The 121896-nt window shown below is 48.7% G+C and overlaps 2 protein-coding genes across 3 annotated transcripts; one reads left to right on the top strand and one right to left on the bottom strand.

Annotated features, from left to right (window-relative positions):
- Positions 1-5479: 5479 nt before the first annotated feature.
- Positions 5480-32145, bottom strand: Deltacop (coatomer subunit delta). 2 transcript variants are annotated; one of them, XM_077707706.1, is made up of 12 exons: positions 32032-32145; positions 31807-31919; positions 31179-31218; positions 29835-30025; positions 25644-25859; positions 24292-24616; positions 21328-21406; positions 17531-17696; positions 16890-17037; positions 15215-15326; positions 10211-10424; positions 5480-5791 (listed from the first exon to the last, which is right to left on the bottom strand). In XM_077707706.1, the coding sequence occupies exons 2-12, from the start codon at positions 31807-31809 to the stop codon at positions 5702-5704; spliced, it is 1584 nt and encodes a 527-aa protein (XP_077563832.1). In that variant the 5' UTR covers positions 31810-31919; positions 32032-32145; the 3' UTR covers positions 5480-5701. The 2 variants fall into 2 exon arrangements, with proteins under 2 accessions (XP_077563832.1, XP_077563833.1); XM_077707707.1 differs by having other exon boundaries at positions 10211-10421.
- Positions 32146-43540: 11395 nt separating this feature from the next.
- LOC144180005 (endothelin-converting enzyme 2-like) lies at positions 43541-55477 on the top strand. The gene is made up of 3 exons (XM_077708416.1): positions 43541-44017; positions 48630-50371; positions 55117-55477. The coding sequence occupies exons 1-3, from the start codon at positions 43541-43543 to the stop codon at positions 55475-55477; spliced, it is 2580 nt and encodes an 859-aa protein (XP_077564542.1).
- The last annotated feature ends 66419 nt before the right edge of the window (positions 55478-121896 follow it).

The raw sequence follows: 121896 nt of genomic DNA, 5'->3' as shown, positions 1-121896 counted from the left end.
CTCCAGCCTTTCACCACCATTGCAAGCTGCGCCAATTCTTCTTGCTTTTTAGAATCCAAAAAAGACTAGCACCTTTAAAATGGTGCATTAAAGGTGCGTATACGCTTGCGCCTTCTGTGATAACGCTCGGACAGGCTACAGAGCCCGCTTCACTGGTATAATACCTATATGCTGTGGTGCACCCTTTACAGGGGGCGCAGTTCGTTTTCTGTCTTTTTTGCTAACGCCACCGAACCTAGTTCAAGGTTAAAAAGCTTCACTTGTAATCAATTATGCCAATTTATGTTGTATGAAACATTGTGAGGTACAAAACATACTCCGCTTGTAGAAAATGTTCTGCCCGCCCGTGTAAACGGGTATGAAATACCTCCAAAGTTGGAGGTACTCTTACACCCTTTTTCTTTGCGCCCTTTTCCCTAGTTTCCAACACTCTAGTTTGTAGCTTTACACCCTATTGGGGAAAGGGAATATTTGCCTGGTTTTTAATAAAATTTTATGACTTCTTGAAATAATAACTACCCCTCCATTAAATTTTTTTTGCGAATCCGCATGCTGGTTTGTATATGCTTACATTAAAATGTATAATACCTAAATTAGCGCTAAAATATCTTTTTTTTTTGCGGCGAGCCCACCGGCTCTATTGGAGGACTTTCCTCTGCGTTCTGTAAAAGCATGAATAGCAGATGTATTTCTAAGTAAGTATAGACTCGCTGTCCCCATGCATCCAGTTGGTTTTCTTGCTCAATTCATTGGATGGTCAAGTTTGCCTTGTGCATGTAGAATGTGTCTGTATGTGATGCTGCGCTCTCAGCCATCTATACCGTCAGGCGTAGCTCCGCTGCCAACAACGTTATTTTAGGGTGTTGAACAACCTTACTCCCTTTTTAGGGCGTTCACACGAACACCCTTTTTCATCTTCACACCCTATTTTAGCTAAAACACCCTTTAAGGGTGTTCACCATGGGACAAGATTTGTACACCCTTTTCGGCCAAAAAGGGTGTAAGAACGTTCAGTGTGTAGCATGCTGCAGATACCCTGACACCCCCGCCGCGTCGAGATGGTCCATTCAAGAAAAAAACGATTGAAGCCAGGCAGACGGAGCACTTCGTCTTGAAACGTGTACCAAGTTTCGGTGAGCATTACTACATGGAAATTAAAGTGAAACTCGTTTGCAAAACTGGTAAGATTGTCGTTTTTGTCGCGGGCAGACTGCTCATTGCAGTGCAAGAAGGACAGACAGCGACCATCACTACTTGATATCGGCAGGCCATGCCATCGGCGAAAGAAAACTCACGTACGCATTATCTAGGAGGAATGGACGGGAGTGGTATCGCGCATCTTTCCCAGTCTGCTTCACAAGTAACTTGAATGGCCTTGAATATTGCGTTTTCCGAGCAAGGACCTTGCCGCCTATTGACAATGCGAAGCGCCAGTTCAGTTCTTTTATTTGCAATTGTCATTCCCAACAGTTATTTTCGGGCAGAGGTGTTCACTTACATAAACTGGCTGCTTCGATAACGTGCTGTTGGGCTAGTTGGTACATACTGAATGGGAGGGTTAGCGCAAAAAAGACGAGGACGGTGACGTTTGCCACCGTCCTCGTATTTTTTGCGCTAACCCTCCCATTCTCTTCCATGTTAAATCTGTCATTCTGTTACGTATGAAAGCGTCGCACTTTTGCTGTCTTTGAAAGACAGCAATGTTCGGGTCTGCAGAATCATTGCGTACTGGAACACAGTGGCAGATTTCGACATCCTGTTCGGTTATCGGCTCCCCGATCGCCTCTCCAACCTTGCCAGCACTTCGATCAAACTTTCCTGGTCGTTCTGGGGAACACCCGTAATTTCCATAATTTCCAATTTTCCTTTCACGAGTATACTGAACCTGGGCAGTGATCCGCAACGAATATTCATGCACCCTCGCCTTCAAAGCTGCGAGCTCGATCGGGCGCCAACTGGCCTCGTGCGAGGCCCTCAGATTGGCGTTTTCCCTTTTCATCTCACTACACTCCTTTTTCGTAGCATCGTATTCCTTGCTGATGAATTCTACGCTGTTTTTCAGCTCTCTGATTTCTTTCGGTACCCATTTTCAGCACCTCAGGCACACAGCGCACTGTAATTAGGCGATATTTTGGCAGCAGTGGCAGCAATTAGAGGAATTGTGAAAAAAAAAATACAGCAAGTCAAACCTGCAAACTAGATACGCGGAGAATAAGCGTCCGCTCCTTCCGCTGCCAGTAACATCGAGTTTGCTGATTACATCGAGTATGCGCCCATACAGAAAACGAAGGAAGCCTCCCTACCGTTTTAGATATTCACCTTGCTGTGTAGGAAGATTGGTTGCTTTCACAGCGCAGCACTTTTATGCGTCGACGAGTCCTGCGCTGGTTGTTGTTCCGATCGGCACCGGAAGTATCCTGCTCGTGCATCCCGCACGCACACACCACCACCTTCTATTACCGTGAAGAGAACGCATGCCCCACATAATGCTTCTGGTACAGTATTGGTTGACATTGATTATCCATTAATTCTTGTATGCCTTTGAAACGGCAAGGTCGTCGTTTTTTCTACGTTTTATGTATCGGAGCTTGCTGTCCCTCGGCACGTCTACCGGGAGCAGCGGCCATCGTTAAGACGGCCCTGTCGTTTCCGCTGAGATTCGATAGAGGCTCGTTCTAACTCCGCTCGTAGACGGAGTTTTTCCGGCATGAATCCCCCCAGCCGGAGTTTTTTTGGAATTCATGAGCTGAACCATCGGCCGGAGCAATATTATCACATCGTATTTATACCGTCACTTGGTCGACGGAATGTTTAGGCTTTTACTGCTATTAACACTCCACTGTACGAATACTCACATGTTGTATTGCGGGCCAAAGTATATATATTCGCTTACCACTTCATCTGCCTCGCCACCTATCTCAAACCACTGTGCTCTCCCGAGACTAGTGAGCATTACTTAAGCTTTCTGCCTATTAATCTTCAGGCCCACGATTCCACTCTGCTAGTCCAGTGCGGTAATCATGCTTGGCAATTCGTCCCCGAGTTACTTAGCAAGGCAACGTCATCAACAAATCTGAGGTTACTGAGGTGTTCTCCATTAACCCTTACGCCCACCTGTTCCCAATCCAGTGTTCTAAATATGCATGCTGTGAATAACATTGGAGAGATTGTCTCGTTGTCTGACGCCCTTCCTTATAGATCTTTTACTGCTCTCCTTATGGAGGACCATGGTAGCTGTAGTCTCATTGCAGATGTCCTCTAGTGTTCTTACGTAATGCTCGTCTACAGCATGATTCCTCAATGCTTGCACGACTGCTAAGGCTTCGACCGAGTCAAATGCTTTAAAGGAGTACTGACACGAAATTCTCGTGTCATGTTTTTTTGCTACTGTGGGTGCCGTCAGCCCATAAGCATGGAATGGCTCATTAAACGGCCGATCGCATCGCGAGTAATTATTTACAGCCTCGTTTATTCGTGTCAGTTTCGGCATTGATGAAACGAACACCGAGGCAGGCGCCATGACAAAACGGCGCTCGCGACGTCCCTGCTCTTGCCGCACCACGGCCGATCTTGAAGCGTGCTGTGGTCTCCACGTGCCCGGGTAGCACGTCAGTCCCAAAACCGCGACGTAATCCACTAAGCGGAGCAGCTCGCGCCAACCTCAGCCAGGCCGTGGTCACATCACGGGAACCCTGTCGTCGGCAGTTCGGGGCCAAGAGTAGATGGTATGGTGGCTTCTAGCCACCATATAGATGGCGTCACGCTGATGTCGATGTTGAAAGAGTATTTGTTCTAAGCTTTCTTGCGCGTGCAAAAGACAAACTTGATTTAAAATATTTCATAGTGAATGGTTAATGTTGAAACTTGCTTGGAGATAGTATCTCCATATACAAAGGAAGCCTTTTACGTATAGTTATCTCAAGTTTTAACGCGGAGCCACTTCTTTAAAGTGGCTCCATGTAGAAAGTTCCATAACGATACATCAGCCTGACCGAAACATTTCGTAAAGCCCCCTGTGGCGCCCACTGAAACCCTCAAATCGTAAGGCACTGGTCCAACGGATGGCGTGCAAGCGGGAGCGGAAAGTTTTCACCGCTCAAGGGTGCCACTAGGGGCTACGATGACGTCAGCGCTAGGGTATAATGCACCGCAGTGAATTATAATGCAACACGAACGGGTGCCCTATAATGCTATCATGTTTCACACAAAAAGGCGTCATCCAATTTTTTTTAATGACGGCGAGCAGCATGTTTGTTCAGCCATTCGACGCCGCTTTCGAAAGTTTTATACCATTCTCCACCACCGCTGCCTCTTTAACAAGTTGCGCAATCGGCTGATAATGGTAGTTCCCCTTAAAAATTAACCCGCTCTCGGATGGACGCATGGTGTTCGCCCGGAGTAAGAAGACCAGAAACTGACGGAGCATCGGTGTGCCCAGAAGCGTGAATGGGCTTAAAAAAAAAAAAAAAAGGAAAAATCACTGCCGCAGCACGTGGCCGCCACTGCCGCCTGAAGTTCTACCTCTGCAAATATCTGCAAATCCCTCCAGGACAAAAAGAAACTTGCCTGTTCGGAACACCAACATGAGCCAATAACTATAAGATGTAAATTTCAAAGCAAACCCATACAGCTACGCTGCCTTTCTTCTTTCTTTATTTGGTACCCACAGTGCCTTTTGGCGTTACAGTGGGTTAACAAAAAGTCCCTAAAAAACACTATTTGTGCACATTCTGTACAGTCAAACCTTGTTAATCCAAACTTGAAGGTGCCTGAAAATTTGTTCAAACTAAAAGAAATTCATATTATTGAAAGCTATTTAAATACACATAACTTTGCCAGGACTGCAGCATCAGTTCGAATAAACCAGACGTTCAAATAAGCGGGTTCGAATTAACGAGGTACAACTGTATAGTATTCCAGATAGTGTAGACTCAACCTTTGCTCGAAAGGTTCATTCCGACGGACAGCCCACACAAGTGTATTATACTGCATGCAAGTAGCACAGTACCAGAATACCACAGTACCGCGGTACAGCAAGTACCACAGGATGCCACATTTGTTATCGACAGCCATCCAGACTCTCCCTCAGAAAGTTGGAGATACTATCGCTACATTGGTCCCATTTAGTTAACCCGGAACATTTATATTGCTTTACTGCACTCTTGCTAAATTAGCATCGATCATTTTGGTTTGCCAGCCTCTGTCGCACCACTTAATGCTTTTTAGTAAACATCTCACCTGCATACTTTTAACCAGTACAATAAATATGTTCACAATCGGAACAAGTTTCACCAAACCCATAAATACATAAGGACAGAGTTTTAAGAGGGGTGTCTCCTTTTCTACCAAACCGATGCTGCAATTACCACACATTAGCACCCTGGCAATACTGCCTCCAGCATACTGCTGACGAAGCAGAAGCAGCCACAAAAAATCGGAGCAATGCCACAAGGTGAAGCACCGCACGGCGACACACATGTCCAAAATAAAGCTTCTTTATTTTTCCGGTCAGATGAACTAGGTAACTCAGCACTGGTGAAGGAGGACAAAGGGGGAGAAAAAAGAAAGAAAAAAAAAAGAGAAAGCCTTGTTGTTACACAGGGGCCGAGAAGGGTCAGGTAATCAAGCTGTAGGTGCAGCCCCGCACATCCCTTGCTTCCTTCGTTTCTGCACAAAGTGGCCTGGTGATCGGCAGCCTTGCTTAGATGACTTCGTATTTGTCCACCACCAGGTACGTGTTGAGGGAGTGCTTGACCGGAGTCTCATCATCCACGGACACAACGTTCACCACCTGCAGGGAGAGAAACAAGAACGCCAGCTGCCAACCAGACCTGCAACAGGTTTTACACTGTGCTCACGAAAGACAGCTAAAACTGAAACAAAGAGACAATAACACCCCCCACGCCATCTGGCACTGCCCCACCCTGCTTCCTCTTCCCCTAACCAACCCCCTCGACTCCTGGCTGTCTGCCCTTGCACGCTCGGACGCCATGTCCCAGTGCGCCCTGGTCAACAGGGCACGGGCCTATAAGGCTGCGCTTCCGTGGCTCCACCATCCGTACTAAGCCTGGCTGGGAATAAAACGTGTTTCTCTCAAGGATTAGAAGGCTGTCACAGAGTGAGATGAATGCGGGGCAATGCGAAAGATTTCCATTCGCTGGTAGGGTCAAACAGATTTTACACGGCAACTATGCAAGATACGTACACCTAAACTGAAGAGACAATTCAAGGATTTGAAGGGTGTCACAGAGTGAGACAAACGTAGGGCAGCCGAACGGATTTTACACAACTGTGGAAGATTGACTGATTGATTGTAGGGTATAACGCGCCGACGCAATACAGGTGATGCGGTGCGCCATAGTGGAGGGCTCCGGATTAATTTTGACCACCTGGGGATCTTTAACGTGCGCCAAAATCTCGTACAAATGGCCGTTTTTGCTTTTCGCCTCCGTCAGAAAAGCAGCTGCTGCGGCCGGGAATCGAACCCACGACTTCGTGCTCAGCCGCGCAACGAACTGTGGAAGATACTTACACCTAAACTAAAGAGACAATTTACCGATGAGAAGGCAGTCGGATGGTAAAACGAACGCAGAGCAATACAAAAGATTTGCTTAGTAGCCACAAATGGGTGCAGTCGGTGAATTTTTCTTACTGCAACACTACAACTTGCCCTTAAAGGTAAGCAAATAAAGCAATACCAGTATTTACGGCACGTCTTGCGAAACTACTTTCTATTGCGGTTCTTATGCATGTGAATTCAAGCAACCAACGCGCAGCAATGCCTGTATATTTGTGTATTAGCTAAGAAAATTGCATTACAACAAGGTTTGACTGCACTCTGACTTGTGTTTGTCTACAAGCTCTGTAAAAATTAGTGCACTCCACTTGAAGTAGAGTTTTCCTTTATGCCGAGTTGACCAATGTCTTGTCACAAGGTGTAAGATTATTGGGCAACAGCATTTTACAAATTAGCACGTGCCTGGAAGCTGGCAGTGTGTGTTTATTAACAATGAATTTGGATGGTTTTTTTTTTTTTTTTTTTTTTTCAGAAAGGAGCAGGAGCCACTGCAACAATGTACACCTGGTCTGCATTTGCAATCAAGAAGCTACGCATTTAAAGAACGAAATGGTGCCAAGAGCCGTCGACAACAGGCTACTGTGCTTTTGTGTGCCGTCACTCTGCTCACGATTGATTGATTCTAGGGTTTAACGTGCCGACGCTACGCAGGCGATGAGGTGCCCTGGGAGGGCTCCGGATTGATTTCGACCACACGAGCGCTTGAGATTTCTGCTTCTAAGGTGGTGACACTGTTTGCAATGCCCACTGTCTACAAAATATGCCGTGAGCCCTGTTACTACACTGTCACACAACAATGTTTGCAGTAGACACCTTACAGTGTGGGTGTTAACAGTCTACAAAGCACCGCCTGACAACACAAGCAAAGCAAGAAACACACCCATGAAGTAGTGCTGGCAATGCTGACAACACCTTAGAGGGGCGATGAAGAGAAGATACAACTTTGTTCAATTTAAAAGAATTAGCACCATTTGGGAACCCACTCAGCTTCATCCCAGCCATTAAAAAAACATTGTGGTTGATCCCGATTTCATAGGAATCGGTGAAACACGAAAGTGAAAGGTGCCTTCACAGGAGCATTTAAATGTATATTGGGCATTGATATGAACTTGCACACGGCTATTTATATTTCACCGGTATGGCACCGTTGGACGCATAAATGTTAGACACTGGATTACACACGCTCCAGAGCATTGTGTAAATCCGACTGAAACCCCAGGCGCTCGCAAACCGTGCGAACGAAACTGAACGGGTTGTCGAAACTGAAAGGGTTGTGTCAGCAAATCGCTTGGTGAAGTCACCGTCCGCTACTGTGAAAGGAGCATGATTTGTGGGTCGGCAGCAGTCTTGCGGGTGCACTTGGTGAGTGACGTCCTGCTGGCGGATCGTTTAGGTAAAGGTGCGACCACTTCGAACCTGCTACATGGCGTGTATGGCAGGTGCTTGTGTTGTGACGAGCTCAGCTTGTGGAACGCGAGAGGCAGAGTTCGTGTAGCTTGAACCGTGAAGGCGTGAACGTGTTCTGCTTTCCGCTGGCGTGTCTCTCGTTGCACCAAAGCAGTCAGGAGAGTGACATTCGCCAGTCGGTGTCGTTGCCTTAATGCAACAGATTCCTTACACAGGGTCACGGTATTCCTCCACCGTGCACGGGGCCATCACACCCGCAGCATAGGCAGTGGATAAACACCACATATCAAGGTGCCAACTATGGACGCTCATTAGCGTCATGACGCACTACTTCGCTTCACCTCTCCTAGACGGCAGCACTATCTGAATGGAGAATTTTCCCCCCATGCGGAATGTTATGGGGAAGGATATAAGGCGCATTCGTAGAGCTATACAGGAATGAGTTCACAGCCCACTTGCCAGAGTGTTTCACACCTCCTGTTACGGCCAGAGTGATCATGGGCTTGAAACCTAGCGCCGCCGCATCAATGGAACTTATTCTGGCGATGTCATTCCCGTGACGGATATGACGCCGGTGAGCTCTTGCTGTACCCCGGCACAAAACACTTTCGTGTTAAAATAAAGGAAAACGCAAGAAACGTGGAGACGTTTTGAAATTTCGCGCTGTACTGATATACTAATATGGGCAGGAGCGACATAATGTGGGCCAGAATCAGCGGGTTAACCATGTGTTTGCATTTAAGTGATACGGTCAAACGGAATACAATTGGCCGCCACTCATGTTATTTGGCAGTGGCTTAGGCCGGAAGCAGCCAGTCGCACAAACACGATTCTGTGAAGTGGCCACTGCTGCGTCTGCCTGCCCCATTATGTTGTTTATTGGCTTGAAGTTTGCGACAAGGTTGGTATCTTTTATCGGGACAAAGCAGTCTTTTATTGAGCCAAACTTGCATTTCGTCTTCATGGCCCCTTTAAAGCAGGCCAGGGTGGAATCAACAGATGTATGAGCTGCAGCAATTTCACACTGATTCGGGGCAATCATCCATACCTAAACGTAGCTAGTTTTCTGTAATTCAGAACATTGTGCAAGCCGGAATCACAGGCATTAATACTGACTGAAGCACTAGATTCCTTTCACCCATGTTTCAAATCCCCATCCTCCAATCCTGCTTTAGCTTTCCCGGTATTACGCTGATGCCTGTGCTTTTCCCACAGGCCCCTCATCACTGCAGCGGAATCCCTTGTTCAGACGGAGATGCACAGAGGCAACAGAAGACAGTGATATACGTAACGGTTGCTTCGGAAAGCGCCCTCAGTGTCTCTCACAACAGCACCCATGAAGTAGCAGTGCACACAATAGTTCACAGAACGACAGGCCTAACGTGGTCGGCCGAGGTACTTTGACCACTTTCAATCGCTTCGGAACGCCGAGTTAGGAACGCCGCTTTGCACAGAGCAAAAGTTTAAGATTTTTTGCTTCACACTGAAGTGAAACTGTGATTCTACAAACTTCTCAAGGAAGAGTGAAGGCACAAGGGAGAACAACGAATGCAATAGCCCGTTAGTGCCACCAGAACCATAACTCCATGTGCAAGCAAGACCACATTTTGTCTCGCAAATAATGTTTTGAGCTTCTAATCAGGTTTGTGTTAGCGATTGCATCACATTCTATCAAGTGCAGACAATCCCCCCAACCTAGGTGTGGAAGAAAGGAGTCCTAAGCCACAGCAAAAGAAAGAATAACTGTATTTACATTAGACTGCAGCAAGGATGCTACTATCAAGCACCATGGCGCGTCTGCTGGTCCTCTTCTTTAACATCTTTCTTCCCTAGCATTCTCAAGTCATGTCTTCTTTTTCGTCTCGGTAATTTTGCTATGTGTGGAACAATAAAATTCAACACTAAGAACCACCATGTGTTCCTGCGAGTTTTTGTCCACACGGGGAGCATCAGCAAGAAAAGTCTTCCCTTGTCCTCTCGTCTTCGAAGCGTTAGCCTTGCAAGGCCAGCAAACCTCAGCACCTCAGGAGGCTGGCTGACCACCAGTACACCAACTATTGCAAAGCACAGCTAGCATAAAGTGCACCTGGCAATCGTAAGCAAGAGGCAGCCATGCACGGATCACTGCAACAACATTGTTGGGTGTACAATGATATGTAGCTTTTCCTGGCTTAAATAAATAAACACTTCGACTTCAGCTTCAGGCCCTTCCCCACGCTCACTCACCCGCATGTCGCAGTACAGAGTCTTGGCGACGAACTGGACCTGGACAGGGTAGAAGTCGTTGGGGCGCCCAGGGGCCGAGAACTCCATGCTGCCGGACTTGTTGGAGGCGTCGATCACTGCCAGCTGCCACTCCAGCACCCCTCGCCGGCTGTCGTGGTGGTAGTCGCCGTCGCACTCATTCACCACCACCGACCCTCCGCCGTGGCTGCTGCTGCTGCAAGGCAGGGGGCAACAAATGGGTTTCACGGTGGGTTGGTGCATAATTTATGGGCTGGGCCACTGCAAGGGCAGTGACTTGAAGTGGGAACGTTGTCCAAACACGCGGATTTCTAAGCCCACTTTGATGAAGCCAGCAGGGTAAGTTTATCTTATTTGCCCGAGTGGTTTGTGCGGACTTGCTTCAAACAAAAAGCCCGCCGTGGCTGCTGCATGTGAGGGGAGGGCGGGCGTAAGAATGCGTAGGTTTTGCTGTATGCTGGCGTATAAACGGAGGACTGGGTCATTGTACAGGCAATGAGTTGAAAAGGGGAACACGGTCTGAACATGCTGATTTCTAATCTGCTGAACCCATTCTGATGAAACCATCAGGGTGTGTTGATTTTGTTGCCCGAGTAGATTTTGCAGACTATCATCAAAAAGAGAAAGATCGCAAGTAGTTAGACTTGAAAGTCAGCATGCCTGTCTGTAAAAGAAAAATAGTATGTAGAAGAGATCGAACACTTTTTAGCATTTCTCGTTTTTGGATGGGCTTCGGAACACGCTGCAGGTGACTGGAAGAAAAAGAATACGACAAAAAGCCTAGAAAACGCTGAAGATTACTGAGAAAGCAATAAACTTAAAAAAAAATTGGACTTTCCTCACTTGTGTGAAATGTGAGTAAATGTCCAGAGTGCCAAAACTCTCCTGCCCGACCACACCGAGAATGTTTAACTACTCCTCTCACACAACAGACATTTTTACCCGCAACCACCCCACCCCCCTTCCCCCTCCCTTACACACACAAAAAGATTTTTGTGTTTTTCCACAAACACTTTCACAATGCACAGAGGCCTATTCACGAAGTATTCACAAAACCAGAGCACTGTGAACACTTGACAATGAACAGCTGCCCAAGCCTGAACCAACCATCTCCGTTCTTATCTTTCAGCTACAATGGACAACCTCGAATTGCCTATGCTTTTATTGTACAATTAAAAGTCGGATCTTCCTTTTTATAGATGAGTTTCCAAGACAACGGGGCATTTCACGCCCTTTCCTAGATGAATTTGACTGGTTCAATGACCGCTGTGAACATGAAAAAAAGGGGAGGGGGCTTGGCTGTCCATTCCAGTCTGCTCGGTCATGCTGTGGAAGTCGTTTAAAGCTCCGCAGTCCAACCACCTTCCCAGTGCGGACTGGAGCCAAATTTTATGCCTCGCAAGTTACAAATTTTGCGACCACTCTAGTTCCCCCCTCAAAATTGCCAATTCTGATTGCTCAAATAGACACGAAAGCGCTCCAGTATGAATCGGTGTTGCGGCAGCATTGCACGCCTATTTGACCTCTCCAAAAGTCATACATAAGCCAGTCAAAATTTCTCACAAGTGTTATTGTGAACACAGTTTGCGTATGGGTGGGCTGAAATGTCAAACAAGCATTTTTATTTTATGGTTCGCATTTCATCTCATTGTGACTGTTCCAATGGCTCATGTAAAACTTGCACTTCATAAAAAAAAAAAGGATGCAAAGTTGATACGAACGCAAATTTGGCAGAACCATGCAACACTTGTCCTCCACAAGTGCTGCCCTCCACTTTTCTTGTGCTGGTGTTGACAATTGTGGGCACAAATAGTTTGCGTAGCATTTAGAAAATGGCACTCGGCTATCACATCCCATCATCACAAGCTAGAATACACTTGTGGAAGCAATTCTGGGGGTGTAGCATTACGTATTCAAGGAAAAAAAAAAAGATATTTGATGACCAGTGTGTGTGGGAATTATGCGAGCAAATACATAGGGCCTCCTTGATTATCAGTACCGGACACAGCTTTCCAGCAGATACTACCCAGGTCTGCTAAATTGAGGATACCCAGCATTACCACAGGTTGATTGCTTGTGGGGGTTAACATGCCTAACTCTTTCGCTACCGCAGAAAATTGACCAATTTTGGGGGGTCCAAGAAAACATTTTTTTTTCTGCTAAAAAATTATTTAGGCACTAATTGCAGGAGCACAAAATGCAGATTATTTAACGGCCTTTCCAATAACACCAGTTTTTTAAAGGTTTTCATATATCATAGTTGTGAAAAAAAATATCAAAATCAAAAGTTTTGTCAAGTTGTCGAAAAAAATGATAAAAAAGGAGTTGTGTATATCAAACCACCGGTAGTAGAAAAAAATTAGAATATACATTTTGCAGGGAAACATTTCAAAAACACACCCTAAAAAAAATGTCGACTTGCGCGGAACAGTTTTTCAGATATAAAAAAAAAAATGTTAGCACGCACGGTGCTCGTGTCATGCGGTGAAGCCCAACCTCTAATTCAAACTGTGCAATTTTGGGTGGTTCCTTGGAATAAATCTGGCGGTTTGACGTTATCAGAGGCACCAATTTGCCCCCACATAACGTAAAAACATCTTGTCAATGGCTGACTTTGCATTTACAGCGAGCACAATATTTGGGACAAGCACGCGATGCAGAAAAAAACATGCATGAAGTTGAAAACGAAACGCCGTGGCTGATGTTTGTTGTCGTTCACGGTCAGTTATCTCTCAAAACATAAAGCTGAGCTTTATTATCATCTTCTTACTCGCAATTGTAGCCTTGCTCGCAAAAATGAGGTACGATGAGCTAGAATCGTCCCCTGCGATCTTTGGCCGAGTAGCAGTCGCGCGCTAAAAAAGATCAGCACAACGAGCCTCCTCTATTGCAGCGCCACCTAACATTTTTCAAATGAAACAGTACAAAAACTTATCAGAGACTCCGTCCGAATAAACAGTTCAACTAAGCAGCAACATTAGACACCCGGATATACCCTCGCATGAAAACGAAACTGGAAGGCGAACAGCTGGCAGTGTAAGGCCGGTTTGAAGCGCTGTCCTCGGCGGAACAGATATCTGGCGACTGGGTGTGACCTTTTGACTTGCATCTGAAGTTCTTATCGCAGAAATCGGGTTAGGGTGGGGGGAAATGAGGAGCGGCGTGCTTTGTTCGAGGATCAGTCGCGGACGCTTCAGGCGCCTTGGCAGTTAGCCTTGAAGTTGGGTAACTGCGTAGTTGCGCTAAATATGAATTTCGCGATGCAGAAACGAAACCGAAACTGTTGTAAACTGTTTGGGAATGGTCCTGGGGTAAGTATAACTACCACAGTACTTAGAACAACTTGCGCAAAGGCAATAAAACTGCCTAAAATCATAAAGTAGCTTTGCAACCAGGCACTCCTTGACATTTTCAGCCGATTTCTGGGATTGTTACTGTCAGAGCACGAACCTGACGATTGAAAATCGTTTGCTAGTTCCCCATTCACGCCCTGATAGCAAAAATGGAGTAATTACGAGTTGCACGCATTCTTCGTTGGTAGCCGTGACGCGCGATGACCACGCCCCTTTTCCACACCCAGGTGATTCAAAAGCGTGTCAAAAATCACGTTTCCGTTGCAAAAATGAAAACAAAACTGATTTTGAAAGGCCATTTTCTGATCTAACTCCGAACAGCTTTACTTGTTCGAGAAACGCCTGGAACGCTATGAAAAGGCGCTCCCAAAAGTATCGATCAAATTGATCGATTTTGATAGGCGCGGTAGCGAAAGAGCTAAGCTACAGCTGGGCTATGGAGGCATGTCCTAGTGGAGGGCTCTACATTGATTTCCAGCACCTGCAAGCAATCTTTAACTCTTTCACTGTCACTGACGTACCGGTACATTTTCGCATTTCCCCTTTGTAGTGTCACTGACATACTGGTACATTTTCCATTGTGCATTCAAAAATTCGCGCCATCTGTCGAATCTTCCTAGTAGCTCGTATTTTCACTCGCTAGCTCTCTGAGAGTGTATACTGAAGAGTACAGAGTGACCGCACCCAAAAGTCGTTGCTAGGGGGATGAGTGACCATGTGGCACGCATGCGACCCCATACGGGTGCACGAGTTGTTTTCCCTTCCACAACGGGTTTCTAGGTTTTTTTTTATTCTGTTTCCGCGTCTGCTACAGCGTGCCAGGTTGGTCAGTGTGTAGTTGCCTCTCCAATAGACTGAAACATGACTCAATTGCGGCTTTTGCTCGCTCGGCGCGGCCTCACTTGCCACTGTCAGCAGCAAACAAGACTGTTGTATCAATGTTGTATCCCCTTTTTATCTGCCATCATGATTTGGCAGCACGTCGTTTGTCCGTTGTGCGGGCTGCTGAAAGTGCTCCCTCCATGCACATGGTTACTTTCGGATGGCTGACCGTGTGGGGCCTTCGACTGCGGACGGGAGGGATGGTTCTTTGATTTCAATCTGAATACAAGCCGAGCTCGGATCTGCATTCCGAGAGTTTCTCATCCGAGGAAGGGATGCGAGTTCCACAGCATGCGTCAGATTCTGATGTAGAAACGGATGGGTCGTCGTCCCAGAAGTGTGCACGGCAAACAGAAAATATCTGGAAGAAAGGCGATTTCTCACCCACGCTCTTTCCTTTCGCTGCGTTACGTTCGGGACGCTATCATAGTCAAATAAATCACTATGCTCCTTCCCTGAGCTTCCGGAAACCAAGCCGGTGCGCCACAGCCAGAAACGCCCGACAGTGAAAGGGTTAACACGCACCGAAATCTGAACACACGGGCATTTTTGCTTTTCACCTCCACAAGAAAAGCAACCACAGTGGCCAGGATCGAATCCGCATTCTTGTGCTCAGCAGCACAACACCTTGCCCACCGAGACACCGGAACAGGTGATTGGTGAATTAGGGCACCCAGTACTCCCCCAGGACGAGTGGTGCTTCACACGCTCAGCCACAGAGACTGTGTAGAAAGAGAGACTCCCCCCCTACCTGAGGGGGATGCTGATGACCACGTTGTTCAGCTCCAAGTGCTCCTGCTCCAACTCGTACTCAATGTTGACGTCGCAGTTGCCCCCACCGGCCTCAGACACCCAGCAATTGACTGCACAGTGAAGGAGAAATGACACAGGCCGTGTGATAGTCTGCACGTACAAAGTCGTCACCTGATTTGCCGCCTGATTTGCCGCCTGATTTGCCAACTGTTCACCTACTGTGCCTGCTTTTCTGGTAAAGGTGAAAAGCAAAAACGCCAGTGTGTCAGTAGAGTTAACTGCATGCCCTTAACAGATGAATGCATCTCAGCGTGTTGCTATTCATGGATGACCAATTGGGTGCACACTTACGTGAGTAGTTTAAAGACAATTAGAAGCATCTGGTGTGCCTCAAGGCATTCTCCTCCCCCCCACCATCTGCCAAACCTTGTTACAACATATTGTGCCTAGTAGTGAAGTCCATATTTCATTTTTCAAGCTTATGGTAGCTCTCCTCCTTAAAAAGCGCAAAAAGAACAGTCACCTTTTAATGAGTAATAGCATAGTACATCTCTCTTTGACAAGCATAAACTGCTGACCTACAACAGCAGTGCACCGTCCGTAACCATGCAAACTAAGAACAAAAAATAAATAATAGTAAAGGTTACTTTTGCACATTATCTACACAACAGTTCACTAAAGCAACATTCACATTTTCTAAAAAACAATGCAGTGCAACACAATTTACAAACAGAAAGCAACATGACCTTGGCACAGGGGCACGCGCTAGATACAAAGCATGAATAGTGGCAGAGATGAACGAATTCCAAAAACTTTCGTTTACTTTTACAAAATACTGGCCCCACATTTCTTGATCACCATTGTCTAACCTTTTTTGTTTGCTTTGACATCCATAATATACTTCCAATGAATGGCCCTAATTCCTATGTGCCAAAACCAGCAGGATATTGGCACAATGCTAAAAAAACAATTGGTGCAGCTTGCACCTGGAGAAACAGCAGAGCAGGTAGCCCCTCTCCCTGCGTCAAAAACCTGACTGTTGCACTTCACATAGGTTTCTGAACTTGCTGCTGAAAGTTCTCCATGACTGGCAGGCCCGGATTGTTTTGTCTGCAGCCTTTCACATCTCTCCCAAAGTGTGGACCACGTTAGCAAGAGCTAGAGCTCACAGCAACCGGCTTCGCGAACTCGGCGTCTGTGTGCCCCCCCTTCAGCTGTGAACGTACGTGAACTGGCGAGAAGGGCACGCAAGAGATCATGCCACGAATGATTTTGCACGTTCTCGAAGGTTGAGCTGGCCGACACTGGGCGCTCCTCACTAGGCGCATGCTCACGTGTGCTCGACTGGGCTGAGTTTCTTAGTTACGCTAGCGCCGCAACATAACTAAAAGCCTAAACAGATCTGCTGTTAAAACCTCTTTAAATAAAACGCCCGTCTCAGCATCCATAGCTGAATTGTTACATCTCTTCTGCTGCTGCTTTGCGCTGCACAAGCCCTTGCAGTTCAACAAGATAACAGAGAAAGGGCTTCCCAAAACGAGCTTGGCAGAAGCAGCTACACATGATGCAACACGAAATCAGGGCTCTTACTCAGAGAGTGGGAGCCACGTGACGCCAAAGAAAAGAAAAAGGAAAGAGAGAAAGAAAAGAGAGAGAGGAGCACGGCACTGAACTGGAGAGGGGCACCATCTTCTCGTCCTGTGTCTGGAAGCGCCACTTGAGCACGCCCACGTCCGAGTTGATGGGGAACGGCTTGCTCGGGTTCTTCAGGCCCACCTGCTGCGAGCTCTTGAACAGCTCCTTGTCGATGTTCGGGTGCGTCTAGGAAGTGGAGGGGGAACAACCATCACCACCCTTGCCAATCGCACAAACAACCACTTGTGGTGGAAAACGAGAGCACGAGAACCACTGACACCCTTATCAACACTCCCAACCGTTCCCCACCACCTCATAATCAATCCATCCACACTCACAGCTGTGATATTCTGTTCGAAGATGGGTACAAGCCCGGCACTTTTGGTGCCTTGCAGAATTTTAATAAACATGTTGATATGCTGCGCCCCTCTTCTACAGCAGCCTAAATGATACCAGAACGCCCTTATTCATGAAAATAATGCACAGAATCGAGCTAAGAGTACATTTTAGAATAAAAAAAGTTCACGTTTTCGAAAAAAATTGGCATTGCTAGGGTTTGAACCCGGAAATTTTGTGCCAGAACCCGTGATGTCTACTCCTAGGTTGCTGAGGAAGAACAGCAGAAGCTCCTTAGCATTTGCATAAAAGAATAGCAGATCAGAGAGCGCCTCAAAGAGACCTGTATCTGGACGCCCTTGTCGTCGTGGTTCTCGAAGAGCAGCTTGATGCGGCCAAACTGCTCGTCGGTGATGCGCAGCGTCACCAGGCCATGCACCTCCAGGTTCTGCAGGCCCCCGTCGCGGAGGGCTGTCAGCGTCACCTTCTCCTCCACGTTCAGGTTGACCCTGCGTGTCCACATAGGGGGGCATGAAGGTCAGATTACGGGGTTCAACGCGCCAAACTTACACCTGGGCTGTGAGGAGCACCGCAGTGGAGGGGGGCTCCAGATTAATTTCCACCACCTGAAGAATATTTAACGTGCGCCGAAATCTCCGCACACAGGCATTTTTGCTTCTCGTCTCCACTAGAATAGAAAAGCAGGCACCGCGGTCTGGATTGAACCCATGTCCTTGGGCGCCTTAGCCACAGAGCTACCGTGACGGGTTTTAGGGGGTAGGTCAAGGAAATTGGCTAAGAAAAGGGAACAATGGAAGCTGTGTACCAATTGTCTGCCATTCTTTCTGAGCGGTTCAGACTTTATAAAGTGGCCCCAGTGGTCTTAATCTCCTGAAATCACTATGGTTACAGGGGACACTCAAAGAAAACTCAAACGTAGCCATGGCATCAAACCTATATTTGCATGACTGAACACTCGAGTAGCAGTACAGTCAGACCCCGCGATAGCGAAATCCCACGAGTACGAAATATTTTTGGATACCCGGCGAACGTTTGTAGAAGCCCTTGCATTTCTTATCTCGCAGCACAGAAATGTTTTTGGAAAGTAATCCTGTGCTAACGAAATTCATGGCAAGTCCAGTCGGCATTTTATCTATCCATTTGAGATTAACAGAGTCCAAAAAGTACCCAGATGCATTTTTTTGAGACTCAAAGTGCGTAAACTTCTGCCACAGTGCGCTTGCATGGCCACTGCCATATTTGTTTACATAAAACACCATAAAACAGGTGGCCATGGAGGGAGCCTCACAGCGACACCACCAGAAGGCGACACATGGTGACTCACGGCATGTCTTTGGCTTGGGCTAAGCTAGCCGGCTACCGCTGAACAGCGCGCATGTGTTAGTTCTGTGTGCGGCAGTAAGCACGTTTGCATTCAATCAAAAGTGAAAGTTTTTATCACTGCAAGATAAGGCAGCCATCATTGCCAAGTCGGCGGCTCAAATGGAAGAAAACAGGGTAGCACCAACAAGTTTGGAACTGCCCGCAGCTCCCTCTACCATTTTGAAAAGCAAGGACGCCACTCTTCAGTGGCACACATGCGCAAAACAAAACAGCGATGGCTGTAGTCTTTCTGGACATCAACAAAGCGGTGCTCACTTAGTTTTGTGGACAGCATTGTAACAACAACGTGCCTCTCTGGAAAAGTTCATCAACAGAAGAAGTTGGATTATGCCTGCATGCTTGAACATACTTGGTGCTGAGGACCAGGGAGAAAAACGTGCAGAGAAGGCGAACCTGTGGGATGTTTTGGGTGCATTTGGCACGATTCGGTCTTTCATTGGCATACACAACTAGCTGTGAACCACTCCTTGTAGTGCGACAGCTGAGCTGTGAAGTTACTGCAAGGTAAGGCTCACACAGTAATATAACTGACTTTCGGAAATAAATTTTCAGTTTGCAGGCGATTTTCGTGTAGTTTATGTTTCGTTCTCACGGCAACGAAATTCCTGCAAAACCTAATTTTTTAGCTTTTTCCGGCGGATTCGTTACTGCGGGGTTCGACTGTCTCTTTTCTTTCCAAAAAAAAAAAAAAGTTTCTGATTGGAATGCGTTGCCTCATGGTATCCCTATGTTTGACATAACGAGGAGAAGCTGCACTCAGAGCTTGTTCCAGTCAAAGTCTGGGTTTATGTTCTTGTCACTTGTTTTTGCACAGTGAGTGTCTTGTGAATTATGAATACCATTTTGTACTACAGTGCATGTAAATGGGTTTTTCTGAACTGCATTGCCATCTCCTGCATGAACCATACTTTTTTCGCAGTATGTGATAAAATCTGGCACTGACAAACCATGATGATGGTACATTTATTGTCATCAAGATACAGTCCATGCAGCAGCTTTCCCGTTTACGGGCCAACTTCAAAAAAAAAAAAAAAAAAAAAAAAAAATCAAAAATCACTCTCTTCAAAACTCTTTTTCCATATGGCTTGGCTATTAGATGAATAATAGTAGCCTGAATAAGAATGATAAAGCAATGATTTTGTTTTTTTAGTATTTTGTTCCGTTATAAACAAGGGGCTATTGAATCACAAGCATTCTAAGCACCTGCAAAGTTTATTTGGACTGGTGGAATGTACGATGCTCCACATAACAATATTTGCAATGTAACAAAATTCGCTGTACGCCCAACTTCACTACATCGAGGTTTCACTGTACACTGAAACACTGTTATGAAATGCTGGACATACAAATTGGCAGGAAACAGATACTATTTCACTGCTGTGGGGAGTCAGGGGTGGAACAAGGTACGTGGGTTTGGGAGCAGTCCTGGGGGCAGGCAAAACTGCCTTTTGTAGCAGGCTTGGAGCAGCCAGAAAGGCCTTGTGGCCGGGGATGGTACAGGCGCACTGCCAATTAGGTTAATCAATTTATCTACTATATTAGGCGTTCTACAGTGCAATGGAACCTACTCTGAACCAGGGATACAGTTCTTGTACTATTGGAGGTTCACAACAAGCGGAGTTGTCTACCATCAGCCCCAGTGACTGCGCAGCGTTATCACCGTTCAAAGGGTAAATCTCACGTGCAGAGTCAAAGGGCGTCAAAAAAACAGGCCTCGCTTCATGTCCGGTAGACGGCAGTGTTTAAACGAATTCACGCTGGAATTCTGTAAAACAAGGCGTTTGCTTGCTTTTTTTCCATCGGACAGCGGTTTCAGCGTGTGCGAAGCAGAACACGGCTTTGTCCTCGCCCGTCACAGGGTCGTAAGAGTCAACAAACGTATGCCACAGACTGCGTAACGAGAGCGTGTTCGAAGGCATAATGCTGGACCTTCCGCCACATAAGCAAAGCTAACCCCAAAGTTCACAGGTGAAAATGAGTACGCACCTCACAACAAAGGTGAACCAAATTAACAAGCGATATTCAATACATGCAGCTACGCTGGTCAATGGTTGACTAAACTGAAATTCACCTCCAATAAATTACAAGCTTTCATGCGGATATTATTCTGTTTTCTACCTGTCTGCGACGTGACACAAAACATTTCACTCCTTGTCGGTCATTTTCCATTTACTGTGGCGCGGCGGCCGGCACCGGCCAACAAAACTGTGCAAATGCGACACAAAGAAATCCAAAGTGAAAGCGGAGAAGGAGCGTAATACCTGCAGCCTTAGAGCTAAGCAAAAGCCGACGCTCACAGCCTTGATAAAACCGAAACCATAATCGCACTGAAACTGAAAACGCGATGTTTCAGCCAGGTTAACTGGCACTAGGCATCATGGCAGTCGTATCTTGCCGCACAGGACGGCGCTGATAAACGAGTTTGCCGCAACAGTGGTTCTTTGGTGCAGGATGGCACAGGTGAATAAGTTTGGCACTCGATGGTGCAAATGCCACAGTTGTTCCACCCCTGGGAGTGCAAGCTTTTGTAGTGGACAATTTTGACTGTATGCCCTGGTGCATACAATCAAGCACTAGACCACTTCACCACTTTTAGGAACGCACTCATTTCACATCCATTGCTTTTCCATTAAATTAGCAATTTACGGATACCCCATTCGCTGATTGCAGCAGCCCAACCATTCCCCAATTTAAATCTGTTTACAATAATCCAGGCCAAGAAAAAGACATGCTTACGCTTCAACGTTGGCTGGCTGAGGAATGTTGCGGGAAGCTGCCGAAGTAGGGGACTTGGCAGCAGTCGGCGTTGAGATTGCTGCGCCAAAGAAGAGAGAGAGAGAGAGAGAAAAAAAAAAAATTGCAATTTTTTTCTTCTGAAAAAGCGATCGGTAATCACACGAAACAATAACCAATGACAGGCACACTCAAACACGCACAAACATGCGCACACGTTCCTTCACTGTATATACTGAGGACAGGGATCTTGGTATCGCTACTCATACTGCTAGACAACCAATCACTGCTTTTCAATAGGAGAGGGACTGATGATACTGCTACTCCACTCATCCATCCTTATCCATTTAAGAGTAGTCGGTTGACTCCTCCTGCTCCTACCCACTCGCATGAAAAGCAAAATGGAACCTGCCACTGCTCTTAGCGAGCATAGACAAGGAAGTAAGGTAAGAGGCAAAAGAAAGGCAGGAAAGTTGGCAAAAACGGGAAAATAGAACAATAAAAGTGAAAGGAACAGAGTGCAGAGACACGTTCCCAGTGTCAGGGCACTAACATTCTAGTTTAGTGATTGCCATCGGAGTCTTGGACAGATCGTATCATCCCCTGGTCACCGAAGTGAAGACAGTGGTGATACATCATAATGTACGCATCCTGTGAACATTTGTGAATACAGAGGGGGGGTCCAGATGTCTTGACACCACCCTTAATTTTGGAATTGATACCTCCCAATAAGATGACCCCTCAGGTTGTAGAAAAAGTATAGTTGATGATTTTTTCTTTTTTTGTATTTTTGGTTATCAAAAATTTCGATGAATAAAAAAGGCTGCTATCCTTCTCCTCCTCACCATCATCATCATCATCATTACTGAGAGAAGCTGACCCCCCCCTGCATCTGCCCCTGCCTTCTGGACCACATTGCCAGTGTTCCTGACATTATACCATAACTTCCTCATCATCTGTACATATTATCATCAGTTCTAGCTCTAATGACCCCAGTCATCTTCATCACCTGTACATAATCATCATCTCTGTTTGGGCTGTTCCACCAGGGAGAGACTTTTTGCAGGCCGTTCCTTCCGCAGCATCATGCTGTTCTAAGTGAGACAAATTTGAAGAGACCCTAGTTACAGTGGTTCAGATAAGGTTAGGTTAGGTTAAGTTAGTTTGAAATTAGGTGTAAGTTGTGTTAAGTTACGGCACATTGAAACAGCCTTTTCAAGGTGACGATGCGGAAAAACCTGTAAACAGTCTTCTCTCCTACCACCCGAGAGTCTCAATAAAAGTTTATGCATTTCGTTTTCCCTTCACACACGCACTGTTGCTCATAGTGTAACACATCCTGCTTTACAGGTAAACCTGGACATAATGAAGTTGACAAAAATTCGCAATTTTTCGTTACATCCAGGTATTCGTTACCCCCAGGTTTCGAGTTAGGCTCGCGTGAAAAAAAAAGCAGAAATGAAACCATAGCGCTAGACATCAGTGATGGTGAATTAACTAACTCAATGATTTACAGTCGAACCCCGCTAAAACGAACGCCGCTTCAACGAAATTTTCGCTTCAACGAAATATTTCCAATTCCCTGTCAGCCAGCCATAGAAGTCCATGCAACAAAGTCTTTGCCACAACGAACCATTCGTCAGGCTTGCTTTCGCTTCAATAAAATTTGCAATGATTTGGGCTGGGTTGAACAATTATTTTACAATAAAATAAGCATAGCGCCAGCTATCTGTAACTTTTTATACATTCAGGACACTTAGTTTCACCGAGAACATGCGCGGTGCGCACCCCTCCCCCCCCCCCTTCCCCCCCCCCAAAAAAAACCTCAGACCTCATTGTTTGATGGTGATAACGATGTGGCTGGCTGTCTTTACATGAGGCGCAGGCCCGGTTCGCCAAGCCGGAGCTACAGCCAATCCGTATCCAGTTGAAATCGCACGAATGTGCTCCGCTGCTGGCGCGGTGCCGTCATGTATGCGTTGTGAGCAGCTGTCCTTGCCGTTTTCCTTCTACCATTCTTCATAGCCAAGAATCATGTTTGTGTGTTTGGTCTTGAAGCCAAGTCATCCTATCTTAGTCGCGAGAGCGCGGTCATGTTAAATGCAAGCGCGCGTGTCTAACCTGCCAAGGTCAGTAGCTGCCGTGCCCTGTCAGAGGATAAGATAACGGCACTGCTCCTGCTACAAGTGAGCGGGGGCCTTCCGCAGGCCTAGCAGCTATCTGCAAGTAATCAGCTCGGTGGACACGCCTTGTTGTACAGCAATACGTTTCGCTCCTGCATTTCTTCATCCCACTCCGCAACGCGTTGTTTGCGTGCAGTGAAAGAACAGATAACCATTGGTATGTTTGTTATCTGAATAAACATGACGTTATTGCGCGTCACTCTTTTTTCTAAACCTTGTATTATGCTGCCAATGATGCGGAAGCATATGGGGCTATTTTTCTGGCCTTTCCGTAGTGTGTTGCAGCAGATTTCGCCTGGGATACTGTACCGGGTGGCGATGTCCTTCTTTCTCGCAGGGGGAGATGGTATCTAAAATAGCAAGCTTGTCTTGAAAAGACAAAACTTTTTTGTTTTCTGGTAGTAGAAACTCATCACTGACGAACCGACACCGCACACAGCAGTGGAGAGTCGCGACTACATGTCGACAGGCAGGCCCAGCACCTAACCGACACCGCATTGACACTGGAAACCCACCGTAGTTTGCAGTGCGGGTGAAGATTGCTAAGTTAGTGCATTTCTCCAGCCAATGTTTCAGAAAAAGTGCAAAAACAATGCCACATCAGCGTAGCAAATTCGCTACATCAAGGTGAACCGTCGCAACGCCTTCGTTACAGAGAGGTCGCAAACATGGGTTTCAATGGGGCTGGCAATGGGGAATTGGAAAACTTCGTTAAATCCAGGTTTAACTGTAGTACGAGACAGCGGCGAGAAGAGAAGGGGGGAAGGAGGGGAGGCTCGCTCACTCTCCCCCTCCTGCTTGAGCTGGTCGGCAAAGGTGTCCCACTCGCGGTGCTTGCTGCCCAGCTTCAGGGCCTTGTTGGGGCCCCCGCTGCCCGCGGCCGGCCGGCTGGCCGCCAGGTAGGTCGACTTGGGCGACGACGGCTCGCTCAGGGCGTCCGGCGACACCGCCGTGGGCGTGAAGCCCCCGCTTGAGTTGGAGCCAAAGCCCGAGCCAAAGCCGCCGGGGGGCAGCCGGGAGCCCCCGCCGGCCTTGCGGGCCTCCTGCCGCGCCCGTGTCAGCTCCTTGGCCTTCTCCTTCATCTTCTGCTTGGCCTCGCGCTCTTGCGTCTGCGAAAAAAGGATAGGTGCGCTTTGACGTGAGCTGCGTGTTTACCCTGAAAGGCTTCCGAAGCTACCAACTCACACGGGCAGAAAGCTTTCTAATCAAAACCTACATCAGATTGGCCTGCTTGCGTGCAAACTCAATGGATATGCTTCTTATCGGTAAAGGCCACAGCCCCACTAAGAGCTACCACGAGGACAGAGAGCCAGCAGACAAGAAAGCTCAGAAAGCAGCTCTGCGAAAAAGGTATGGCCACTGGCTGCCAACACCACACAAGGAATCTATTATCAGTCGCTTCATTTGCGTGAGAAAAAATTTATTGCAGCAAGCAGACCTGGAGAAGCTCAATGGAAAAGTTTGAAGTCGTGAAACATATGCACAACATTAGACATTTACGACCGTATTCTGAGTCTGTCCTCCACTTCATACGCTTCCTTGACTCGGCTGAGTGAAGGACCTCTATGACTGCAGGCTCGTGTGAAGGAGGGATTCAGAATACACAGGTTGACCTCTGTACAACCACGCGAGAACAAAAAAGAAAGAAAAAAAAAATTTGAATACCCGATTGAACACCCCCGAGTGCTCTTTCAGGCTTTGCGCTGCAGTTAATAGTTCCAACTTTTCCTTGAACTGGGGTGGTCTGTTTTTCAGTTCCTAGGCTGCGGTTCGGACCATTCGGACAAAATTGCAGAGAACTGAACGGCCATACAAAGTGGCCTGGCTGGCTGGCGACTGTTGCCCTTCTGGGTGAGGCCAGTGTGACTTTGGTTAATGTTGTGTCACTGCTGCTAATGTACAAACAGCGGCCGCCGCCGCAGCCACACTCTCTGCTTTTTCCCGTGATTCTACGCATGCTTGGGCATTGCCTAACAACATGGTGTTCTCTGTTTCATTAATGCGAAACATGTGCTATGAAACGCATTGCAGTCATGTGGGTTTAGGAGCCGCTTCGCTGCTACAGACGCCACCGGTGCTGGCTTTTTTTGAGCAATGCTCCCTCACCAAAAGCAAAGGTGAAAAGGGCAGACAGACCTGTCGGACGGCCTGGTAGACCTTCTCCTCGTGGGAGTCCATCTCGACGAAGGTGCGGATCTGTGCCAGGTTGACGCTCTCCCGGTAGCCCAGGGCGACAATCTCGTCGAAGGCGAAGATCAGGTTGAAGGCCTGCTCTGCCACCTCCTGTTCCTCCAGGGCTCCGCGGCAGTACTCGGGAAGCACCCGCGAGAACAGACGCAGGGTCTCCAGGTCCTGCGCACACGTCAACAAGCTTAGAATCTCTGCCACATCGGTGGACGGCCTGCGCGGCTTTCAAGGGGCCATGAAGATGAAACGCAGGTTAGCGTCATTAATGAGACTGCTCTGTCTTGATACCGATCATGCTGCGTGAACCGCAAAGTTTAAATCAATGCCACATCAATGCGCAGTCCCCGCGACTTTAAAGGGGCCATTAAGACAAAATACGAGGTTGGTTCAACAAAATGACACTAACTTGATCGCTGACTTTTAAAAAAAAAATCCAAATATTAAGAGAAACAGATGAACCAGTGGCAACTAGCATGCCACTTTCCGGTGATTTCTCTATGGCATCACAGAAGCTCGTATGCACGATTGGCAGCCACTGAACTGAGCCACTGCCAAGAAACATGATTAAGCAATTGTAGGGGGACCTCTAATTCCATTTTATCTCATCACTTGAGTGCTAATGCGCACTTAACAGACTGAAAACTATGTTTACAGAGCTGGCCCATACAGCCATGCCTCATTAATATGGACCCCATTAACATGGACGAAATTTTTTCGTGAACGGTCTCTCACCATGCAATTCTGCCCGATTAACATAGAAACTTACAGTCTGGACTATTGACGGCTATTGTGGGGACGAAACGGGTAAATACAGGCATTTCTGTCTCCTTATTATGGACATCGGTCCACAGAGCAAACAATAGAAAAAAAATGGCTGGTGCCCCCACAGGCCCTTGCGCATACCAGGAATTCACGGTTGGCTGAACCATACAAAGCAGAAGCATGCATTTATGTTGGAACGCTCTTCCTCCCAGTACCGTCGAATTAGATTGAGAACTTCCATGATCAGTGAACAACACTCTAGGGCAGTGACCACAGGGTGACGCCCTTTCCCTATCAAACAAGACTGCCCACTGCGGCATGCGCCGGAAAGAGCAAGTCTTGAGGCTCAGAATACGGTAACAGGATGATAATTCGTGCCACTATTCGCTGTGCAAAGGCAAAGGCTGCATGCTTCTTTTAGGCAAAGGCTGCATGCTTCTGTGGTCAGTTCGTCGGAGGCAATGCCTGGTGATAAGCAAAGACGCACAGAGCTTTGCACGCAACCGAAAAAGGAAATATGCCGATCCAAATGTGAGACACCTTCAGAACTTCCTCAATACGTGAAAAACCGGAGTGAAAATACCTCGGCATTGATCTGGCGAAGGACTCAGCCACGTCGGTACTTCAAGAAACCGACGCGGTACGTTTTGTGGACACTGCAGTAGGATTGAAAGCAGCAGTGCAAACCCACATCTCTTTGTTTTTTCTGGAACCATTATTTTTAATGTTTGTGTTTTTGAGGTTGATTCACTACTATAGACGACACACATTAGGTCTCTTCGATTTGGCCTGCACTTTCTGCATGAGTTCAGGATGAGTTCAGCCAGTTCAGCGCAGGCGTCGCCACTGCAGAACCGGTCCTGCACTTTTGTCGTCTGCTTCTGCACCTCCTCCCTGGGAGGTGCAGGGAAAGCGTGAACTCATCCTGCACTCTCTGCACCGTCGGTAAATCGAAAAGAAAAGTGCAGGCGACGCGCGCTGCACTCGAAAATCGAAGAGACGAGTGCTGCACTACCTGAATGAGTGCAGCGAGTGCAGTAAAATCGAAGACACCTATTATGAACGACTTTTCTGGGGAACAGAGGGGTCCATATCAACGAAACATCACTGTAATACCTCACCGTTCCCGTATTACATCACTAGTGCAAATCTTGAAAGGTTTTTAAAGTTTCTTGCATTTTAGCTTTAAAAAAAAAAGTCTTTCGTGGCCAGAGCAGAGCTGAGTGAGTCACCAAAGGCTAGTTCTCCCAAACTGAACGAAGCTGTATTTTGCCTCGATGGACCATGTGATGGACCAGGATTAATACGGAAGTTAAATGCCGAGTACAACGGTAGTAAGTCCTGCGAAATGAAGGGAAAATAGCCAATTAAACAGCTCGTATGAAGTGAAGCCTACCGCAATGCCAATTACAAGCACATAGGGCTACCATGAGCACTACGTTTGAATATCTCGCAACACTCTTTCCTGCTGCGTCGAGGAAGCGCTCATCTCGTGTTTGTTTCTTGACCATCCGCCGTTGCTTCCTCGAGCTTTTTGCAGTTCAATCATGCATATCAACGAACTAGCAAGTTCAGCTCGCCATTTACATCGACACCCCCCATCCATGGGCAGCCCGTGCAACTAGAAGGCGCCACGAAGACAAATAAAATACAAGTTCGGTTCCTTCAGGACACTGCTTGCTTTGTTCCAATAGCAATGGCGCCACTTTTATTGTGAACTTCAAGCAAGTAAGCTGGATAACAAATGAAGCAGTGGAAACTCCTGGCACACTTTCTCGCCGGGTACTTAAAATGTCACAGGGGCTTCCTAGTGCAGTTGGTGGCTGCCTCCCGAAGCCACCGCCCAGAAATCCGACTGGGCAATTGTTGTGGGGCCTCTAGGTCTGTTTGATCCCCATATCACTTGGAGGCCAACATGCAGTTGCACAGATAACTATATTTTGCACCAATGCTAATTACATAACTGATATTGCAGTGCAAAATCTGAAAGTTTTGAATGTTTCCTGCATATTTTTGGTTAAAAAGAACAAAGGTCTAATAGTTCTTTCGAACTGAACAAGGGTGTATTTTTCTCCGTGGCTCCTTGAACATTAATTTATTGTTTACTATTATTCATTGGGGGTCCCATAGCAGTTTTGAACTACAGTAGCCGACCGCTTTTTCGGACCTGGAGGGGAACGAAAAACAGTCTGAATAAAAGAAGAGTGGTCGGAAAAATCCGTGAGTCATTACTCGACTGGCGGCTCCTCGGGAAAGTCCAAAATATCCAGCAAGTCCAAATTTTTCGGACTCCGGAAAAATGGTCGGCTACTGCATAGGACCCTCGTCTGCAAAATACTATTACAAGGTTCGTACAAGATTCAGGGACAAGAACTAGAGGACTTTCAAGGCCCTGCCAAAGCATTTTCAAGGGCGCAGAGGAGCAAGTGTGCTAACGTTTTGCTACTGTTTTCACTTGCTTCTTTACGCCTCAAAAAATGACCCCAAGAAAAATCTATTTGGAACAGCTCCACCTTTTGGAAGTGGAAAAGTTTACTCCCACCCACAGTAATACTGAGGGAGCTTTACAAAAGCCATGCGATCTTGAATTTTTCGAGCTCTGCAAATGATCTTCATACACAGTCTCGGACAGTGAGGACCATAATACCCCCTGCCATTCTCATCCCCCAAAGTTCTGTGTTCATTGAAAGGGAGGGGGAATGGGCAACTCTACTGGCTCTGCCCACCATCACACCAGTCAGAATAAATTATTCCAGTAAAGCTTAGGAGCTAGATGCACTGTGTTCTCACATTCAGAGTTTTGCTTAGCTGTGGTGGGGCACAGCAATGGGAAGATATGTAAAATGAATAACAGGGTGAGCAAATGCAGAAAGCAGTGTGGAAAATTGTAAGGGGACTTATGCTACTTTCTGCCTCGTCCAATGAAGGGATTTCGTTCCATACGAGCCATTGTGTAAAGCAGCACGCCTGTGTTCCCAAGTTCACTTTAAATTGTAAAAGGTGTATAAAGCAGCACTACTGCACCCCCAAGCAAGCTTTAAATTGTAAAAAGCATGTTTGAATGGGGAGTGGGCAGGGCCACACTGATATAAGTCCTGAAAACACAGTCATGTAATCGGGTCTCCTCTTTGTTACCACAAGAAGTCAAGGCTTTTCAAGGAGAAGGAAAAAATTCCAGGCTTTCAAGGCCCTTGAAAACTCAATTTTCAATTTCAAGGGTTTTCAAGATTTTCAAGGACCTGTACGAACTCTGCTATTATTGCATCACATTTTTGGAATCGCTAATAAACAGAAACTGCTAGCAACGGCATTGCCGACTGGGGGATGGACAAGCGGGAATGTGAGGGGAACAAGTTCGGCACCCTGGGGAACGCCCACCTCAAGGATGTTGCTGGCCCGCGTGGTGAGCAACAGCACGTAGAGCTTGTCGTGCGGCTGGTAGACGTAGCGGACGCTCTCAGTCTCCACGAAGGTGTGCTGGCGGCCAGCGCCCAGCAGCTTGGGGAAAGCCAGCAGCAGGCTCTCCACACGTGCACGGCTCATCTCCACAAACTGGCGGGACACAATCACTGCAGAATGGGAGGACGAACACAATGGGCATTTCCACTTTTTTAAAGACGACAGTTTTTCTTGGGCTAATTAAACCCAAAAATTTTTGTCCGTCCCTCGATTCAGCCATGTGGCAAAAAGAATAATTCCGGAACCATGAGTTTATAGAGGAAAAACATTTAAAAACTACGAAATATGGTGGCGATGTTCATACTCGTCAACACTGTTCACCAAAAAGAAAAGAGGCCTATTTGAGGTAAAGCATCAATACATACTTCGTACTAGGCAGTGTTCTTTTAATTGAAACTAGACGTTCACTTCACATTTGCGAGAGCAAATAAAAAAAGACGCGTTGAAAACCCATATTTTAACCCAAAAATACAATTAGAGCTCGTCTCCGAGCCTAGACCTCGTGGCAGGCAAACAAAATAAGAGTAACGAAAGGTTCCAATAGATGGCGCAGGCACAGTGCAATGCAGAAATCGAATTGACTTGAGCAAACCTCCACCATGTCTGTTGTGAGAGGAGAAATACCAAAGGAGAAGAGCTTACAGGTGCACTGGGAGAGAAGAGAGGCATTTACGTGGCAGGATCGGCACAAGCCTATCGTGTTTCAATGACATTTGCACTGGAGGGAGCAAATACGCGGCCAATTTTTTCCCCTGAGATCAGCGCTTTCTCTGCAGAGGCCGCTCGTCAAAGGCAATTTGTTTTCAACAAGTTCCCATCGCTTCAGCATGCAAGCAGTGGCTCGAAAAGAAATCCTGAAGACAACTACGATTCTCATTGCAGGCACTGGTCATAGTGGGCTATCACACCCAACTTTACCACTTGCTGGGCTCATAAGTCACTTGCTGGGCTCATAAGTCTGGGCTCATAAGCCCCACCCCCCACCACCAAGGAAATGCGAAATGAAAATAAATTATTATTATTACTACTATTAGGAGCAGGAAATGTTTTTAAGGAGCAGTAAACAACCTCAAAAGTGCATAGATAAGTGTTTTAAAAAATTAGCCAGAAAAACACCTTTTTTTTTTTGCCCGTGGCTATGTCTAGAGCCACTAGATGAAGCTTATTTAGTGGCTCTAGCTATGTCCTATTTACGTTGCTACTAATTTATAAAGGCGCCCTCTAACAGCGGTCGCGCATTCAGTCAGAATTGCGTGAACTTACCCTTCCCAGTTTTTGTCATGACGGCAGCCGCTAGCAGCACCTGCAATTGAAAAATGAATGTTCGTAACAACTGTCAAAGCAAGCTGCTACAGTACTACTGCTTATTTCGCACCCAATGCTGTCGCTATTCGTAACAGCAGTTGCAGCCAAGAGCGATCCAGAGAGAGAGAGAGACAGCCAGACAAAGTTCCGCGAGATATTCGCACATCGCAAATAATCGCAACACCTATAAGTAATCATAAAACCTCGCTGAAAGCGTGCTACTGATCTCAACTGGGTGGTAGCGTTACTTCCCACACTAATTATTAAGCGCTAGCTCAAGATGACAACCTATCTTCGACGTGCATCGGAACGGGGAATAACAGTTAACGCGGTTGGCATGATCCAGTAGTTCTCTCCGAACCATAAAAGCCAAACAAACTTAGCAAAAAAGGAACAACGAACAACCGCACAAGAAAACAACGAAACAAGAAGCCACAGTTCTAGTTCGAAGCACACACACGCACACCCATCTGCAGCAAGTCGCTACCAGCATGATCGCTACCATTTCATTACAACTGACGCCATGATTTACTGGAGAGGAGACGAAATAATCCTAGGAACACGCACGAAGAGGATGGTTTCTCACCATTTTGTCTCCGGTGTTTCGGTTGGTGCCGTGGAATGAACAGAAGGCTGGCACCGGCCTCTTCGCGAGAGCTTCGAAGGATGTCTACGTCAGGGCTCCCTTCTGTGGGCGCGCTGCGAGGGCCAGAACAAGCGAGAAAAGTAAGTCGCTGTCTCGAAATCCCCCAAGCTTAATGAGTCGACGTAAATTAAGGCGACTAGAAAGGTTTCAGCGAAGAAACTTCACCTGTATTAGCCACCAACCCAAAACATTACACGTTTGCAGAGCGAGCGACCACTTCCGGAACCGGAATATGGAGAATTTGAGCAGTGTTGCTAAGCGTGTTCTTGTTATGTCACGGCTTCTAGATAAACAGAAACATTGCCCTAAAACACCATTGCCTTAAGCGACGACAGTATGTACCAACGTAACTGTAATAATGCTAGAACACCTAATAAAAGCTCAATCATCTGAACTACCTTTAAATAACAGCAGCATGATGTAATAGCGATCTCTTGCTGATGTGTTCATCACTTCCGGCAACGCGCGCGCGACTTTTGTCGCGTTGATTTTTCGGCCTGAGAAGAAAATACTCGTTATTCTGCCCTTGCTGAAATTGGACCATCAGGAAAGCATGCGCTGCTACATATAGAATTGCACTAACATGATGAATACAGGGTAGAAACTGTTTTATGCGCTTTGAGACCTGCGCGCTGCAGTGGGCGATGCAATCCATTTTCGAGGTGCACGCGGAAACTCCCGCGTCAGCTTGCTGTGGAGTAAATCCAGTGAAATCGGGAGCAGAAAAATCCCACGAAGGGCGCCCATCTTGCCATGGCGGCAATTTAGTTCTAATAAAGATGTTTTATTTTCAACTACGTAAAAATTACCATCATGCTTTGAAATAAAATAGAAAAAAGAAGAAAAAAAAATCCCGGGCCATCTCCACTAACGTGAAACTTGGGGAGGGGCGAAGCATGCAGTGTATAAGTGTATGATGCGGTTTCGAAGTTATGATGAAGTGTGTAATGCGGCTTCGAAGCTGAGCGCTCGGCGTTTTGCCCACGGGGATGAAACCGTTGGGGGGTACAGGCATACAGCTTTGCTGTAAGTCTCCTCGGAAGCACGAAACGTTCTAGCGCGAGGCGTTGGAAAACGAGTGTCCCGGTGCATTCTTTTAGTGCGAGTGTTTGTCCATGAAGATGAAACGTTATAGCGCGCGGTGTTGGAAAACGAGTGTCCCGGTGTTTTAGTACCGTGATTACGTGAGACGCCGACAGCGCAGCCCCTAGGGTGCTTCGCCACTAAAAGAACGAGCATGGGTTAACACCGCACGTAATGACACTGTGCTATTGCACGCGTTAAAAAATACGAACAAGAAATATTGCGTGTAATTTGAGTTAATGATCACCTAAAAGTTGTTTCCTAGCTTTCCACATTTTTAGATGGTCCAAAAACGAGAGCGTGGTTCTTGCGCGTGCTGACAAAGTTTTTCATCAACTCTGGCAGCGATTTGAGGTCTACAATGTATCGGTGAACATGTGCCAAAGCCATGCATGCAGTCGAGGCGTTCCTCCCCAATCGTACTACGCAGCCGTGTTTTCAGTCTTCTGAAGGCACCGAACGATCGCTCCGCTTCACAGCAAAGAGACCGGAATCACAAAGAAGATCCCGACAACACTGTCTGCTTCCTTTAAATATTGGCGGGTGGACGTGTGCATGTTCCGGAGTACTACTGCTACCACGTCCACAGCGGTTGCAAGTTACTGGCTGTTGCTTGGGCGTCTGCTTTTCATAAATTTCTTGAGCCACCTCCACACTTCTGTTTCTGCATAAAGAAGCTTGAATCATTCTTCGCAATCTCTATTGCAATGATGAGCTTCCCAGCAGAGTCAAACGTCAAATTTACCTCTCCGAGAACAATTCCAGTCCTGGTATTTCGTAGGAATGTAACTTGACTTATGGAGGTCTGACCGGTCTAACCCTTGCACACACGCGTTTGCCTTATGGTAATAATTATCGGCACTGCCCGAAGCTTCGGCGTCGGTCAGGTATACCTAATATCAGTGAAAAATCACTAGTAGAAAGTGCGTTGGGGAATTTAGTTTCGAAGTGTTAATTTCTAGCTATCATGTCATTCGGGTATAAACCATCAAGTGAAAATACCAGCACTTTTTTGTTATACGCCTCGAGCTTCGCGATCGCTGTGCCGCCTGCCGCCGCTTCTCCGCAGCGCATTACGGGATGTCCGCTGGACAGCTGATAGCGCGGCTCATGCAGTGTTTTGGTTCTCTTTCGCTTATTTTTGCCTTTCCGCGTCATAAACAACTTGTTATGGTCATGTGTGTAAGCATAGGGCACTTCAAAAAACAGCTGCATCCTGATTAGAGTGCTCGAACGCCAACAAGAGCTAACCGGGGACGCGGTACTGCGCGCTTCTTCGCCGCTCTTTTTAAGCGGTAACCACATGCACGCGCCTGCGCGCTAGATTTTACGCGCTCGCGCGTTCACGCGCTACCTCGCACCGGCCGGAGACGGCGCGCCTGGCGAAGCGCGTCGCGTTCTCGAAGATCTGGCTGTGCCAGATATTTCGCGCGCTCCCCTGCGCGCCTACCGGCCGGGACCAATCAGAGCCGCCGCTCGACGCGCTTGCGTTTCCCGGGCCGAGCGGGCTGCGGCGGCCGCGAGTGAATCCGCCAGTGGCCGCAGCCGACAACGTCGCTGCTTCAAAGTTCCCGTCTCCTCGTTGTGATAAATCGTCGTAGTTGCTTCGTTAGCCGCAAAGGTTTATTGGGTGTATGCGCTTCCTCCGTGTCGCACCAGCAAAATACACCATCGGCGAATAACAACGCACGCAAACAAACTTCGTCGCCCATCAGCCGGAGGCAAACATGGCTTTCCGCCGTCGTGTGTGCCTAGCGACGCGGCGATGCTGTTGTGTTTTAGTCCGAAGCTGGCGTTATAGGTAATGTTGCTCTGCTGTAAGACGAAAAGTCGACGTTTGTGTGTGTTACGATGACAGTGGAACAGAGTTGGGAGCTGTACAGTTGGGCCATATCGACAAGGCGGCCCCGTCATGCGCGGGGCGGAGCATGCTCACGCGCCTCCGTCGCCTCCGTGTGGCTGCGTGCCCTCGCCCTCGTCAAGCGCTTGGGCGCGTAGACACGAGAACGCGTGTGGAATCGAGCGCGCGGGCGCGTGCGTGTCGGCGACTGCAGCGGCATATCACCACTGTCACCTCCGAATACCTCAGGCGCAAGTTCTCAGGCGCAATTCTATTGACGCCTCGTTTAGACCTGATATTGGCACAGTGAGAGATTGGTTTCGTTTTGCAGCGCGGACAACGAATTTGGCTTTGTTTTGAATGTATACGTCGTAGAAAAATATTCGGGGATGTGGTTACCTAATACCTGACAATAACTTGTGCCTTTTATAGAAATAGAGACCACACGGACATGTGAAGTGTATTCCAAGTCTGTGGGTTGTTAAATATGTTCCCACTACTGCCTGATAGCATGGACCAAGGAGAGTTAATGAAACCATGGAAAAATAAATGGCCTGCCAAGTCCGGAAGCAATGTAATAGCTCGTGCGGGAAGGAAAAAAAAAACCAGTGCAGCTTCGGAAACTCTAGGGACGTTCGTCTTAACTTAAGCAAGGTTGAACTCACTAGACGAACCAGACGCGAAATGCACTGATATTTTCCAAAACAGAGAGGAGGAGGAGGGGGCGCTTGACTATAGTTGTGTGCAAATGCGGAGCAAAAAAAAAAAAAAAGGACCGTTTTAGTAATCACACACACAAGCTGCACGTTCACCTTTATTTTGTTTTTCTACTTTAACGAACAGCTGATCACTCGGCGGACGCATTTTTGAAGTATACAGTAAGGAAGTTCACAAGCGACAAAAACTTGTGTCGTTGGTAGAGTGTGGTATCTTATAAGGCCCTCTGATTTCACTTTTGTGCGAAATTGTGCAGGCTCCCTGTGTCATATGATGATGTTTCGAAGAAGCGTTTAGTCACAGCCGCGGATATATGTAACCGATGACTGTTTGGGAAAGCTCACCTCGCGACAAGACGACCCAGCCGTAAATTCTTTGTGCTGAATCCCGCGTGTAATTTTGCATTATCCATCGTACTTATTGGGTAGAATGTCCGTGCAATTTAGGCCACATTGGCTTGTTCAGGGTAGTGATCAACTTCTGAGATTTGAAGCGTAACTGGCGCGGGCTGTCAGGTATGAGTGCTCTGCTTGATTATGAGAGTACACGAAACCGATTTACATCGTATATATAGTGTATAGCTGTAGCATGAGCATCTGAACGAACGCTGCTTATACTGCTAGTAAATTTCAGGGCAGTGGAATTACAATCAGCTCTATGCATATATGCCGGTTTCGCGACGCCGGCTTGCGACACACACCTGGCGCTTATGCGGGCCGAATGTACCACAGTAAGATCACGTCAGAAGCATTTACACTCTCGTAAATACACCCCATTTCCGAACAGAGTGACTGCTCCACATAAATATGTATTTCCAACGCATACAAACGGAAAATATCAGTCACGAATGGGCCTCAAAAGCAACGGCGACAGTGGTGAGCGGGTCGGCGACTCCCGCGACTGCTTTCGAAACGGGCCGCTAGGGGGATTTCAGTGGCGCCCCTACAGGCAGCGCTCGAGGCGTATAACGCGTGTAGGTATAGAAGGCAGATGACCAGGGTGTGGACGTTCCTCCGTTTTGGTTGTGCCGGTTTCTCCCTGCACTGTACGCATTTGTCCAGCTTCTGTTTTAAATGCAGAGCATTTCAGTAACTCACGATGTCACCCGCGTTGACGTCCGTAGTCCGCACCGTCGTTGTCCCTACTACATAAAAAAGAAAATGCTATCCGGCGCTAGGTTTCGATCCCTCGACCCTGCGGGCAGAGCGCAATGTACATGGTGTTCTACCCACTGCGCCACAAAGCCGACACAGAATGGGACGCTACTAACGCGCCTTATATTGTTGACTCATTCAAATTACTGCTGACGAGCGCTCTCTCGTCAGCAGTTGCCACAAGTGCAACAACATTAACGTAACGCAACCTACTTAACGTCGTGCGCCCCCGGAAATGCTCTGCATTTGATCGTGCCCCTCGCGAGGTGGATGTTTATACAGGAACTCCTACTTCTAGCTACCTTACTTCTAGCGGACTCCTGGCGCCCTCTTTCTGCCATTGTAGAGACTATGAGGCGGTCTTCCAAGGGCGCCAAATGTGAATTCTACAAAATCGATTTTTAAACTGATATTTCCCTTCGTTGTATTCGTGACAATATATACTCCTTCCGTAGATGGCCATGCTTCACTGCGCAACAGGCGATGTGAGGAGGCCAGGTTACAAAGGTTAACTAAGCTTACACGGATCCCCATGAAGTCAGTTGCACCTCTAAGCATTGGTGGGAAGACATTTTGTTAGAGGCAATATAAGCCGTCTTGTAGAAAAATATGAAAGCGCTAGTACTAGGGGCTTTTTTATTTTTATGATTTTTTTATTTTTAAGAGAGCATCTCCAGAGAGAGCGTGGCACGATACCAGCAGAAACTGTCACCAGGGCCAGCCCCGGAAAAGCTCCGCTGTTTGAAACTGAAGACGCTATCATTCCGCCCGTCTCCCACCCACATTATTGATCGAGACCCACCGGGGTAAAAACATGTCTCTGCACTAAAAAGGAAGTCAGGGAATTTCACCGCGTCCTTCGATATGTGGCGGGTAGATCGTGTGGCCATTTGGTTTCATCGTTGCTACGCCTGTTGTTGTTCTTCTCTTTCTTACTAGCTTGCTGATAAATTGCTTAGAGGCATAATCTATTTGGAAACAAGTTGCCACTCTACTGCACGTATCGTTAGGGGTGGTGAGGCCACGCGTGCTCCTGAGATGCGTCTACTTTGGGTTCCGTTTCCAGACTGAGTTTATTGGAAGAATCTTGAGACAAGGAAAAAAAAATAGCAGTGGCTTTGCTCGGCTATGCCAGGGTATACGTAGCGTGAGCGAAGGTTCAGCTGGTTATTCTTACCTTTCCTGGTTGTCTAGGATTAGCTGGTTATCATGCTTACTGTTGCTAAAACTATTTTCAAACCGTACCAATCCAATGTAATCCAGCCCAGTCCAGTCCAGTCCAGTCCATTCCAATGAAATCCAGTCCAGTCCAGTCCATTCCAATGAAATCCAGTCCAGTCCAGTCCAGTCACTGCTCCTCGCGCTGCGCAGCACGGCTTTTCAGGATCAACGCGAAACGGCTATCAAGCGGCTCCTGCGCAGCGTCATACTTAGCTACTGCGCAGCGGAGACGCACAGCTAGGCACGTGCCGGCGCCAGTGCGTCTGCCGCGGCTATGAAGTCACTCCTCTGGAATGCGCAGACCGGCGAATGTGCAGACCCAATTCTCTACACACCCGTACTCCAATTGGATTAGATTTCAATCCAACACAATCCAAGCCAATCCAATCCAACTAAAGCCAATCTAATCTGATCCAAACCAATCTAATGCTCTTCGCGCTTGCGCAGAATGGCCCTTCACGACCCACGCGAAATTGCTACACCTCAGCCAGTGTAACTTACGCTACAAAAGAAGTACACATTGAAAAGAATGGGGAGGGTTGCTGCAGGCATCCACCGTAACGTATGCGTCCTTTTCGGAGCGGGCGGCGTGGGAACGTGGGGTTCTTTTCCAAGCGTTCAATCACTGCGCGCGCGCACGCACGCACGCACGCACGCACGCACGCACGCACGCACGCACGCACGCACGCACGCACGCACGCACGCACACACACACACACACACGCACACGCACACGCACACGCACACACACACACACACACGCACGCACGCACGCACGCACGCACACACGCACGCACGCACGCACGCACACACACACACGCACGCGCGCACACACACACACGCACGCACACGCACGCACCCACACACACGCGCACGCACACACACACGCACACACACACCTACAGCTACACACGCACACACACCTACACACACACCTACAAAACCCTACAGCCCGCTGGACGCCACTGCGATGCCATTGCCAATTTCTGAAGAAGATGGGTCGAAACCATGCTCCTGAGGCTTCAATTATTTCTTCCACGACAAATTCCGCTTCTCGAGTTTTTTCTTCTTGCTCAATTTCTTAGGCGGAGAGGCTCGAATTCCCCCCTGTCTTAGCTCGACAAGCCAGTATACGCTGAGCCGCTTTATCGTCGTCACTTTCAGCTGAGCCATAATTCATCAAGAGTAGTTGAATTCCCTCGTTTGTTAAAGCGCGGGCACACTTGGCACCTTGACTCCCCATTTCTGTGCTGTTGATCTTTGTGTGTGTGTGAGAGAGAGAGAGAGAGACAGAGATAGATAGATAGATAGATAGATAGATAGATAGATAGATAGATAGATAGATAGATAGATAGATAGATAGATAGATAGATAGATAGATAGATAGATAGATAGATAGATAGATAGATAGAGAAATATACCTTATTGAAGGGAAAAAATGTGGGTGAAGGGGGATCAAAGATACAGATGTTACGAGCCCCTTGTGGAGCGCCCCAGACTCGACAACCCCGCTCCACGCCCGGCGGACCAAGATGGTCTGTTCTTCGAGGGCGGACTGGCCAGTTCTGTCTCCAGTGTCCGGTGCAGATAGTCCTATTGGTGTTGTCCTTGGGTGGCCAGGTAGCCGTGCACTCCCTGGTGGCAAGCGCAAATCGACGTGAATTAGAAACATGTTCTCCATCTGTTGCCTAAAATTTTCCCTACAATGTGTACGGGCGTACGAGACCGCCAAAGCATGCTTCAGCGGATTCAAGGTTAAGCAGACAAGATAATAAATGACTGACACTTTCACAACAGCAAGTATTCTTACCGTATGTATACATGCCGTTTGTTACGATGCTTCCCAGTCATGCAGGATAAGAATAAAGATTACTTACTAGTCGAGGAGGCTATGTAACATAACTGAATACATGGTTTGTAACTGCCTTAAAACAAGCAATGTACAGGTCTAAACCCCCTGCCTACCCTCCGTGCAAACTAAAATTGGGAGAGTGTCGGAGGTACTATAGGCGCCAGCTATCGTGTTTTTAAGTTTTTTTTTGTCAAGAATAGAAACAGACGCGTAGACCATCACCCATCAATGTCTTTATTGATACTGTTCATTCACGGCAAAAGTTGGAACGCTTCTGTGGTCCCTGTTAGCTCCTGCCTGTCAGGTACGAGGCGAGGGTTTGCGTTTCCAGGCAGCACCGGTATTGCTGTAGTGGCTGGCGGGCTTGCTTACTCTCTTGCAGTGGTATCTTCCTCGGAAGCAATAGTCAGGATATCTGGCACGGCACCGTGCTGAACAGTATGGATATCTTGGACGTCAACGGCGTCACTCAAAGCGAAGAAAAGCCCAATGAACACGATGGAGAGCGTGAACAGGAATACGGTCACGAAGAGCGCCTTGCCGAACGACGATGTTCCGTCCGATGGTCCCGGTGTTTCGCGCATGTCGGCGGAGCTGCGGACCAGCAGCGACAGGTCGCTGTGGCAGCTTGCGCTAGACACGGGCTGAACCACTAAAGCTCCTTCTTGCTCTGCTGCAGTCAAGCGCAAGAGGCGGCGGACACTAAAAGGCGGCGACGAGGTTGCGCCTTCATCCGAGCCTGTCACCGACTCTTCGCCACATGGCGCCGCTAAGCTGCCTCCGGGGAACGCCGACCTGTCGGGACTACCGACGTGGTGCTGCTCCAGTTTCAGCTGCATGCCCGGAAACGCACCCTGCCTGCCAAGCGGCGACGTCGCCAACGGAGCTTCCGTCGTCCCAGACTGCTTCCGTCCTCGAAGAGAGCGGAAGAACTTCGACAGCGTGCCCACTGGTTCCAGCTTGAAAGCCCACGACAAGACCTCCGCAGCCCGGTTTCGTTGGGATCCCAGGGAACCAGCAGCCAGGGACACTTCCTGCTCCGTATCCAACGTTGCCGGGGGCCTCGACGATTCCGCTAGCAGAGCACGGCGACCCTTATTGGGCCCCGTCGCGACGGGCTTTCGCGACGCCACGGGCAGCGAATCGTGGAGCTCGCCTCCCGGGACAGGGCCCGACGACGCCTTCGGTAACCTCGAAGCCAATGCTCGGCTCGTCGGGAGTTCTGGCACAGAGGGAGGCGGCCGTCTGGGTCCAATCGAAAGTCGGGGTTTTGGCTTGAACGAATTCATCGGACGAGGGGAAGCCATCACTTGGACGATGTCGGCGTCCCTGCAGTAGCACTAATTAGAATCTCGATGGGCCCTTCGAGCCACCAGGCACGCTCTCAGCCTTCTTCTTCGCCTTCGGAATATTGACACCGACGCGTCTACGGGTCGGGGATTCGCCATGCTGGTATTAAATGTAGGTGTAGGTGCTACACTTGCGTCTGCATGTCATTTGAACCAAATGTCATTTGACTCAAATGGGGTGCTTCGAATGCCATTCAGAATCCGCCGTGCTACACTACAATTTCAATGGCACTTAAAAGCTTTATAATTCGCTCGCCGTGCTGCATAGCGCTGCTGCTGTCGAGTTCATTTTTTACACAATATTGCAACAATCAAATTTAGCGGCTGTCCTTCGTATTAATATGATATGAAATTACCAATAACGTAAACTTTGACACGGTTTTTGCTTAATTATGAATCCCAATCGAGGTTTTTCGTGCTGTCTGGCAACACTGGTTCGTTGCTTGCTCGCACTGGTGCTGAGAGTACGGAATTATTACATCTTGATATCACGATTTAAGTGAATGAGAAGTAAACAAAGTCCTATAATTAAGAATATTTTCCTCGTTTTAAGTACGCCAGTAATGTATTTGTTTATGCTGACTTGGAACGCTGTGTGCGAGAGTGCTAGAAATGGCATTTAAAATCCCGAATGTCTCCCTCGGTGCTCATTTGGCTAAAATGTCATTTGAGCCGACTGGCATTTCAAAACCTAGTGTAGCAGCACAACTTGGCATTTGAGTCAAATGACGTTTGGTTCAAATGACATTCGGACGCTAGTGTTGCAGGAGTATTGTAGCAGGAGCAGGAGCGGGGTGTTGAATTGAGTCTGGCGCTGAGTGATTCTTCCAAATGGATTCACTACGAAGGAGGGGGGCAGCGGGGGTCCCGAAGGGTGGGGCGATGGGGCGATCGCCACCTCCCCCCCCTCCTTCCACACACACACACAAAAAGAAAGGTAATCGGCTTTTTGTTTATCTTTCATAGCATCCGATTTCTGCGAGGTGCAGACTCGCGCCGGGGCCCTTTACTTTTTTGGTGGGGAGTGCCTTAAATGCGGGCTCGACCCACCTGTCTCATAGCCTACGCGGTGCTGAAAACCCCGGAGTCGCTAAGTGATTTGAGCGCAAGCGGGTCGCAGCGTAGAACGGCAAACGCCGGCATTGTCCCGTGGTTGTCACCACCGCCGCATCCGAATGCCCATGTCCTCCGCGCACCCCTCAGAAAAAATACAGTGGGAGGCACAAGGTTTTTAGATGGGAACCTCTTGGTGCCTGGAAAGGAAGATACATTTGCCGTCATTTTGGTGTTTCTAAGAACCTGGAGAATAAAAGACCGGTGCGCGCTTTTGTGGGAGGCGACACAGGCCGCGGTGGGTCAGGACGCCAGGCAATAGCGCGTTCATACTCTAACTTGTTGAACAGGGGGGCGCGTTGCAAATGCAAGCTATATTCGATACAGACGCGATCCGCCGCTGCAGGAATGGTGCCGTGCACGGCGTCCCTCGATTGTTCATGGTGCAGCCGCGGGTGTAGCAACTGCTGTACCTGCTACGGAGGAGGTGCTGCTATTCGGTGCCGGAGTCAGAGACCGGAGTCAGAGCCCGTCAGGTGAACCATCGAACAGCAGGAGCTTCTTGACGCAAAGCCAAGCTAAAGAAGAAGAGGATCGCGCACGTAGTGGGCGTAACTTGGTATACATCTCTTTGGCCAATTTTCCACGCGGGTATGTGACCTCGTCTGACATCCAGCCAACCTACTACGTCTTCTTCCAACCAACTCGCTCGTGCGAAGTTTCGCTGACTTCGTTTCGGTGTGGTGTTCCCCCACTTAACAGGTATCTATACCGGGCAGATCTAGCAACCTCACCCTTGTGCCACTTCTGCCATGAAATTGAATCGGATGAGCATTTCTTCCTTTTTTGCCACCGATTCTCGCATCACCGGAGAAGGCTGTTGGAGGCTCCCCTGCGGCGTCTTGGAATGCCACTAACCTTGCCAGTGCTTTTGTCGTTTGGAGGCACGCAGCTAGGCCACTGCCATGGGGATGTCTGTCAAGCCATTCATTCCTTCATTTCAGAGACGGCTCGTCTGCCTTGTTGAAATGATTCTGATCAGGCTCTCTCGCTCCTCTTTCTTGTTCTATTTCTGTCTTCAACCTATATTCTAAATTCTTTCTTCGACTTCACCTTTTTGCCAATCTGGTTTTTTAGTTAAAAAAAAACACACTCTTCTTGGCCAATCCCCCTGAGTGGGTATGTGCCACTTTATGGGCCACCACCACCACCACCACCACGCAATGGGAACAAAAACTCGCCCATTCCCCATAATTTTTTTCTCTAGGCACGGAAGGAAGACGAAGCATCTGTCCGCCTTGCGGGCGCTTAGGTCACGCGCCGGAACGAATTTGAGGAAGAACCCCATCTTCTATGGCACATCTCGCGTGGGTTCCTCCGTATGGACGCTGAAAAAGCAAGAGGGATGTCCAAGTCCATCGAGAGCAGCCAGGGCTCGCCCGGAAGAAAGCGTAAGAGTCGAAAGCGCCCATCCCAGTCCGGCAAAGCTGAAGCGCCTCGCTCCTCGACGTCCACAAGCAAGTCGGGGGCATCGTCTGTTCCCATCGAGCGGACTGCAGGCGACGACAACAGTTTGAAAGCGAAGGCAGTCTCACCGCAAGACCTCGCACCTCCTGTCGAGACCACAGACGCTGGCGTCAGAGTTGAAAAGTCAGCGAAGCCAACTGAACCTCTCAGCCAAACGCAACAACAGGTCACGAGCAGCTCTGCCAGCCCCACCGGCACCGATGCTAAGATGGCCGAAATCCCCGCCGGCCGCACTTCACATAACCTGCGCCTCGCGCCTCCAGTCGAGGAACTGTCATCAGCAGAGGGCCCGCTCCTCCTTGCGTTCCCCGATGGGACATCGCTTTACACCACTGATTCCGTCCCGAGGCGCCAGGTGGACGACCGCCAGTCTTTCAGGAAAGCTTCCCTACGACGTTTTTCTTACCTCGTGTCGCTGCTCCCATTTTATGGGAGAGCGTCGAGAACTGGGTCTTATGAAGCTCCAGCGATAGCTTTACCCAATCGCTCAGCTGCCTCACAGGTTTTGTCAACTAGTGCTTCAACGAAGCTGTCACCCACACAACTCGACAGTCAACCCCAGAACCCCATTTGTGTGACTCAAGTGACGCCTACAGAAGCCACCGCGGAAGCACGGATGCCAACCACGGAAACACCCGAGGCACAAGTCGCCCCAGCACCGCCAGCGATAGCGACTGCCTGTCCCCCCGATCCAGGGTTCGCGTCATCGGAGCTGCCCAAAAAATCACCCGTGGTCAGATACAGCAGTGCTTGGCCAACCTCCTCACGGGGTGCGCCTGCTAAACGCCAGTTCCCGCGAGTCATGTCTTTCCCAAGACCTTTTCCACGGAAGACCAAATCGGTTCCGGTTCATCGGGTCCAATCGTCTAGCAAAAGCTTCAACATTCACGACCTCCAAAGCATAGTAAGTCATTCCACTTGCTCCCGCAATTATAGATGGTAGCGTCTATTCCCGGCATCCGTGAGAATCGCCGCCAGGAAGTTCTCACGACAGTCGCCTCTGATTGGCTAAGCACGCCCTCAGGAGATTTTATGGCACAAATATTTTCTAAAAACGCTTTCCTACAGGTGCTCCTGAGGCGCTGTGTTATAGCACTCGCTTTTAAACGAGAAGGTTAAGGTTCGAGTCCGGAATGGCTGGAGTTGTTTGTTTTAGCTTTCAAAATTTTTGAAGTTTTCGCTCACGGTGATTTTGTTAATGCTTTTTTATACTAGTTATTACTATATCAGAAGATTGACGTGCATGCATTTTCAATAGGTTGGATTAGGTTAAATATAGATAGTATTCTGCGTCGTTGGGCTGGAATATGCGACGATTGTTGCAGTTGGGCTGGATTTGTCTAGGTTGATACGTTAGGTTGGGCTACGTTAGGTTAGATTTTATTAGGTTACGTTGGAAGGTAATATTATTCAGCGTATTTATGCAGCCTGCTTTTATGGAAACGGCCGTGAGAATTTCCCGGAGGTAGTAATCCTCGCGCTGGCTGTGAGGTTAGAAGCAGCCTTAACAGATCTTCTGATCTTGTGTTACACGCACCCTACACCAAATGATTATGCGAGCGCAGTAATGACATGTGGAACTTTTGAGTAGATGCTTGAAATTTACAACTTAAGACATCGTTAGTAAAAATCTCGCGGTGTATGTGGATATATTTTTTAGGGACTTTGTGGGCATATCCTATCCTTAATCGTTGCCATTAAGGAACACATGTATATAACAGAATAACGGGCCGTCGTTATTCTCGCTGCTCTCGCGCTGCACCGAACTGCCCTGCCGAGAGAATCTGCCCACAACGGGTTCGAGAGCGAGCTACGCCTCTCGCTGCGAGTGTACGTTGTCAGTCACTTCACAGGGAAGCGATACCTTTCATAGTACAGGGGGTTTATTAAGCGGGTAATCACGATACAAACACTACAATGCACTACGCACCTAGCCCCTGGGGCATACACCCAGCATGTGCCCAGCCCGTAGTCGGGTAGAAGTTATAGCGTCCGCCGGCGCTGGCCGGCCGCAACGCTCGCTGACAGAGGAAAGGGGCTCTCAGTGGCCGCTACAGATTTCAAGCCACTGGACTCGACCGGGTGGCATGGGCGCTCGTCCACTGACCTTAGACGGCGGAATTCACATCGTGGACGCGGGGCAACCCACCAAGGAGTGGAATAGGCCCGCGGAGACTCGCCGGACGTCCTAGATAGACGCACTGACGCAAATCAAGGCATGCGCAAATCGACACGGTGGGTGCCGTGACCCACGGAAGTGGGAAACAACGGGCAGAGCAAGAAACGGCCAAAAGTGGCCGAGGCATTTACGTACCGTGCGATCGCTGCGCGTCCCAAGGGCGGCCTCTCCGGGAGTCTCCTGCGCCCATCCCCCGTCGCCTCGTAGGGAGGCGCGCGAGGATCGCCCTGGCCCCACCAAGGAGGATGACGTCGCTAGCGCCTCCTCGCTCCGATTGGGGCTTGGCCCCCACATCTTTCCCCTTAAACTGCTTTGTAAAACGTCAGTCAATTTTACTCATGGCCCGTGCGAGGATGCCGACAAGGGAGTCGGTTTTTAGAGCCAACGTGATATGGTGAGAGCCCGTCAGCATGCAAACAAGAAGGGGTGCGTCGGGAGCGGTAGGCCTGTCAGTGTGGACCACGTTGTCGGGCATAATTACTTGCGCTAATAGATAGAGGCACGCCGATGGCGTCGGCTGTAAATCACGCAGAGCAGCCTCGTGTTTCCGACTAAGCATGGCGAGCGCTTATGATCGCAGCGGATAGTTGACGTCCGCATCTATAGTAGCGGTGCTCAGTGTCACCCATAGTACCAGATCTTTTCCCGAATGCGTAACTTTCTTTTCCCGAACATTTACGTGTTGGCGCCCAGTAGTCTAGCATTAGTTACGTCGCTTCACAGTTTGCCGCCACCGCCTTCAGGTCCACGATGGCCATACACCATGACTGTTCTACCCGGAGTGTGCCCGATTATTGTTGTCGTAGCAATCTTTGCCGAGTACCTCCACAGCCAGGAGCGTGTAACGCCGTGCATTTCCACAAAAATGCAGATTTCGCCAAAGTTCCAAATGTAATCGTTAGAAAAACGTAAATGGAGATAACTAAAAATGACAAAAATATTCAAAATTACAAAAAAATGTCAAAGCGTACATCGCATGGCATTTCTACAATAATGTAGATATCGCCAAAAATTCACCTGTAATCGTTATAATTGCGTAAATGGAAATCATTGTGGTTGAACGAAATTTTGAAAAACTAGGAAAATAAGAAAAATATAAAATAATTACGGAAAATGGCAAACCGTGTAACGCCCTGCATTTCCACAATATTTCAGATTTGAACAACAAATGTTATCGTTAGAATAACGTAAATGGAGATAATTGGTCGAGCGAAATTTAAAAAAACTAAAAAAAAATATAAAAAAATTACGGAAACTGTCAAAACGTGTAGCGCATGGCATTTCCACAATAATGCAAATTTCGCGAAAGTTCCACCTCTAATCGTTATAATAGCGTAACTGGAGATAATTGGTCGAACTAAATTTTGAAAAACTAAAAAAATTGATTGTAGGGTTTAACACGCCGACGCAACGCAACGCAGGCGGGCTCAGGATTAATTTTGACCACATGGGGATCTTTAACGTGCGCCGAAATCTCGTACACACGGGCGTTTTTGCTTTTCGCCTCCATCAGAAAAGCGGTCGCCGCGGCCGGGAATCGAACCCGCGACCTTGCGCTCAGCAGCGCAACGCCTTAGCCACTGAGCCACCGCGGCGGGTCTGTTTTAGGCTCCTGCACGCGTGGCCTCGCCACCCCTAACGATACGTGCAGTAGAGTGGCAACTTGTTTCCAAATAGATTATGACTCTAAGCAAGTTATCAGCAAACTAGTAAGAACGAGAAGAACAACAAGAAGAAGTTTAGTTTAGTTTTTTCTTATTTTTTAGTTTATTCGAGTATTCCTAAGTAAATGAACGCGTGCACTGCCGGTCAAGTACATTAAAATGTACCTCCACACTTAAAATGCCTGCGGCGACCTCCTCTAGGTAATGTAAGGGAAACGGAAGATTTCGTGCGGTGTTTCTGCATCTTTGTTGTTCAGAAGTGAACGGTTAAAGTAGGAAACAGCCGGACGCGGAGGCACGGACTCTGCACCGACGGCGGACCTTTGCCGTGTGGTGAGGAAGGGAACGCTGCATGCCAAAACAAATCGCTGAAGGAATGTCCAGGCTATGTTCCTTTCCGGGCATTCAGGCAGCGCATGGCTGGACTGCGACGAGTCGGTAACAGGGAAATGTAGCCAAGCATGGTTTCGCTAAACTTTCATTGTCGTTCCTCGGGGGCACGTCCAGGTGCCTGGACGCTGTGACCGCACCTCGAAGCTACAGCAACAGACACGGAACTCTTTTGTGCCGCTTGTTAGAACGCTGCGGGGTGTAGCGGGCAAACCGTACATGTGGAGGTTCGAAACTCAAGCACGTGAAGATTCGTTTATATTGACGTGAAATCTTTCTATGTATTGCGTTTACTGTTATGTAAACATTGTACTACGCAGCGAAAGTGTGACACGGCAAGCGTTACAGACGGACAGACCCGTCCTCTTGCTACAAGAGTGCTTGCATGGAAACCTTGGCTGCACGAGTTCACGAAGTTCTGAATAATTATTGGACATCGTCATTCTAACTCAAAGTTTCAATATTATTGGCCCGGACCCACAAATCGCAGTTCAAAACCACCGTTAGTAAAGCAATTTAACACAAACGGAAAATTTTGTGTGAGTATTCGTTTAATAAAGGGCAGATAAATCTCCTCCCGTTTATAGGTTCTAGGAATCGGACTTAAAATAGTGCTTAAAAAGCGCCAAACTGCTCCTTCCCACACACAGTAAACAAAACGGTACCACCCTCTATAGTTTCAGTTCCAGTGTGGTGGCTTAAAAAAATAAACCATATTTGATTCTTTGTTTCAGGCCGTACCACCACCAGTGATCGACCCCAAATGGACCGACGTGTTTCCGAAAATACCTTGCGCGATAATCCGGTTCACCTCCGTGGGTCTGGTGGTAGTCGCTGTGGTCGCATTGACTTTGGCCTTGTGGACAGCGAAGGGACACGTGCAGCCACGGGAGCCCTTCTGCGAGACTGAGGACTGTCTCCTGCACAGTCAGCTGCTCCGCGAAAGTGGTAGAAAAGGACTTGACCCTTGCGAGGACTTCGCCGCCTACGTATGCTCCGCCTGGACCCCACGGGAGGAATACGGTGCCTACTACGCGTCCACTATAGACGAGGGGCGTATCTTGGCGAGCTCGGAGTTGAGGGCGACGCTTCTCCTTGGCAGTCAGAAGCTTCCCGTTGGCAAGAAGCCCCTGGCAATGTACGAGTCCTGCATGGGGCGGGCGCAGGAGTACGGCGCGAACGTCACCCTGTTTCGCGACTTCCTCAAGGCGTGCAAGCTGGCGTGGCCCGGAAGTAGCCCTTACAAGCACGTCAGTCCACTGGACATCCTCGTAACTTTAGCTGTCAAGTGGCAAGTACCGGTACTTTTTCACGTGAAGACTTTTCGGAGGCCGCTGGATCAGAAGTGGCTGGTATCTATCTCTCCTGGGCAGTACCTTCGGGCTTCTCTTATTCAACACCTTTACGTTAAGAAGTCTGGCATCCATACCGACTATGTTGCACTTTTTCGGGATCAACTGAGTGAGGATGGTCGCAGTAGCATAAACGATACGGTGATCAACGACACGTTACGCGTAGAGCTGCACATACTTGAGCTGCTCCACTCAGCCCTCGTACCTCCGTTTGGCCAATCGGCGTTGGTGCAAGTGAGCCAGATGGAACTGTACACACCAACTGTGTCGTCCAATGAGTGGCTCCGCGTTCTTCGGGTCAGCCTCAGCGGGCGCCCAGAGCTGCAGTCCGACGACCTAGTATGGCTGAGTGACACTGAATTCTTAGAAAAGGTCGGGAAAGTCCTGGAGAAGTACCGAAACGCCCCCCACCGGCTTCTTTCCTTTATTTCCTGGTCCTTGGTTCAGCTAGCCGCCTCGATCACCGACTACAAGCTCCTGAATTACCGCTTCGGCGACGATTCCATCGTAAGGATTTATCGGCCGCTTTACTGCGCGTCGACCGTCGAAGCCGCTTATCCATTGCTCGTAGCCGCTCTCCACTCCGTGGCTCGATTTTCACCTGAAAAGCGCGCCTTCATCGACGAAGCCTTCAAAAACCTCACCTTGGCCGCGGGGGATCTTGCCAACAAGTCTCTGTGGCTGGACGACGCGAGTAGACGACTGGCGGCCCAGAAGGTTTCATCGATTCGTTTGCGCGCATGGCTCCCCGCTATGTACCTTAGAGATGACGACGAGCTGGAGCGTCTCTACGCTGACTTTCCCGAAAAAGAGTCCTCGCTGGCCGCCTATTGGTTCGTGTCAATGCATGCCACGGCGGCCAATGATGAACTTCGTAAGGCCGCTGATGATTCGGGCCTTGAAACGAGCTTCATGAGGCCGTACATGATCCTCTCGGAGCCCTTTGGGAGTGTGGACGTGGCCGTGGGCGTTCTGAACCGGCCGCTGTACTACGCGAAGGGAACCAAGTCCATGCTGTATGGAGGCTTCGGCTTTTCCGTGGCGCTTGAGCTGCTGCGGTCCCTCGACAGCAAGGGCATCCAATGGCACCCCAACGGGACTTATGGCCGCCCTTTCATCTCGAGGTATGACGGGGACCTCAGCATGGTCCAATGGGCCGCTGTACAGAATACATAAATGCCCCTAGTGTTCAAATTGCTGTGAGGTCAGCAGTGAAGTTCGCCACATGCGCTTCGTTGTGACGAACTTCATTAGTACTTAGAAAAGCTGTTGACTGGGCTAGTTGGTTGTTCATAGTGGTGATATGCAGCACAGAAAAATATACGGAACCAGAAGGTATACACACGGAAACATCCTGTATCTACTTTTGTATGTATGTGTAAAGTCACTTATACATTGATTGATTGTAGAGCTTAACGCGTCGACGCAACGCAGGCGATGAGGCGAGCTGTAATGGAGGGCTCCGGATTAATTTTGACCACCTGGAAATTTTTAACGTGCGCCGAAATCTCGTACACACGCGCGTTTTTGCTTTTCACCTCACTTATGCATGCCTTACTAGGAATACGTAGCTGAGTGAAGCTGTCCAGGTGATGGCTTGACTCCCACAATGTCATCGGTGCTGTGACGGTGCGCAAGAGCGAAAGTTATTTCAGCGTGCACTGCGGATGTGCAAAGCATATCTTAACAACTTGTCTAACTTTCGAATGCAACGATTGTTTATACACTTCACATAGGCAAAGTAGGAGCCCGAAGCGTTTTCTGCAGGTGCGAGAGGATATCAATTACCTTAATTACCCGATTCTAACGAGCCCCCGATTCTAACGCGCACCCGATTTTCCTGGCAAAAAAACCGAAAAAATTTGCACCTCCGATTGTAACGCGCACGGAACTTTGTGAGCAAGAAAAATGAATGCGAGAGAAACGGGCGATTTATTTCTCGAAATAATCGCACTAATCTCACTCCTCGTCGCTCTCCGCTGACCACAACATCTCGTCCTTGGTACCGTCAAGCGGGTTCGCGATGCCACACTTCAAAACGGACGTTCAACCATGGTCGATGGGATTGTGGCCCACGCCTCGAACGCCCATACTGCGAGCTTCTCCAGAGGCGCACGCTTCAGCCGACCGCTCGTTTTGAACGCGTGAGAGCCGCTGCTGCCATTGCTGTTATCAAGCGCGCAAGTGGAACGGTTTGACGGTTTGTGTGAACGCTGATAGAAACGCCTAGCGCCTATGCTTCCTGCGTCCGAAAAATCGTTGCTAAAAGCTTTGGCGCCAGCTTGAGATGGCGATGGGCGGGGCGAAATTTTCGTTGTTTCGGCAGTTTCGGTTTCGTATCCGATTCTAACGCGCATGCGATTTTTCGACCTATTTTTCCGGAAAAAAAAGTGCGCGTTAGAATCGGGTAAGTACGGTACGCGGTTTTATGGAAACGCGATGTTGAACGTAACAGTTGTCCGTTTTGAATAGAGCACAAATGCGTTGCGGGAAATGGTGATTTACAAATGCCACGTTTAAACGTCAGGATCAGTCTGGTGAAACAAACAGTTCTTGCATATGCCTGCACATATTTAAGCCCTTCTTCTTTGTAGTATATAAACCTTTTCACCTGGTAATCTGTGAAAAGATCAAGACATGTTCTGGGCTGTGTTGCGGATGCGGAGTTACATCTCCCAGTCGACTGCGCCAACCATAGAGCCACTAGCACAGCCCGCTGATAAAATGGAAGCTCCCAGGACAAATAAGTTTTAATAAAAAGGTCCATATGTCGGGTACATTCCGGAATCCCACTTTCGGGTGACCGCAACGGGACGCGCTCCCACTACCTTCCCGGTACGCGTTGCTACACGCTGTGCGCTTTAAGCGCCCGTTATTTGAAAACTCGTGAATTGGAGGCCTCCGTGCCGCCCATTTCCCTATCCGTACACCTTTTGCACAGACAATAGCCTTTCTTGGGCCGCTAAGCCCGAACGTTTTGAGCTATCTTTTCGGTCCAAATTTTTTAGCAAAGAGAAATGTCAGGCATATTTGAAGCAAAACATCAGTGCATAACTGGTAATGGCAGTGTTCTAATACCCACCGCTGTGACTCAGGGGCTAAGGCATTGCGCTGCTGAGCACGAGGTCGCAGGTTCTATTCCCGGCCGCGGCGGCCGCTTTTCTGATGAAGGCGAAATGACAAACGTCCGTGTGTACGTGATTTCGGCGCACGTTAAAGGTCCCCAGGTGGTCAAAATTATTCCGGAGCCCTGCGCTACGGCGCGTTAAACCCTACAACCAATCAGTCAATAAATCAGTATTTTTCGAATTAAAAATAGGTGTGTGCTTGAAATTCGCAATAACAAAAAAAAATTGCATTTAGATCAATTTTTTGCTCAAAATACAGAAAGGACACGCGCGCGAGCCGAAACCTCGTGGCAGCAATCGAAGTACAACAGTATGGAAAGGTTTCAAAAGATGGCGCGTGAACAGCGGATCGCGGGAAATTTAAATGGGTTTGAGCAAACCTGCAGTGTTGGTCGTGGGACGAGCGAGACGGGAGAAGGAAAGAGGGTTAGAGAGGGAAGCGCAAGAGAAATGGTGAAATGAAGTAGCAGCTGCTCAGCCCAAGAACACGTGTTCGATTCCCGGCCTCGGCGACCGCTTTTGTGATGGAGGAGAAAAGCGAAAACGGCCGTGTGTTCAAGATTTCGGCGCACATTGAAGATCCCCAGGTGGTGAAAATTAATGCGGAGGTCTCCACTACGAAGCACCATCCTCTGTCTAGCGTCGGCGCGTTAAACCTCACAATCAATCAATCAATCAATCAATCAATCAATCAATCAATCAATCAATCAATCAATCAATCAATCAATCAATCAATCAATCAATCAATCAATCAATCAATCAATCAATCAATCAATCAATCAATCGCTTTCCCGAGCTTGCGGGTGTCGGCCCAGAAAGTCACCCACAAGTTCTTTTTTCTTCTGGTGTCATGCCAGAGGTCTGGCTGGAGGGAGCTTTTAGCAGGCCCCCCTGTATTCGGAGGTCAATAAATCCCACCGCGCGCTCCCACGTGGTGGGGTCACGTGTCACAGTGACCTGAGAGCCCACTTTGATTTCGTTTTTTTGTAGTGTAAGCTACTCTGGCCGAGGTTGAGCAGTTTCCCGTGGGCCGTGAAGGGCCGTACTGCGCATGCGCGAAGAGAATGAGATTGGATTGGATTGGCTTGGATTGGATTGGCATTGGGATTTGATTGGATTAAATTGGATTGTATAGTAAATCCAATCCAAGTGTAGTACGGGTGTGTGGAGAACTGGGTCTCCGCATTCACCAGTATGAGCCTTCCAGAGGAGTGACGTCATAGCCGCGGCAGACGCACTGTTGCCGGCGCGTGCCCAGCTGTCGGCTCCGTTGCGCTGTAGCCAAGTCTGTCACTGCGCCGGAGCCGCTTGATAGCCGTTTCGCGTGGCCCCTGGAGAGCCGTGCTGCTCATGCGGGAGAAGCAGTGACTAGACTGGGTTGGATTGGGTTGGATTGGATTGCAAACCGCTTTAGCAGCAGTAAGCATAATAAAGAGCTAATCCTAGACAACCAGGAAACCTAAGAATAACCAGCTGAACCTTAGCTCACGCTACGTATATCCTGGTATAGCCGAGCTAAGCCACTGCTAATTTTTATAACTAGGCTTCACGCTTCGCAAAAACGGCATATAACTTTTTCTTCCTCCACGGCAGAAAAACTCGTCTCTCGACAATACTTGCTGTGGAGTGAGCATATACGCGGCGAGTTTTGCCTCCCTTTTCTTAGAACAACAAAGTATTGATTGTTCTGTTTGTCGGGAGGCGGAATCAAGGGACAGACGGACAGGCATACAGACAGACCAAATTAAATTTTCCCGTTGAAGTGACGTAAAAAAAAATATAGTCTTTAAAAAATTTAATCACCTCGACTGAACGCAGCCTCTTTGTTTTGAAAATAACTCTTCGGCTTTAAATTTGTCTCTCTACTTTTCGGGGCGAAGCCCCTGAGGTGCTGGGGCTGTCGGCGTCTCATGTCGTCGTCATAACCGTCGGCTCATGTACTAAAATACCGAGACCGTCGTTTACGCCTCGCGCTCGAACGTAACGCGTACTTACGAAAATTGCCTTGCGATTACGATACTCCCTAATTCAACATTTGGGCGCAGTAGCAGTGCGCTGAGGCAGCACTCACTCGAGGGTTCTCTCGACGGCAGCGATGATGAGCCTGCGTCAGCGGCGCGAAGTGCGTCTTATGAAGGGACCGCGACCCGCGTCTAAGGCAGGGAACACACACCATCGTCATGCGCACGACCCCCCTCCCCCCCCTCACGTTTTCGCCAGCGTCGCGCAGACGAGCGTCTCGTGCGGGCACAAAATACTGCCCCCCCCCCCCCACCCCCCTCAGCCACCGCACACTTTCGGTGAGCGCTCGCGCCGCCACGACGAACAGCCCTCCTCTCACAATTTCGCGATACTCTCCTCCTTTGCTTTCGCTCACTATTCGTTCTTGCCATCGTTCCCTTGGTTACCACGATGACGCGGCTCCGTCCAGAGACGGCCGCCGAAGGCTGCGCACTGAAATACAGGGGCACCCGTTTAAGCCTCGAGCTAGAAAACTTCGTGCTTTAAAGACACGACACAGCAAAGCTGTATACCTCTACCCCCAAGGGTTTCATCTCCGTTGGCAAAAGCGCAAAGGCGCCAAGAATATACTTAAACACTGCATGCTTTTCCACTTACCAGGTTTCACGTTGGGGGAGATGGCCGGTGATTTTTTTTAAAGCCTGTCCGTTTCTTATTGCTTTGTCGTCCCAACACACGTCAGGTGTAGCACGACACACAACTCTTTTGGCCTGTTTCAGCGCATCGACGGAAGCCTTCGCCGAGCGAGACCGCTGCCTATCCACAGGCGGGGTCGATGCAGCCGAGAGTGTGTTCCCCGAAATCCCAGCGCTGGAGGTCGCCTACGCCGCGTACAGGGCGTCTCTGCGGAACGACAGCGCACACCAGGGCATCGCCGCCGACATGACGGGGGACGTGGTGTTCCTCATGACCGCATGCTACACGACTTGCACGCACGTGTTTCCCAGCGATCCTCCCAACCCGTACGCGGTGGATTGCAACAAGGCCATGCGCAACTTTAGGCCTTTCGCCAAGGTCTTCAACTGTCCTCCGGGTTCCCGCATGAATCCCGACAAGAAGTGCCCGTTTTTCACGAACTGATTGCCGCAGTTTTTCTCCTGGGCTTGGGTGCGCCAAATACGGGAGATAAAAATAAATATTTGTCGATGAATACGAATTGCTTGCACGCAGGTCGTTTGCATGGGTTACTATAGTAACTAGTTTTAAGAGAATAGAATGGAATAGAACTTTATTTCACATCATTTGCATGATGCAGGAGACCCGAGGAAAAAGCTGCAAGAAGTCAGCTTGACAGAGCCGCACGCCTCATTCATTGGCATGATACATAAAATTTGCGATGAAATGATATATAAAATTGGCATACATGGGCATGATACATAAAATGGGGATGATACACATAGTAATAAAACAGCATTTTTTTGCAACGAAGAAAAAACACCCAAGATCACTGTACACATAGTGTTAGGCACGCTGCCAAAATGATGACTACGAGATTTCATTTATTACATATTTACGCCTGATAGCGCGCGAAAACAAAATTAGCATATTGACACAAATCAGACAAATTATTTAACACAAGGAACAAATTAACACCACTATACCCAAAGGTGACGAATTAGGCAATAACAAATTGAAAGACAGGCGAGAAAATCATGGACTACATTTTGAACTCCTCTCGCAATGCCATAAAACTTATGTTCCGAAGCTTGACGTTTCTAACATCCAAACTTTTTAACCGATGTAGTCTGTTTTTTAACATTTGTAGACCGGATGTAGTTCTACAAGTTGTAATTTTCCACAGCTCAAAATGACGTGTCTCATATGCTTCTACATATTTTCCAGTTTAGCTATTTTCTGAATAAAACCATCACCGCGTTTACTTTCTTGTTTAGATATCTTCTAAAGTCGACAGTCATAACATTTCGCGGCTGGGACAATATTGTATTTTGTGAATAAGTCGCGTGTATGATGGTGCATCGGTACATTTTCAACAGCTCGTAAAAACTTTTTCTTGTAGAGTGAGTAGTCTGTCCACATTAGATTTAGTTGTTGACGCCAATACCAAGTGACAGTAGTTGAGTCTAGAAGAGAAAAGGCTATTGTAAATCAACATTATAATATTGCGAGGGAATACATGGCGGTTGCGAGAAACTATGCCTACTAATTGTGATAACGTGGTTGAAATGAAGTCGATGTGGGCATGTCACGACATAGTTTCTTCAAAAATAACGCCGAGAATCCTAAAGCTAAGTACAAATTCAACAGGAGTCTACCGCAGTAAAATACGATTTCTTTTGTTTTTTGAACGTTCATTATGACTGCTTTCGTTTTTTGAACGTTCCTTCCTAAGCTATTTTTCTGGGTCCATTCGTCAAGTTTAATGTGCGCTACATTTGATGCGGCTATTTATTAACTCATCGCTTGATTGCCCCGGAAAATAAAATACTTGTATCATCGCCATAATTTATAAATAGAGCCGACGGCGTATTACTGTAAACATCGTTCACATACATATTAAAGAGAAAAGGGTCTAGGATGCTACCTTGTGTCACGCCATGTCAAATCCGAAGTGGATCGGAGAGACAGTCATCCAGGGCTACAATTTGAGTACGATGTTTTAAGGAGTATTTCGTAAGAGCGCCGGCTTGTCCCCGAGTGCCACAAAGTTCTAGCTTCCTAATCAGCAACTCATGGTTGATAGTGCCAAATACTTCGAGCAATCAATATATAGTCCCAAGACTAACTTTTCATCTTCCAGTTGGCTTAAAATAGGTTCCTTGTGTGTTAAGAGCGCTAATTCCGTACTGAACCCCTCGCGAAAACCGAACTGGGAGTCGGATAGCAACTTATGTTTCCCTTCAAAGACAGACGTTTTCTGTAAAATAGGTTTTTCTAAGGCTTTGGAAAAGACCGGGGATTGATGTGGGACGGTAATTTCCCATATCATTTTTGTCCCCTTTTTTATGCACAATGCTTACTCGAGCGACCTGCATTTTAGTAGGAATTACAGCCTGCTCCAAACATAAATATATCCACTAAACCAGGACCAAGCAGGGGCGCAACATGTTTAATTGGTTTTATTTGAATACCATCGACATATTTGACGCTACTATTCCTTAAATTTAAAATTTATATTTATGACCTCTGTTTCACTTGTCAGGAACATCGAGGTACTGATTCGTTAAAAATTTGCTAGGCCGTTAGTAGTGGTGGTGTAGCCAACTTTAATGAAGTATTCGTTGAAAGCATCTGCCAGTTGTGTTTCCGTTAGCTCTATATTATTTATCTTTATTGTAGAGACCTTTTCAGGCGCCATTTTTTCGTTCAACATCGTGTTTAGCTTGCGCCAAAGTACATCCATCCGTCCTGCTGTAGCACTGAAAACATTGTCTAAATATTCACGTCTCGCTGTCTTTACATCTTTATATAAGCGATTACGATAGGCTTTATATTGTAGAAGTATTTTCATATCTTTTCTTTTGATGAGCTTCTGGAACAAGTTATTTTTTTCTCCAATTCTGGTGGGAAGCTCCGAACCTACCCACGGTTTTCGAATATTTTTACTCCTCTTAACTTCTACTAGCGGAAAAATCTCCTTATAAACTGGTTTTAGTATTTTCATGACCTTGTCGTAAGCAAGGTTTGCATCTACACCTAAAAGGACTTGATCCCACGATGATCTGACAATTTTATTATAAAATCCGGGAAGGCTGTTTTGTGTGAAGTGTTGAACGAAATATATATGACGTGACTTCCGTTTGCTTAACTTACCTTTGGCGCATACAAATATGGGAAAATGGTCACTGAGGTCTGCGATCAGTACACCTGATTTTCTACATGCATCAATATTGGTAAGGAAAGCGTCAATCAATGAGGATGAGCTTTGTCGCTCTCTTCGCCGTGTCAATTCTGTTTCTGAGACCATACGGGCTCATTAGAACACATAGGTTTGTTTGCAAAGAAGTATGCATCACCTAGTATAATATAATGATTCATATTTACGAAAGAGAAAACCGCTTCTAGGTAGTCCACAAAAGGTGCTATCTTTCTGTTTGGAGGCCGATAACACACAACCAACAAGTAGCTTTGCGTGCGAACAGATAAAATTTCGAAATATTGGTTTAGAATTAAAAAAAACTTCGAGTAATTTATAATCGGGCATATGTCTCACCAAAATACTAGCTCCCCCACCCCGTACAACAGAACTATTTAAGTAGTACGTTTTATACCCAGCAAGGTGATACGCATCTGTGCTGTCTCTTGACCATGTTTCGGTAAGAAACACAGCGTCCAGTGGCTCGTTCAGCTCCTGGAGGAGCAGATCAAGACCTAGTTTCTTGTTTGGGACCGATCTTATGTTTAAATAGAAAGGTTTAAAAGACTGAAAGAACGATTTGCCTATATGATTCTGAAAGTTTTGTGGCAGGACGTAGGCCATCATTGCCTTGGGTTTTCCGGAATTTTTTCGGTTTTGTTTACTGTTTTACGCGAGCTTGTCCAAGTCGTCAGCACTTCTGGCGACTTGCTTGTTCAGACTGCAAGCCTTTCGCAGCAGAACTCGGTTATTGTTGCGCCAGGCATATTTGTAATTCTTGACCTTTGCTCAGGTTTTAGCTTCGAACAGCAGTGGTCGGGTTCTTTTTGTTATGTATGTTATTTAAAATACCTTACAGGCCCTAACTGAGCATTGAGTAAGGTGGGTTACAAGTGAAAGAGTGCAAAATTAACAGGAATTGTATAAGGCACACAAAAAGGCAGTTAAAAAAATGAGACATGAAATCAGCAGCAAATCCTCATCCAGACGAACGTAAAGTACAAGAAAAACAAGAGCTATATTTTGCGCTAACAGAGAACAACATCCCTCAAATTCCAATTAACAAAGGCAAATAGCAAACACACACTTCAAACGCAAAAACCAAATTGGTTACATAAAATTTTACATAAAACAATGAATAACAGTTCAGAACTTCATTACGAGAAAAGGTTAGCTAGAAGACTGTCACGGAATGCGTCATTCTTAGATTCGGCGGCAATATTATCAGGAAGACCGTTCCAAAGTCTGATAGCCAGGGGAAGAGCGGATAAGTTAAATGCGTCTGTTTTGCCGTACTGGCGGGAAAAACAATGTTGATTATATATTTACCTCATGTAAAATGTTAGCCTGGACTTTAAGATGAAGCGTTGAGTGTGCTGGATTGTAAACAGATTTGGGAAAAATTACACCATCTTCCCGTGGGGAACCAGGAGGAGGATGCGAAGCATAAGGGGGGTTCCGTGTAGGTTCCATTGTGTTGCCGTTATGTTATTTCATTTATCGGAGCATGAATGGAAACGTAGTGTGAACCCCCACGTAGAGACAGAGAAAAGTAGAGAAATGTAGAGACAGTTTGATTGACTGTAGGGTTTAACGTGCCGACGCAACGCAGGCGATGAGGCGTGCCGTAGTGGCTCCGGATTTATTTTGACCACCTGGGGATCTTTACCGTGCGCCGAAATCTCGAACACACGGGCGTTTTTGCTTTGCGCCTCCATCAGAAAAGCGGCTGCCGCGGCAGGGAATCGAACCCGCGATCTCGTGCTCAGCAGCGCAACGCCTTAGCCACTGAGCCACGCGGAGGGTATGTAGAGACAGTGAAGAGACCCACACCCACGTTACCTGATCGAACACCCCCCCCCCCCCCCCCCCCCCTGGTTCTCATCTTTCTTTATTGCGTGCTCACGCTCCTACCCTGCTGGCCGCCCTCTTCGTCCTCTTCTCTGGTTCAGCTGCAAGGCGCGTGGCGCTTCCCGCCACAGCTTTTCCACGGGAAATTCAACATCCTCTTCTAAAGTTTTCAGTTGGTCGTTTCCGTTGACGTTCAGCTTCGCGTGCCTCCGTTGTATCAGTAGCTTCTTGACGTAGTTTGAATGAGTGAAGGACATAAGGCGCGTTCGTATCCCATGCTCCCGTTTCGGTTTGTAGCGCAGTGGGAAGAGCGCCACGTACCTCCCATTGCGGCCTAAGAGTCGTGGGATCGAAACCGGGCGCCGCCTGACTATTTATTTTTGTAGTGTACTGCGCTGACGTCAGGCCAAACGCTGACGGGGCTGAAAAGACACGCATGCGCAGTAGAGTGCGGACGGCGGACAACAACAAGGGAGGGGACACAGCCCCGAGGATGAGATGCTTCGCATCTAAAAGGGATACAAGCGAAATGTTGCCTCGAAGTTATAGCGGGTGAAGTGAAAGATTTAGTTTACTCTCTGTTACACTTGAGGGGTACTTGTAATTGCCTGCAATAAACCTTGCAGCTCTATTTTGGATTGCTTCAATCTTGTTAATCAAATAGTGATGGTTTGGGGACCAGAAGGGTGACGCAAACTCGAGCGGTGGTCGAACGTATGTTATGTAAGCGAGTTTACGAATGGCAGATGGAGCATGACGAAAATTACGACGCAACAAACCAAATGGCCTGGAAGCCTCCGCGCAGATGTTGTCGGTATGGTTACTCCAGGAAAGGCCTTGTGTGAGTGTAACGCCTAAGTACTTTCAGGATGAAACGCGATTCAGTTAGGTGCTATTGATGGGATTGAGGTTTTCAAGAATGAAGATTTTGCCGTTTGCCTCTTGCAGTTTCGTTCGATTTAACCACCATGCATTCCTATTAGCCCACCGAGCGAACCGGCAAACGCTGCCTGCCGTTTTATCATTTTTGGCTGCAAACGATGAACGTCACTACATCACTGTCCGTGAGCGCTGGAAGTTTGTTTTTGGCTGTCAGTGCATTCACCCTATCTAGTAGCTTTTCGTTCACAGACTCTCGGATGGCATGAAATCAAAGGTTGAGGCGACGGTTCCTCCATTCGAGGCTGTCAAGGCCATCAATTAATTGGACTACTTCACTGTCTCGTGCCTAAACCCTTTTCACCCTCTTTTCAGTTCCTTTACCTCGCACTCGTTCTGCTCTGTGCGTGAGGGCACGTTGTCATAAAGGTCGCTTAACACCTGCAGTGCGTCCTCGATACCGTCAATTGTTTCCTTGAGTAGCAGTAGGTGGTCGAACTTATCGCTATTGCCTTCATCCAGACTTTTATGTCCGTACTCTCATCACCCGCGGGATTTCCGCTTCGTGCTTGTTGCAGAGTCTGCGAGCGCGTCTTCGAGCGTCTGCAAGTGCTGCAGCGTCAGTCATTTTGATAATCACCTCCCTTTGCCCTAAGCGTGGCATCAGAAATTGCATCGCATCTCACTGTGTGATATTCGGAACCACAGTCAATAATACAATCTGGCTGACTACAACCTCTGCAACACAGAGAACATTTCAAAGTTGGAAGCATTATCACAGTCGTTCACACACCGGCGGCTGCAGCAGCAGCAGCAGTAGTAAATTTATACATACAGCACAGACATGTGGATCTGACTTCACTAACCTGCAATATCAGTGAATGCGGCTTGAGATGCTGCTGCTCCGTCGCTGCCGCTGCAGCCAATGTGACCATCCAGTTCAGTTCCGCGGTATTTTTAGCCTTCGCCGTCGAAGCCAGCGCTCCGTGTCAGTCGTGGTGGCGGAGAAAGGTACAGCAGGGGCCGGACACTTCGGCTCGTTTCGGTATCGCAAAATAAAGTGCCGCCATGATGCTGGTAGCCAAGCAAAAATTCAGCAACGTTTGCATATGCAGTTTTATCTTTTCAACATAAGCAGAAATAAATTAAAGGGCTATTTCCTTATTTGGCAGCCAATTTATTTATTTAGTCGCTTCATTCGTTATGCCGACAGGCGGCGCTTTCGCTCTTATCTCTTCTGCTGCCATCCTGTCCGTCTGCTCCTGCCGCTTTCACTGTGTGCACGTGTAAAAGTTTTGTATTATGCCTTGAAGGTGAAAATTTTGGTGTCTTGGAGTGCGAACGGGCTCAAATTGTCAGAGAAACTGAGAAAAGGGCACAACGCGTGCTTAGATGCTGTGCGGTGCGACAACTCGGGAAGGAATAGCACAGCCAATTATTTCCGCTTCGCAGCGGATGGCAGGTCAGCACACTTTTTATTCAGTCAAAGTTATGAAGAAGCAAGCGCTATCCTTATCAAAAAAGCTGCAGGGCGAACCGAAAAATCGTCTGCTGTTGCTTTACAGGGAATTTTGTTTTTGTTTGGTACAACGCATTTGTCAGTAATGTCGTAAGCTTGTGAAGCTGCTTGTCGACATTTTCTCATGAACCGATTGATGCCAGTGGACACGCAGACGGAAATTTCGCTTCGGTATTGGTGAGTGGTTGCTCTTCATTTTCTTTCCACCAGAGAAAAGCTTGGAAAATATGCTTGCCTAGTGTGCTTAAATGCTTCTTCGACGAACTGGTTTGGCTTTAAAGGGACCCTGCAACACTTGCCATCAACTACTAGTAATGTATTTTGGGACAAAGTCTATTGTCCCAGAAATCTCGTCCCGCAAGAATTATGAAAATCCGTTCACAATTAACGAAACTACGCGCGATGAGAAATCGCGCATAATCGTTCCCTCTCAACTCGACCGCGGGCAACGCGACGAAAGCTGCGCGCTCTCTCCCGGAGAGGGGGGCGGCGCACGGCGTTCTCTTCAGCGGCCTTCGATATATCACATGCCGGGTAGTTTTCTCCTTTTCTCCGCAACGCGGAGGGGCCTATTTCCGGTCTAGTGCCACAAAAAAGCAGGCATTGGTGCCTGCTCGCAAGTGCGCGCTCGGGCTGGTAGGGCGTTTTTGAAGCAACAAACGGTTGTAGTCGAGTGGTCCCGTTGAAAGGGAAGTATTGAGCTGATCACTCAAACTCCGCGCGCACTCAAAACACAAAAGAAACGTCAAAATTGCGCTTACAGGTTCAGGCATAGAAGAGGTTCGTACACAGCGATGACGACGACGGAAATGGGAGAATCTAGCCGCGAAGTTGACCAGTGACAGCCGATCGGGCAGCCATGGCCTATGTGACGTCCCTTAGGCCATGCCAGGGGTTGCATAATGAGGACAACTGAAGAGAGAGCGGTTGGTTTTTCCGCGTCTTTCACATCGATTTGCGCGCTCACCGCTTCACGTGCACGTGTAATATTTGGCTCAGGTATTCCTGGCAGTGTAATCTAAACGTCGCGCAGGTTTACTTGCACTGCTAAAACAGTGTTGCAGGGTCCCTTTAAAGCGTTCCGATGATCAGTTTCTTAGAGTGACAGTACCACCTTTGAATGCTTATTAACACGAAAGAAGCCCCCAAAATTATTTACGTGGCAGCTGACCGCTTGCATTCCGTGTTACGAGAAGTTCGAGTTACCTGTGCGACGGCCGAGCTGCGCTCCGCTTTTCAACCTGTGTCACGACACATTTTTTTGTACCTTCAAGAGAGTGAACTGCTGGGTTAGTTGGTTCATATTGTTCAGTTGTTAGTCAAGCGGGGTTGTGTGTGTGTGCATCCTCTTCCCGTCCGGCGTTCTGCTCGCTGGTTTCCATTTTATTGTACCTTGTTTGCACTCTCAATATTCGTCTCGTCTTTACGTGTTGTTTTTTGGTATCCATGGTGGTATTTCTTCCATTTACTATGTGTGACGTATGGCAAAATCACGCAGAAAATTCGCTTGCTATAAAAGGTCTTTTGGGCTAGCTAGTTTACGAGAATAAGAATATGGAGCGGTTGTTGATAGTGGCGAAATGAGCTGGTCATCTCACTTCATAATCATTTTATTATTCACAAATGCGTGTTTTTATGAAACATCGTTTCTGCAGTATTGCATTGTGTACAGCAAATGAACGTGGTGACCTCTGCAGCAATTTTTGGTATACGATGAATTGTACGAAGATGTCTCTTATGTTTGTGTAACCGACACAGAATGCGGACATTTGTACTTACTATACGAGATACACAGTTCTGTGCTATTGTGCCATTTATTGAAATATCTTGCGATACGTTGCTAATAAAATCAGTGAATAAACCACATTTCCCGCCTACAACTTTTTCTGCCCCAAACAAAATTGTCACATTTCAGGGCGTGCTGGCTCGCGCGTATTCAACTAAGAAAGATATCCAAACAAATGTTTTGTGCACGTGCTGAAAGTTTAAGAAATTAGCAACTGAAAGTGGTAGAAAACAAGATTTGCAGCAGCAACACAATCTGAAAAGCAAAATGCAAGCGGTGTTTGTTCACGCTTGCGGCACACAAAGAAAGTCGCACTCGTTCAGCCCATAGCAGACGATAAGCGGCACGGCGTTTCCTTCTCGCGCATAAACGAAAGCGTTGCCATAGAAGCATCAGTGATTTTTTGTTGTTTTTTTCGTTTGACAGTTTGCCCTACCAAGCACCAGGGGACACATTGGCGCTAGTGGCGCAATTATCGATTAGCTGGGGGGTATACCAGCTGACCTAGCCGTGGGTAGAGTCCCGGATGGACCGCGCAGCTCCATAATGGCAGCTGTGTGCACGTGCCCGGACAATCGGTGTCGTAGCGTATCTGCAATATCAGTGAATTCGGCTTTGTATGCTGCTGCTTCGTCGCTGCCGCTGCCAAGTGGGCGCTATTCTGTGCGGAGTACCTTAGGACCGCACAGCGTCCGTCCGCGTCCGTGCGCACAGCATTTACAATCGCAAAAAACCACACCGCCACCGGCAGGATTCCAGCCTGTGTCTGGTATACCAGACAGATTGTCAGTCGTCTAACCGATTGGGCTACGACCGTGAGTTAGCACCCGGGAATCAAACGGCTTACTTTCTCGCCTGTAACGGTGCGGAGTACTTTAGGACCTCCCAATGTCAATCCGCATCCATCCGTGCGCGCGCCACCATCAAGCGAAAATCAAGCGAAATTCGTTTGAGCCATGAGTTGCAATTTCATTTAGGGAATAATCAAGGTGCAGCTCACGGCCCAAATCGACCGATGGTCGGGGCGCAAGTCGGATGTCACTCGGGATGCAACATGGATGTCATTTAGAGTTCCCGTACTCCACACCCTCGCCATTATCCACGGAGTGGAGATGCTGCCATTTTTATTATTAACGTTGTTACTAAGAAATTCATCGTATTAGCGAACATTAAGGCTGGGACAAATCTAAAGAGGAGACGAAAGACACGCTAGCGTGTGTTTCGTCTCCTCTTTATCTTTGTCCCTGTCCTAATGTTCGCTTGTGCGCTGAATTTATTAGTAACCAACTCGCCCAACTTAGCGCCTTAGTCATTGTTAGTAATCTAGCCAATACGAAACCAAGTGAATGCCGCCCAGTGGCAGGTCGTATTGGACATGCCAAGAGGCGATGGAAGAGAAGCGCCACCAGAAATTTGTGACATGGAAATAAGTATTTGTTTTAGTCTTGCCCCAGTTCTCGAAATCGGCCCCATTCGAGCACCGGACCTCAGGATCTTGAGCCCAGAACAGCCTAATACGCAGAATGCGATAAAGGTCACGACAACTTCCTCCACCGGTTCTCTGCTCACACAAAAAGGAAAAACCATGTAGCAAGTGTTGGCCCATGCACCTCGCTGATTTTTGGCGCTGCGAGGCTCTATATCGAAACGGGTGAGTGCGAATGACGCAACGCAGGGAGCGCAAACGAGTCTCCGTAGCAGTGGAATGCGTGCGCAGCGACCTACTGCGTGAACCACTGCTCCAGCAGCAACAACGGCGGGCACGGGTGACACCGTGCGGTCGGACCAGCATCAACGTGGCAAACGCCGGCGCCGCTCGTTTTTGTAGCGCAAGCTATACTGGCCGAGGTTGAGCAGTTTCGCGTGGACCTTGAAGGACTGTGCTGCGCAAGCGCGAGGAGCAATAAATTGGATTGGCTTTGATTTGATTTGGATTAGATTAAATTAAATTGTATTGGATTGGATTGTAATCCAATCCAATTGGAGTACGGATGTGTACAAAAATGGGTCTGCACATTCACCGGTCTGCGCATTCCAGAGGACTGACGTCATAGTCGCGGCAGACGCACTGGCGCCGGCGCGTGCCTAGCTGTGCGCCTCCGTTGCGCAGTAGCCAAGTCTGACGCTGCGCCGGCGCCGCTTGATAGCCGTTTCGCGTGGCTCCTGGAGAGCCGTGCTGGGCATGCGCGAGGAGCAGTGACGTCTCACGGTGCACAGCTGGCGCGCCGGAGCCGCCGCCACCGCGACTGGAATGGATTTTGTTAAGTGGGATCGGATTGGATTGGAAATCGTTTTGCAGCAGTAAGCATGATAATCAGCTAATCCTAGACAGCCAGGAAACCTAAAAATAACCAGCTGAACCTTAGCTCACGCTACGTATATCCTGCCATAGCGGAGCTAATACCCCTGTCAAACGTGCCTATTTAAGTGCACTTACACGGAGTGCACTTGGATAAAATGTCATTCGGGAGCAGCTAAACGGCAAACGCGAATGACACTTTACAAGGAACGCACTTTAAGCTGAGTGTGGTCCCCAAACACACTTTACCGGGGCCAGCTCGCCGAGTGAGTAATCTCGTGAACAGAAGTCCGAAAATCGGAAAAATTAACGTAAAACCGCGAGCGTTTAGATGATAATAAGTAACGTTAAAAGTTAAGTATAGATATATTGCTTATTTACCTTTACAAAAATTGAAGCAGCGACGAAAAATAAGAAAATAACCTCTCTCTCAACAACGTGCCAGCGCCGCCTGGTGGATGTTTTGCTCCATGGCAGCCGTTCTCTGCGGCGTTCTCGTAGGTGGTTTCTTGTGGCCCTGTGATTGTGTTCGTGTTTCAGGCTATTTCCGTTGTATTCAACGCTTTCAGATAATTTCCCCCGAACAATAATGCAGCTGTCATTCACTGCGCAGTGAATAACAGTGAAGATAAAAGCGCCGGTGTTCAGTCGCCGTCCCGACTCTGTTTTTGTGGTCTTGTGCGATGCGCCGATTGCGATTTTAAACAATTCAAACACAACGAATTGTTTACAATATTCCTCACGTGATAAAGAGGGGGGATTTCAAGTAATTTTGCGTAATATTTACGACGGCTATCGTCACTGACATCACGGCCAAGGGCACTTTATTTCGTCGTTTAGCAGCGCGCAGCCTAAGTGTCACTTGGGAAGCCCGAGTGCACTCGGCGGAAGTGCACTTACATAGGCACGTTTGACAGGGGTATAAGCCACTGTTAATTTTTCGGGGTGGGTTTTGCTTCGTGAAACTCATTGGACTGCACTTCGCTGGTCATTCTTGTTCACAAACTAGAAATGCAGTGGATATTTTTTTTTTGCTCTCAGCTACAGGGGATTCGCCACCAGGGGGCTGACGCAGCCAGACGAGCTTCGCTTCGGCTCCCGCTTTATGCCTCCCAAACAGCGAATCTGCACTAGCGCTGACTAAACGACCACTAACATCGAGCGCCGGACTTTGAGACGTCTCATCTGACACCAAGGTGAGACAAATCGGACCTCGAAAGCCCAGATTGTCGGCCACGGGAAACAGCCAGCGCGCAGCGTCCGCTAGGCCTACTTTGTAGGCCTAGCTCTTTGGAACAACAACCGAGCCGCCGCCGAGTGACCATGTGCGACGCGCTATCACAGCCCGCACCCCAGATCGCCGACATGGAATTCGATGAGCTCAGTGGACGCACCATTCACCCTGACAACCCGTGGATCCAGCACATCAAAAAACGCAAGCCAACCAACGTCCCGGCCGCGCAAACAAGCCCGATCGCCCATGTGCGCCGACCACCTGCCACACCGCCCTCCAAGACGGCGGCCCGTGATCCGCCACCAAGACTCCCAACAAGCAACTACACGATCATCTACCGACCACGCGCGGGGCTCAACCTCGCTAGGCTGACCACCACACCACTCACCGAAGCTTTTGCAGCCAAATGTGAGCTCGACCTGCCGTCCTTCTATAAGAAAGTTACCCTCCTTGTGCAACCGACTCAGAATGTGATCGTCGCAAGTACGCCCGACCCTGACCTTGTCATCAACATACAAACGCTTCAGATATCAACAGGACTTTGCGAATTTGCCGCCTATATGAAGCCTCCACCCGGCACCTGCCGGGGTGTCATCCACGGTATGGAAGCCACAATTACCGACTCAAACCTCCACGGCTATCTTCTAGGAAACGAACCGGCCCTCATCCACGCACGATTCATGGGTCAGACTCGATCGGTGCTTCTGACTTTCCAAGGTAACCACGTGCCCTTCTACGTGAAGGTGGGCAGCGTCCTCCACCGTTGCCGACCATTTCGCCGGTGTGTGCAAGTTTGCCGCGTGTGTGGTGAACTTGGGCATCGCATGGACGCGTGTCCCCAACCTGAGGACTCCAAGTGTCCAGACTGTGGTCAATCCTCGCCAGCCAAGGACCATGCGTGCCAACCAACGTGCAAACTCTGCTCACTACCGCACACCACAGCAGGCAAGGACTGCCCGCGCCGCTTCCGGCCAACCGTGCTGACCAACAAGACACGTCGTCAACAAGACAACCAGGTAAGCTGGTCAGCTGTAGCTGCGCGCTTTCCCACCGCTCATTCCTCCCTCCAACGCGACACGCCCAATTTCCCCCCACTCCCTACCTCGTCTCACTCACTCCCACTCTCACTCCCCGTCCCACAACCACTCCGCGATCTCATCAAACAGCTGCAGGAACAAAACGCTAAGCTTCTCAGCCGAGTGGAAGCACTGGAAGCAGAACGCGCTGCACTACCTCATCCACCCCCGCCAGCTACCGAGGCTCCCACTCCCTTCACAAAAGCTCAAGTAGAAGAAATAGTGAACACGCAAATCACAGCTCACATCGTTCCATATGTCGAGCAGTATATAGAAAAATCCACGGCGTCCCTCACTAAAATGATCACGGAGGCGGCCGACGCCACCCTCCGCCTTCTCACGGAACGATTCTCCGCCCTGGAGCAAACTCTCCTCCTCGAACACCCACCCCAAGCCAAAAAACAAAAAGGACAAAATGACCCGTAGGCACACAGTGATACACCCTCTAACTATATACCAGTGGAACTGTCGATCATTTAAAAGCAAGAAAGCCTCCCTTGAACTCTACACAGCCACCAGCCCTGTGGACGTACTGGCGCTTCAAGAAACGGACACCCCATCACCCACGCTGCGCGACTACAACACCTACACCAACCCACCGCACCAACGCACGGCAATATTTGTCAAGCGTACCCTTCCGGCCCAAGTGATACCAACGGCGTCCCCTATCGATCACGTTTTGGTCGAGCTCATCCCTCACGACAAGCGGGAAAAAAGTCTCTTTATTCTGAACCTGTACAGCCCCCCCACCCAGCCTCTCACGGCCATAAAACAGCTACTTCACACAGTGGCCCGACTCACCGGAAACAATCAGTGCATACTCCTCGGGGACTTTAACGCGCCGCATGTTACGTGGGGATATCCTCACGCACCCAAAAAAGGAACGGCCCTCCTTCATGCTACGCAAAATTACCATTTTATCCTGCAAAATGACCTCACCGAGGCTACCCGGCTCGGAAACAGCGTAACGCGAGATTCCATCCCCGATCTCACGTTTACACGCCATGTCCAACAAATAGACTGGGAACGGAAGCCGGACACCTTGGGAAGCGACCACTTCATAATTGCACTATGTGTCTCCAATCATGCGTCCCGCCACCGCACCGGAGTGGCACGACTAACCGATTGGGAGGCCCTCCGGAAAGCCCCCCTTCCCTCCATACAACCTACGGAAGACATTGAAGAATGCAGTCAACAACTGGCCGACCTACAACAGACTTACACCGAGAACATCGTACTCACACAGGATCTACCAGCAGCCGATACCCACCTTGACCACCTGTGGGAAGCCCGCCGTGGCTTACTGAATCGATGGCGTCGCAACAAGCACAACCGCTCACTCAAACGGCGCATCGCAAAACTTACACAAGAGGCGCTCACGTACGCCCAACATCTCCAAAACCAAAACTGGCAGACGTTTTGCGACCAACTGAGCGGATCCCCCACAACAAAGAAAGCATGGAATATATTTCGGCACCTGTTGGGCAATACGCCGTCCAAAACCGCCGCTACTCAAAACATCACCCGCCTCATTCACAATCACTCTCAACCCCCGGACCAGCTGCTTTCCTCTCTTCAAAAGAAGCTTTTTGGCTCCTTGCTAACTCCATCGTCTGCTTCCCACCCTAATTACCAAGGGGCTCCCAACCCCAACCTTGACGAGCCATACACACGCGAGGAACTCTTACAAGCACTCGCAAGGTTAACACGCAATTCGGCACCGGGGCACGACCAAATACATACAAGCTGCTTCGGAACCTGAACGACGAGCACTCGGATTCCCTCCTTGACTGCTACAACCGGCACTGGAAAGAAGGAACACTACCCTCGCAGTGGCGACACGCTGATATTACGTTACTGCCAAAACCAAACAAATCTTTGGGGTTCGACAACCTACGACCCATTTCCTTAACCTCATGTGTGGGTAAACTATACGAACATTTGGTCGCTCGACGCCTTACAGAACTCCTAGAAGATACTGGCCGCTTTCCCCACACCATGTTCGGCTTCCGGGCACATCTGTCTGCTCAAGACGTACACCTACAATTAAAAGAAACAATCATTGACCACCTCAGCAAAACGAACCCAAGCTGCATCGTAGCCCTCGACATACAAGGGGCTTTCGACAACGTAACCCACACCGCCATCCTACAACAACTCCAAACCACGGGATGTGGAAAGGCAACTTACAACTTTGTCCGCGCCTTCCTCACAAACCGGACGGCTACCTTACACCTCGGACCATACAAGACAGATAAATTTCACATCCCCGCTCGGGGAACGTCCCAAGGATCAGTAATATTCCCTTTGCTATTCAACATCTCCCTATTAGGCCTTCCGGAACAACTTGCACAGATACCTGACCTACACCACGCTCTATATGCTGATGATCTCACGCTCTGGACCAACACAGGCTCCGCAGGTTACCAGCAAGACAGTTTACAGCAAGCAGTCGACGTCATCTCGCATTACCTCCGTTCCTGCGGTCTCTCATGTGCCCCATCTAAATCTGCCCTCCTCGTTCTCCGAAACAGGACCCGAGGACGACCACCGAACCCGACACCCGACCCCACAATATACATCGGCAGCCAACTGATCCCCACTGTCAAGACCCTGCGCATTCTGGGGGTTCACTACCACCACGACGGCTCCGGAGCTGCATATCTCCCCAGACTACAAACTATTGTGTCACAACTAACGCACCTGATTCGACGAACCTGTTCGAGAAGACATGGTCTCAGAGAAGCCGACACCTGCCGCATTCTCCAAGCAATGCTTATCAGTCGGATCACATACGGAGCTCCATACCTTCTCCTCAAACCGCGAGAACAGGCCAAAATTGACATTCTAATTCGGAAATCCTACAAGACGGCGCTTGACGTGCCCGTGTACACATCGACCGAACGGCTACTGCAAACTCGGTCTCCACAATACTCTCACCGAATTGATGGAGGCCCACATAAACAACCAGTTGCAACGACTGCAGCTCACCCCAACGGGCCGACACCTGCTGCATAAGCTAGGTCGACATGTAGAGCAGACTCCCGATTCCCCCCAACGAATACCCACTGCTCAACGCGCGAACATACGGGTGCTTCCCATCACACGCCATATGCACCCCACGTACAACATTGGACGACGACAGCATCGGACCCGCCTCCTTCTTCGAAAGTACGGCAGGGATTCAACTGCCCTTTACACCGACGCCACTCCCTACCCCCGACAACGAGCACACGTAGCTGCCGTAGTGCGCTCCGACGCCACCACCCTCGTTGCTTCCAGCCTGCAGACAGCATCAACGAGCACGGCAGAAGAAGCCGCTATAGCCCTCGCCATCGCTCACGCTACGACTCCAACTGTCACGGTGCTCACGGACTCTCAAGCTGCCTGCCGCCGCTACGCTCAAGGCAGAGTTTCCACCCTGGCACTCCACATCCTGTCCCAACGCCGCACTCTACCGTTAACCCGCATCGTGTGGACACCGAGCCACACATCCCTCCCTGGGAATGAAGTGGCTCACGCCACGGCCCGCGATCTTCTTACCCGGGCCCTCCCAGACGAGGCCTGCCGCCCCAACCTAGACCATGGTCCCCCTGCTCTGACCCCTCTCCAACCAACCTACACCGACATCTTGTACCACTACAGGGCCTCCCGACGCACTTATCCCCCTCCTCACCCTTCGCTCTCCGTTCCCGACGCCCGCATCTGGCGAAGACTTCAAACTAACACATACCACAACCACGTCGCCCTCTACCGCATCTCCCCCACCTGCTATGCACCCAACTGCTCACGCTGCGACACTCCCAACACGACCCTGCACCTTGTCTGGGTGTGCCCACTGAACCCCCAACCACCCGATCCCCCTTCTGTAGAGCGATGGGAGAGCGCGTTGCGCAGTTGCCAGCTCGAGGACCAGGAAGCCCTGATCTCTCGGGCGAAGGCGGCGGCGACCCTGCGCGGCCTACCGGAATAGGATGGCCACCCACCGCTCCTAACTCTTTCTCTCCCCCTCCCCTCTCCATTTTTCTGAATAAACGTTTTCCTCCTCCTCCTCCTCCTCTCAGCTACTCACATTTGAAACGGAGCTTCTCACAAACCTTCCTTACACTGTTTCGGTATTTCCTGTTTTATTATTAGTATAAACCCCAGATTATGCGTGTATCCCGTTCTCTGCGTTTCGGTGCTTGCATGGTCTTCACCAGGGAGATTCAGGCGCTGAAGTCCTTACGTCCTGTATTTCTGTATGGACTTGACACTGTCTTAAGACACGTATCTGCTCCTTTCGTTGCAAATTTCCACAAATGACGATAGCCTTTCGTCGGCATTGCCAAGTGAATGCCTCACTTATCTTCCTCGCTCACATCTTATGCTGTTCCCTCCCCCGTCTGGCTCCTCCCAAGTTAAATACGCTGGAGTTTTGATCATGTCACTTTAAGTTACCGCGTTCTACTGCTCCAAGTCGGGTTCCTCGATTCCAGCGCAGCCGTACGGCTGAGACGCGCGTGAATTGAGGCACCCTACTACAACCTTTATAGAACCACGTTCCCCTACTTCACGCGCGTCCCAAGCGGGACATGGAACCTATCTATGGAATCTTTGCTGCCGTGGTTTGAAATGGCAGCTTTTACTCCAACTGACGGTCCTAGGGGGCTACCGAGCCTCACGTCAGTCTGCGCCTCATCTTCGAACATTCGGCTTCGGCAGCGCAAAGGCGGAGACTTTGCTAGCATGGTTGTGTGGCCGTCTACGTTGGTGGTAGCGACAAGTTCGTGAGGAGGTGAGTGTTAAGACATGACTTATCGCATTTTTCATGCCCAGATGAAAACACACAACGCGTTGTTGCCTTAAGTGTCCGGGATAGAAGTGTAGGCTAATTTTATAGTAGATATCCTAAGTACTGTTTCTTGCTAAAGCACACCCAAAAGCACGCATTACAGCGTCGTGATTTTTTTTTGTAATTTACGGCCTCATATGGGAAGCAGCTCGAATCTGCTAGCTATTGTGTCACTATGCTTACTACTGGTGACAGGTATCACGTCGAGGTAAACGTTCACAGCCTTAGTAAGCAGAAGAGGGGTTCTGCGTTTACACATGCACAAATGCAAAGCAAGCACAGTTTCGGAGGTATTCATTTCGGCATCGTATGTCATCGAGACGTCGCTGACTGCTTCCTTTACAGGGGCTAGTCGAAAATTTCCACTACAGCCCGTGCATGTGTACGAGTGACCAAGGGGTGACCTGCGCCGTTTGTTAAAAGAGGGAGCCCTACATCAACAGACTGCTTATGGATGCCTTGGCCTACACGGTGCCAGTGTTTTTATTGTGGTTATAAGTATTTCGCAAAATCGGCGCTTCCTATCCTGTCTTGTAGAGACAGTGGAGTGAAAGTATATTCCTGTTGAGGAGCTGGATTATATATATAAATGTGTGTGTGTGTGTGTGTGTGTGTGTGTGTGTGTGTGTGTGTGTGTGTGTGTGTGTGTGTGTGAGTGAGTGCGTGCTTGCGTGCTTGCGAGCGTGCGTGTGTGCGTGTGCGTGTGTGTGTGTTGTGTGTGTGTGCAATAATAGTTCATGTACAATTCGTATAGCTCATATGAAAATATGAGCTCAGAATTTCTGTTCTAATTTTTTTAGAAAACAGAAAGGAACATCTTTAGCGTTTCCATGCAGGACTTGGAAGACGGAATTGTATCACAGAATACATGTCATGACATATTTTGTTGGAGGGTAAGTGCAATGCAGGCACCCTATGCTAACAATGAACAAATTCTGCGTACCATGACGTCGTGTGCCCACTTAACGCACTCACATTTGGTGCCCGAACATTGGTGTTAAGTGCACTCAATGCTGCTTTTTACTTTTCTAATTGCTATGATCGCACTACAGAGGTTGCTGTACATGGTTGTTTTAGAAGTAAAATATTTGCAAAAAATTAAAATTTACTGATGAAATTGCATTTTGGTAAAAATTTTCTCAAGCAATGCAAGTAGGGTTTTGAGATTGAAGGGGCCTCATATGTAATCAAAGAATAGGCAGCCATGGCTACTTTTCGCTTACACAGGGCACTCCTTGACCGGTTCCACATCACCAGACGAGAATCTCACATTTTGCATGCCGTAGTCATCATACTGAGCCTATTTGTGTACACTGCCGAACAAAAAGCCTGACCGCTGCGTTTCAAATTCCTCATATCCTGCTTTGTCCAAGTTCATTTGCTGCCCCTAGGTTTTCCTCTCTCATTCCCCCCATCAAATGTTCCGTCTTCTTCAGGCCTCTTGTACCTTGATGGAATTCTCATAGGTGTGAGCAAGTTTTCACGCAACAAAAGGCCCTTTTAAACAAGTAGGTGATGCCAAATTCCTTGATGAAAAATTAATCCTAATGTTTGACTTCGATCTCTCTGTACATGGTCACTGACCAAGTTTTTTGGACTGTTCGAGAATTTGGACGCATCAGTGGCACTGCCATCTACCCTATTGTGCTAGTGTATAGCGACGACTGAAATTTTATATGCTGAAGTTATTTGCCGTCTGATGTTTCTGACTTTTTGTTTGCGGTGACGAGAGGTAGAAAATGGCCATAAGCGCATCAGCCCCATTGTTGTTCTCTTTATCGCACAGCCTTTAACTAGAATTTCACGTACCACCCTCTGCCAACTTCTTCTAAGCCCGCTCTTTCTCTTCCTTCACATGGAAGCATTACAAGTTTCTCCGTTGTGGGTTGCCAGCAGTGAGATTGCGCTATCCGCGTACATTCGTTTTTTCACTTGCTTTTACATCCTCTTAATGCATTTTATTCTGAAAAGCTTCCAATTAACCGACATACTGGGTGTTAGCTTTGAATTATCGAGCAGTTGCTTCTGTTGAATTGCATGTAAAATTACCGGTACCTGAACATCACTTCCAATTAACATAAAATTCTTATTATGCCACTTTAATTATCAAGAGTTGACTGCATTTAAATGTCTTGCTGCAGGCATTGAAGAGAGGTTACATGCGCTTAGTGGTTGGTATGGCCTTGTAAGCATTGCAGCAAGTAATAGGTCTTTATTTCTTCCTCATACTACCATACTGATGAGAAACTTCCCAGCTAATAAATTTTGCCCCGTTAGCATTGCACCTCAGGCAACATTTGCTGCGAGAGTTCCACAATTGTGCAAGAATTTTGTAGTACGCTTTCTTGCATGACTTTGGCGTCGTGCTAAAAAGCCAACCCATAAGGAACGTGCCATTTAGTGAAGCTTGAAAGTATACATGTTGCCCGGCAGAGGCAACTTTTATTTCTTGTAATAATGAGGTGCAAGCCTTATCTGTTCCATGAGGTGAAATATTTAGTGTTATAAGCAGTGGATGGTCCTGATATAACCCAGGTACACGCGGAGCAGGGCTTATGAACGAAAGTGTGTTAAAAGGAGAAATAACATACAAAACGAAAGCAAGTCCTGGGTGGCTCCACAAGACTGCGTGGCTCCATACCTTCCCAGCTGGAGCCATCAGATTGCCTGATATTTGTCGGAGCTCTTAGGAGACCACGTGAGTCATGCCTAAATAGCGCCCCAGGTGAACCTATACGGGCACAAGTTAAGAACGGCAACAGAAGTTGCCACTGTGCTTCATCACAGCAGCCGGATGTTATCACAGCAGCCACATCTTATCAGAAAATGGGATGCGGGCCTGACTGTATCAAAAGTTGGCTGGATCCATAGTACAAACGTCAGTAGTTCCTCCACTGCCATTTCATATGGTTAGTCTGGCCTTCAGGCGATGTAATGGCCAAGGCCAAAAGGCATTGGCTAGGAGCTATACTTAAGCTTCTGCATATCTTGTATATGCCACTTGTGCGTACGTATACAACATATGCGTGCACAGATATATGCATACACCAGCATGCATTCTTACAGAATGCAATGCATGCCGAATGAAAAAAATTGTTTACCTAATGTTATTCGATGTGGTAGAACTTGAACAGTCACTAAGGGACTGTTAGTTGTCTTGTTTTTGTGTAACTAGTTCAGCCACTATTGTGGTTTCAACCGTGCATGATGACCTTGGCATCGTTTATGCGGTTTACCGTATAAACCGGAATATAGGTCGAGTTTTTTTCCAAAAAAATCCGCACAAAAGTCACCCCTCGTCTTATATAGCGGTCATTGGCAGAATGTAAATCGTTGTCTGGCAACAATGTGCAAGCGTAGTCCATCGCCAATCGCCATTCGTGTCGGACTGCTCTCTCGCTCTATCAGGCCTTTATTTGATTTCGCTTTTCTCTAGTTTTTCGTCTTTTACTCGTCTATTACGCGTGCGTGCGTATATTTCTGTACGTCTCTGTTCCGAGATGAGTGGCGACAGTCGACGCCAGTTCACCGCGGCGTTTAAGCGGACGGCGATTGAGTCACCGAGCAGAATGGGAATATGGCGGCGTAACGCCAGTTAGGGGTTTCAGAGAAAAGTGTGCGGTACTGGCGGAGCCAGAAAGCTAAGCTGTGCGCGTGCAACCCCCGAAACCGATCGTTCTGTGGACGTCAACAAAGTGGCAGACTTCGTCTGGGAACTTCGCTCACGATCGCTCCGGAGGCTATGCGCGGACCGGCTCCGCGAACTGTACAATGAGTGGATAGCCGGCGACAACAAAAAGACCTATACGGGCCGGTTGCGACCGTGTCAAGCTGGATGTCCATCTCTGGGCAGTCGCTGCCCGACGACATGGTTACACGAGCGTTCAGGAAGTGCTCCATCAGCAACGCGCCTGATGGCATGGAAGATGACAGTGCGAAGCAGTCATCCTCGGACGACTCTGAGAGCTCGGACGAGTGACTTCGGCAGGCATAGTGAGTGGCAGTGACAGACGGGCGTCGAAAATAAATATAGACATTGTGAGTGTGCTTCTGTGCGAAATTATTTTTTTTGTCAACTTTTCCCACCTCAAGGTAGGGGGGTCGACCTATATACCGGGTCGACCTGTAATCCGGTTTATACGGTAGTTGAAAAACCGTGATCCTGAGAACCAATATCAGTTGAATTATTTGGCTGTTTCTCTGAAGATATTGGAAGGTGATATGCTGGCCTACCCCCAGGCGATAAGGCATGTAAGCCGGATCCAGGCTATATATACCCTAACCTCCTTCTCTTTCTGCTGTCCTCTGCGCAGTTACTGCGCTGTCCATTGGTGCTTGCAGCAGCTGCTGTGCCTGGCATACCGACGTCACTGGACATTGCCTAGCAAAGCGGCTTTGCTCACTTAATATTCTTTCACTCTGTGAACTCTTTGCAACGCCGGCTTTTGTAAAGCATTTCTGGAAAGTTGGCTCTTAACCCGTCCTCACCCCATGCTTTGGTTCTACTGCGCTGTGTTGTCTGTGTGGGCTAATATTGTTACACTCTTTCTTTCTTTCTAGAACGCCATTTTTTTGCTCCGTGCCCTTGATTGGCAGACTTCACAGTTTGATAAAATGACAGATGCGATTCCGTATGGTGGGGCACCTCGCAAGCTTCTGATAAAATTTATCCGTACTACTTGCATCACTATACACTGTCATAGCCATCACTGACTGGGGGTAGGAGCCGCACCTCACTAAGGGGAGTGTGGAGAACGATGAGCGGGATCATGACTGTTCTTACAAGAAGCAGATGTGGTCCTCACTAGTGTAAGAAATCATGGAAGCGTGATGCAGCTTCTCATGCGTTATAGTTACGAACCGCCACTGTCGCTCTTCCACATCATCAGTCCTTCCCTCGGTCTCGCCATCCTTGACGTGCTGGCCACATCATCCATCAAGATGAAAAGCAGACTTCCCTTTCAAAAGGGGCAGTGCTATGTCACCCATGCCTCACTGATATGGAGTCGCCTTTAAGGAGTGCGTGTGTTTGCTTACGCATATATGAAAAATCAGGGGAAGCAGCGATGGCGTAGAGGTAGAACACCCGCCTCGCGTGCAGAAGGACCGTGGTTCGAATCCCGGTGCCGGACAATTCCCACCGGATTAAAAAAAAAATCCGCGTATTGATGGAATTGCACAAAGGGGCTTGGGGTGCGGCCTGACCCCGGCGACCATTGCCGGTAATGCACTCCCTCACCAGAGCAGGATTGGCCACCCTGGTGTAGTAACGGCCACAACCTCCCATGAACACGCCAATTAACCCTCGGCCCTCAGCCCCCAGCGGCTGCGAAGCAACTGACCACGGCGGCGGTCAGACCTGTGCCGCAGCATAGGGTGCTAAGAATCCCTGGATACGGACAGGCCGCCAATGGAATCTGAACCTGGCAACGTTTAACGTGCGAACCTTATCTAGCGAAGCAATTCTCGAGGTGTTGTTCGAGGAACTAGAGGGCATTAAATGGGATGTAATAGGGCTTAGCGAGGTTAGGAGGGCAGGCGAAGCCTTTACGGTGCTGAAAAATGGACACGTCCTATGTTACCGTGGTCTAGAGGACAGAAGAGGACTGGGAGTGGGATTTCTAGTCAATAAAAGCATAGCTGGCAACATAGACGAATACTATAGCATTAACGAAAGGGCAGCAGGTCTTGTAATTAGGCTTAATAAGAGGTACAAGCTGAAGGTGGTGCAAGGCTACGCGCCCACATCCAGCCACGACGACCAATTAGTGGAACGCTTCTATGAAGATGTGGAATCGGCAATGGCTAAAGTAAAAACGCAGTATACCGTAGTTATGGGGGACTTCAATGCTAAAGTAGGCAAGAATCAGGCTGGAGACAAGGCAGTTGGGAACTATGGTCTGGGCTGTAGAAATAGCAGGGGGGACCTACTAGTTGAATTTGCAGAACGGAATAACCTACGCATAATGAATATCTTCTTCTGTAAACGGGAGAGCCGGAAGTGGCCCTGGAGGAGCCCGAATGGGGAGCACAAAAATGAAATAGACTTCATATTATGCGATAACCCTGGCGTCGTGCAGGATGTGGAAGTGCTCGGAAGCGAAAGGTGTAGTGACCACCGTATGGTAAGATCTCGAATTAGGCTAGATTTGAGGAGGGACCGCAACAAGCTAGTACGTAAGAAGCCGATAAATGAGCTAACAGTAAGACGTAAAGTAGAAGAATTCAGGATCGCGCTGCAGAACCGATATTCCGCCCTTAACGAGGAAGCCGAGCTTACGACACAGGAAGCCAGCGACAACCTTACACGCATTCTTACGGAGTGTGCAGTAGAAGTCGGGGGCACTATGGCTAGACAGGATACTGGGAAACCTTCTCAGGAGACGAAAGATCTAATCAGGAAACGGCAAACCATGAGAATCTCCGCCGCAGCTGACAGAATAGAACTAGCCGAGCTCTCGAAGTTAATCAATAAGCGTAAGGCAGGTGACATACGGAAGTATAATATGGAGAGGATCGAATACGCTGTAAAGAACGGAGGTAGCCTGAAAGCAGTGAAGAGACGTCTTGGCGTGGGGAAAAATCAGATGTATGCACTTAAGGATAAGCAAGGCAATGTCATCACAAATAGGGATAAAATAGTCACAGTGGCCGAGGAGTTCTATAGGGATCTGTACAGTAGCCGGGACATACAGGATAATGCCGAACGAGACAGTAGTTCAGAGGAGATAGACATCCCACCAGTAACGAAGGAAGAAGTAAGGAAGGCTTTGAAAGAAATGAAAGGAGGCAAAGCACCTGGTGAGGATCAGATAACGGCAGACCTCTTGAAGGTTGGCGGAGAAATTGTACTTGAAAAACTGGCAAACCTGTATACGCAATGCCTAATGACCGCAATGGTACCGGAATCTTGGAAGAACGCGAACATCATCGTAATCCATCAGAAAGGCGACATGAAGGACTTAAAAAATTACAGGCCGATCAGCTTACTCTCAGTCGTCTACAAGGGATTTACCAAGGTAATCGCTAACCGAATCTGCAACCTTAGATTTCAGTCAACCTAAAGAACAAGCAGGGTTCCGTAAAGGTTATTCAACAATGGGCCATATTCACACGATCAATCAGGTGATAGAGAAGTGCGCTGAGTATACTGAACCCCTATATATAGCCTTCATAGATTATGAGATAGCATTTGACTCGGTCGAAACCCTAGCAGTCATTCAGGCATTACGGAACCAGGGGGTAGATGAGCATTATGTAAGAATACTAGAGGATATCTATAATGGGTCTACAGCTACCATCATCCTCCGTAGGGAGAGCAGTAAAATACCTATAAGGAAGGGTGTCAGACAAGGAGACACCATCTCTCCAATGTTATTCACAGCATGCTTACAAGAAGTATTCAGAACGTTGGATTGGGAACAGGTGGGAGTAAGGGTTAATGGAGAATACCTCAGTAACCTCAGATTTGCTGATGACGTTGCCTTGCTAAGTAACTCGGGGGACGAATTGCAAAGCATGCTTTCCGCACTGGGCGAACAGAGTAGAACCGTGGGTCTGAAAATTAATATGCAGAAAACTAAAGTAATGATCAATAGCCTCGGGACAGCACAGCAGTTTGAGATAGATGGCGAGGCAGTGGAAGTGGTAAGCGAATATATATACTTAGGCCAAGTTGTGACCCCAGATCCCAACCATGAGGCAGAGATAATTAGAAGGATCAGAATGGGGTGGGGTGCATATGGCAGACATTCTCAGATAATGAATAGCAGCCTACCATTTTCGCTGAAGAAGAAAGTGTATGACAGCTGCATCTTACCGGTACTCACCTACGGGGCAGAAACTTGGAGGCTCACTAAGAGGGTTCAACTTAAATTGAGAACGACTCAGCGGGCAATGGAGCGGAAAATGATAGGTGTAACATTAAGGGACAAGAAGAGAGCGGAGTGGGTCAGGGAGCAAACTGGTGTTAAAGACATATTAGTAGAAATTAAGAAGAAGAAATGGACGTGGGCGGGGCATGTAATGCGAAGGCAAGATAACCGCTGGTCATTAAGGGTAACAGAGTGGATCTTTAGAGAAGGCAACCGCTGCAGGGGGCGGCAGAAAGTTAGGTGGGTAGATGAGATCAAGAAGTTTGCGGGGATAAATTGGTCACAGTTGGCACAGGACCGAGGTAATTGGAGAATAATGGGAGAGGCATTTGCCCTGCAGTGGGCGTAGATAGGCTGGTGGTGATGATGATGATGATGATATGAGAAATCACGTTGTGCCCAGGAATCCTTTAAAGGGGTCCTGAAATACCTTCCGCCGATGCATGGATGTACATGCAGCCAAATAAAGCAATGTATTAGCAATCTCCTCCCGCAAGAATTTTGTTAAAGCGATGAGTATTAGCTGAGAAATTGTAAATAAAAAACCGCGCATTATCGTCGCTCCGCGTTTCCTCCTCCTTTCGACTTACTCTCCGCTGTTGACGGCGTGCGAGCCTTGCCTCCCATGATGCTGCGCTCCTCAGCGGTGACGTACTTCCGCTATTGCGCTGCTCACACTGCCGTCTGCTACGGGCAAGCTTTGTTGACACCATGAATCCCGCACTCCGCTCAATGCTGGAAAAGCGAACGAAAAATCTGGCCGCATGTGTGCGGCGGCCTGGCCTTGCCCTTTCGCGGTGTACGTTGCGCAGTTGCTATCGGCGGCACCTGACTTTTTATCGGCGGTAAAGTCGCAGCCACACGGGGAGGATCGTGGGCTCGTTCTCTTTGATGCACCGCGCACTGTTTATCCAAAAAGCCGCGTATCAGATGTGGCCCCGCTGGCGGCGGTGGTAATTCCTGCCGGCGGCATGTGAAAAGACATTTTAAACCGATACAGAACCTGTGCAAAAAACGCTTCAATCATGTGACCAGTTCAGCTTGGGGCGACGCGTGGTGGAGAGCGGCAACGTTGGCAAAACATGCTCCGCCGCGGCTCTGAACTTTCTAGCGCAGGAGCGAGCGCCATTTCTTTGACAATCTCAAACATCGGTTGCCTTGGCAACAAGGCACAAATCACTCTAGAAGTCCGTTACGGTTCCGTGATCCCGGTTTAGCTCGGGGCCCCACATCGCGACATGTGGGCACTGCAGACGTACACTCACTGCCTTTGGGAAGTGCGAGATGCGTTTGGCATTACAGGAGGCGATGGTGTATTTGTTGTGGATGCCTTTGTTGCGCGATGAAATGCGACGTTGTGCTTCTGCAGGTGGATAGTGCTTCCCATGTTCTGGATTATCTTTCTCGAGCGACGTACGACTCAACCTCGCATGGGGTATGTGCAGTGTGCGCGGCTAAAAGCCATCTCGGCTTGTGCGACAGAGTTATGTGACTTGCTGTTCGTCCCCGCAAACCGCGCGCGAGCTGAGTGCCGAATTTACGACGGGCAGCTAGGAAGAAGCAACCCATCGTCTCTCAATCGCGGTTCAGACTTGCAACGCATGTTGTGACGTTGTGTTCATTCGAAACGCATCTCTGGATTGTTTTGAAGTTGAATAAAATGTGTGCGTCAAACCGGGGCATTCGGCTGAGGGCGTTCTCTGCGATTGCACGAAAGAAGTGCCTCGAGGCTTCAACGCTTTTTATATGGAACGTAAGAGAATATCCATGTCGTGTTATGGCCGTGTTGCATTCAATACAAACGGTTAAGCGTTTGTCGTAAACAAGCGTTTACACTTGTTTCGTTTGTCGTAAAATGTCCAAGCACTCCGGCACTACGCTGGCAGATCAGCCGGCGAGCCGACGCTGAGCAGACGACTCATCTCTTTGCCGGAAGTGCGTGAAAAAGCCGCCCAATAGCAGGATGTCTAGCTCATGACGAACATCTGGGAATCGATGACGTAGACATGTGAAGATGGCGGCGTCCAAAAACACGAAGGGAAGGGTGAGAAAAAAGCGACAAACTTTGCAGCAAAAGTGAGAGCTTTCTGTTGCGCGTAAAAGAGTAATACTTGGCACAGGTGACGTTGACGACCCAATCTAACGATTGCGCTAGTTCATTTAGTGTGCTCAAAACGCCTTTCATGGCCCCTTAAAAAGAACCAATTGATTTTTCCCCTCTGCAGTCCTGTTGTCTAACACTTGCTGCAATTTTCTTGCCGGCACTTGTTACTCCCAGGGAGCCACAAGCCAGCTCGCAACAAACTTGGTGCAGATTGGTACCTTTGGTGTTGTTCCTGGAGCCAATAAGCTTCCGTTCGCGGTTAGCGGGGTAAAGTGTCTCATCTCTTTGAGCGGTGGGCTGGAGCAATGGCCCTTGCAGGGCAACAAAAAGAAGAAAGTAATTGTTGTGGACCAATTCTGTGACATTTTGTTGCTGATGCCCGGCCAAAGGTCAAAAAGAAAAGTTTTTGAAGAATTGTAGCGCTGCTGAGCACGAGGTCGCGGGTTCGATTCCAGTCCACTGCGGCAGCTTTTCTGATGGAGGCGAAAAACAAAAACGCCCGTGTGCACAAGATTTCGGCGCACGTTAAAGATCCCGAGGTGGTTAAAATAAATCCCGAGCCCACCACTACGGTGCGCCTCATCGCTTCCGTTGCATCGGCGCGTTAAATCAATCAATCAATCAATCAATCAATCAATCAATCAATCAATCAATCAATCAATCAATCAATCAATCAATCAATCAATCAATCAATCAATCAATCAATCAATCAATCAATCAATCAATCAATCAATCAATCAATCAATCAATCAATCAATCCATCAATCAATCAATCAATAATGTTGTCTCTCTCAGTCCAAAGCCCCTGCCTACCGTCCATGCAAATTAAATTTCCACGGTGTCAGAGGCACTTAGGTAGCAGCTATAGCGATTTCTGACACGAATAGAAACAGACCAGTAGACGATCACTCATCAAGGTCTTTATTAAAGCTGCTCATTTGCGGGCATAGTGCGGACGCTTCGGTGGTCCCTGTTAGCTCGTTTCAGTCAGGTTCAAGGTGCGGCTTTGGGTTTCCAGGTTGCACAAGGATTGCAGTACGGGCTGGCGGGCTTGCTTACTCTGTTACAATAGCATCTTCCTGAGGAGCAATAGTAAGGATGTCTGCCACATCACCGTGCTGAACAGTACTGATATCTTGGACGTCAACGGCGTGACTTGATGCGAAGAAAAGCCCTATGAACATGATTGATAGCGTAAACAGGAACATGGTCGCGAAGAGCGCCTTGTAGAACGAGGATGTTCCGTCCGATGGTCCCTGTGTTTCGCGCATGTCGGCGGAGCTATGAACCAGCAGCGACAGGTCGCTGGGGTAGCCTGCGCTAGACACGGGATGGACCTCCAAAGCCCCCTCTGCCTCCGCTGCAGTCAAGCGCAAGAGACGGCGGGCACTAAAAGGCGGCGGCGACGTAGCGCCTTCATCCGAGCCCGTCACCAACTCTTCGCCAGATGGGGCCGCTAAGCTGCCTCCGGAGAACGCCGACCGGTCGGGACTACCGACGTTGTGCCGCTCCAGTTTCTGCTGCATGCCCGGAAACGCACCCTGCCTGCCAAGCGGCGACGTCGCCAACGGAGCTTCCGTCGTCCCTGGCTCCTTCCGGCCTCGAAGACAGCGGAAGAACTTCGACAGCGTGCCCACTGGTTCCAGCTTGGAAGCCCACGACAAGATCTCCGCAGCCCGGTTTCGTTTGGATCCCAGGGAACCTGCAGCCAGGGACGCTTCCTGCTCCGTATCCAACGTTGCTGGGGGCCTCGACGATTCCGCTAGCAGGGCACGGCGACCCTTATTGGGCCCCGTCGCGACGGGCTTTCGCGACGTCACAGGCAGGGAATCGTGGAACCCGCCCCCGGAAAGCTCCGGCTTTACCGGGACAGGGCCCGACGACGCCTTCGGTAACCTCGAAGCCAATGCTCGGCTCGTCGGGAGTTCTGGCACAGAGGGAGGCGGCCGTCTGGGTCCAATCGAAAGTCGGGGTTTTGGCTTGAACGAATTCATCGGACAAGGGGCAGCCGTCACTTGGACGATGTCGGCGTCCTTGCAGTAGCACTAATTAGAATCCCGATGGGCCCCACGAGCCACCAGGCATGCTCACAGCCTCCTTCTTCGCCTTCGTAATATTGACACCCACGCAACCACGCGACGGGGATTCGCCATGCTGGCATTAAATGCAGGTGTAAACAGATTTGGAATTTTGGATGACGCTCTCGAAAGCGGGGTGTTGAGCTGAGTCTGCGCTGAGTCATTCTTCCAATTGGATTCACGCGCGAAGGGAGGAGGGTCCCAAGGCGGTCCCAAGGGTGGTACAAAAGAGGCTATCGCCACTCCGCCACCACCCCCCCGAAAAACAGAAAGGTCATCGGCTTTTTGTCTATCTTTCATAGCATCCGATGTCTTCAAGGTGGAGAGTCTGGAGACTCGCGCCTGTCCACTTTACCTTTTTTGGGATTGCCGTAAATGCGCGATCGACCCACCTGTCGCCAAGCCTCAGTTACGCCGAAAACGACGGAGTCGCTAAGTGAAGCGCAGGCGGGTTGCACCGCAGAAGCGCACACCCCGGCAGTCTCCCGTGGTTGCCCCCACCTCTGTACAGCGGGATTCATGCGAAGGACGAGGAGGCCCGTGGAGGCGGATGGATATGGGTCCTCAACAATACGTCACCGGACGGTCCGGCTTGTTGGAACATCCACACGGATGGAGGGACAAGGAGACGACAGCGCGGAGGAAGCGAGGCGGCTTTCGACCGCCACCGGCACCCCAAATGCCGCTTCTCCCTTTTCTGCGGACAAGAGCAGCGCCAGCAGCAATATTCCAAATGTGCCCGCACCTGTCAGTGTCACACATTTCGACCACGCCGCGTTGGAGTAGCCACTCTCGCACCTGCCATGACCTAAAACTACGTGACCGTAGTGCCAAAAACAGGTTCCATTCCCCGCGGATGCCCGCCGCCATCGAGCGAAAACTGCGGAGGTATTTTCTTTCACGGAACATCCATGGGCGGCCCCTTCTAAGACGCGGTGTCTAATACTGGTCGCGTGAATGTTCTCCGCAGGCCAGAAAGACAGGATATCTCCACCGTCTGAATCCCGCTGATTGCTTATGTCCTTCTCCACGCACCACTCAGAAAAAAAAAAAAAACAAAGAAAAAAAAAACAGAAGGAGGCACAAGGTTTTTGGATGGAAACCTGTTGGTGCCTGGAAAGCAGGATACATTTGCCGACATTTTAGTTTTTCCAAGAATCTTCCGAATAAAAGACATACGCCGCGCTTTTGTGGGAGGCGCCACAGGCCATGGTGCGTCAAGACAGCAGGCAATAGCGTGTTCATCCTTTGTTGAATAGGCAGGCATATGTAGTAGGATATGTAGCATATCCAGCCTACCACGTTGCATATGTAGCAGGCTGGATGGCTGACGTTACAGTCAACTAGAATATACTTGGGTAGTGGAAAAAGCGGCCGCCTCCGAGTGAGGCACTTAGTGTCAACCCCACGAGGTGACAAATCTTGTTGCTGAGCTAATTGATATATACTTAAAGAAAGAAGAAAACGGGGCGCAAACTAGGCGTGGACCATTGATAGAAGATACGACAGATACAGGCGCCAACTTCCAACTGTTTATGTAAAGTCAACCACACCTAATTTATAGATGACCAATCTATACTTAAACAACAAGAAGAAAAATAACAACTGCGGTATAATCATGCCAGCAAGTGCAGATGGTGGTGACAATGGCTAGAGTGAACAAGTACAACACTGCTGCTATCATGAAAACCTATCTTCTCCAACCTAAAGAGAACAATCAAGGCGGTCCCAACGCGCGTGCGCGCATTCCAGGCGCAGAGAGAGAGAGAGAGAGAACAACCTTTATTAATGCCTGCAATTAGGAGCGAGCCCCGAAGGGGCGAGCCCGAAACCGCAACAAGGGAAGAACCAAGGTAATGGTAGCGAAGCTTCGGGCGAAAAGCGGTTCAGAACCTATTACCAGCGACATCAGCATGGGGGCTGATGGGAGTGGCGATTGAAGCGCGACTAGGTGAGGAGGGAACAAACACTACTAACAAAAAACCAAGTTTTGTTCAACAATAAAACAACATTTATATTTTACGAACGATATTTATTTCTGAGTCACATTTATTTAGGCACATTGTGTAAATAATTTATGAAAATGCTGTTCATTCTCAAAAACCTTTTTTGTAGCGCCTTCTGAAGAATGGCACATGTCATTGCTCTGTGATGCAGTCCTTGTAGTGTTCAGAAAGGCGCTCCTAAAGTTCGTCTGCTGGGAAACGCCCCTCGCGTGTTTAGGTGGTGCGCATTTGCATTTGTTTTTCCTTGTTAATTTGGTGTGCACTTAATTTTTGCTGTGCGTGGAGTTGCGAGGTGCGTTGTATCGTCGGTGAACACGTTTAGTACCGTGCCCGGCGGGCATGGTGAACTACGGGACGATGCTGCCAACGGTTGGAGCGGAGCGCTTTCCTCGGTACCTACGGAAAAGATGTGCTGTAAAAGGTTGCAACAGCAACTCCCGTGCGCCTGGCGTTTTACTGCACCATTTTCCTCTCATTTCCACAGGTAACGCGAAACTGTAGTACTGTTAATACGTGCACGGGGGTTGTGTAAGGGGACGTGGTGGTGCTTCGAAAAAAAAAATGGGTCAAGCTTGGTTATGTCACAGTTATCTCTTGATTTCACCTCAGGCTGGCTCGAAGCAAGTGGTGTCAATTACTCTAGGACTTATCAGCACAGTACCACTCGAATTTAAACGAGTCGCTTTAATTGTCTATCTCAGTGTCTTCTCTATATCATTACAACACTTGTAGTGCTCGTTGCTTCCCGCACTTGTATGCGCAAGCATTATTTCCATCGCAGTACTGTGTTGTGCTGTTCCGTCATGCGCGGCTGCCAGATCTTTCCTGCTATGTGCTTTTACATACTGCCGTCGCTTTCGTTTGAATTGATCCATTTTTCCTCTTTTTACTTATCTGTTGCGACACCTGCCTAATAAAGCAACCAGGAAATTGCAGGCGTGAATGCTGAGTGAACTTCTGTAGAAACACATGTCCACTTGATAAGACGCCGGGACAGCTGCGGTGTGCTCGCTGCACTTTCGTGAATCGGCATTCCTGCGGCCCGGTTTTCTGCGTCAAGATGCAGTGCCTAGTTCTTTTCTGTTGTTTCGAAGTAGTTCTGCTGTTGACGCTTTCATTGCTCATAATGCTATGTGTTACGGGTAAAGTCCAGTTTTCGGCGCGTAAGGATAATCATAATGCATGTAGTGCCTACAAACATTTTGTACTTATTGTATACGTGCTGATTCTGTGCAGTGTGGTAAATTTGTTTTATGTTTATCCTGGAATAAAATTCAAATGTCTTGATTATATAGCATGACTATGCGTTATTTCTTCTCTTAGAACAGAAGTACACAAACTGAGCAAGCATTATATAACCTTGATCTATACTTAAGGCACGCACGCAACCTGCGTATGAACCCAGCAGTGGCGTTGGTAGAAATTGGTATCGGGTTAAGGAGCTGGCACGTCTTTTATATGAAAGGGGGGCCGGGGAGAGTGGTCAAGTGTCATTGTGGGCTCTGTATTCCAAGACAGAAAAAAAATTCCGGTCGGGGGGAGGGGGGTACGTTTGCCACCTACTGCAATCAAAATAAACAACTGGTTGCTTTTATACAGCGGTGGAAGGCATGAATACAGAATAAAGGTTCAGAGAAGATGCAAGATGTTTTTATAAACACCGAGGCGAATCATACGACAGTATCCTAAAGTACGTTTCTCTAGTCACGAGTATAAGCTGGAGTTGACTTGAAGCACACACGCCAAGGGCTCGCCAACTTGCGTCAGATGGCAATGACATGTTTATGTTTATGTTTATGTTTATGTTTATTGGGTGGTGCCCACCAACAGCACTAGGCGAGCCCTCAGCGATCAGAGGCCTGCTAAGGCTTTTTTGAAGTCAAATTTTTCCGCTGATGCCAGCAAAATTACGTCACTTTCTGACCGGATCTTGCGTCACATCCTGTTTATTTTTTGTTCCACCGGAGGTGTTCCCTCCTCACACAGATGGCGCTAAGTCCCATGAGCAGTATCACAACCTAAACAAACAAGAGGAAGAACGAATAGACATTATCATCAGGACGGCATATAAAGCAGCACTGGGCCTACCATTGTACACGTCCACGGAAAAATTCTTTCAATTAGGAATGTACAACACCTTCGAAGAGATCAAGGAAGCATTACTAATCGCCCAGAAGGAAAGGCTTGCCACGACTAAAACTGGGAGATCCATCCTATGGAAGATATGTAGCCCCCCAGAAAGAACACGACTGGACGCCGTGACGTACTTGAAACCTGAACAGCGCAGTCACATCAAAACCCTTCCTCTACCGAAAAATATGGACCCCACTGTACACAAAGACAGAAGGCAAGCGAGAGTCAAATACCCCAGGAAAAAAATTAAGGATCATGAAAACACGGTCTATACCGATGCTGGAACCTGTGACAAAACCAACACCACACTAGTGGTCACAGATTTCAAGGGAGCTCTGCAAGATTGCATGACAATTAGACAGTCAAACACAGAAGAAGCGGAGACTGGTGCCATCCTCATGGCAATTCGACTCGGCGAAAAGACGAGCAGAAGTCTGAACATAATAACAGACTCCAAGAGAGCAGTATTGAATCTTGCCGCAGGAAGAATACCAAAACGCCTCAAAAACCTTCTTCCACCTGAACTGAAGAAAAAATACAATATCACATGGTGTCCCGGACACGAAGGACTGGAGGGTAATGAAGCAGCGGACAAGGCAGTGCGTGAACTCACACACCGCACACCTGACGATCACGCTTATCACACCCCCCTCCCCGAAAAATATGGAGAAAGACTCTCGCTTATTAGGCATAAGAGAAGTACCTTTCCTACTCCACACAAGGAATTAAATACTATAGAAGCTCAAATCCTGAGGTAAATACAAACAAACACGTACCCACATAAGTCACGACTGGCAAAAATGTTCCCCGATTCCTTCCAAGAAACGTGCACAAAATGCGGAGAGATAGCCACGCTATTTCACGCAACCTGGGCGTGCCCGCGCATCTGGCCCCAGGAAAACAATAGTATACAGATTAATCCTATCGAGACATGGGAGGCAGCCCTTACCAGCTCATCTCTCGAAGATCAGCTACGTCTGATCCAGATAGCCAAGGTGGGAGCCGTTGCATCTGGAGCCCTCAACGTTGGGCCCCACCCATGAACTCCCTTTCAACTTTTCACCCCTGACCCCTTCCCTTTTCTTCTCAAAATAAAAGTTCTACAACAACAACAACAACAAGCTTAAGAGCCGCCATTTTCTGAACGTATGGGCTTCTATGGAAGCTTCGCTACCAGTTATATTTACCTTGGAAGAACAGCCTCACGTGCTAAACTACACGCTTCGTTTTAAGAATGACATTTCTGTGTCGTTTAAAGGGGCACTGACACAAAAATTTTGCATCTTGTTTTTTTTTGTTGCGATAAGTAGCTAGTGACCTACTTATAACCTGTAGAAACCTCATTTGCTTCAGCGTGCGACGGTTGTTTAATTAGAGGCATTTTCAATGCGGCCAGTCGCAGTTTCGGTTTCAGCGAGTGCCGCGAAACGATGGATTTTGTGGATTTTGTGTGAACAAAGCTGACCACGTGACCGTCGGAGGGATATCACAGAGCAGAGCCGCCATAGCACTGTCGATTCCGCATCGACGGCAGTTTCTGCGAATGCCCCCACGTACTGATCTCGTGAGGCGCTTAATTAAAAAGCGACCGTGGATGTGACGCAGGCGCTGCGAGTGCAAATGCTACCGCGGCTAAAGAACGACGCGCGACGCTCGAGACGGTGGGTGGCGAGACGCGCGCTGGGAGCAGCCGGCCGGTCTGAACTACAGGTCCGCCTACAGAAGTGTTTGGCTTAGCACTGCGGCGGATATTCGATTGCCGCTCTCGTAAGCTGTGCAGATGACAATTTTTAATGCAACCCGCCATCGCATCATTAACTCCTTTCTCATAAGCTGCCACTTGGGCACAATTTCGTGCAGGGGTAACAAGCTATCACTCGAGCTACCTGCGCCAGCCTGGGCCACTTCGCGGCCGTGGCCGCCGCCTGCACAGCGACCGTGCGGTTCGCTCAGTGGGCTTTTCGTGTCTCCGGCGTGTTTTCGCGTCCAATGTAAATAACAAGTAATAGAAACAGAGTGCCTGGAATCGCTTTAGAATTTTAGTTGCGGCCAGCTGCCCGATGAGCTGACGAAATCACAACGCCTCCGCCGCCAACGATCGGGTCGTTCGTTCTGGAGGCTCCGCCCCCCGGCCTCCCGATTGGAGCGCGAGCCGGGCGAGCCGGCGAAAAACGCCGGCAGTGCGGAAGCGGCAAACACAAACTTGTGACGTGTTTGGATGTTGTTTATTTACAAAATATCCGCGGGATGTCGATTGCGCTTGGTCCTCTGCTGGCTGCTCGGTTGCGTTTCGCACACTTTAAAATTGACTTTAAATATGTTCTAGGCTGTATTCGCCGCTGATATTTTCCAGATGATGTATATGTGTTCTACCTCCGTGTATATGTGTTCACCAATCTACCTCCGAAGTTATCTCGCCTTCGAAATTTTGTGTCAGTGCCCCTTTAAGGCCAGTGACGGCCTGCTGACGCACTTGTCGCTTGCTCTTTTTTTATAAAAACCGCCTGAATTACCTCCCTTTCCGTTTTTTTGCTCTGCCCTGAAAGATCGTCTTATGCAGGAGTGGATCACACTTAGAACGATTGAAGTAGTCTGCGAGGCGCCCGCTGTTGTGCCAGAGCGCCCGGACCAAATTCGTTGCACGGAGTGACGCACCGACAGCAAGGCCAACTCACGCCCCGACCAAACCAGACCACATCAACCGCGGCCGAGAGGCCCAAACTTGCATTGCCGCAGGGTCGCCGCTCTCTTTCCCGTCGTGGCGGTTCGGCCGAATTATGCATCGGGCTAACGACCGGCAACCGACATGACGCTGCATGACGGCTTCGCTGAGGCGGCGCCGGTGTCGCCTTCCCTTTCCCCGTTGGGGCGGCTCGGCTGACGCAACCGCTTCGCCTCCATTCATCGGGTTTCAAACATCGGCTAGCGAGAGTCCTGATTGGAGCGATTCAAACCGTTCGCGGCTACAGCGTACTCCCGGGTTTATAAAAACCCGCCCGGAGGCACTTATCGGCGGGCACTTTTCAGAGGTACCGAGTGGAGAGGTGCCGTCGCCTTTGTGCGAGCCATGTAACGCTGTTGTTACCCTTGTATACAACAAGGGTGTTACCCTTGTATATAACAACTGTATATAAATGTTGCTTCAACTTTTCGTCGACTCAAGAACTTCATCACTCTGATCTGCGCCGCCTAGATAGCGGACGGAGAAAGGCAGCGCCTCTACACCGGTGACCAGGGTGTCGAACCGGAACCGGAACCGAACCGAAAACCGGAACCGAACCCGAATTTTTGCCCGGAACCGGAACTGAACCGGAACCGTATTTTTTCCGCCATTCTGGAACTGAACCCGAACCGGAACGAATCGAAGGAACCGTTCCGAACCGGTTCCGGGGCCTCAAAACTGTGATTTCTAGTTTTCCATCCCGGTACCCTACCTTGCATCCGAAGATATTTTTACCATTCGCCAGACAACACCACGCAATATTTTGCATAGTCTGCAGTTCCCAAGGCCCATAAGGTTCTCATCTTATTATTACCCTAAATTTAATGTGAAGTCCATATACACTACTAGTTTGCTTTAGGTATTGCCCGTCTCCCCAAATTATCTTTTTGCATTCACAATAACATAAGTTAGAACGCATATTCCGTGGAAACATATCATGGGGTATTCTTTATGGTTTCTATCTGCAGTGTGTTTAAAATTGTGTGAAGTTTACATGTTGTTAATTTGAATGCATCCGTGTCCGCTTGCGAAGGCCTTCAGGGACACCATCAACAATAAATCCGTATCTTCCACTTATTTTAGTTTGAGTGGGCACTTATATAAAAACAGCACTGAGACACAAACACTCAGAGTTCTCTACGTCACCATCACTTTTTCTTGTACAGTGCCGTTGTGTCCTCTGGTTACTGCCCTAGGAGAACATGAGAATTGAAAAAAAAAAAAATTGGGGCCTTCTCAATTTTACTTTTAAAGTAAATGCGATAGCATTTCGATGCATGGATTAACAAGTCGATTAACGCGGATTAACGGGTAGACTAGGGTGGTTTAGTCAGATGAGTGAATGAACTAATGTGAATCAGTGGGACTGCGGCGGTGTTGATTAATATGGATTAGAGGAATTAGCGGGTCAGTTAAGGCGGATTAGAGGGTTGGACCAAACATGATAGATTTGGGGTCCTTGGCATTTGTAAATTTTGCAGCGTTCTCTTTCTCGATCAATCAGGAAATTTAGTTACGCACAAAATAGCCGGAAAGTTATGTGTCGACCACCTGAATGCTATAAAAGGCCTTTTTTTATGCACGTATTACGCTCTTATGTTATTTCTCGCGTAAGATTTACATCTCGCACTGAAGTTAAAAACCTGTTGCCTAATGCATGTCTTATATTCACCAAAAGGTTCTCAAAATGTGTATATATATGAGGTAAGACCGTGAAGGAACTAAACTGAAAGAAAAAAAAAAAGGAACGATCAACTGGTTTGATGCGAAAGACACCCGATAGCATTCTCCGATACCTTCTCTTTCTTCGTGCTACTGTTCTGCAGCCTTCCACAGGTGTAGCATATCAACCCCCGAACACAGCCCCTTCCAAGCTGAGGAAGAGGCGATAGCACGTGCGCTTAGCCAAAGGGCCGCCAAAAGTCTCATAACAGACTCTTATCAGGCGTGGCGCAACTTTGCCAACAGTCTATTGCATGTTGCAACACTTCGAATAAACAAGCAAACACCACCAATGAGACCAGACAGGATTGTATGGGCCCCAGCTCATACTGGCATCGCCGGCAGACAAGATCACCAAACTCGTGGCTGGACATTTGACCCGCTTAACCAGCGCTGATGAAGCCGAGCCCGAGCGCATGCATCCTGTATACATACCAGAAAATTAATTAGCACTATAGGCTCTCCCGTAGAACGTATTCCTTCCCGCACAAATCAATAGCGAATAACCAGGAACGATTATTCCGTGCACTGCGGATTAGCACCTTCCCATACATCACCAGTCTTCACCTCTTTGACTGGACACAATTCTCTCAATTTCGTCGCTTCTGTGGGGAGCCTGGGAACCTCATACACACAGTAGGCGGCTGCGACAAGTCCACCCTCGATCCACCCAACCTACACGTTTCCATAGAGATTTGGGAGAAAGCCTTGACCATCTCCGGCTTGGAAGATCAGTTTCTCTTGATGAAAACGACTGTCGACTCTACCCCTTGAATGAGGACGCCTTTCTGAAACGTTTCCTCGATTTATTTAAAGTTCATTTTCCCTCTCTCTACGAGGGATAATTACTGCTGCTTGTGACTTCACTCAGCTATTATCTTTCGTAGAACCCAACCGCTCTCACCAGTCGCTGAAGTGCCATTTAGCAAGTTCCTATCTCCGGTGGTTCCCTATCCAATGCCGTCCTGTACACGGCGTCCAATGAGTCATTAAAGCCGTTCTTTCTTTCTAACTGGTACGTTAGCATAAGAAAGATGAGCAGAAGGAAATCGCTTTAAACGCCACCAGCCACGCTTGACAGTCGGAGGTTGACGCCGACGCGTGAGTGTTTTCGACTTCTAGCAGTGGTAATGATTTCGTGTAAAAGCTAAAGCGCCGTTGAAACAAGGGTACATGAAAAGCGTAGCAGACCAATCAATTTATTTAAATGCAAAATTATTTGCCTCATTGTGCGAAACCAGGGGTGCATGCGCGCGTGCGTGCCTAGACATTTGGTGGAACCAAAAAAGATGTTGGGCGCTCAGGCTCTCCTGCCCGCCAAAAAGACTGCCCGCTCAACAGTAAACTACCTGCCTGCCTGGCTGCCTGCCAGGCAGGCGATTCCTGCGAGGATGCGTGATTTCGGGACGAGGGGCGGCCCGCCACGAGACGCCCGGGCGGACCGGGGAGGCGGCGGAGACGCAAAATTCTGTCCATGGCGACACTCCAGGCTACTAAAACAATTCTGAAGAAATTCAAACAATTATCTGCTAATGCGTAGTATTCCTTCGCGGCTTGTCCTCAGTGTGAGTATCTACAGCCAATTTTTTGGTTTTTATAAATCCTGTCCGACAAATTATCTCAATTGACGCTGCTATAATTATAAATGGAATGTTCGCGAAATCTCCATTATTGTGGAATTGCAGGCAGTTATACGGTTTCCCATTTTCCTTAATTGCTAAATATTTTTCTTATTTTATAGTTTTGCAAAATTTCGTTCGACCAATTATTTTCATTTGCGCTATTCTAACGATTACATTTGTAACTCGCGAAATCTGCCTTATTGTGGAAATGCAGGGTGTTACACGGTTCGTTAGTTTCCGCAATTATTTTACATTTCTTTTTATTTTTTACATTTATAAATTTTGTTCGATAATTATCTCCACTTGCCCTACATAACGATTACAGGTGGAAATTTCCCGAAATCCTCATTATTGTGGAAATGCAGGGTGTCACACGGTTACCTAGTTTCGGTGGTTACTTTTTTTATTTTTTAGTTTTTCAGAAATTTTGTGCGTCCAGTTATCTCCATTTACGCTATTATAGCGATTGCAAATGTAACTCCCGCGAGATCGGTATTTTTGGGGAAATGAAGGGGGTTGCACGTTCCTTGCTGTGGGCAAAGAATGGTACGCATTAAAACGATTGTGGACGGACGGGTCGTCTGCTTAGTAGGACGGGACCATAGGTAGTCCGCTGGGAGGCTGCCCATTACCAGAAGATTCTGGCGAAGCTGCACCGAGGGGGAGGCGTCGGAGGCACCCGTGTGTTGCCCACTGGTCAGGAGGCTACCTGTTTGCCTTCCCGAAGACTGTGGCGAGAACGCATTATTTGGAGACGATGTGCGGCCCGTCACTTGTCGGCGAAGGGAGTGGATCACATGGCTGCACAGCGGCTACACGCAGCCCTTATTAAGCACCCGCTCCTGTGGTTTCGCGTAGACCCTCAGCGTTGGACTCGTTGTAACCGAGAGAACGAAGACGCCACCGAAGATAGAGCTAGCAGGAAAACGGTGGTTGCAAGTATGGCGAAAGTGTAAGGGGGAGGGCGTAATTCCGTGACCGTGCGAGACGTGCTTCACAGTGGCGACCCCTTACGAGATAACGACAGAGTATGCAGCGCGCCGTCATGCATTAACTGATGACGCGATCACTTCCTGAGGCAGAGCATCTAGCACCGTCGCCGAGAAGACTACAGTTCGCGCTGCACTCAAATTTCGCATTAGCGAGTGTCGTAATCGTCCGTCATTTTCTTCCTCAAGAAAACAACTGCTGGGTATAAAACTGCAGTGTTATGGTCCAAGAATAAATTGAATTAAATGATAAAAATGAAAGAAACTAAATCAATAAAAAAAACTTGCGGCCATAAAAAGCAGGGCTTTCAAATTCATACAAATACGGAGTCTTATGTGTCCGAGCGAATTTTTCATTTCGCTTCAGTTAAAGTTGTAATCGTGGGCCTACTACAGAAAACATTTTGCGGTACATTTTACAGTTAAAGGAACTCTTCAACACTTTAGATCAACGCTCTCACTCGTATCTTCGCATCTGGAAGCACTGCAAAAATTATAGCTATTGCCAGCACATAGGAGCAGTGCGGGATTATCTCGTCCCAGCAGATACGCCTTCCGTTTCTGCTTCGCTTTTGTGGTTTCTATTTAATGTCGCAATTTAGGGAAAGCCGGCAAATAGCCGCTACATCGCTGTAATGACGTCATTCCAGCGGTAGAAGAACGCCAAGACTGGGGAACAGAGAAAAATATTTCAAGCAAGTTTGTAAGTTACCTGATGGGGACAGAACAGTACTTTTTGTCTGAGGGACTTTCCGACTCCCTGATCTAAGTACTGGATGTGTTGGTTGACTACTTTTTGCAGCATTCAAGATTTCGAACAAAGTTGAAAAAAGTGTTGCAGGGTTGCTTATTTTTGGCCAAAACAAAACATTTGCACAAATAAACCTACATTACGGCTTCGTTTTTGACAAGGAAAGCTGACAAGGAAACGAAAACCGAACACAAAAAAAAAATTAACAGAAAAAAACACGCCTGCTTTTTTTTCTCCGAACCTGTTCGAACCCGTTTGAACCGGTTCGAACCCGTTCGAACCGGAACGGAATGGTGCGCCGGAACTGAACCCGAACCGAACCCGAAAGCTTTGAACCCGAACCCGAACCGAACCCGAAAAACTTTCGGTTCGACACCCTGCCGGTGACTGTGCCCGGATGGCCAGTCGCAACCCAGCCCATGTTGCGGCTGACTGCCCACCCGTGCTCCCTCGTAGGTACATTGAAGCAACGTCCAGTTTGCCAAATATACACCCTTTTGTACTTTAAGGGGATACTGTATATGACGTTTTTTACACACTCAGTGAAGAACATAGCGTGCTTCTTTGAGCATGCCTCCGGTAGCTTTTAAGTGCGAATGCACTTCTTAAGCGAGCCTGAATCGTCCGCCGCCGTCGTCCGCATAGCAACAGCTGCGGGTGCGCGCGCTCCTCGTCTTCCTCCTCGTCTTCCCTAGCAACGGGGGGAGATGGGCGCGCGCTACTCTCCTCCTCCTCTCTCCGCTCAGTGACTGCGGGTGTTGGGCGCCTCCTCTCCACTTCGGGCGGGAGAGCTCTCGCTCGCGTAGCGGGCGCTCCGCATTCCGACGCGTGTGGGCGCTCGTGTAGCCCTCGCCGTAACGGCGGGCGCTACTCTCCTCCTCCTCTCTCCGCTCAGTGACTGCGGGTGTTGGGCGCCTCCTCTCCACTCCAAGATCACGATATCCACCGTAATCGCGCAATCAACAACCGTGCATTCGCACTTACACACTCTCCCCCTCGGGGAAGTGCGAGGGAATTTTTTTGTCCATCATACGGCAAACTTTAGCCAGCTTGCAGTGGGCGGAACACACAACACGCACATTATACCTGGCTGCGACCTCCTTGACATTGTGCGAAAGCCTGTGGACTTACGGTATTACGTGCATTTTCATGTTTACTGCAAAGAGGTCTCAACCCCCCCCTTCCCCTTTTAGGTTTTCATTCATGTGAAGCAGATTTACTCGGCGCCGCTCCGGGGCTCCTTCTCGCCACCACCGACTCCTCTTTCACAATGGTTATCACAATGATTATTCCCCTCGCCACCTCTCATGCCTCTTTCAGATGTTGCCCAGTCGGCTGAGAGCAGCCGTAGAGCCTTTATCAGATGATTGTGGAAAAGCATGAAGGGGTGAAAAGACGGCCGACAGCCGCCGCCGATGCCGCCACCGAGAATGTAGCCGGGGCAGTTGCCGCTTCAAATTCCACCTCCCCCACTAGCTGCGCGCCCCTGAACGTTTAAAGCAACCTGCCCCGTTGGAACGGTGACGTGAGCACATTAATTATTCTTCAGCTTGAAAGCCATTCGTGCAATATTGTCGTGTCGATGGCCCTCGGTAACCAGCTGGTCAAAGTCCTTCGGGAGGAAGAATTATAATTGATCATAGTCTGGTCGCATATGAAGTCTCTCTCTCCATTTGCCAGTGTATTTCACGGCCGCCTAGGGGGGTTGCCGGTTTTGGCGTGCACAGGTTGTGGTGAAGGGGGTGGGCATGCACGCACAGCAGGGCTTGATGCCGCTACCGATGACATACACGTTGTGGTGATCGGATTGATTGATTGTAGGGTTTAACGCGCCGGTGCAGCGCAGGCGATAAGGCGCGCCGTAGTGGAAGTCTCCGGATTAGTTTGTGGTGGTGGGAGATTTAAACGTGGCAGTGTCATGGCTCAATGCGCCCAGTAAGCTGTCCTCCGCACTCGAGCGCTTTTGTTCGTGGTTGGTGTGCTACACAGACGATGAGATGCCTATGACTGGGAAGCAAAAGGAACATACACGCGTGTGTCCAATAGTATAGAGGTCGAAGCCCTCGAGGTTTTAACCCGCTATGGGATGGACGCATGTCGCTCGCTTGGAGGAAGAGCGAAAACTTTGAAGCGTAAACCCGAACAGAAGCGTGAATTGGCGCGAAAACCGCGCAAAGCCGCTGCCACCGCCGTTGCTGCCTCATGTTTCAGCTGGTCGTGTAGCTGCGAATCCCTCCCGGATGAACAGCAACTGGCCCGCTTGCATTGCCGTCATGGGCCAATATCACTCGTTCAGCTTAAGAGGCTTTCAGAGCTACATGTTAGACAGTATCTTTCTCTTCTAAGCACTAGCGCATGACCGGTTGCTGTTTATGCGTGAGCGGGTTGGGAGAGAAGGGCGATAGGGGGAAGCACGCGCAAATATAGGTATAATACCCTTGCTGATAACATGTCCGTTCTGTTGGCGTGAGTTTCAACGTGGCCGTCAAACAGCCTGGTGTCATCTGCGGTAGAGTGGATTGCGCTGACGCGTTACACAAGAGAGTTTTAGCTAACCGTTTTCGACGGTCCGCTCCGGTATCGGCGGCACGCTCAGCGCCACCGGAGCCAATGCCGTTCGCGGACAAGCGCGCCACCCATGCGCAATGGCGTTCCCGCTTGCTATCCGAGCGGAGCGTACCGTGAAAGACGGTCAGCTAAAACTCGCTACAAACAGTAGGATGCCTACGATGCGACAGGGAAAGAGACAGCTCTACGTTTGCCGCTAGGATAAAGCATGGGTCTTTTCCAAATTTCCTTAAGGAAATTCTAAGAAGTGTGATCAGTCATAAATTACCAACGAACGGGTTTTGTTTCATGCACTACATGGAGGACGTGCTGCTTTGCAGGTCGTGCTTCACAGGGTGGTATGGCACTAATTTTTTCCCTTCTGCTCCTGCACTTTTTTATCGTGTTTTATCTTCGACAGGATGCTATCACACACACGGTGGGAGGAAATCGGGTGGGAGGATTGGGAGGAAATCGGGTGGCTTCCAAGCGGCTGATCTGATTGCTAAAACTTGTAATCAGGTTATGCTCGCAGGATTTCTTTAAAGCCGAATTAAGACATGTGGTGGCCATTCCCCTCTTTATCAGCTTGTAATGCGCGCTGTCATAAGCAAGAAGGATATTTTTTGGTTCTCGGGTTTTACATCGAACACCTGCGGTCCTTCGCGAAACTTTCACATTGGCTACCACTCTTCCTGTCTATAGATGACGCTTGTGACACTGCTTTCCAATCATGCAGGATCAGAATACAGAATACTAGTCGAGGAAGCTATGTATTATAACCCAAGACAGGGTGTGGAACTGCCTTAAAAGCAAGAATTGAACTCTTACGGAAGTCCAAAGCCCCTGCCTGGACTGAAAAAGACTATTACCAAGCCCTGCACTAGGTTGGAGCCGGGTTGCGGCTCCGTCTCGACGTGGCCTTGCGTTCCGCCTTCTTCTGCGACCCTACTCGTCACAAGCTCGTTTTACGGAGCCCGTGCCTTTCGAGCGCGGCGAAGACCTGCCTGCCCTCCATGCAAACTAAAATTCCGGCAGTGTCAGAGGCACCTAAGTGCCAGCTGTCGTGGTTTCTGGCACGAATATAAACAGACCAGTAGACCATCACTCGTCAACGTATTCATTCATGGTGTCCATTCACAGCAGAAGTGCGGACGCTTCGGTGGTTCCTGTTAGCTCGTCCCAGTCAGGCACGAGGCCCGCATTTGCGTTTACAGGCGGCACAGGGATTGCTGTACGGACTGGTGGAATTGCATTCTCTCTTACAAGGGCATATTCCTCGGGGGCGATAGTAAGGATCTCTCGCACATTTCTGTGGTGAACAGTACTGATATCTTGGACGTCAACCGCGTCACTCAAACCGAAGAAAAGCCCAGTGAACATGATGTAGAGAGCGAACAGGAACATGGTGGCGAAGAGCCCCTTGCCGAACGACAATGTTTCCTCCGATGGTCCGTGTGTTTCGCGCATGTCGGCGGGGCTGTGGACCAGCTGCGACAGGTCACTGCCGGTTCCCGTCCAGACAGTGATATGGTCAGCATAGAAAGCATGCCCAAGGTTATCTATGGCGTCGAATCTTCTGGGGAGGTTCAGCAAGGCGACATTAAATAACAACGGTGACAGCACAGATCCCCGGGGCGTGCCTCTAGCTCCTAGTTTTATGGGGTCGTATGTGGCATCTCCTATCCTGAGTGCGGCAGTGCCGTCCTTCGGCGTCCTTCCAATATCAGTATTACAATTCCCATGGGCCCCAAGAGCCCCCAGGCACGCTCGCAGCCTTGTTTTCCTTCACCTTCGTAACACTGACACTTGCGCAGCGGGGATTGGCCATGTCATCAATAAATGAAGGTGTAGACAGACTTGGAATTTGGGCTGACCGTCTTGAAAGCGGGATGTAGAACTGAGTCTGGCGCTGTGTGATTCTTCCACTTTGATTACCAGGGGGGGGGGGGGTGCTGTGGCGGTCCTAAGGGGTGGGGAAAAGGGGCAATGTCCCCCAATGCCACCCAAAAGGTTTATAGGCTGTGTGTTTATCTTTCATAGCATAAGATTTATGCGAGGTGAAGACTCGGCCTTCGTCACCTTCGCCCTTTTTGGTAGTGCCGTAAATGCGCGCTCAACCCACCTGTCTTATAGCCTAAGCGGTGCCGACAACCATGGAGCCGGTGATTCGAGGGGAAGCGGGTTGCACCACGGGAGGAGGTCGACGGGACAGGAGAAGGGGAAATTGCTAACATGTACATATGAGAGGAAGGATTTCGAACACGAGGGGAAAAAGCCAGTTCATTTTGAGAGTAGGATTTTAGACAGGCAAAAGGCGTTCGGTTTGTTTCGTGGTCCACCAGAGAGGGGCAGCCGGAGCTAAGGCAGCTCATGGATTGTCGTGAAGAGGGAACCACTCCTGCAACACCATAAATTCTTTACAATAAACGTTTCTCTCTCTCCCTCTCTTTATGAGCAGCAGAATATGGTCCCTGTTTATTGCAGTTACCTCTCTCTGAAAACGTATTACGTAGTCAATATTGGCAATAAAATACATATTTATAACACACCTGTCAAGTGTAAACGTTTAATACCCCCCTCCCAAAACAAACAAACAGCTGTCTTGATTAGAACGAGCTTGCTGCTCACGCCGCAACAAGCCTCGATAGATTGCGACACAGCACAAGTGACGGAAACGGCGGAAAGATCGACGCGCCGGGAAGCTATACTCGGTGACAACTTTAGAACGGCACCGAAAGTTTCCGCTGTGCCTTATCACCGTAGCCGGATGTTTCTCCGCGCGGCGCAAGTAGGGCGTTACTGGGAATAGTTTGAACATGGCGTGAGCCGTTCCCGTGATTGTTTGGACTTAATATGCTTATAAACGACTCCAGTGACGACAAACAAACTGCGTGAGACAAGGCAGACGATATCACGCATTCATAGCAAACCCCTTTCAAAACGCGCGCGCACTGACGTCACGGGTCCGGCGCTTTGGCAGAGTGGTACACTACATGAGGTGGTGCCGTTCTTGAATTGTACCCGAGTATAGGAGCACCGACGTGCGGCCGCGCCTCCGCCGTGCTCTGTGTGGGAGCTGCCGAGTTGGGTGTAATGGGAGGAGAGCTGGGGTGACATCTGACAGGGCGGGAGAGTCCCCACAGTGCGGTAGCATAGTTGTCGGCATGAGAACTGCCGTAGAACACTGGTTACAACTTGATTTCGAAAAAAAAAAATGCAATTGGTTACCGGTAATTAATTACAAGAAAATGTAACTTAATTACCCGGAACGTTAGTTTGGAACAAGAATCGATTATAATAAAAAATTTCAAGAAAGTGTAATTGATTCCAAGTAATCGATTACTTTTAATGCGTTACGTGCAACTCTGGGCGCGTGTCCCTAAGCTGACGGCAGGAGCCACGGGGCGCCGCTTAAACCTCTCACTGCTAACAGGGAACCGGTAAAAAGCGCGAAGGCCCATGGGTACGTCGTCTGCTCCCGCCATTTCCGGTTCAAGATCTCTCCTGCCCTCCCGTACGCCAGCGACTTTCCCGCGCGTGTGTGGGTGTTGTTTATTTTTCACAGAGTGCTTGCCTTTCAGAGAAGCCCTTAGGAGGATTATTCGTTAATATTCATTGAATGCGCAATGCAACAGCGTTTTTTTTTTCTGGAAACAGGTGAACAACACGCACACACGCGCGTGACAGCCAACGGCGTACGGGAGGCCAGGAGAATCCCGAACCGGAAGTGGCGGCACTCAGCGGTAGCAGACCAAGTACCCATGGACCTTTGCGCTTTTTACCGGTCACGCTTATTGGGCGTATACTTCCGCGTAGATTGGAAGTTGCGTGTAACGCACCTCAAAAAAATAAAAAAAAATGGTTCCAATCCACGCAGTGAAGCTGATTGGAAAGCAAAGCTTTAAATGACCCCCACAACAATTGCCCACGCGACGTCACTTGAATTCACACACGTGTCTCTACAAAGAGTGAAACCAGTGATTGTGCCAGCCGTTACCTGGAATTCGCTAGGGCGGTGTACCGAAAGCAACGGCGTCGGCCACGGCCGGGCGAGATCGGAGGACGCCGCCGCTGTAGCCCGGCCGTGCGCCGGCAGAAAGAAAACGGAGAGCAGCGTCTTTCTAAGGGTAAGACAGCGGAACCGAGGCATCCTGATGTGCTAGCTCGGGGCTACACCACCGCTGGACACAAGCGCAGAAACCGAAACCATTCGGCATGAGAGCTTAGTGATTCCCATTTATGCCGATTAAAACTAGCTAGTTTAGTAAGTTCGAGAATTGCGAGGAAGCAGAGGCAACTTTTATAATCGCTGTTTATCTCAACTAGTTGCTCCTTTCGCATGTTGCAATACCTCTTAAAACATAACGGAATCGGTATTCACCAATTTAGAAAACGGAGTACCATTCCTGGCAAGCAGTGCGAAAAGTTATACCGTTTCTCCAGCGGCCAGCTATCTGTATGTGGTCTCTACATCTTGTTTCACTACCCTTCAAACCAATCCTTAACGTATCTTTGCCGTACGATCACTTAATTCCGTCAGGTTCGGGTCACCCAGGAGATGCTGTTGAACAAGGTAATCAAGCCGTGCCAAGGAAGCGCGCAATAGACGCGAAGCTGCGCCAAAACAGGCCCAAAACAACCGTCGCTCTATCACTCCCCCTCTACTTCCCTTCCCCTGCACTGGGTTGTATGCAGGTGAGCTCCCTGCCGAGCTCAAAATATCCCCAGTGAATTTCCTTTCATTTTCCCGTCGCAAACCACAACCACCACCCACTTGATCATTCGCGTGCTCCTCAATCGTTTAAAGGAAGGGCTCAAAGGAAGTGACGCCCGAATACGGAGGCTTGCTGGCCAATATAATGACTCGGGTCAAGGAGCTGTACCATGACGATGAAAACCTTATGTCCCGAAATTTCTACTGATGAATACCAAATGGCTCCGACAGGCTTCAAGTTTCATCTACTACCCTTGAGACCCTCTTCGCATGAGATGGATATATTTCCAAATTACGCAACCTACTGCAGATCCCAGCGTCACTTCTAGTCAGCGTTGCGTCAGTGGAACGCACGCTCTCTACGTTACGGCGCTTGCAGACATGGCTGCAGTCGACGATGACTGAGGAGCATTTCACAAGATTAATCCATGTGAACATCCACCTGGATATTCCCGTTGACACACCCGCGTCATAGAATGCTTCGCTAGGGCGAGGAGCCGAAGGACTGCCTTTTGGGAAGCACGCAGGTAAGGGGCCGAGATATGCCACATCAACATCGGTGAGAGGCAACGAAACAAGCGGAACGCACTTGTTATCCTTACTGTTTTCACTACGTTGTAACTGTCACAAATTTCGGTTTTATGTACTCCTTTGGGCATTTCTCCTAGATTTAAATCCTTCTTTGTTTCCCAGTTCTGCTATAAAGTTTCTTAAGGAATAAGAAAAAAAATGTGGTTGACTCCTTGGTCATAGGAATCGGTAAAACACGAAAGTTAAATATGTAGCAAAATCATCAGCTGGGGATGATTTGCGGTTCGGCGGCTGTCCTGTGGGTGTGCTTGGCGAGCGACGTCCTGCTGGCGGGTCCCTTCGGCAAAGGTGTGCTGGCGTCATTTCCGTGATGGGTATGACGCCAGTCAAGTCTTGGTGTATCCCGGCATAAAACACTCTCTTGTTAAAATATAGAACCCGAAAACGAGCAACGCTAAGTGTAATGTACTCTTTGGTTTTAAAGGTTGCTTCGCCGCAAGAAAACCCTATGTGTAGGGGTGCACCCTTTACAGGCCGCTTGTTTCGTTGTACTGGCGTCACTTGCGTGACGTATATGACGTCACTCAAATGATTGTGTACCCAGGATTAATACATTTACGGGTTAAAAACATGTACCTATATAAAAACAGTAGAAAGCCACCCTGGAGAAACAAAGGGTACTGCCTGTAAACGAAAGAAGAACGTATCGCAAATTTGTACTTGTCTTTCTGCCGGCAGTGTCGATCTGTTGCAAGCTCTGTAGTTGCCATTCCGTACGGAGTGTAAATATTCTTCAAATACACTACTTCAGGGTTGTGCAATCATTTACGCCGAAATGTGTAAATGACATTCCCGCGTGTGTAAACGTTGGGGCTTAAACAATAGAATTGATAAATGTTGAAACAAAATAAGGCCTACTACAGTTGTTTAACGAAACGAAAATCTGTGCCGCAAGTTTTGAGTATTTATTTCTTAACAGTAAATGCAATTATCGTTGAAATAAAATGGCATACTTTTCGTAGACAGTGCGTGTTTTACGGAAATCCGCACCCCCCCCCCCCCACAATAGAAACAAAGAAAAAAAGAACGAGCCCTCGAATAGCTACTGATGCCAGGTGTAATTTCTGCACGTTAGAGAGAGATTTAAGTGTAAGGCCAAGCTGGCCTACATCGGTAGATTAAATTATCTTGAATACAAACATACAAACATACCCCCCACAGCGATAAACTATGAGACCTCTTTCTGTATTCCTTACCAATTCATGCATCGTATTATTTGCAAACATTATAACAAACTTCAACTCCTAATTAACTTCAACCACTCGCAGCGGCATTTGCTAAAAAGGGCGAAAACAGGTGTCGATGCTTCAAAAATTCTTCCGCACTACAGTTTGTGACATCACAAAATTGCGAACGCATGATAAAACTGGTTTGCTGGAGCGTGTATAAGTGTTTGAGAGCACCACTGACGCTGCAGGAGTAAGTAAATGTAAAATAAATGTATGGCGGCCACTTTTGCTTGCCATGAGCCATTTAAAACTCATCAAAAATCACAAACATAAAATATTAGGCCTCAACGCAGCTTTGTTTCAGCGTAGATTAGTTGCGTTATCGTTTATTTTATTAAGGTTTAGTGTATACGACGTGAGTTTGAGCTACATCCGTGAAGCTGGTTTAGCTTCCCGGATATAGCCAGTTTCGAATGTGTCAAGATGTGTCGCCTTGTATGCAAACACCGAAAAAAGATGCATGCGTGCGCGAGAACGCGAGCCTGTCGTCCCTACTGACCCCTGTAAATGTGAAACAACGTTTATCCACTAAGGTATGACTGTTGTCGCAAAGCATCGCCTATCTTCGGTGCTTATCGAGAGTGAGCAGGGGCTGAAGCTTTGAAAGGTAATATATTTGGTTGCCGTCTTGTTAACAGCAAACAGTAATAAAAAGTTGAAACAATTGCATTCAGCAATGGATTTAGTAATCCACAAACTCTATAACACCCGACAAGGAGATTTAGAGAAAGAGAAAACTGCTCACGAAAAGAAAAACAAGAGGGAGGAGCAGTAAGGAGTCTAGCCGCGAGTACGCGGGGTTCCGCAGTTGAAGGCTGCTGAGAACTCCGGCAACCCCTTGACCGGCTCGTTGCACCGGTTTTTAGCGTCTCCGTACAGCGCGTCAACAGAGCGCGTACTCGAACACAGAGCATAACACGAAGCCACGAAGAAAAGCCTGTCCTTAGCCAGGCTAGATCCCGCGGAGCCTCCGTGGTTCCGTTCAGTGCCAAGTCTGTAGGCAGCCAGAGCGGCCAGAAGGGCCTTTTTGTCCACATTGTAAGGCTGAACGTCCTGAGACACTTCTGTGGCGGAGCTGCCGTTAGCCTGATGGCTGTATCCATCGCGCCCTGATTGGCTGCGTTGGGGCTTGCCGGGATCACTGTGAAGCAGACCCCGCAAAACTTCGTCGGCAATGAGGCGCCCGGCGCCTCCGTAGTTGACGGCCGTGGGCAAGTCAGGGTGGAAAAGTGGGAAGACGAAGAAGCCTTCAGCCACTGTCACGACCCCGTGGAAGTTCCATCCATGGCTCAGCACGGAGCCAGGCTTAAGGACATTTAATACGTGCTGCTCCTCGAGTCGCCCGGGCGAGTTCATCAGGTTCATCCAGTCTACGAAGAAGCGGTCTCCTGGCGTGGGTTCCGGCAGCGCCTTTGCCAGTGAACTCTCGTTGTCCCACTGAGCGGGCGCTGGGCGTGCACGGAGCATGAGTGGAGGCTTACCGTGGCGTTCAACACTATTTCTAAGTATATCTTGGACATCCTGAACAAGGGCCTCTGCACCGGGCTGCTCTGGGAAAAGGCTGTGCCACGCGACCCCCACCGTGCCATCGATCAGGGTGAGGCAGCGGCGGTAATGTGCAGACGGAGGCAGTCCCATTATGTCCAGCGTGATGTCCGCGATTCTGCGGTGTGCCATCCAGCCCAATGCATGGACGACCCGGAGGCCTAGGCTGAGTGTGAGCGCCTCCCTGGTCTCGGACTTGAGGCCCCGCAGGTAGACGACGGATCGCAGCAAGCCCGGGTTTGACACTTCCGCAATGTCCCCGGCTGAGAAGCGGCGAGCCCATATGAAGTACTCGTTCAAGAGCAACAGCAGATGGCCCGTAATGATGCCGGGGGTCACCGTGTTTGTGAGGTTGTGAATTGGTATTCGCAGAGTCTTAGGATATAGCTCCGCCATAGGAGGTGCCAGCGCTCCTAGCGTTAGCCGGTCCATCTCCTCAATCTTTGCGGCTAGTTCATCAGTATTCGACTCGGATACGCCGAAAAACTCCAACATGTCCTTGACGTAGCGACGGTAACGGAGGGCAGACTTGGACGCGGCGGGCTGACCAGCAAAGGGACGCATGAAAGCGATCCAGGCGCCAAAGGCGGCGCTGTGGCTAATTCTTAGTACTGGCTCCACGGCTCCGCCACGGAAGGGAGTCATTTCGAAGGTCACCTGGAACCACAGGTGCAAATTCCAGTTCCCGGACAGGTCGAGGAGGATTTCTAGCAGGTCCCGGACTGATGCATTGGGCCAGGGCAGATGTCGTTCCGCCAAGAAGTTCTTCAGGTGCTCCATGCTGCTTTTGCGGAGGTACATGCATGACCGGGCGAACCCGGCTACTTTCTGCCCTACGCTTGACGCCGCCGACGTAGTTAACCCTCTCCTGCCGATGTCGACGCGAGTCCAATAGATGGTGTTGAGGGCACTTCTGTACATAAGTTCTTCGGCGGCATCCACTACGGCAAGCGAGTGGTGCTGATGCATCCAGCCGTCACACACGAACCGATAGAAGTCTTCGCAGGGGTCCTGAGAACGGTTGAGCACAGAGTTGAGCGCGCCCATGTACTCCTGACAGGCGTTTTCGCCGCAGACGGGTACGAATGGCAGGTCGGCGTGTTGCGCCGGTAAGCTCTGGGTGTTGGTGTGAAGAATGCTGTAGCGATGGACGCGGGTCCAGAGAGATGATCCCAAGTGGAGGAGCAGGCCAATGCTGCATAGAATGGCAATCAAGAGCAGCAGAGCCTTAAAGTTCTGGTTCATGTGCCAGTTCGCCTGCAGGACGACTGCATCAACTCGGATGGTGGGCTGCACCTGTAAAAACAGTAACATTGCTGTCATGACAGGTTCATGGACACTAGAACAACCTATCCAGCAGAGATGCGGCAAGCCCATATGAAGCGAACTGCTTCGGCCTCCTGCCAGCACAACGGACGTGTCATAAGTGAGGGCATGAAACCTATAGCTTTCCTCCACTCCCTGCACATGCCCGCATAAACGAGCAACCGCTTATGTGTGCGTGCTTAAGCATGAAAGGCACCGGCAAATAACAGTTGTGAAAAGGGGGTTGGCGGTACCGAAAAGGAACGCCAGAGCGGCGCCGAGTAAAGTGGCTTCACCGGAATGAGAACTGGGGGGTTTGTTATATATATAACTGCTTTGCCGTAATAATTAGCAGGCTTTGATTTTTGATCTGGTAATTTAATCGTCCATCCTGCTTTACAGATATACAATCTAAGCGTTCAAAATTAGATGAAACGTTCACACACTCAAAACTATAAACATTACCATTGCGCTTTTATTCTACCCTCCACTCTCTCCTTGCACCCCTCCCCTCCAACATCCATCCCCCCCCCCATTGCATCCCACCAAGGCGTTCCCTCCCTTGCTAATATTTGTACCAGCTCCTCCCGCGAACTCACCATAATTCGCTTCGCTTCACTTCTTCATCCTTCTCTCCCTTCGCTTTTCTCACTTTGTTGTCTATTCTACGTTGCGCCCTTTCCCCTCCCCTTTCCCGTTTAGTCTACCCTTATCTTCCACTCTCTCCCTGTCAATCTTACCTGCAATTCACGTCACCCTTCCCTAACTTTCCTCACACTCCGTCACCCTAATCGCCCTCCTGTGCCTCCACTTTGCTATTTTCCTTTAAGTGGCTCTATTAAAGGGGTCCTGAAATACCTTCCGCCGATGCATGGATGTACCTGTAACCAAATAAACCAGTGTTTTTGCAATCCCCTCCTGCAAGAATTTTGTTAAAGCGATGAGTATTAGCTGAGAAATCGTAAATCAAAAACCGCGCATTATCGTCGCGCCGCATTTCCTCCTCCTCTCACTGTTGACGGCGAGCGAGCCTTCCCTCCCATGATGCTGTGCTCTACAGCGGTGACGTACTTCCGCTATTGAGCTCCTGAGATTGCCGTCTGCTACGGGCAAGCTCTTTCGGCTTTATCATCTTTGTTGACACCATGGACATGGATCCCCGCACTCCGCTCAAGGCTGTAAAAGCGAACGAAAGACCTGGCCACATGGGTGCGGCCTGGCCTTGCCCTTTCGCGGTGTACGGTGCTGCAGTTGCTATCGGCGGCGAACTCACAGCCGCGCGGGGAGAACCGTGCGCTCGTTCCCTTAGATGCACCGAGCAACTGTTTATCCAAAAAGCGCGGTCTCAGATGTGGCCCCGCTGGTGCCGGGTCTTATTTTGCGGCGGTAGTAATTCGTACCGGCGGCATGTGAAAAAGACATTTTAAACCGACGCAGAACCCGTGCACAAAACGCGCCGGATCGGATCGTTTTATCAGTGGCGATGAACGGGAAGGAGCAGAGCAAACCAACGCCGCAATCGAGCAGCGTGCACCCGTATTCTGACAAGCTGCACCCATGTGTTGCATTCAACACTGACGGAAAGGCGTTTGTTTGCACTTGTTTGGATAGTCGTAAAATGTCCAAGCACTCCGGCACTCCGCTAGCAGATCAGCCGGCGAGTCATTGCGGAAAACATTTGACAGATGGCGCCGTATGCATTAGCGTGTCGCTACGCAAAACTGATGAGACGCTCTACTAAAACTTCCCTCGCGGTGTTTACGTAGCGGGACGCAAACATTTAGCGTTTAGCGTATGCAAAGGCAAGAAACGCTGTACTATTATCAGCAAAATAGCGTGCGTACGTGAGGCCGCTTGCGTTTACAAAGCTGCACTACGAGCGCTTACGTTTCAAACCTAGTGACATCGTTTAAATACACTCGCAAGCACATTGTAACGTAGTCAAATATCAACCGTATGCTCAGGCGACAAGCAAGAGCTTATTTTATGTGGCACGGAGATTGTGCATAAAGGCCCGTTCGCACCTGCGACGAAAGCGAGCGAAAGCGACGGGAATTCCGTCGCTTTGTCGCGCGACGATCGTTCTTGTCGAATGGTCGGGACAAATTTTAGTCACGCGACAGAATTCCCGTCGCTTTCGCTCACTTTCGTCGCAAGCGGGAATGGAAAGTTCTCGCGCCGCCGTCTGCTACTCAGAGCTGAGGTAACCGCGCGATCTGCTCGGGCCGGACGAACGCGCACACTCCCGCACGGCAGCGCCCCAAGCGGCAGCCGCCCGCGTACATCGCTCCCGGCGCCCGCCTGGAGCACGCCGTCGGCACACTAGCCAGTATATTCCTGGCACTATAGGCTCCGGACAGCGAAGTTTGCCGTGCGACCGCAGCGCCAGCCACGGCAGACCCGCGCAACTCTGGGTCGGTCCCACCGCCCAGACTGCCTTCAGCGCCCGTGAACGGAACTTCGCAAAAACGTGTGTCGTAACGTTATTTGCGTGCATATCTACTACATACTACAACAAAATCATACAGAAATGTATTATAGTAGGCGGAAGCCTCCAAATAAAACGGGGCGCCGATAAAGTGCTGCCGCCTTGCTGACGAACCGTAGTTTGACCCAACTAGGGAGCGCGTTTGAAAGCTTTCCATTATCCCTCGTATTCTTCTTGCTCTCTCCCTTTTTTTTTCGCAGATACCAAGCGTGGTTACTGAATCTTGAAAAGCCTACCCTAAGCGAGGGGATTACATGCTGCCGTGGTGTACGAGCAGCTTGTTAGTAGGGTGGCTAGCAGACGGTAAATACACCTAAGCGCGCATTAAACTTGGTAACAAAGAGGGCACCCAAACAGAGGTATAGCAGCGTAGTTTATCACCCAGCTGTTCTACTGTGCCTCATCTAATATTTCACGTGCTTATATCGCTGTATTAAATACATATAAACACATATGCGGACACTTATATAACGTTCCCTAATGTTTGGCGAGCGACTGGATATCATAACATCACCGCCTCTTCTTGCAAAAGGAACAATGAAATTGCTGTCTAAGCCACTGAAAAGAAAAAAAAAAACAGAGATAAAACATGTCGCAATCAAAGTTCAAAATATATAAACGCAGGTCGAAATTTTTGCGCTCGGGGAGGAGGGGGAGGAGGAGAAACTTTATATATTCCATCCGTTGTGATTCCAGTCACTCCAAACCAGTGAGGGGTGTCCTCAGGGAACTAAATTTTTCTCCTGTGACTTTTAGTGCAAAGGTGTCGACGGTAATAAGGCCTCACGCCGAAGCCATTGGCGAGGAGAGAGAAAAATACCCGAGTATGAATATTCCGTATTTTATTCCGATACGCCTATTAGATGTTCTGCCTCCCCCTCCCCCCCTTCCCCTACTCACCCGATGGAATTTCTTGTGATAGCCTTCTCGTGAAGAGTTTCTTTTCGGGAGCGTGTTTTTATACAACTGGCGTTCCGGGCTACACCTGGAAGCCCAAGAGTTTCTTGGCGGAGCGGGCACTTATTAGCGGCAGCGCTTTCGCTATACACAAACAAATGTGAATTTCATACTGTTACCTGTATGGAGCATCACATTCGGATCAAATACCCATACGTAACACCCCTGCACGTGGCCCAGTTAGTAAAAGCCTCCTCTTTTGTGGATTGAACAATATAAATTACGTTTTCTTTTGAAGCAAAACATGCTGATCTTGAGAAAGTCTTGTCCGCAGGTAGGCTGCACAAGCGTTTCTCTTCTGGGCACCACGCCTATGCGGCCTTTATATGCCTTCCCGTACGCGAATTCAACCGGATTGCGAATTCAACCGGATTCTCTGCGATTGCACAAAAGAAGTGCCACGGGGCTTTCTTTATGGTACGTACTATTGGGAAGACAGGGGCTGACTCCACTGTTGGGAATTTCACCGCTGACTCCACTGTTGCGAACCATGGTAGCGTGGTCGATGTGGGCCGAGGTGGGTGAAGTGCCGGGGCAGTCATGACGGGCAAGTTGACGAAGAAAACTTTATATACAAGTATTTACATCTTGGTATGAGAGCGGGCAGTGCGCTCCTCGCGCGCGAGATTAAATAGGCACGTTGGGTCCCTTCCCCTTCACTCTTTTTCTCCGGCTGACGTCAGGAGGCACCAATCACACAGTTCATGGCACTGATAGGAGCGCCACCACGCAAAACACACGCGCACACGCACGAGAGACCCCTCCTCTCCTGGGCAGGGGAGCGCCAGGTTGCTCCCGCCGTGGCAATCCGCCGTGGTCAGAGCCCCCTTTGTCCTGGCGATGTTGCACTACCACGAAGACGCCTTGCATCCCTCGGTGGTAATATTCTTCGAGTGGTCTATTGAACACAACACGCCACAAAAGGGCAAGACAATGAGGCGCGGGCACGCCGCTGAGGCTTGTTGTGCAGGGCGCCCAGCATTGCTTTTGTTAGCACCCCCGCTGGCCGGTTAGCGCTTTGAGAAGCCACGAGGTCGCTGAAAGGCGCATAGTTCAAGTAGGCGCAAAGTTCGCCACTGTAAATACGCCGGTTCGTGGCAAGTCGATGAGGGAGGGTCAAAGGCAGGTTTTCGGGGAATCAGTGTCGCAACAGTACTCAAGTAAGATAATATTCATGTCGTGTTCTGGCCGTGTTGCATTCAATACAAACGATTAAGCATTTGGTTACACTTGTTTCGTTTGTCGTAAAATGTCAAAGCACTCCACCACTCCGCTGGCAGATCAGCCGGCGAGCCGACGCTGAGCAGACGACAAATCTCTTTGCCGGAAGTGCATGCATAAGCCTCCCAATAGCAGGAGTTCTACCTCATGATGAACATCTGGGAATCAATGACGTAGACATGTGAAGATGGCGGCGTCCAAAAACACGCAGGGAAGGGTGAGAAAAGGGCGACAAACTTTGCAACAAAAGTGGGGGCTTTCCGCTGCACGTAAACGAGTAATACTTGGCACAGCTGACGTTGACGACCCAATCTAACGATTGCGCTAGTTTATTTAGTGTGCTCAAAATGCCTTTCAGGGCCCCTTTAAACAATATCCCGCTACGTTCTCTCACCCCGTCTTCTCGTGGTCTTTACTAGCTTCCTTACTCTGTATGATACTTTTCTGCGTCGCTTTCGCTCTCTATATTCCGCTTGCTTCTCAACCACCCATTACCAACCAATTCCCAGTAGCTCAGTAGCCTAAACATTTCTAGCTGATTTGAGTGACACAGACAGACAGACAAACAGACAGACAGACAGACAGACAGACAGACAGACAGACAGACAGACAGACAGACAGACAGACAGACAGACAGACAGACAGACAGACAGACACAAACCAAAATTTCGCGTTGGGTAACCCAGGAAAGACTTCTGTCTTTAGAAAGTATATCTGCGAATTTTTCAGGACACTTTCATCCACGTGCGGAGAAGCAAGTCGGGCGCCTGGTCTGGCTGACCTCGCCGGTTCGTTAATTAGAGTTTTGCTCTCCTCCTCATAGACGACTCTGATCACGAAAGTTCGATAGGAGGCTAATGCATTAGATGCAGCTGATAACAAAGAGGCAGTTTATTTTTCGTCCTGTCTAGCAAAATGAAAGGGACACCCTACCCCCTCCCCACAACTCAAGAGAAAAAAAAGCAAGTCCGTTTCTCTGAGATTTCAGTGCGAGCTGGAAATGTTTCATTGAAATTTTTTGGTGGCTCTATCTCTACTTGCCGTCTTTCCAGCTACCCACTAAAACTGCTAAGAACTCCGAGGTTGCATTTTTTAGACTAATGTGGGAGCATCTGCGGCCCCTCCGCTAGTGGCGCAAAGTTCGGTCTTGGTCCACTGAAAAGTTGCAATGTGACGTGGAAGACGGTCTTGCATCCGGATGTAGGGGTTAAGGAAATCGTGGAGTATCCAATATTCTAGGTGTTAGCGTGACGACTACCGTAAATAAGAAACATTAACGAAGGAAAAGATTAGTTCTCCCTACCCTCCCTTGACACCATTTACGTCTACGAATCCTGGTATTATCGCGGCCAAGGAGGCTCTGTGGTGAATGTAGAGAAACCAGGTAAGGGCCTCTGTGCAAGTGAAAAGCAGCGTGTCGAGAAGGAGACATTTTACAAGTCCGGGTATCCTTTAAGAGTGTGGTAAGCTGGGCAAGTTGGTAGGGTGGCATTTTGGCAACCGCGCAGAGAAGGACCTCTTGTTGGCTTTCGTAGTCCCGTTCGCGTATTTCCAAACGCTTCTCTGCACAGAGCCCCCACGTGACTGTGCGCGCTATTCTTTTAAGTCCATGCTAAAATGCGCTTACCGTTCGGGCTCTGTAACCTAGATGTAGAGTACTGAGCACGTACACTGACGGCTTGGGTTCGAGTCCCAGCAGGTTGATTTCTTAGTCTTTTTCATTGCTTACGTTTTTCTTCTAAATTATTTTTTTCTAAATACAAATCTTCGTGTTTTTTTGGTAACAACAGTGAACTGGTATGTTTTAGGTCGCTTTAGGTTTGGGGTGGAGCCAATAACGACATTTAATTACCGTTCTGCATCGCGCGAACACACACGTCACATGGGGGCTCTGTGCAGGGAAGCGTTTGTAAATACGCGTCCCCTTCCTTTGCAGCACTGCTACCGAGATGTCAAGTATCCTGAACCTCCTGCACTACGCACCTGTACGCCATTTTTCTGCTCTTCCTTCGGTTCCAGGACCTCCGGTCGCGAAGCACCCTCCGGTCCGAAGTCAGCGTCACCGTTGCCAGCTGTCGTGATCGTTCGGGGCGCCGGCCTCAGGTTACGCAGCGGAATACGCTCCAGGGAGGCGCTCGGACTCGGCTCAATTGTTTCGCAGGAAACCGCGTCGACGTCCGGGTCGCTCGAGCCGCTGAGCGGAGGGCCCAGCATGACAGGGCTGCCCATCGTCAAGTCCCTGGAGTAGACCTTGTCGTCGGTGCCGTCGAGCATTGCTGCAGCTTATACGAGCTCTTGCATGTCTGGAAAAACTGTCTAGAAGAACACCGGGTCCTGGAAACCAGCTAGCCGCGGCGTTTGCTCTCTATGTCGGCGCTCGGCGCCGGTTCCGTTGCTTCTTGAACTCCTGGTGATGGTGGTGGTGGTGGTGGTGGCCCAGAAACTGTCGCATACCCACTAAGAGGAATTGGCCAAGAAGATTTTTTTCATTAAAAAGAACCAAGATAAGGGAAAACAGTGCAGCCGAGGAAAGGATTTAGTACGTACATTCAAGAGAGAAAGAGAAAAAAGAAAGAGAACGAGAAAGCAAAGAAAGAAAACGAGAAAGCAAAATAAAAGTCAGCCTGATTGGAATCATTTTGGCACGGCAGACGAGCCGTCTCCGAAATGAAGGAATGGATGGCGCGACACGAGGACGCTGTGCCGCGTGCCACGTTCAAAATTCCTCGACCTAACCGATTGGTTAGTTAGTTCTTGACCTCTACCCATGACAAACTGCCACGCGGTGGATTGACCCCGTCCACGAAATTGGAAATAAATAGGCTAGAGCGACCCGTTTTAGGATAAATTAAACATTCAAAAAGACATTTTGTAGACTCCATTACGTATTTCCCTAGATGCAGTATTTATAAGGTCGAAAATGTGGAAAGCGGGTTAGCCTTCAAGTTTTGTCTGTTTTTATTTTGTTATTTTACTTACAGATTCAGTAACGTAACACTGACTTTACAAGGTATGCAAGAGCTGCTAAAACGAATACGAAGTCGTACAGCTTTATGCATAGAACTCAGTTTATTCGTTTGTAAAAAAGAATTCAGGTAGGAACTTTGGACTGCTTACAGGGTGAAACGGCAAGGGTGAAGGTATGACATTTTATTCCAATCTACGCGGTCTTTTGAGTCTAATGGTATGTCTCTCGTGATTATGTCATCTAGTCGAACCACACCGAACTGGAACAAAATAACTTTGCCCATCAAAGCAGTATTTTTTCGGTTCGGCAGAATGCCTACAGAAATTCACATAACAAGATGATAGTATGAAACAGCGAACAAATAAAATCACCTTTTCTTCCTTAACAAGTTGTTGCTGAAAAATTGGTATTGAACTTCTTTCTTTTGCGTATAAATGTCAACTGTAGCTTCAAGTGAAATCTCCATAAGGGTATGCCGGAGGCAAAATATCGTCCAGAAAAATATCTGTCGTCATCGTGCGTCGCTAATAAATGAGTGCTGGTTGATACACAATGGTAGACCGCCTAATAATATGATGCCTGTCATTATATTTTAAAAATCAACTTGAACGTTTTATGCACCTGATGTGATGGCATAAATGATCATTTTTAAAGGTTAGGACATGTTGGCATTGTGTCGTACCGAAAAAAATAGGGGTTGGGTTACTGTTCGGGTTCGGGTGAATTGATTTTGTGGCGGTTCAGTACCGGTTCGACCATATGATCAAATCGCGAACCGTTCCAATGAGTTGAATTATCAGAAAAGTTAAAAAAAAATGCTTAGTTAAGGCAACCATAAAAACAAAATACAAACGAATGTTCCAAAAATTGCTTTTACCATAAATAGTGGTGCAATGTGAAAAAAAATTCAAGCAATCGGGGCAACAGGCCAAGTGGTGACAATTCATCCGCCACTTTCTTGACCAGCCCTTACGTTGGCTTACAGACTAGTTTGGGTGTTTTCACGATAGATGTACGATCGAAATTTTAATATGAGCGAAAAATGGCAGCATCTCCACTCCGTGGATGATGGCGAGGATGTGGAGTGCGGGGCTATCATCCAAGCTATGAAATAATCGAAAACACAACATCCAGAACCGGAAGCGTAGAACCGGAAGCGAGAGAATAATAGAGAGAAGAAAACGTTTATTGTACCTTTTTTGTACAATACGCTTTCATCTCTCTCTATCTCTCTCTCTCTCTCTCTCTCTCTCTCTCTCTCTCTCTCTCTCTCTCTCTCTCTCTCTCTCAGTTCCGGTTCTCCCAGGCGCAGGCATCGCAGACTATATTGCTGGGTCCCATTTCGCTACAGACGGTGCTATTTGAGTCAGAAAGTATAAACGTTGTCACTCGAATTGCACCTTCACCCCTTGACGGATGTGTTCTAGATTTGTGGTGTCAGCGCATGAAAGATGCCACTGACAGAGAAGGTGAGGATAAGCAATGTACCATCGGCGCCTTCTGAGTACTTCTCGATTATCGGGCGGACAAGTTGAAGTTGGAAGTCTGCAGCGGTTCTTTTTTACCGGATTCGGCCATTTACAGTATACTGCTGTTTCTGATGGAGATGTTCAAGAGGAGAAAGAATTACTTGTGCCACTTCACGGACTTCCTTTTGACTGTGCCGGTCTCGGTCACACCCATATCAAACTTGCCTACAGCACCCATGGACAAGTTGTACATGGCGATGCACAAGAGTGTCCATTTGCGCGCAGAATTTCTTTCCACGTACGGGCACTCCTACAATGCCACCCTTGTGCTTCGGTGTGAGCATGCGCACTCCACATTTGGCTTCGCAGCGGATGGAGGGATCCTTGCACATACCGCTGGTTCTACTTTGTGTTGTTTGTTGTCGTTGGCGGAGTGTGGTGGAAAGCTGTTGCATCGGTGCTGTGAATCGGCCATAAGGGCACAACCGGTGTTCAATGGTCTCTTCGAGAGAGAGAGAGAGAGAGAGAGAGAGAACTCTTTAATGTGGGCTGGAGAGGTCAGCTCTGCTAGCGGCAGTGCTTGCTACGCCAGATGGGGATGATTACAATGCAGTGAAGTGAATGTGAGAAATCGGGAAAGCAGCAATAGAGAGAAAACAAAAGTTGAATAAAAATGGCACGCAATGTAGTGCAAGGAAAAAACTCGAAATAAAGTTAAGCAAAAGACAAGAAAAATTGAGCGAATGGAGCCCAGGAACGCAGAGCGCCTAACAAGGAAAAGGAATCAAAGCGTACACAACGACGCAAACGCGTACAGACGTAGCCATGCGCACAATGGAAAAATTATTACAAAGTTTTGTCTAGTCCTGAATCTCGCAGAAAACGCAGAAGAATCTTCGTCCCTAAATATGAGTCATTGTTGTTGTCCCAGGGTCCAAGAAAGTGACACAACTGAAGGCTTGCTCCGCGTCGAACACGAGACAGGCAGCTCGCCGCTGTAACTCGCGCAGCGGAAAATCGCGGGCATATACACAACAAGTGCTCGGTAGTCTCGCGCACAGCGCACGTGTGCCTGGGTCTTCCCAAGTGCACGTCGACAATTGGAACACTGCGGGAAGCTCGGTGCCTCTCTGCGTCAGTGCTTCAACATCAAGAGTGCCTTCGAACGTCACTACGTCACGTCACTCGGTGCCATGCGCATCATCTGGCAGCCACCACTACATCCCATGTAAAAGACTTGCTTCCAGCAAATTTCCAGCGACCTGTGAAGCCAGCATTGCCACTGTGGATACTTGCACCATGGAATATAATAACGACAATTCCCGGAATAAGCAAAAAGACGTCCATGCCCGCACCTGCACTGAAGTTTTTCACACTTGAGTATTTATTTACCGCATACGCAAGCCACACCCACGTTTATGCGGATGGCTCAGTGACCGAAGAATCATCTGCCATTGGCGTGTGGATTCCGTCGGTCCAGTGCACAATCAGGAAAAAACTGAGCCATAAAACATCATCCACCGCTACTGAGCTAGCGGCTGTAAGGGTTGCCCTTCATTTCATTGGTGCACATCAAGCTCGACGATGGGTGATCTTCTTAGACTCACGGGGTGCTTTGCAAGCTCTAAAAAGGCTGTCCAACCATTGCAGTCAGCTTGTGTGTGAAATTAGTGAAATCCACACAGCGGTAGTGCGCGCGGGCCACTACATTGTGCTTCAATGGCTTCCTGGTCATTCGGGAATAGAAGGAAATATAATATCTGATGCAGCCGCCAGCGCTGGCCACTCTCTGCGTAACACGACACAGCTTCCTTTCTCTCGAGAGGATGGTTGTGCCCTTATCTATCGAACTGGTTGGAGAGAGCAAATGTTGAAGTGGCAGCACCCTCGCAGCGGATATCCACCTCTACATGGAATTGACCCTTTCTGTAAATTCCGTGTTCCACCCGACCTAAGCAAAGCGTCTGAAGGTGTACTGCATCGTTTGCGTCTCAACGTGGCTTACACCCGAAGCTTCAAGTTCAGAATAGGGTGGGAGGATTCACCACTGTGGTCTCTTCGAGGACGCACACACCACAAACAGGGTAATTGGTAATGCCAATAGTAAAAGAGCAAGCACCGGTGAAAGCAACACTTTGCTACCGGGGACAAAGTAAGGTTACGTCCCACCGTGGCGCGTTAGCAGGCAGGTGGCGCTAGAAAAGGGGGTCAAGCGAGTAGAGACAAGCGTTAGAGAACTCTGGGTGTGTTCCACGTAGCGAGAGTGGACCGCAGTCACCTTGCTGAATCAGTATGTGATAAAGGAATGCCGGCCAATCAGGCTTTTTTTTATGGGCGTCATGAGCCCTTTATCGGCGTCTTCGGTTTCAGTAATGCCACAGTGGCTTTGGAGCCGCTGGAGAATGATATCATTCCCACGCCTGATTACTGTAATTTTATCCCTCCTTTTCTCTATTTTATTATGTGCCACGGTCATTTCTTTGCCTTTCAATTCCCGTGTCAACATAACCATGTGTAGGGTCGCCAACCGGGCAGTACCCAGCTGGTTAACCCCTTGCCTTTCCTGTACTGTTCCTTCCTTCCTTCCTCCCTCACTCCCTCCCTCCCTCCATCGCTTCTTTCCTTCCTTCCTGCCTTTCTCCCTCCCTCCCTCCCTCACTCCCTGCCTTCCTTCCTTCCTTCCTTCCTTCCTTCCTTCCTTCCTTCCTTCCTTCCTTCCTTCCTTCCTTCCTTCCTTCCTTCCTTCCTTCTATCCTTCATTCCTTCGTTTTGTCATTCTGTGCAGCACCCTCGTGTTATTTTGTCATTCTGTGCGGCACCCTTCGTGTTATTCTGCACTGTACTGCATACATTCGTTGTTTTTCGAGGTTAGGAGAACCGTGCGGGATTGATGCACCAAATTTCTACTCAGAGGAGATGCCCATTGCGGAGGTACTTGTTGAGCAAAGTGAGAAGAACTGATATATCCTATTTTGGAATTGGTGACTTCAGTTGAAGATTTGGTTACGTCAAAGTGTCCAGAAGTAAGCCCGTCTTTACGAATGATTACAAGCGGAACCTGCCGCGTTAGGACGGGGTGTGCTGTATGAATGTCAATCGCTTTTGAAAAGCAGCAGCATTTCTTCAATGCAAAGATTTTGAAAGAGAAATAGGGCCACTTGAACGTTCC

Source organism: Haemaphysalis longicornis, unplaced genomic scaffold, assembly GCF_048455015.1.
Source record: "Haemaphysalis longicornis isolate Haplotype H1 unplaced genomic scaffold, Haemaphysalis longicornis Haplotype H1 scaffold_4, whole genome shotgun sequence".
NCBI classification, from domain to species: domain Eukaryota; kingdom Metazoa; phylum Arthropoda; class Arachnida; order Ixodida; family Ixodidae; genus Haemaphysalis; species Haemaphysalis longicornis.
The sequence above is the reverse complement of the archived record's forward strand: the minus strand, read 5'-3'. Positions and strand labels throughout refer to the sequence as shown.

What these genes read in the sequence shown, in the direction of transcription:
- Deltacop (XM_077707706.1), bottom strand. An exon ending in CAGCCAGCCAACGTTGAAGC is followed by an intron (nt 17,697 to 21,327) that starts GTAAGCATGTCT and finishes GTGGACACGCAG; the next exon opens with GGTCAACCTGAACGTGGAGG. An exon ending in CTCTGTACTGCGACATGCGG is followed by an intron (nt 5,792 to 10,210) that starts GTGAGTGAGCGT and finishes CTCTCCCTGCAG; the next exon opens with GTGGTGAACGTTGTGTCCGT.
- LOC144180005 (XM_077708416.1), top strand. Translation starts at nt 43,541, where the DNA reads ATGTCCAAGTCCATCGAGAGCAGCCAGGGCTCGCCCGGAAGAAAGCGT. An exon ending in ATTCCGTCCCGAGGCGCCAG is followed by an intron (nt 44,018 to 48,629) that starts GTGGACGACCGC and finishes TCTTTGTTTCAG; the next exon opens with GCCGTACCACCACCAGTGAT. An exon ending in GGCCGCCCTTTCATCTCGAG is followed by an intron (nt 50,372 to 55,116) that starts GTATGACGGGGA and finishes GGCCTGTTTCAG; the next exon opens with CGCATCGACGGAAGCCTTCG.